Source organism: Lemur catta, chromosome 2, assembly GCF_020740605.2.
Source record: "Lemur catta isolate mLemCat1 chromosome 2, mLemCat1.pri, whole genome shotgun sequence".
In the NCBI taxonomy this organism is placed as follows: Eukaryota; Metazoa; Chordata; class Mammalia; order Primates; family Lemuridae; genus Lemur; species Lemur catta.
Window position 1 is genome coordinate 34,264,392 of NC_059129.1, and position 122,151 is coordinate 34,386,542.

Consider the following 122,151-nt stretch of genomic DNA (forward strand, 5'->3'; position numbering starts at 1 on the left):
TGGTCATGGTGGATTTTTTTTTTTTTTGATGTGTTGTTGAATTCAGTTTCCTAGTATTTTATTGAGGATTTTTGCATCTATATTCATAAGGGATATTGGTCCATAGTTTTCTTTTTTTGTTGTATCCTTTCCTGGCTTTGATGTCAAGGTGATATTGGCTTCATAGAATGGATTGGAGAGAATTCCCTCCTTCTTTGTATGTGTGGTAGAATTTGGCTGTTAATCCATCTGGTCTGGGGCTTTTTTTGTGGTTGGAAGACTTTATTACTGCTTCAATATCACTGCTCATCATCGGTTTGTTCAGGAGTTCTATTTCTTTCTGATTTAATCTTGGAAGGTTTTGTGTTTCCAGAAATGTATCCATTCTCTAGTTTATATACATAGAGATTTCATAGTACTCATGGATGATGTTTTGTATTTCTGTGCTATCTAATGTAATATCTCCTTTTTCATTTCTGATTGAGCTCATTTGGGTCCTTTCTCTTCAATTTCTGGTTAACCTAGCAAGAGGTCTATAAGTTTTGTTTCTCTTGCCAAAGAACCAACTTTTTGTTTCACTGACCTTTTGTATTATTTTTTTGTTTTCCATTTCATTTAGTTCTGCTCTGACCTTTGTTATTTGTTTTCTTCTGCTGGCTTTGGGTTTGGTTTGCTCTTCCTTTTCTAGTTCCTTTAGATGTGACATTACGTCATTAATTTGTGATCTTTCTGACTTTTTGATGTGGGCTTTTAAGGCTATGAATTTTCCCCTTAGGAATGCCTTTGCTGAATGCCATAGATTTTGATAGCTTGTGTCTCCTTTATCCTTCAATTCAAGGACTCTTGATTTTCATATTAATTTCATTCTTGACCCAATAATCATTCAGCAGCAGGTTGTTTAATTTCCATTTGGTATAGAATTGAATGTTACTCTTGGAATTGATTGGTAGTTTTATTCCACTATGATCTGAGAAGATACATGACATGATTTTGATTTTTAAAAATTTGTTGAGACATGTTTTGTGGCCTATGATCAGTCTTGGAGAATGTCTTATGATGATGAAAAGATTGTACATTCACTAGTTTGGTGTAAAATGTTCCATAAATGTCTTTTAGGTCCATTTGTTTTAGTGTCCCATTTAAATCCAGTCTTTCTGTATTTGTTTCCTGCCTTGATGATTTGTCCAGCTCTGACAATTGCGTGTTGAAGTTCCTGGAAATTATGATGCTACTATTTTTTTTTGTTGCTTAGCTCTAGTAGAATTTGTTTTATGTATCTGGAAGATCCTGTGTTAGGTGCATATATATTTATGCTTGTTATGTCTTCTTGTTGAATTGTTCCCTTTACAGTTATATAATGAACATCTTTATCTTTCTTTACCATTGTTGATTTAAAGTCAATTTTGTCTGACATGAAAATGGCTACTCTGGTTCTCTTTTGGTTTCCATTTGTGTGGAATATTTTTTCCATGTTTTCACATTGAGTCTATGTGAGTCCTTGTGGTTTACATGTGTCTCCTGGAGACAGCAGATACTTGGATTGTGTTTTTTCATCCATTCAGTCAGACTATGTCTTTTGAGTGGTACATAAACTGTTAACGTTATAAAATATAATTGATATGTTTGGGTAGTACCTTATCGCTTTTTTTCCCTCTTGTGATATTGTTTTTATGAGTTGTGAGCTTTAGTTTTTTTTGGATGATTTTACACTGGTGGATATCTATTGTGCTGATTTGTACATAATGCAGTTCTGAGTATTCCCTGCAGGGCAGGTCTGGTCATGAGAAATTCCCTCAGTATAGCTTGTCAGGAAAAGACTTAATTTCTGCATCAATTGTGAAACTTAGTTTTGCAGGATACAAAATTCTAGGGTGGCAGTTGCTCTGTTTAAGTAGATTGAAGGTGGGGCCCCACTCCCATCTGGTTTATAAGGTTTCTTCTGAGAAGTCCACAGTTAGCCTGATAAGTTTTCCTTTGTAGGTCAGCTGTTGGTTATGTCTTGCTGCTTGCAGAATTTTCTTCTTCATTTTGACTTTGGCCAGGTTGATTACTATGTATCTTGGAGATGTCCTATTTACTATGAATCTTCTCAGCGGTCAATGAGCATCTGGTATCTGGATGTGTGGATCTCTGCTAATACCAGGGAATTTTTCCTCAATAATTCTCTTAAATAGATTTTCCATACTTTTAGCTCTTCTTCTCTCTCAGAGATGCCCATAATTCATATGTTGGTTCACTTTACGTAGTCCCATATCTCTCTAACTAATTGCTCCACTATTTTTGTTCTCTTCTTTCCTCTTTAAACGACTGAGTTAGCTTGAGAGCCTGATCTTCAGGCTCTGAGATTCTTTCTTCTCCTTGCTTTAGTCTGTTGCTGAAAATTTCTGCTGTGTTTTGAAATTCTCTAAATGACTCTTTCATTTCTTTAAGTTCTATTATATCCTTTCTTATGTTGTCTAGCTTTTTAGTGTCTTTTTCATCAATTTCCTGAAATACTTTTTTGGATTCTTTTTGTTGGTTTTCAACTGTCTTTTCAATTCCATTCATCTTATTTACATCCATATTCTGAGTTCCATTTCTGTCATTTTGGTAATTTCTTTGTGGTTGGAGTTCACTACTGTAGCTCCATTGTGATCCCTGGGGCGTGTCAAACTGTTTTGTTTTTTCATGTTGCCAGGGTTCTTTTGCTGGTTTCTTCTCATCTCAAACCACGTTTCTCAACTCAGAGCTAATAGGTTTGCAGGGCACCTGTTGTTTGCTGGGAACTCTCCTGCTTAATTAAATGGCATTTTCCCTACTCTGGAATTTTTATGTGGCAGGGGAGCTGTGTGTGCACTAGAAGCCTGTAATGCAGCTGTTCTGATTTGTTCTCTTCACCTGTAATTGCCACTGTTCAAGGCTGTGATGGATAATCTTTGTGCTGGGTGTTGGGTTGTTCACCAGATAGTTGTTGGAAGTTCGAGTTGGGACCTGGATGATACCCTCTCTGTGGAGGCTGGTGTTGTTGCAATTGCTCTGCTTGGGGTATCCCTGTGCAGGTGACAATGGCAGAAGGGTGAGGCTACTTAGGCAGTGGTCGTGGCTTTCTAGGTTGTGGGCATGCTCATACTAGGTCCGAGTGTACTTGCTGCTCAAGGCTGGGGGGTCCCTGGCAGGGCGATGGACATTAGAGTTGTTCTGCCAGGCCTGCACCATGGTGGAGGCTCAGTGTTGGGGTCTTGTGGTCCAGGTTGCAACATTGGGATCTCAGGGGCTGTGTCCTGGGCATAGTGGGAGCTCTGGAGCCACAGGGGTAGTGCCTTGGGCCCTGGCATGACAGCTTCAGAGCTGGGACTGGGGAGGAGCCAGAAGCAGGGTTTCTGAGAAGGGCTATACATAGGTAGGCATCTGCCTGCAATTTACACTTCTTTCTTAGAGAGCAGCATGCTCATGGGCTGCTTCTAGTACACTGTCTTTTTCATCATGATGTAGGTGTTTATTGATATACATTTACTTCTTAGTACTACTTTTGCTGTATCCCATAGGTTTTGGTATGTTGTGCTTTCACTTTTATTTGTTTCAAGAAATTAAAAAAATTTCCTAATGTCTTCACTGACTCATTGGTCATTTAGGAGCATGCTGTTTAATTTCCATGTATCTGTATATTTTCCCAAGTTTTTCTTGTTAATGATTTCTAGTTTTATTCTGTTGTGGTCAGAAAAGATACTTGATATGATTTCAACTTTTTTGACTTTTTTGAGACTTGTTTTGTGGCCTAACATATGGCCTTTCCTTGACAATGTTCCATGTGTGGATAAGAAAATTGTGTATTCTGCAGCAGTGGATTAAATGGTCTATTAGGTTCTTTTGGTCTTGAGTATATTTTAACTCTGATATACCTTTGCTGATTTCCTGCAAAGTGGGATGTTGAAGTCCCCTAATATTATTGTATTGCAGTCTATCTCTCCCTTTAAGGTCTATTAATATTTTTGCTTTATATATTTGGAGGCTCCAATTATGAGTGCGTATGTATTTACTATTGTTAAGTCTTCTTGATGAATTGACCCCTTTATCATTACATAATGACTTTGTTTATCTCTTTTTACAGTTTTTGACTTAAAGTCGATATTATCTCCAGCTCTTTTTGGTTTCTATTTGCCTGGAATATATTTTTCCATTCCTTGACTTCCAGTCTATGTGCATCTTTATAGGTGAAGTGAGTTTCCACAACTCTACTTCTTTTAATTGGAGAATTTAGCCAATTTACATTCAATGTTATTATTGATAGGTAAGGCCTTACTACTGCTATTTTATCTACTTCTTTTCTAATTCCTGTGTAGTGACTTTCTTCCTTTCTTATTGTCTTCTTTTATGATTAAGTGACCTTCTCTGGTAGTATGTTTTAATTCATTTCTTTTCAGTTTTAGTGTACCTACTATAGGCTTTTGCTTTGTGGTTACCATGAGGTTTAAAAAAATCACCTTATAGTTATAACAAGTTATTTAAAACTGATACCAGCTTAACTTTGATTGCAAAAATGAAAAGAAACAAACCCCTGTACACATTAACTTCCTTCTCCCCAGACTTTTCGATTTTTTGCTCTCACAATTTACATTTTTATATTGCCTATCTCTTAAAAACTATTGTAGTTATTATTTTTAATAGTTTTGTCTTTTAATCTTCTTACTAAACATGTAAGTGTTTCAAGAAATATGATTACAATGTTAGTATAAGAACCACATTAGCATTCTTTTCTTTTGAAGAACTCCCTTTAGCATTTCTTGTAGGACAGCTATTGTAGTGAAAAATTCCTTCACCTTTTATTTGTTTGTGAAAATCTTCATCTCTCTTTCATTTGTGAAGGATAGATTTTCTAGGTACAGTCTTCTTTGTTGGCATTTTTTTTTCCTTTAGCACTCTGAATATATCATCCAGTTCCTTTCTGGCCTATGAGGTAGGTTTCTGCTGAGAAGTCTGCTGCCAGATTAATTTGATATCAATTATATGTTATTTACTTCTTTTCTCTTGTGGGTTTTAGGACCCTTTCTTTATCTTTGACCTTTGAGAGTTTAATTAAGTTTGATTATAGTATATTTTGGGGTATTCCTATTTGAGTTGAATATGATTGGTGACCCTTGATTTTCCTATACCTGGATTTTTATGTTTTTCCTCCATGTTTGGAAAATTTTCTGTTATTATTTTTTTTGAGTAAGCTTCTACCTCATTGTCTTTCTCAGTTCCCTCTGTACCTGCAATAACTTGAATATTTGCTCTTATGATGTTGTTCTATAGATCCTGTATTGTTTCTTCATTCATTTTCATTCTTTTTTCTCTTCTGACCATGTATTTTCAAATAGTTTGCTTTCAAGCTCACTGATTCTTTCTTCTTTTTGATTAATTATGCTGTTGATACTCTCTATTGCATTTTCATCTTATTTATTGAATTTTTCAGCTCCAGAATTTGCTTGATTTAAAAAAAATTATTTCAATCTCTGTTAAATTTCTCTGACAAATTTCTGAATTGGTTCTCTGTGTTTTGTTGAGCTTCCTTAAAGTAGCTATTTTGAATTCTTTGTCTGAGAGATCACACATCTCCATGATTTTAGGATTGGTCTCTGGTGCCTTATTTTATTATTATTATTATTTTTTGAGACAGAGTCTCACTCTATTGCCCAGGCTAGAGTTCTGTGGCGTCAGCCTAGCTCACAGCAACCTCAAACTCCTGGGCTCAAGCAATCCTCCTGCCTCAGCTTCCCGAGTAGCTAGGACTACAGGCATGCACCAGGGTGCCTTATTTTGTACACTTGGTGAGCTCATATTTTCCTGAATGTTCTTGATGTTTGTGGAAGTGCAACTATATCTGCACATTGAGGGATTAGATATTTATTTGTCTTTGTAGTCTGGCTTTGTGGCTGTCCTTCTTCAGTGGGCCTCCCAGGGATTCTAATCAGACTGACTGTTGTATTCTCTGACTCTGTGACCACTACAGATGTCTCAGCACTATAGGATGCTCTAAGCCTAGGCTTGCCGTGAGCCCTCCGAGGGCTCCAAGGTTGATGCAGCTTTCTGGCACAGATGGACCTGGGGAAGACTCAAGGAGGAAACTGGGGATCTGTGGGAATGCTTGCCAGGGACCTGAGTCCAGAAGACTGTTGCAGTGACCCAGGGATGGGTATCCAACTGCAGTGAGAGGAGCTGGAGCTGAGACTGCGCCCCCTTGGGATCTGCTGTGAGACAAAGGGTGGAAAGCCCATTTTTCAGTTCAGAGGAATACACATAACCCAGCAAGTCCCTGCACAGATAGGATAGTTTCCTGACTCCTGGGGCTGAAACTGGGGCCTCCTCTTGACCTTTGTGGGATAGAGGCTGGGGATCCTGGTCTCAGTGGTTCAGAGAGGTGCATGTCTCTCAGCAAGTCCCTGCACAGACAGGATAGTTCCCTGATTGCAGCAGGAGAGGCCAGAGATGGGACTAAGCCCCTTTGGGATCTGCTGTGGGACAGAGGCTAGAGAACCCATCTCAATGGCCCAGAGAGATACCTGTCTCCCAGAAGGTCCCAGAATAAATGAGATAGTTCCTCAACTGCAGCAAGAGGGTTCAGAGCTGGGACTGGGCTCCCTAGGGATTTGCCGTGGGATGGATATTGGTGAGCCCATCAGGGAGGCTCAGACTCCTAGACTGTGTGACATGTGTAAGTCTCCCTCTGGATCTCTGTGCAAGCATCTCTGAGCTGGGACCTCAGCTGAGAAAGCCTGGAGCAGAGCCACAGGACCATTTCCAGATTCACTGCTGAGACCAATGTCAGTGAGCAGATGAATCTTTCTGCCAGGGCACTAGTGTTTGTGATTCCTTCCGGATCCTTTGGCAAATAATTTTGGTTGCAAGCTCAAGGCCAAATGGGGGTATAGCCAAGCCCCTTGGGGGACTGGGCTGTTTCTGGGCTTGGACCTAGACGAATGTTAATGTGTCAGCAACCTGGGCATTAATCTGCTCTGTCAAAATGACCCTCCTAGGTCTTGGGCTCTACCAGGGTTTCACAAACTCCTATCTGAACCAGAGACTCCTGCAGACAAACTTTTGACTGCAGATGAGTGCAGAATTCTTAGTGTTGGGAGGGGTTATGGGCAGCTTATCTTCTATTCTGCCATCTTGGCGACACCACCTTTTGCCATTATGTTTAGTGTTTTTGTGTTCTGTTTAAAAAGTGTTTTTCCTTGTAATTATTATTTGCCAATTAAAAATGAAATAAAAAAGTATTTTTTCTTTTCTGAGGTTATAAGATATTCTCCTATGGTATCTTCTAGAAGTTTTATTGTTTGGCCTTTCACATTTAGATCTACAATACATCTGGAGCTGATTTTTGTATATGGTGTAAAATAGTCTCATTTTATTTATTTTTTTCTACATAGATATCCAGTTGTTACAGTATCATTTATTAAAAAGATCATCTTTTCCCCATTGCTTTACAGAACCCTCTTTATCACAAGTAAAATATTCATAAATACTTAGGTCTGTTACTTGGCTCTGTATTCCATTCCACAGACCTATTTTTTATACTTGGTCAATCCTACACTGTCTTAATTACTGTAACCAGTGGCAGGCTTAACAACTAGCTCTGAAAAACAAAGCTTTGATTTATAGCATATTCCCGTTCCTGTGATGTAATACTCCCATTATGACTGATTTTAAGCTACCAACTTGGCATCATTCAAGGTGAAGTTGGGAAGACATGCACATGATCTTCTCTTGCCACTCTAATTATGTAATAAGCCTTGCTATCTCATGATGAATATTTTCCTACTTTGTTGTTATTCTTCATGTGCCTTAGCTACCTAAAAATTTTTGAATACATTTGAAAAGCAGCCTTATTGATATATAGTTTGTTATCAACTAAATTGTATTTCCCACAAATTCATATGTTGAAGCTCTAACCCCCAATGTGATGATATTTGGAGATTGGACCTTTGGGAGATAATTGGGGTTAAATGAAGTCGTAAGGGTGTGGTACTAATATGATGGGATGGGCGTCCTTATAGGAGGAGGAGACATTAGAGAGCTTTCTCTCTCTACATGTTGTCACACAGAAGAAAGGCCATGTGAAGACATGGTGAGAAGGCAGCTGTCTGCAAGACAGGAAGATAGCTCTCACCAGAGACCAATCCTCATGGCATCTTGATCTTGGAATTTTAGCCTGCAGAACTTTAAGAAAATAAATTTCTGTTGTTTAAGCCATTTGGTCTGTTATTTTGTTATAGCAGCCCTAGCAACTAATACATAATCCACATACCATAAATTTACCCATTTAAAGTATACAATTCACCTATTTCAAAGTTTTTTAGTATACTCACAACATTGTGCAAACAACACCACAATCAATTCTAGGGCATTTTTGTACCCCCTAAAAGAAATCCAGTACCCATTAGCTGATAATTCCTCTCTTTCCCACATCCTACCCTCATCCCTAAGCAATCACTAATTCTCTGTCTCTATAGATTTGCCTATTCTGGAAATTTCATATAAATGGAATCACTTAATATGTGATCCTTTTTCACTTTCTCTTTCACTTACACAATATCTTTGAGGGGTATCCATGCCATAGCATGTATCAGTACTTCACACCTTTTATTGATAAATAGTAATTCCACTACGTGAATATAGCACATTTTATTTATCCATTCATCAGTAACTATTAACGATTTAATATGCCTCTTGTATATGTTTCAGATTGCTTGGGTTTGAATCCCTGCTGGGCAAGTTCCTAGAGGAGTGGCTTGGGCAAGTCACGTTTCATCAAGCCTCTACATCACATTTTCCAACTGTAAAATGTGAATGAATAGTAATGGAATCTACCTCATAGACTGCCAGGGTTGTGCTGTCACAGTAGTTAAGAGTTGATGAGCAGTTACCATGCACCAGGTACTTATAAGGATTACCTAACACTACGGTCCCCAACACATGGGCCATGGCCAGTGCTGGTTCATGGCCTGTTAGGGACCAGGCCACACAGCAGGCGGTGAGCAGAGGGCAAGCATGGAAAGCTTCATCTATATTTACAACCACTCCTCATCACTTGCATCACTGCCTGAGCTCCACCTCCTGTCAGATCAGTGGTGGCACTAGATTCTCTTAGGAGTGCAAGCCCCACTATGAACTGTGCATGGAGGGATCTAGGTTGTGGGCTCCTTATGAGAATCTAATGCCTGATGATCTCAGATGGAGCTGAGGTGGTGATGCTAGCGCTGGGGAGTGGGTGCAAATGTAATAAATATAATGCTCTTGAATTATCCCAAACCATCCCTTCCACCACCCCCCCGCCCCCCGCCCCGGTCCATGGAAAAATTGTCTTCCATGAAACTGATCCTTGGTGCCAAAAAGGTTGGGGACCACTGATCTAATGGACCTATTATTTACAGATGAGGGAATTGAGGCTGGGAGACATTAAATAATCTCCTCATAAACACAGACTGTTTGACTACAAAGTCTGAACCATCAGCCGTTAATTTCATGGAATAATAAAGTGCTTAGCAAAGGCCTTGAGAAGAGAATGAGTTCTGTAAATGATACATGACAGACATGAAAATATAAACAAGCAAAAAAAATCAGCAATTGACTCACCATCCAAAGGTAGATGCCCCTATTATTTTGGCATATTTCCTTCCAGTCTTTAAGAAATATTTCAAACATACAAAAAAAAGCAAAATGTAATAGGTATCCACCCCCAATCCCCACTCCTGTTTTTTTAGACATAAAATATAGTAGATCAGGTAGTTCTACTTCCCATAAACTTAGATTTTTTCCCCCTATGCATTGTATTTCTTTAGGTAGTTCAGGTCACACCATTTCATTTTGTATCTTTAAAAAAAATCCTATTTTGGGCATTTTTTCCAGCATATCAGATATTCTACAACATGATTTTTCATGGCTTCATACTTTATAGTGTATGGCTGAAATTTTTTTTAAAGTAAACCTGTCAAATTTATAAATGGCTATTTTTTGAAGAAGTTTTAGTTTTGTAGAAAAATTGAATGTAAAGTACAGAGAGTTCTTGTATGCTCCCTCACCCCTTGTTTCCCTATTGTTCACATGCTGAATGAGTGTGGTACATTTATAACTGGTGAACCAATATGGATACATTACTATTGCTATTATTGTCTTGTATTGAGACAGAGTCTCACTCTGTCACCCCAGCTAGAGTGCAGTGGCATAGCTCACTGCAACCCCAAAGTCCCGGGCTCAAGTGATCCTCCAGCCTCAGACTCCCAAGTAGATGGGACTACTGGTGTGTGCCACCATGCCTGGCTAATTTTTTCTATTTTTAGTAGAGATGGGGTCTCACTCTTGCTCAGGCTGGTCTTGATTGAAATCCTGATTGAACTCCTGATCTCCAATATCCTGTTGCCTTGGCCTCCCAGAGTGCCAGGATTAAAGGCATGAGCCAAGGTGCCTGGCTGACACATTACTATTAATTAAAGTTTATTAACTGAAGTAAAAATTAGAGTACACTTTTGTGTTATACAGTGTATGGATTTTGGCAAATGCATAAGGCATGTATCCACCATTATAACATCATACAGAGTAGTTTCACTGTCCTAAAGATCTCCTGTTCTCCACCTATTTATCTTTCCTCCCCATCCCCCAACTCCTGGAAACCATTTATCCTTTTACTGTCTCCACCATTTTACCTTTTCCAGAATGTTTTATAGTTGGAATCATACAGTATGTAGCCTTTCCAGATTGTTTTCTTTCATTTAGCAAAGTACATTTAAAGTTCCTCCATGTCTTTTTGCGGCTTAGTAGCTCATTTCTTTTTATCACTGAAAAATATTCCATTGTATGGATGCACCATTGTTTATTCATCTACCTATCGGAGGACATCTCAGTTGCTTCCAAATTTTGGCAATTATGAATAAAGATGCTATAAATATTTGTGTGCAGGTTTTTGTGTGGACATAAGTTTTTCATTCATATGGGTAAATAGCAAGGAGTGTGATTATGGATTGTGGTAAGAGTATGTTTACTTTCGTAAGAAACTGCCAGACTGTCTTCCTAATTGGCCTTAGAATTTTGCACTCCCATCAGCAATGAATGGGAATTATTTATGTTAAAATTTCTTGGAGCTCTTACATCTTTTCAGCATTTTATTTTATTTTTTCATTTTTAAATTTCAGACTATTATGGGGGTACAAATATTTTGATTACATATATTGCCTTTGCACCACCCAAGCCAGAGCTGCAATTGTGCCCATCCTCCAGAGAGTGTGCTCTGCACCCATTAGTTGTGAATTTATTTTACAACTATTTTACAAGTTATTTTATTATAGAATAACTTTTTTTCCTTTGGGTATATGCCCAGTAGGGGGATTGCTGGATCAAACGGTAGCTGTATTTTTAGTTCTTTGAGGTATCTCCATATTACTTTCCATAGAGGTTGTACTAATTTGCAGTTCCACCAGCAGTGTAAGAGTGTTCCTATCTCTCCACATCTAAGACAGCATTTGTTGTTTTGGGACTTTTTGTTGTTTTATTTTATTTTATTTCAGCATATTACTGTTTTGGAACTTTTTGATAAAAGCCATTCTCACTGGAGTTAAGTGATATCTCATTGTGGTTTTGATTTGCATTTCCCTGATGATTAGAGATGTTGAGGACTTTTTCATATGTTTACTGGCCATTATTCTATCTTCTTTTGCAATGTTTGTGTTCATATCCTCTGCCCACTTTTTAATGGGGTTGTTTGATTTTTTTCTTGTTGATTTTCCTACGTTCTGTATAGATTCTAGTTGTCAGCCCTTTGTTGGATGTGTTGCATGCAAATATTTTCTCCCTTTCTGTAGGTTGTCTATTCACTCTAATGATAGTTTCCTTGGCAGTGCAGAAGCTTTTTAATTTGATCAGGTCCCATTTATTTATTTTTGTTGCTGCTGTGATTGCTCTGGTGGCCTTCTTCATAAATTCTTTGCCTAGGCTGATGTCTGTAAGAGATTTCCCAACATTTTCTTCTAGAATTCTTATTGTTTCATGTCTTAGATTTAAGTCTGTTATCCACCATGAGTTGATTTTTGTGAGAGGTGAGAGGTGCAGATCCAGTTTCAATCTTCTGTATGTGGCTACCCAATTTTCCCAGCACCATTCATTGAATAGGGTTCTTTCCCTAATGTATATTTTTGTCTGCTTTGTCAAAGATTAGATGACAATATGAGGACAGTTTTACATCTGGGTTCTCAGTCCTGTTACAAAGGTCTATATCTCTGTTCTTGTGCCAGTACCATGCTATTTTGGTTACTATAGCCTTGTAGTATAGTTTGAAGTCTGGTAGAGTGATGCTTCCCATTTTGTTCTTTTTGCTTAAGATTGCTTTGGCTATATGAGTTTTGTCTGGTTCCATACAAAGCACAGAATTATTTTTTCTAGATCTGTGAAAAATGGTTGGTATTTTGATAGGGATTGCATTGATTCTATAGATCATTTTAGGTAGTATAGATATTTTAACAATATTGATTCTGCCAGTCCATGAGCATTGTAGGGTTTTCCATCTGTTTACGTCCTCTGTGATTTCCTTCTTCAGTGTTTTGTAGTTCTCCCTGTAGAGGTCTTTCATCTCTCTGGTTAAATATATTCCTAGGTATTTTATTTTCTTTGTTGCTATTATGAAAGGTATTGAGTCTTTGAGTTGATTCTCAGCTTGACTGTTGATGGCAAATAGGAATGCTACCAATTTGTGTACATTGATTTTGTAACCTGAGACTTTGCTGAATTTATTTATCAATTCCAGGAATCTCTTGGTTGAATCTTGGGGGTTTTGTAGATATGATATGATATCATCAACAAAGAATGCTAGTTTGATCTCTTCTTTCCTCATCTGGATACTCTTGATTTCCTTCTCTTGCCTGCTTGCTCTGGCTAGGATATCTAGCACTATGTTGAACAGAGGTGGTGACAATGCGCAACTTTGTCTGTTTCCAGTTCTAAGTGTGAATGCTCTCAAATTTTCCCTGTTCAGTATGATGTTGGCTGTGGGTTTGTCATATATGGCTTTTATAATTTTGAGGTATGTTCCATCTATGCCTATTTTGTTAAGAGTTCTTATCATAAAATGTTGCTGAATTTTGTCAAATGCTTTTACTGTGTCTATTGAGAGGATCATATAGTCTTTGTTTTTGCTTCTATTTATGTGGTGAATCACACTTATAGATTTGCATATGTTGAACCATCTTCGCATTTCTGGGAAGAAGCCCACCTGATCATGGTGGATTATTTTTCTGATGTGCAGCTGAATTTGGTTTGCTAGGATTTTATTGAGAATTTTTGCATTTATATTCATAAAGGATTTTGGTCTGTAGTTTTCTTTCTTTCTTTCTTTCTTTCTTTTTTGGTGTCCTTTCCTGGCCTTGGTATCAAGGTGATATTGGCTTCATAGAATGAGTTGGGGAGGTTATCGTTCTTCTCAATGTTATGAAATAATTTCTGGATATAAGTACCCACTCTTCTTTGTAGGTTTGGTAAAATTTGGCTGTGAAACCACCTGGTCTGGGACTTTTTTTCTTGGAAGATTTTTATTGCTGCTTCAATTTTGTTACTTGATATTGGTTCTTCAGGAGTTCTTTGTCTTCCTACTTGAGCCTAGAGAGGTTGTGTGTTTCCAGGAATTTGTCCATTTCCTCAACATTTTCAAGTTTATATGTATAGAGATTTTTATAGTATTCCAAGATGACATTTTGTATTTACATGGTATCAGTTGTAATATCTCCTTGTTCATTTCTGATTGAGCTTATTAGGGTTCTTTCTTTTCTGTCTCTGGTTAATCTAGTGAGGGCCTGTCAATTTTGTTTATCTTTTCAAAGAACCAACTTTTTGTTTTATTAATCTTCTGTATAATTCTTTTGGAATCAATTTCATTTAATTCTGATCTATCTTAGTCATTTCTTTTCCTCTGCTGGGTTTGGGATTGGTCTGTTCTTCCTTTTCCAATTCCTTGAGATGATTCATTATATTACTGATTTGTGATCTTTCTGTCTTTTGGATATAGAGCTTTTAAGGCTAGGAATTTCCCTCTTAGGACTGCTTTTGCAGAATCCCACAGATTTTGGTAACTCATGTCCACTTTGTCATTTAGTTTGAAGAATCTTTTGATTTCAATCTTAATTTCCTCCTTGACCCAGTAATCATTCAGCAGTAGGTTTTTTAATTTTCATGATTTTGTATAGAGTTGAGTGTTACCATTGGCATTGATTTCTAATTTTATTTTACTGTGGTCTGAGAGGAAACATGGTAAAATTTCTATTTTTCAAATTTACTAAGACATGTTTTGTGGCCTAGGATGTGACCAATCTGAGAGAATGTTCTGTGAGCTGATGAGAAGAATGTGTATTCAATAGTTTGGGGGTAAAATGTTCTATAAATGTTTGTTAGGCCCATTTGTTCTAAAGACCTATTTAAGTTCATTGTTTCTTTGTTTATTTTCTATTTGGGGGATCTGTCCCATTCTGTCAGTGGGATGTTGAAGTCCCTAGCTCTTACAGTGCTGGTGTTTATCATTTTATTTAGATCAGGTAGGATTTGCTTTATGAATATGGGTGCACCTGTATTAGGTGCATGGATATTTAGGACTTTTATGTCTTTTTGTTGAATTGTTCCCTTCACCATTACATAATGGCAATGTTTGACTTTCTTTACTTTTGTTGATTTGAAGTCTGTGTTATCTGATATGAAAATGGCTATACCAGTTTTGTTTTGGTTTCCATTTGCATGGAGTATTTTTTCCATCCCTTCACCTTGAGACTGAATGAGTCTTTGTAGGTTACAGGAGTTTCTTGGAGATAGCAGATACTTGGCTTGTATTTTTTTTTAAATCCATTTAGCCAGCCTATGTCTCTTCATTGAGGAGTTCAAGCCATTCACATTTATTGAAAGAATTGATAAGTGAGGTGGATTTCTGTTCATCCTGTTATGTAGCACTTTATTACTTTGTTTTACCCCTTGATCCATTGTGGTATCTGGGCTCTGAACTTTAGCTTTTGAATGGTATTACACTGATGGGTGTCTATTGTGCTGATCAGTGTATAATGCAGATCTGAGCACTTCCTGGTCTGGTCTTGATAAATTCCCTCAGCACTTGCTTGTCTGAGAAGGTCTTTATTTCTCTCTTCTATAAGAAATACACTTTTGCAAGATACCAAATTCTAGGCTGGCCATTACCCTGAGAAGACTGAGAATGGGGCCTCAGTCCCTTCTGCCTTGTAAGGTCTCAGTTGAGAAGTCTGCAGTTAGTCTGATGGGTTTTCCTTTGTTAGTTACCTGATGCTTTTGCCTTATGGTTCATAGGAGTTCCTCTTTCATGTTAACTTTGACCAGTGTGATGACTATATGTCATAGTGATTGCCCATTGGCAATGAACCTCCCAGGAGTCCATTGTGCTTCTAGCACCTGGATGTCCAGATTTCTGGCAAGACCTGGGAAATTTTCTTCAAGTATTCCTTCAAATAGGTTTTCCAGCCCTTGTGTATTTTCTTCTTCACCCACAGGGATGCCTGAGGGTGATTCTTAAGTTAGGGCTCCTCCCCCCCAAAATCCCATATTTCTTGTAGGCTTTGTTCATTCCTCTTATTTCTCTGTTCTTTCTCTTTGTCTGACCTGCTTAATTCAAAGATGTTGTCATCTAGCTCTGATTTCTTTTTTCCCCTGCCTTATCTAGCCTACTCTTAAGGCTTTGCATTGTGTTTTGTATTTCCTTTGTTGGGCCTCAGAATACTGAGTCATAGAAATGCCCCCTGTATTTCTGGAGACAAGATTTGATTTCAGAAGTCACATAAGGCTTTGCCTTAAAGAAAAAAGAAATGTGTTAGTTCAAAAGCTGCCTCGTCTCAGGAGGGTGTCTCCTTGGTCAGTAATAGCTGCACTTCAAAGAGACAGCTGTAAACTGGGCCTATGGTTCTCACCTGTTTTGAAAGACAAGACAGGCCTCTTCCTAGAGCCATGGGTTGCCAGAGCTGGCAAGGACCCCTGGAGATGAGAGCTGATCAGAGAGATATGCTAATGCCCAAGCCGGGCCCAGAAGGAGCCATGTGGTTAAAGTAATTAACACACAGCACAGCTCATGTTGACTTCTGAGATCATCTCTGTCTCCAAGAACACAATCACCGGAGCCAAGATGTCTCTGTTTTTTGCTAAAGTAATAGCCTTATCAGAAAACTTAGAAGTTTGCCCCAAGAAGATTTTACAACTCATTGTTCCCCTAGTTAGAGTTAGTTAAAGGATCCATAGTAGCCTTTTAGAAGACTTTGACCCTAAAGCAAACTGCCTATTAGTATGTGAGCTTGTATCTACCCTATATAATACCCGTGTGGATTTTCAGTTTTGGAGATATTTCTAGCAGGAGGAAATATCCCCATCCAGATACCCTCCTTTTATCTATTTTCATAAACCTTTACTTTATAAACTATATCTTTGGCTCTGTGTATTATTATTATTTCTGTTTCCTACTATTTTTTCATCCTTTGCGATGACCCCTGCCTGAGAGACCCGATCGGAAGAAAAAACCTCTTTGCTGGGAGCGTAGCTAACTCCCTGCAAACTGGCGTGGTCAACTTAGAGACCTGATCCGAAGAAAGAGAAAAAACCCCTTTGTGGGGAGCGTAGCTAACTCCCCACATCCTTGAATGATTTTTTACATTTCCAGAATCTCTGTTTGACTTTTTAACATAATTCGAGTTCTTTACTGAGTTTTTAATTTATTTCCTGCATTGTTTTTATGGTTTCTTTGTGTTGGGTTCTATTTTCTCTTATATTTCATTGAGCTTCCTTAGAATCCATATTCAAAATTCTTTATCAGTCATTTCAATATTCTCATTTTGGTTGGTTTCCATTGGTATAGAGTTATTGGTTTTTTGGGGGTGTCCTTTCACTCTGATTTTTCATGTGTCTGGAGATCTTTTGCTGATTCCTTCTCATCTGGAGCAGCTTTTGCTTCTTATTTTTGGATTTTCTTTTGATTAGATAATGGCATGCCCAGTTTAGTCTCTGAGACAATGGGTGGTGTTTGTGGGTGAGACTCAACTACCCCCTATATGATTGAGTCAGTAAATGCTGTAAAGGGTGTGGAAATTGACCTCCCTGTCAGTAGGTGGTGCTTGCTAGAAGGAGCAAGCTGCAATGTTATTTTTGGGTCCTGTGTCCAGCTGTAGTCCCTCCAGAGAAGCACTTGATTGCCCCAGGTGGTGGGTGAGGCCCTGGAACTTCAGATGTGTTCTTATTCTCTGCCTCAGTAGAGGCAGGTTTGGGAGTGTGGCTGGGCAGGGGTAGGTTGGGTGACCTTGCCCTCAGGCTCCACCAAAGCCGGCAAGGTATCTGTTTCAGTAGAGGTCATAGGTCTGCTCCCAGCTTCAAGGCAAAGCCACCAGGGAGGGGCTGTAGTGGCCTCACCCAATCACAAGTCTCCCTTCCTTGACCCCGAGCAATGTGAGTGAGACCTAGAAGTTTGGGATCTGGCCTGTGTGCCTGTCCCTGGGTCCCCAAAGAGCAATCCCTGACCATGCCAGGGAGAAGTGCACTGGTCCTGAGTTGCCCATGGGGTGCTGAAGCAGGTCCGATGTCCCTCTGCCTCAAGGCATGCTCAGCTTTGATGGAGTGGCCAGCAAGTGGCACTAGGTGGCACTAGTGGGCAGGAAGCTCACAATCTGAACACTCCTCAGTTCGCTGCAGAACCCCTAGAGGAAATATCTGAGCTCCATTCTGTGTGAAAGCCTCAATGTGGTGGCTCTATTGTCTCTTTTGGAAGCTGCAGGTGGGGGAAGGGAAGGGGAGAAAAAGAGTCTGGAAAGGTTTGAGCCCCACTCTCTGTGGAAGCTCCAGTGTGGTAGATGCACCACCAACAAGGAGAAGCAGTTCCTGTGAGACCTGACTCAATCATCTCTCAGCAGCCATGGGCAGGGAAGGGGAAGTGGAGAAAGAGTCTGAGTGGGAGAAATCTAGCACTGTGGTTATTTCTGTCCCTCTGTATAGAAGACAGCCCACCCAGAATGTCCAGGCTCTGGGTTCATGCAGCTCCCACAGGACCCATTGGTCCCTGTTGCCCCCGCAGTCTGGACCAGAGTTGGGAAATGTTTGTGTGGGAATGAGTGAGATGAAAACTGAGGGGCTGAGGCTCTCTGGGGAGGACAAAAGTGCACAGTGGGTGGAGAAGCAATATGGCACCTGCCACCTCAGATCAGGTCTGTGGTGATGGGTGCTGGCTGCCTGGTGCTTTGTCCTCAAGAAACTCCCAGTTCACTGGTGGCAGTAGTCTTTGGGCTTGTGAGGGTAGAAGAGCTCTCCAGTAGCTTGGGAGCCCACTGACTGCCAGAAATGTGGGGGAGGGAGAAGTAAGCGCTCCACCTACCCTTCTTGCTGGACTCCAAGTCTCTCGGGGGTTGATCTCTGCCAATATCCTGCTCTTTGTGTTCTGCTCCTAATTCTGGGAGCAGAGCCCAAATGGATGAAAAAGCCCGTGACGCCAAGTCTTCTGGTGTGATGGAGTCACCACACAAAGGAACTCAGAGCTTCTTTCTCTCACTAGAAAATTTTCCTGACTTTTTGATTATAGCTATCCTAGTGGATTTAAGGTGGTATCTCACTGCGGTTTTTATTTGCATTTCCTCAATGGTTAATGATGTTAAACAGCTTCAGCCTTTCATGTGTTTATTGGACATTTTTATGTCTTTGGACAAATGTCTATTCAGATCATTTGCACATTTTCCAATTGGGTTGTCTTTTTATTGTTGAGTTGTAGTAGTTCTTTACATATTCTAGATACAAGTTACTTATCAGATCTATGATTTGCAAATATTTTTTTCCCATCTGTGGCTTGTCTTTTTACTTTCTTGATGGTATGTCTTCTGAAGCTCAGAAGTTTTTAATTCTGATTAAGTCCAATTTGCTTATTTTTTTTTTTTACTTGTGGTTTTGGTGTCAGCTAAGAAGGCTGTGCCTGATCAAAGGTCATGAAGATTTAATCCTATGTTTTCTCCTAAAAGCTTTATAGTTTTAGCTCTTACATTTACGTCTGTGACCCATTTTGAATTAATTTTTGTATATGGTATAAGAAAGTGGTCTAACTTCATTCTTTTGCATGTGGATATCCAGTTGTTTCAACATCATTTGTTAAAAAGACTGTCATTTCCTCATTGAATTGTCTTGGCATCCTTGTCAAAACTCAATTGACTGTAAATGTAAGGGCTTATTTATGGACTCTCAATTCTGTTCCATTGATCTATATTGTCCATCCTTATGCCAGCACCACCATGTTTATATTACTATAGTTTTATAGCAAGTTTTGAAATTAGGAAATGTGACTCCCCACCTTTGTTATTTTTTTTTCAAAATTATTCATCTCTTCTTGATCTTTGCATTTCTATACACATTTTAATATCACCTTATCAATTTCTGCAAAAGAAACCAGTTGGGATTTTGATGGGAATTATGGTAATCTGTGACCTGCCTTTCTTGATCCTTATTTTTGGCACTCTTCATTTCCTTTTCTTTAGATAGTGTCTCAATGAAAAATTTCATTCTTTTTTGTGTTAAAATGTTTTGTTTTCACATTTCTCCTAGCAGAAATGTTGGAATTATATAATGTTAAGTGTTCATCTAATTATCTGATCCTGAATATAGGAGTACCACATATAAACCCAAGAAATATCCTTTTTTCTTAGGATACTGGAAGGTTGAGATCCATTTGGAAACATTTTGGTGCTCATTGGCAGATACTGTATATTACAGGAAATCACAATAAAAAGAGATTACTCTGAGGGCATGCAGTTCATCCCCTCTCTTTTTATAAAGTTAAAATTTTAAGATTCAATGAATGTTGCTTTTTAAAACCAACATTTTATTTAAAAAATTTTAAACCCATAGAAAAATTGCAATTGCAAAAGTACAGTAAGCAACCATAAGCCCTTCACTCAGATAGCCATTAATTATTAATATTTTGCCATGCTTTATATTTCTCTTAAGATATATACACACACATCACTTGATATATATGACTATATATGTCTAAATATATACACACATATATGTGTGTGGTATATATTTTTTGAAACCATTTGAGAGTTGCAGACATTATACTTCACCCATAAATACTCCATTCATCTTGTATCTTTCCTCTAAGACATTCTCCTATATCATCACAGTAAAATTATCACACTCAGGAAATTTCACATTGATATAATATAATGTAATATACAGTCCATAGCCACATTTCTCAATCATCCTAATAATGTCTTTTATAGCTTTAAAAAATTGATCCAGAATCTAACCAAGGTGTTGCATTGCTTTTAGTTATCAGGCTCTTAAGTCTCCTTTACTCTAGAGCAGTCTCTCAGTCTTTTCTTCTTTTTTTGTTCATGACACTGACATTTAAAAAGAGTCCTAGCCAATTGTTTTGCCAAATGTCTTTTAATTTGGCTTTGATAATCTCCTCATGTTTGAATTCAGATTAATATTCTTGGCAGTAATAATATTACATGTGATGTGGCTTTTTCAGTGCATCATAAGTTACATGACAGTGTGCCCCATTTTTGATATTAGTTTGCTCTTTGGTTGAGGTAGTGTCTGCCAGATTTCTCTACTGTAATTCCTTTTGTAATTAATAAGTATTTGCTGAGATGATTTTGAAATTGAATACCCTATTCTCCAAACAAACTTTCAGCCAGTGAATTTAGCATCCAGTGATTCTTGCCTCAATCAATTATTGCTATGGTTATTATAAAATGGTGATTTTTCTATCATTCTTACTACATTTTTATTAATAGTTGGCATTCTCTTGTAAAGAATAGCTTTCCCTTCCCCCCACATCACATTAAAAATTTTAAATTGTGATATAATCCACATACAGTAAAATGCATATGTTGTTTAAGTGTTTATGTATGTGACTTAGACCCCTCTTAAGGTAAGTTCCAAAGTTCCCTTACGCCCCTTCCTAGTCAACCCATCTCCTACAGAAGCAACCACTGATCTAATTTCCATTTTACCACTATCCATTCACCCTGCCTAGTCTAGAACTTCATATAAATGGCATCATACAGTATCTATTCTTTTAAGTCTGGCTTCTTCACTTAGTATGTTTCTCAGATTCATGCTGTTGCACACAGGCCTTTTAAAAGTTTAAACTATTTTTGTACCTGCATGGACTCCTGGATTTTAAATTTAATTGTTTACTCTGTCATTCATTTTCAAGTTCAAATTGTTCCAAAATTGGCCAGTGGGAGCCTCTTTAAGCTGATGCCTGTGTCCTTTTCACTTGTCTCCATCAGTTTTTGTGTATTTCCTTACTTTCTGGTACAAAAGTATTATCCAGGTTCACCTATACTTTTCTTTCCCCAGCCATTTGATTAGCAATTTCTCAAGGAAAAATTTCAGTGGAAATAGTACTTAGAATCTAAGATCTGGGTGCTAGGTGAGCATCTGGCTACTGGGATTTTCTCACTTCTAAGCTATTTCAGGGGATGTAGCTAACTACATACTGAAATATACATGCACCCTACCTCTAAACATCAATGGGTTTCTTCTTCTCCTTCCCCAAACTCTGTATTTTTATCTCCTTTCTTCCACAGTGATAACCTTGCTCCCTATCCCAGCAACATCAATGACTAATGCTAAATCATATAATATATGCTAAATACTTCTGGAATTATAATAACAATACCTCTATTGACAGCAAACTTGCTAAGTAATGCTCAAGATATTTTTGCAGTTCTTTTTGTCCTTAGAGTGTTCAATGAGAGCACTGTGTTAAAAAATTTCCTTAGATTCTTTTTTTTCTTCTGTGTGGTTATAATATCAACATTTTATATAATTAGGTTCATTTATTTCTGTTTGTATACAATTTTGTATTCAAAGATAGAAAAAAACCTGTCCTTTTAAATTTAATCTTATTTTTTCAATGTGTAAATTAAAATGGGTTAAAAATCAAAACTATAAAAAAATACTCAGAGACATTTTATTCCCTCCCCAATCTTTTTGATCTTGTTCCTGTTTCCCATAGGTAACCAATGAGTTTCTGGTTTGTCCCTCCTATATTTCTTTTTGTAAATATAATCAGACACATATATATTCTTTTTTCTTTCTTACAAAAAAGGAACATTCTGTATGTACTGTTTTGTATTTTTCCTCTTTGCTTAACATATCCTGAAAGAATCACTCCAAATCATTTCCTAGAGATGACTGAACAAGTCACTGATCATCCTTGTTCTTTTTTAATTGCACAGAACTTTACTATGTGGATGTACAGTAGTGTTTTGAGCTAATTTTTCTTGGGTGAGCATTTAGTTGTTTCCAGTACTTTAATGAATAACTTTGTGCACAAGTATTTTATTATTAGAGGTATATCTTCAGGGTAAATATCTAGATTGGGTTTTCTGGGTCAAAGGACAAAATTGCATATTATGTTTTGCTAGATATTGCCAAATTCCTTTCCACAGGGTTTGTGACATTCTGCATTCCAACCAATAATGTGTAAAAGTGCCTGTTTCCTGACAGTCTCATCAAAAGTTTATTATCAAGATTTTTGATTTCTGCCGATTTGAAAGGTCAGAAATGGTATTTCAGTTCAGTTTTAATTTGCACTTCTGAGTGAAGATGAGCATTTTTCCTTTATTTAAGGGTTATTTGTATCTTTTTTGTCAACTGTTCATGTATTCTACCGATTTTTCAGTGCATTTTGATTTCTTTTTAAATTGATTTTTAAGAGTTTTAAGAGTAATGATTATTTCTTGAATTAAATTTTCATTACCACATGTGGGGTTCTTCAAAAGCATCTATTAATACTTTATATTTCTCTGCTATATTTTCAGTACTAAGAGGTTTTTTTCTTCACCATACTGTACATTGCTATTGCATTAATCAACCCATGCCTACCTCATCACTTACCCCTTACCTCAGCTCCATGTAATAATTCTAGGGTGCCTGCAATGTGGCTTGCCAAATACCTTTTCTACACAAACTGGAGGGAACTTTTTATTTTTTAATCCCAGAAGATGGAGCTAGCCACCATCCAGGGCTTCAGAAATTCTGTAGTTGGGGGCAGGGAGGTGTAACACTTTATAGAAATGTAGACTCAGTATAAAAATAATTAGTTATTGGGCAAGTATATGGGACCCAACTTTAAGGAAGCCCTAAAATGTTGAGGAGCCAGTTATTCTTGCAAAATATAGACAGTGGTAGGAAATCAGGGTTTCTGGAGGACACTCACTTCTCGCTGAGCTACTGAGGGTACACTGTGATGGGTTGTTCCTACCCCCAAACACACAATATCATTCCCATGTGACACCACTTAATATTAAGAGTGTATAATTTTAAAAAAGAAGTTAGGAGTTTGCTTTCACACAGGAATTTGAGGCCTCTCAAAGGAAGCCTGGGATCAATTTTTTTTATTTGTACAAATTTAAGGAGTACAGTGCAACTTTGTTACATGGATATATTATGTAGTAGTGAAGTCTGGGTTTTTAGTGTAACCATCACCTGAATAGTGTACATTGTATCCATTAAGTAATTTCTCATACCTTCCGCCTCCCTCCCCCTTTCTGAGTCTCCAATGACTACCATTCCACACTCTATGTTCTTATGTACTCATTATTTAGCTCCCACTTATAAGTGAGAACATGTGATATTTGAGTTTCTGTTTCTGAGTTGTTTCACTTAGGATAATGGCCTCCAGTTCCATCCATGTTGCTGCAAAAGACATGATTTCATTCTTTTTTATGGTTGAATAGTATTCCATTGTATATGTATATTTCACATACATTTTCTTTATCCAATCCTCTGTTGATGGACACTTAGGTTGATTCCATATCTTTGCGATTGTGATTAGTGCTACCGTAACATACAAGTGCAGGTATCTTGTTGATATAATACTTTCTTTTCCTTTGGATATATACCTAGTAGTGGGATTGCTAATGGTAGTTCTATTTTTAGTTCTTTGTCAAATCTCCACACTGTTTTCCATAGAGGTTGTATTAATTTACATGTAATCAATTTTAAATGAAGTTACTTAAATGATTTCTGTCAATGGAGGTGAATATCCCAGTGATAAGGAAACCCCATCATGTTTAAAACAATAGGGTACATCCACATATGCTAAACTAGAAAAGTCAGTGAGACAACATGGTCTTGCCTTAAAAGATCATTATACTAAAATGACAGGACAATGGCCTGAGGGTCTTAGGAAAGTTCAAGTCCCCAAAATTTAAAATCTATACAAAGGGTCTTAGAATGTCCCATTACTAACTCATGCTGTTTTGTTATAAAAGGAGACCAAAGAAAAGGTTTTGGCCTGTGCAAGTAGGTCTCATGGATGACCCAAGGGTCAGCCAGTTGCTAATGCAACTTAGTTTGTCTGAGACAGTATTATTTTGGGTCTGGCAAGATTACTGAAACTTGATAAAGTTATAACAAGAGCATATGGTATAACAACCTAAACCTAGAAACATATGGAAAATTAGGACCCCGGGAAAATGTTGAAATAAGGATAAGAAAAAAAATTAAATCCATGGGTTTAACATTTTTATAACTGGTTTTGTTATAATTATTGTGACATTCTGGGTGTGTCTTTTCTGTTTCTTAAAGTGTTTAAAGCATTTAATAGACTCTTATATTTTAGGTTGGTGATTTTAATGAAATGTTTATTATTTTTAATTTTTAAAAAATTTCCATTTTGCAAGTAAATTAATGAAACATTTAAATATGTTTACTTCTGAATTCAGTGTTTAAAAGAGTAGAGATATCTACTTTAGAAATTCTTAAGTTTTTATTAGTTTGAAATCTGTAAGTAGAGAAATGCTGTTTAAAGAATTTCAATTTGTTTCTTAAATACAAAAAGTGAACATTAATTAAAATACAAATTTTAATGAGTATTTTTCTCCATGCTAACAATCCCTTTGGACACAGAATTAATTACCATGATGATCCTTTAATACTCTGAGGTTACGAGAAATAGAGTCACACAGATTTTGGTGTTGAGCAGTCATCTTTCATTTTATTAAAATTCACATATTGACTAAATGTTTTAGAACGTTATATAATAGCAGACTATTCCAGGCACTGTTTGTATCTACTGGATTAGGAGTAAGATGACTCATGTTAAGTGACATTTCGGTCTGAAAAACCCTCAATAATAAGTCACTTATTATTATGTGTAGCTTCATTATCTCTTCTCACAAAAGGACAATAACAGCCAGTTGGATGGACCAAATGACTTACATATGTGAAAGAGTAACATCTTGTCCTCTTAGACAGAAATAAGTTGTAAAAAACAGATTTTGGAATGAATACTATTTCTCTGTCTCCCCTACTCTATCAGTATTTTGATGTAATTAATACATTTAGGGTTTACTCCTTAACTTGGAACATTTTGAAGAGGACACAAGACAACATGAGAATGAATCCACACCATAATTACACAGTTTACCGTACAATTAACAATCATTTATGACCCTAAGGAATATATAATAGGATTCTACTTTATAATTCCTATTTATGAAGAATTGGTGAAAATCTGTGGCCAAATGTGGTCTGGTTCAGTCCAGACACCTCTTTTCTGGGATTGTCCAAGTTCTGCTGATCCTCTTATGAAAATTTCACATTGTTTTTATTTTTTACCTGTGCTAAGATACACTGCCTTGTGCTAGAGCCCCTAGAACTCCGTGGAATATTTGTTTTTTTTTTCTGGTTGAAAAATTAATCTTTGATCAAAGTCTTTACCGACTGTAATTAATCATTACTTCTTTTAATACATATCTCTGTTGTCTGAGACTTCACTGTGGCTCACTCTCCCCCTTCCTGAATTCTGAGTTCCCCATACCCTACCTCATTATTGCAAATGAAGGCTAAATGCGACTCCTTTTGGATGAAGATACTTCCAGAATCGATCCTCCCTGAAAACTGATCTACATTGCACAGACATTTGAACAAAATACGATTAGAAATCTTCCCTGACTATAGTAATCAAGGTGTTATTAACTATTTCATACCCACTGTTGTGTGGGACATAAATGTACTTTGAAAAGTCTAACTTCTGTGATAAAATGAGTTACTCTTTTGGTTTTTAGTGTTTTAATTTTTAAAAGTCTTTAAATCACTTCATCTTTGACACAAAGCCTATAAAATCCAGTTGTTTCACAGGGAGAGAAAATCAGGAAAATCTAGAGATTTTGAGAGATGTGTTAGGAGAAAGGTGAGAAAGCAAGAGGGCTGCACTCCTACCTTCGCCTGATGGTTTCTTCAGCCATGTCCGAGAAGACCAAGAGAAAACCTGAAACCAAGAAACTGAAGCATCCCCACACTTGCAGTTATTCATGGTTTTTGACAGTTTACATTTATAATGTTTTATAACAGTAAATGGTACTTACATCAAACAAAGCAGTAATCATAAAAATCAATTAAATCACCTTAAATTCTTTTTGGATAAAGGTGTTACATAAATATGTTTCAACCAATAAAATGAATTATTAACCCAATTATATTACATCGTTAGTTTTTTATATTAATATAAGCCAGTAAAGCACATTGATGTTCTTGTCCTCTATTTGTCACCACGGCTCACCCTCTGATACAGTTCCTTACTCTTGCATCTTCCACAGTGGTGTAGGGTGAGATGGAGACTCTTAGCATCTGGTCATTATCAAAAACCCCTCCTATTCAAACCTACAAATACAGCAGACAAAACAATTTTAACACAAAAATCTATGTTTGCCATCGGGAAATTTAAAACTAAAATAAAAAGAGAAAAGCAGACTTCTCTCAATCAATTTTTCAGAGTTCATCAGTATGACCCTCAGTTTCCTCTAAGACTCTTCTCAAAGTGATCCTGGGATTCATTTGATGAAAATAATGCAAGGATTGCTAAAAGAACAATAATATAATATTGCCATATCCTATCACATTGTTTCTAAATGATGGTAACAAATTTTGGGTGGTACATCAATGAATTTTTTTAATTTCAGAAGTTATATATCTACTTTCCTGGAAAACAGAAAAATATAATTAGCACAGAAAACTAAACTGTGAGAATCCCTCCCTCCACCCTGTGCTCAGGCAACCCCTAAATGAAAAAAAAAATTAAAGTTTGACTTTTATATGTTAAATAATATCTCCTAGGAGAAGACTAAAAATCCTGGGCCACTTTATAAAAAATTTTAAGTAAATACTAGGTATGGTAAAAACTAAAGGCAGCACATAAATAACTGAAGTTTGAGAAATACTGCTCTTTCATGTTTATTTCAAGTTTATATGACTGGCTGCACTATAGCATTCCTTGAATAATCAATGTTTATATGATTTAAAGTCTTTATACCATAAACCTTACAGTTGAATCATTATAGGTTATTGCCTACGGGATTTCTGGTTATTTTTTTAAAAAGTTTTTAAAATCAGATTTAGAACATGACTCTTAATATAATCTTGTTTATAAAATAAGTGATTTTCACTATTTATAAGCCCTCTTGGGAATGTAATATGCTGCTAGTTTAAGGTCTCTATTTGGTTTCTATGCACTAAAAGCTTATTTATAAACTTTCTATCCACTATGAATAATTTGATATTGAATGGGATAAAAAGGTCTGACCCCAAAATTTCCCATATTTATATATTCATATGGTTTTCTCCACCATGAGTTATGTGTTGTTGAGTAAGTGAAGGACTAAGTGAAGGACTGTGGCTTATTGTTTTCTCATATTTATATTCACATAATTTCTCTCGAGTATGGATTTTCCTATGTTGATTAAGGTGTGCACTCTGGCTAAAGGCTTTCCCACATTCATTACATTTATAGGGTTTCTCTCCTGTATGAGTTCTCTCATGTTGATTAAGATGTGTTCTCTGGCTGAAGGCTTTGCCACAAAAACTACATTCATAAGGTTTCTCTCCAGTATGAAGTCTATGATGTTCAGTAAGGGATGTGATACGGCTAAAGGCTTTACCACATTGATTACATTTATAGGGCTTCTCTCCAGTATGAATTCTCAGATGTTGAGTAAAGGATGAATGTTGTCGAAAGGCTTTCCCACATTCATTGCATATAAAAGGTTTTTCTCCCGTGTGAATTCTCTGATGTTGAATAAGATGTATCCTTTGGCTGAATCTTTTCCCACATTCATCACACTTATAGGGCTTCTCTCCTGTAAGGATGATCTGAGGTTGTATAAGAGATGAGTTGTGGCTGAAGGCCTTCCCACATTCACTGGGTTTCTCCCCAGTAAGAATATGATTAGTAAGAAGAATATGTTGATTGAAGATTTTTCCACATTCATTATATTCATAGGGCTTCTCTCTTACATAATTTCCCTGACAGTAAATCAAGTCTGAATTATGTTTGATGTTATTTCCTTGTGTGTCAAAATTAAGAGGTATTTTAATTGAAGGAATTCTCTGATGCATAAGGTTTGAGTTCAGATTATAGTTTTCTGCAAACTTATTGCATTCAAGTCTTCTTTCCTGGGTGATCTTTTTGTGAGTGAGAGATAGTTGTCCTAAATGTCTCTGCTGGTTTCCTTGGTTAAACTCTAACTGGTAATCAAAATCCCAGAGTCCTCCTAAGATGGAGTACCAGAAACTGTCTCCTGTTAGTCTCTTCATTATCATGTCATGGGTTTGATTTTCATCAGAAATATTCTGGTTTGGAGTTGACTTTTTGATTTCAGGTCGGTTTTCCCCATCTAAAAGAAATTCAGAACATACAAATACTTTTCAATATTCTCTGTGCTTTAAAAGGGAAATTGTTGCATAAGGAATTACCAAATAAAACTGACAGTAATGTGTACAAAGTATACGCAGCATTGAAAGTTTTCAAATATGGCCATGTAACAAGCGGGATGATCATAAAGACAGGAAGCTGTAAGCAGGGGGAAAATTTTAAAACATGGTAATCATAAACAGAAGAGATCATCCAGGAGTATCCATGGTTGAAAGGAAATGGGTAGAAGATTAAGAAATATCAGAGAAAGGTCTGTGTTCAGATGTGGGAGATAGAGGAATAACTGTGCTTAGAGAAGGCAGGTCTGAGTCCAGGCCCTTACAAACCTCATCTGTGGATTATTCTACTGTAATGCCAGTTACTTGTTTACTTCAAAAGTATTTCTTCCTATTTTTAATACTTTGATACTGATAAAACTAATACTTGCTTAAAGTAAAATATTCATATAATGTGGAAATGTATAAAGAAAGAATCCCACCTCTTACAAATAATCATTGTTAACAGTTTAGATTTTATCTTGCCAGATTTTCCCTATGTTCACACAGATATATATGTAAACCATATTTTGAACAAGCATGACTTACAGATTAAGAAAAATATCCAAAATATCCTTTTGGTCTCCCACCACTTCTTTAAACTTTATTCAGTGGAAGTATTCTTCCTCTGCTTCTAGATGAAGATTTAACACAGCCCATGGCTTTCTCCTTAATTCTTAGGTAACAGATACTCGTACTAATACATTAAGTTACGAACCCAGTATCTATTCAGTAATTAAAATGTTCAGTCATATGTAACAGTTGAAACTCTAAAATCAATTCCTTCCCCCTCCCCTAGACCTGTTACAGAAAGGGTCATGTTCCTTCTTTTTTCTCCCTGCTTACCTTTCCCCCCTTCTACTCTTTTCCTGTTGACGCCTTCCCTCATTCTACTGTCTCCCTTGCCTCTACTCTCTCATTTCTTTTCCCACTTAACTACTTCCCTGCTCACCTCTTCCCTCACTCACTCACTGTTGTTTAGTTCCTGTCTAACAAGAGTTGGTGGGTACGGGCTGTGTGGAGGAAGAAGGCATTACGAGATAGGCCAGTTTTTGTATGGCTGGGTGGCTCCACATTCTCAGCTTGGCAGATGGTTATAATGGACTCACTTTTGGGAACTTTTAATGACTCCTGAGAGGTTCTTGCTGGACCCCCCCACCCTCTTCTGTCATTTCCATGATCTAGATAGATACATCTCTGTTTTGGGCATAAATCCTATTTGACAAGAACCCAGGCCATGCTGGCTGACCCATGAGAAACACTCATGATACCTTGACCCCCAAACCTGCTTAGTGTAGATTCATCCTAACACAACAGCTTTTGCTGGCTTATCCACCAAAGCCATTTAAGTCAGCTGGTCTCGGGCCTTGGACTTTTCTGAATGAGAATCTGCTTTAGCTTTCTCAGATGTGAGTCATGCACTAGCCTTGATCTTCCAGCCATATGGAATGTATATCAAAGCTGTCAGAATGGTCCCCTTGAAGCTGGGTAACCATACAATTATTGTCCTAATTGGGATACTTGATAGTAACAGGGGGTATCATTAATAATTACATAAGGAACTGTATGAGAAAACAGTGGGGGGGCATATGACTACTCTACCTTGACTTAACCCTTACTATGCTTCCTTCTACCTCTGCCCCAACAAGGGAGTTAGGAACTTACAACATAGTTCTCTCCTCTTACCAATCTCATCACAAAAGTCTCTCTCAGATCTCCTTTTATATCCTTGATCTGGCTGGCTAAGGAAAATAGGTTCATGAGGCCATTTCTTTTTTCTTTTTTAAAAACCCTTCAGATTATGAATGAGGCCATGCCTTATGCTCATGGAGATGTGGGTGAGGGTTCCTACATCTACTTTGGCATGCAGATATCTTCTGTCAACTCTAAAGGAGGAAGAGTCCGTTCTAACACACACATATATGAATAAATATGTGTATGTATTTATACATACATAGTTTAATTTTTAAAACAAAACAAACTAATGTACATATTGCCTGTGTAACTTTTTCACTTAACAATATTCTTTCTTAATGAGTATATATAGATCTACCTCATTTTTCTTAACGGGATTATCCTATTTAAAAAAATCTATTCTCCTGCTAAGTTTTAAGTTTCTAATTTTTTTTTTTTGCTATTTTATACAATGGTACAATGAATATCCTTATACAAACATCTTACAGACCCAAGCTTGTATTTCAGAGAATGTGCAATGCCAGGTCACAAGGTTTGGATACTAAGCATTTTTATAGATTCTGTCAAATTGTTCTCTTAAAAGGTTCTACCAAACTCACAATATGAAATATAGTTCATTTCACCCACACCATTCCCAATACAAGATGTAATAACATTTTGGTTTTGCCAATTTGATGGGTGAAAAATGGTACCTCATCAATGTTTCAATTTTTATTTATTTCATTATAAGATAGCGTTAGCATTTTTCCATATATTTATTGGTTATTTTATTTCTTCTGTGAATATTTTGGGATTCTAGGGATCTGTAGATATGCTGAAATTGAACACAAAGTTTTATGGGCAAGTACATATATGTATTTTTCTGGAGAGAGAAGTATATCTTTCCTTAAATTCTCAAAGGGGTCCAAGATTCAAAAAGATTAAAGCCTCTGTGTTAAAAATATTCTAATCACTCTCTTTGCCAACAGTCCCACTTCACTATTGAGTATAATAAAACTAAAACTAAATTATTCTGCCTAAGTCACTGATTTCATCACGTTCACTTACACAAAAATCTGATGGTCTCACCCTTTAAAAACTATCCTTGGCCAGGCGCAGTGGCTCACGCCTGTAATCCTAGCACTCTGGGAGGCCGAGGCGGGTGGATCGCTGGAGGTCAGGAGTTTGAGACCAGCCTGAGCAAGAGCGAGACCCCATCTCTACTAAAAATAGAAAGAAATTATCTGGCCAACTAAAAATATATATAGAAAAGATTAGCTGGGCATGGTGGCGCATGCCTGTAGTCCCAGCTACTTGGGAGGCTGAGGCAGGAGGATCGCTTAAGCCCAGGAGTTTGGGGTTGCTGTGAGCGAGGCTGACGCCAGGGCACTCTAGCCTGGCAACAGAGCGAGACTCTGTCTCAAAGAAAAAAAAAAAAACTATCCTCAATAAAAATCTGATTACATATGACCAAAAGGTGTTCTTACTGTTTTATATAGTAAATTCAAAAATAAATAAATTCATGCATAAAACTATGGGTGAAAAAGTAGGTCCTATGACCTTGTGTATGGAATGATCTCATTTTTGTTAAAAAAAAAAAGTATACCCACATGAAGAGGATTTAATTATTTCTGGGAAAGTAGTAGTATGGATGGTATAGTTTTGATTTTTCCATGATGAGCATACATTGTTATTTTAAAAAGAAAAACAAGAAAGGCAGTATAACTTTTTTACTTAAAAATATTTAAATATTTAGCATATTTTCATAATTTAAAAAATTTAACATCGTAGAAAGTGAGTTTCCAGTCACTAGTTCATATGTTTAAGACTTCTGTGTTGGCCGGGCGCGGTGGGTGGCTCACGCCTGTAATCCTAGCACTCTGAGAGGGCGAGGCCGGTGGATTGTTTGAGCTCAGGAGTTCGAAACCAGCCTGAGCAAGAGCGAGACCCCGTCTCTACTAAAAATACAAAGAAATTATATGGACAGCTAAAATATATATAGAAAAATTAGCCGGGCATGGTGGCGCATGCCTGTAGTCCCAGGTACTTGGGAGGCTGAGGCAGGAGGATCACTTGAGCCCAGGCGTTTGAGGTTGCTGTGAGCTAGGCTGATGCCACGGCACTCTAACCCGGGCAACAGAGTGAGACTGTCTCAAGAAAAAAATAAAAAAAGACTTCTGTGTCTAGCATGAAGGGCCTGAGTTGGGTCATGAGATGATGGAAGAATATAATAAGTGAAGGAAATAAAGGTTTATCATTCATCAACCTTAAATATACTGCACTGCTGGAGCAATACATGCTTAGCTAGGATACACATTTAAAAAATAAAATGGAATTGTATCATAATATTGTTTTGTATTTTGCTTTTTTACATTATTGAATATCATGAACACATTTCCATGTCAACAAATATATTTCCACATATTTTCTAAAGGACTGTACGATATCCAATTTTATGTATGTACAAAAGTACCTCTTTTTTTTCTTTTGAGACAGAGTCTTGCTTTGTTGCCCTAACTAGAGTGCAGTGGCATCATCATAGCTCACTGCAACCTCAAACTCCCGGGCTCAAGCAATCCTCCTGCCTCAGCCTCCCGAGTAGCTGGGACTATAGGTGTGCACCACTATGTGTGGCTAATTTTTTAATATTTTGCAGAGACAGGGTGTCATTTTTGCTCAGGCTGCTCTCCATCTCCTGACCTCAAGTGATCCTCTCACCTCAGCCTCCCAGGTGCTAGGATTTTAGGTATGAGCCAGCTGACCAAAGAATTTTTAATCAATTCACACTTAGGTTGTAACGTCTTGTTACCAGAAATAGCACAGCAAGAATAATCAGTTGGCTGAACATGAATTAATTAAAAAATTTAAAGAGAAAAAAAGTCCAAGTCAGAAAACTGTGAAAATAGATCAGTAGATGCACAAAAAGATATGGAACTCTGTCCTAAAATTAAATTATATGGGGAAAAATTAAAATTATATGTGATTAAAATTAAATTATATGTGATTGAGAAGATCAGATTAGTTTTTAACCAATTTATCATTTCAACCAAATTATCAACTGGATCACTTTATTTTCAACCAAAATGCTTTTGTCTGCCCATGAACTTTGGCTCCAGAATGTTTAGAATGATTGGCTGGAGCTCTGAAGACTATCTCACACTTTCTTAGCACCAAAATCTGTAGTCTGTAGACCTGGCTCCTGAAACCTCAGGTAAATATGGTACTTTAGGCTCCTACTGCCTATGGGTGGAGTTCAGGGCATTCATTCCCTAAGCTCCAGCTTCCAGAACTTTAGATTACCCCTGGAAGTATGGCAGCTGGATCAAAATGCTCATGGCCACTTTTCTTGATTTCTTTCCTTCCACATCTTGCCTCTATGAGAGAAATAGGAAACCTCCTGCTGCCTGAAAGACTTGTCATCTGCTGATACCAGGAGGAGTGATTGTGCACGGACTGTAGAGGCACTGATCCCTCACTGTGGATCACCTCAAGACATACTCAGATCTTCAATCATAAGGTAACCTATCTACATCCCAATGGTATGCCAGACTCCAGGTTGGGGCAATGATTACCTTGGGCTTCACGGCAGCTTTGAAGAATAAACTCTGTTCTATTTGCCCCCAGTTCCTTGACTAACCTAAGCCCCCATGTTAGTAGACATTAGTATGACTGCCCTCAAAAGTAGGGTGAACGCTGATGAGAATAATCTCCCCCGCAATCCCCCAAATCAAGTCATATATACGGGAACATGTGGAGATACTGGTTACTTATGAACTACTGTCTACCTTCTTCCTGGTTTGGTCCTACATGGCTAAAGATCCAATCATTCACTGAAACCTCTAAACCTTCTTTGTAGTTTTGCCCAAGTCCTCTATGAGATCTTATGCTGCCTACCCTCCTGGGTTGTCTGAGATTACAGACAAAGTGCTATTTAGGAAGAAACTGTTTTCAGACATGAAAGCAGAAGAGCCTTCCCTGCCCATACTATGAGAATGACATGCAATTTAACTTGTGCCAAGTCTCAAGTTAAGTGAGTACAATGCCTCAGTCACAGCTACAGACCAAAGCCTCCCATTTATGGTGGGGGCTTATCAGGTTTCCATTAATCTTGCAGGGGCCTGAGGGTTCTCAACAAATAAAAAATTGGCAATTTGCACAGATTACTGTAGTTTCTTTGTGGCTATTATTTTGCCCATTATTTGTCCCCACTAACTCCAGGTTCCCTGGATCAGCTTTACAGGGTATGATTCTTTAATAAAATTAGATTTCTAGGGCACCTATGACCTCTTTTGTATCTAAGAATGGACCCCTTCTAAACAGGCCTTTTGTCAGTGTTAGCATATTGTGATGCCACTGGGCAACCTGGATAACACCCAGCAGGGCCATCTGGACCAAGGCATACCTCACCAAGTAGGTGTTTCCCTGCTCAGACCTAGCCAATGCATTTTGAACGGAACTATTCAGGAAGTAGGAAGGAAGGAAACAGAAAAGGAAGGAGGGAGGGAGAGAAAAAAGGAGAAGAGAGAATTAGGATGAAAAGGAGGGAGGAAAACAATTTTTTTGAAAAAATATCCTTTCTATTTGTTAAACATCATGATATTTTTGGTTCTCTTTTATTAATTTAAAAAATGTGTCATGATTTATAGTGGTTTATGGTAATAATTTAGTAGGTAGAAACTCAAAAACTGAAACAGAATAGGCCAAAAAAGAATAGAAAATATCAGAGTTCATCATAGATAGTGATAAGCATAAATATTATTCGTTAAAACTTTCATTTCAATTTTACAGATTATATAGATCTTATGGATGGCAATAAAATACATTTCTTCATGAGAATGGTGGTCAATAACTTAAAACTATTGCTTTAGCAGGAGTTGACAAGCTTTTTCTGTAAAGGGCCATACAGTAAATATTTTAGGTTTTGTGGGCTATCTGGTGTCTGTCATAACTATTTAATTCTGCTGTTGTAGTATAAGAGCAGCCCAAGAGCAGCCATAGATAATATGTAAACGAATGAGTGTGGCTGGGTTCCCATAAAACGTTATTTACAAAAATATGTGAGTCTAGACTATGTTTTAGTCATCCAAAGAGTCTACACTGCTAAACAAGGTATCTGGAAAAGAAGACCCTGGATTAGTCTAAGACCTTTGTGTTGACAGGTGGTTCATCTCATACCAGCAATGTATGAGAGTGATTTCTGCCGCATGTACTCAACAGTGTGTGTTGTCAAACATTTAGACTGTTGCTAATCTGACAGGCAAGAAAAGATAATGCATGTACTTTTAACTTGCATTTCTCTTACGAATGAGATTGAACTTCTTTCATGTTAAATGTATTTGGATTCCTTTATCTAAGAATCATTCATACTGTTTATTTTTTATTGGGCTATTGGCCTCATATTGATTTAGAGGAGCATTTTATATATATTTAGTGGGAGAGTAGCCCTTTTGACATAAGTTGGAAGCATTTTCCTCCACTGCTATTTATCTCTTTACTTTGTTTATTATTTTACATCATGCAAAATTATTTTAGACCATGCAGAAGTTTGGGATTTGTGTGTATTGAACGTATGAATCTTTTCTTTTATAGCTTCTTGATTTTGAACTGTAGTCAGAAATGACTCCCCCATATCAAGGTTATAAAAAATTTCTCTCATGTTTTCATCCAAATCTTTTATAGTTTCATGTTTTACATTTAAAATTTCTGCTCCTTTTGGAGTTTATCTTGGCTTAAGGGGTAAGCTATAGACCCAATTCTTTTTTCTCTCCAGATGGCTACCCAACATTTATTAAAAAGCCCACTTTTCATCTCCTAATTTGAAATAATGCCATCATTTGAAATAATGCCTTTTTATTAAATGCCCACGTGTATCTGGGTTTCTGAATTTTATATTCTATTCAGTTGTTTTAACTTATGAAATTTTACTGTATATTTTAAATATATAATAGGGATAATATCTCTTATTGTTCTTCCTTTTCAGAGTTTTCCTGATTATTTTTGTGTTTTGGATTTTCCATATGAACTTTAGAATGAGCTTTTATCTAGACCCTCCAAGCTAAATCTTGTAGGCACTTCTTATGGGATGGCATTACATGTATAGTAAGGACATAGCTGTCTTGGTATGTCCATTTATTCATGTTTATTTTTTATTTATTTATTTTTTTGAGACAGGGTCTTGCTCTGTTGCCTAGGCTAGAGTGCAGTGGCGGGATTGATTCATAGCTTGTGGCAGCCTCAAACTCCTGGGCTTAAGGAATCCTTTTGCCTCAGCCTCCTGACTAGCTGAGACTACAAGTGCATGCCACCATGTTACGCTAATTTTTAATTTTTTGTAGAGATGGGGTCTTGCTATTTTGCCTAGCCTGGTCTTGACTTCCTGGCCCCAAGCAATCCTCCTGCCTCAGCCTCCAAAAGTCCTGGGATTACAGGCATGAGCCACCATGCCCAGCTATGTTTTAAAGCTTTTCCTCATGCAGGTATTGTACATTTCTTGTTGAAGTTTATTACTAGATGTTTTATCTTTTTAGTTCCTCATAGGCTCTTCCCTTCCATCTTATATTCTAACTGGTAGTTATTTGTGCCTTTATCTTTATTCCACTTCGACAATCTACTTACATGGCTATACATGTATACTCTGAACCTTACCTGCTCTGCAGAAGAAATATCCAACTCAGTGTTACACTCTCACGCTCTTATTCACCTTCCACTGGCTTTCTGACCTCATCTAGACCTCTGTTTCTTTGAGTCTTCTATTGTCTTTGAGTTTTAAGTCCTATTCAGGCCTCCTTTTACTTCCTGTCACTCTCTGGACTATTTCAAATCACTTGAATTAACTAACTCTCACAGTTTCATACAATTTTCTTCCAGTAGTCCCATTAATCTAACAGACCCTCAACCTAGGTCCTACAAACCCTTTCCAGTGCTCAATGTAACAAGAGAAATAGCATACTCATGCAAATTAGAAACCACAAATGTACAGGGCAAAATCTCATTTGGGCCTTCAAAGCTGTTCAGTAATACCTTTACTCATCTTTGGTCAGCTTCCATTGACCTTAGTAAGCTATACCAAAGGCTTCCCTAGTCCACTACTTGCCTTCTTAATTCCTCTACACTCAATAGAGGACTTTGCCTCCTAATTTGCCAAGAAAATAGAAGTCACCACATGTGAACTCCTCCAAATCTTCCATCAACATTACATATAGTCACTCTAATATCATTCCGTCTAATCCCACTCCCAACTCTTTAGAATCTGCTCTCTCATATCTATTCTTTGCTTACTTTCTCTACTGACTCCTTCCCTTCAGCATTATAAACAAGCTAAACTTGTTCCTGCTTAGAATAATCCTCTTTTCAGACTCTTTGATTCTAGCTAACACCTTTATTTTCTCTCCTTCTCACTCTAGCTCCTTATTAGAGTATTGTATACTTACTAGCTCTACTTTTTAAAAAAATCTCTCCCTGTTGTTCAATCAACAATCAACTGACTGTTCTAATTATCCTCCTGTCACTTTTCTCACTAATTTAATTACCAACCTCTTTGTTGCTAAATCCACCAGATATTTTCCAGGTCTCAGCTTAGTTTAGAAAAGGTACCCTAAAGAGCATGCCAGAATTAGGTCACACAGCTAGATCATTCTCTCAGTCTCTTGACAAACAGAAATGTTTTACCACATCTTCTAAGAGGAAACCACTGATTGTGTCTCACAGGAAAATGAAGAAATGCAAGTAGTCTCCGTAGAGAAGACCATTATTCCTGACAAAGGACGTGAAAAATATCACTTGTTCAAGCTGATCTGTGAAACAAGAGCCTTGGGCATCCATATATAGCTGCATAATAAAATCTGGAAGTTTTCTTAAGTTAGTCATTCTTTCTTTCTAGTTGGGGGTCTATGGGTAGGGACATACGAGGAGACAATGTGGATCTTCCAGGCGGCAGCATATGTGCCTGTGGGAAAGATTAGCTCTGCCCTCTGCTGTAGGTGCTTATCCTTGCAATTCAGCTGAAAAGGGAGTTTTGCAATTTCTTCCTTTAGTTTCCTACTATCCAGGTTCTGGGATGTGGGGGGTATAGAAATATGGTCCACCATTTTCAGGGAAAGTGCCAGGGGTACTTGACAAAAATGTTTTAATTACTAGCTTCTACTCATGGAATGTGAGCACAGGTCAAAATTCTGGTTCAGTGAGGCTGAAAGGTCTCAGTGCAGCTGAAATAGGAACAAGGTTTTCTACCTAAAATAACCTAGAGCACTAAAAGCAAAAAGGATAAAGTCAAAATCAACTTGAAAAAGCCAAAGTTTGAATGACACAAAACCAAGTCCAAATGATGGAACCAGGTGCCAGAGCAAAGAATCAGAGTGAGAACTACATAGAGATGGGACAGGTTAACCTGGCTTAATGGACCAGAGTGGAAAATACCTAACTCAGTATCTGGCATACAGTTAGCAGTCAATTAATTGCTAAAATAACCAGGCAGAACATTATAGGTCGTATGCCAGCAGTAGGGCGTTAACATGGTGGTGGTTGTTTTTTTGTCAAGAAATTTTCTTTTTACTTTAATAAAAATAAATATTTTTATTCCCTTAAATGAAGATATTTAAAGGAATGTTTTAAAGAAGAGAGTATAAAGCCAACAGATCCAGGTTTTGAAATATTTAATTAAAATGACAGCATGATATCAACAAACAAAAATATAATCTAAAATCTGGGAAGGGAATATGGGTAAAATACTGGGGCTAGAAATGTAGAAATGGGAAAAATGACACAGATGGGCTACTTAAAAGAATTGTACTGCAGAGTAGAACATCAAGTCCATAGGAATACGTGCCTTCAGAATACGGAGAAAGAAAGTGCAGTGTAGGAGAAGTGGGAGATACAGAGAGAGGCTGGACGAGACAAGAGCAGTGCGCATCACAAGCCAGGAGGAAGAAACTTCAAGACAGTAAAATCAACACAATAAACTGGCCTTTTAGCCATCAGATTTGACTGGAAGTAAGTCAGTGGTAATCTCCAAGAAAACAAGATTTTAGTGGCACAAGTGGGATGGGGTCGTATCACAAAGGTGACCAAGAGAATTAGAAGTTAGGCTTTGGGTTGTAGACAAGTTCTAAGAGTTTGATAGAAAGAAAAAGAAAAATTAAAAGTAAGGTAAAAATGGCAAAGGATTTTTGACATGGAAAAGAAAGATTTCCGAGAGGATGTATAAATAAAAAAATAAAAAGAAAATGCTATGTGGAGATCAGCAACATTAAGGTATTTATAGCTGTTCAAAGTAATACCTTCAAAATTACTTCTGTTTTGTGTAAATTTTTTTCATTATAAGTATATATTATCAGTTCAAACAGAAAAAGTAAGGCAGCCATTTCCATTTTGGCAAAAAATCAAATACAAACTGAATTTTTTCAAAGGCCTCAGTATTTAAATCCCAGAGGGAGATTTTTGGAGCACACTCCCTTGATTATTTCAGAAATGACTCTTCCCTTACTAAGGGCCAAATGCCCAAATGCTTGCTTCTTACCTGGCTGGGTGTCCAGGGGGTTGTCTCTTTCTATCATCCACTGCTCCTCTTGCTCCAATTGAGCAATTACCTCTGGTTTATAAAGTTGATGCCCTATTCATGGGAAAAATATATGCCTTAGGAATTTATACTGGGAACAAAAATTTCTCTCAGAACCCATTTCCAACCAGTCTTTTGGGCCTCTAGACTTGGAAAGGGGAGGGGCCAGCAAAATAAAGGTACATATCTCAAACTCAACAAAGTCAAGACCTCCTCACTGAGAAGAAAGAGCAGGAAATAAAGGTGTCTGTCTCCGAAACTGATAAGCTTTCTTCTGTCCTTGCCTAAACTGTAGCCACAAAAGCTTTGGTGGTCTTTACTATTTAAAGAAATAAACCCATGCAAACAGTTTCCAGTTTCACAGGACACCATCCTACCTAGTGCGACTAAATTCCTATAGTTCTCCAGCATCACGTCTCGGTAGAGGTTCTTCTGAGCAGGGTACAGTTGCTCCCACTCCTCTCTGGTGAAGTCCACAGCCACATCCTGGAATGTCAGTGATTCCTGAAACATCAAGGATATCCAGCTCAGCCAGAAAAAGCCATTGTGCTGAGAATCTTCAGGACTTTGAGTAATCCCAGCCAAATTTTTGAAACAATAATTAGTACTGGTCTATCATCTTTTGAGACATGTTAAAACATGCAGGAAATAATCGTTGCATTTAACCATCTTAAAATTTGTTGCAAGGGAAAAAAGAGTCTCATTTCATCTAAACAATTAAAAAACTACAGTCATGCCTCAGAGATATCATGGGTTCAGTTCCGGACCACTGCAATAATATTGCAATAAAGTGAGTCACATGAATTTTCTGTTTTCCCAGTGCTTATAAAAGTTATGTTTACTCTATATTGTAATCTAATAAGTGTGTAACAACATTATATCTAAAAAGTACATCTTAATTAAAAACTAGTATATTCTAAAAATGTTAATAATCATCTGAACCATCAGAATTGGAGTCAATCCTCTCAAATCCTGTTGCTGTTTTATCAACTACATTTATGTAATATTTTAAATAATTTGTTGTCATTTCAACAACATTCACAGAACCTACACAAGGAGTAGATTCTATCCAAAGAAACCACATACTTTGCTCATTCATAAGAAGCAACTCCTCATTCATCCAAGTTTGATCATGAGATTGCAGCAATTCAGTCACATCTTCAGGCTTGAGTTCTCATTCTAGTTCTCTTGCTATTTCCACTACCTCTGCAGTTCCTCTCTCCACCAAAGTCTTGCACCTCTCAAACTCATCGATGAGGGCTGGAAACTTCTTCCAAACTCCTGTAAATGTTGATATTATGATCTCCTCTCCTGAATCATGAATGTTCTAGAATGGTGAATTCTTTCCAGAAAGTTTTCAATTGACTATGCCCAGATACATTAGAGGAATCACTATTTATGGCAGCTATAGCCTTATGAAATGCATTTCCTTTTTTTCCATATAAATTTGAGTGGTACAAGTACAGTTTTGTTAACATGAATATATTGCATAGTGGTGAAGTCTGGGCTTTTATTGTACCCATCACCTGAACACTGCACACTTTACCCATTAAGTATTTCTTATACATCACTCCCTAAAACCTCCCACCATTCCAAGTTTCCAATGACTATTATTCCACACTCTATGTCCACGTGTACACATAATTTAACTCCCACGTGTGAGAACATGAGGCATTTGACTTTCTGTTTTTGAGTTGTTTCACTTAAGATGATGGCCACTAGTTCTATGTTGCTGCAATAGACATGATTTCATTCTTTTTTATGGCTGAATAGCTTTCCATTGTGTCTCACACACACACAAACATATCACAACACATTTTCTTTATCCACTCATTTGTTGATGGACACTTAGGTTGATTCAGCATCTATGTGATTGTGATTAGTGCTGCTATAACATAAAAGTGCAGGTATCTTTTTGATATGCTTTCTTTTCCTTTAGGTATATACCCAGTAGTGGGACTGCTGGATCAAATGGTAGTTCTATTTTAAGTTCTTTGCCAAATCTCTATATGGTTTTCCATAGAGGTTGTAGTAATACTAATTTATATTTCCATGTGTATAAGCATTACCTTTTCTCTACATCCTCACCAACATCTGTTATTTTTTGTCCTTATAATTTTATTTTGAGACAGAGTCTTGCTCTGTCACCCTGGGCAGAGTGCAGTGGCGTCATTGTAGCTCACTGCAACCTCAAATTCCTGGGCTCAAGTGATCCCTTTACCTCAGCCTTCCGAGTATCTGGGACTACAGGTGCACACCACGATGCCTGGCTAATTTTTCTATTTTTAGTAGAGCCGGGGTCTCACTCTTACTCAGCTTGGCCTCAAACTCCTGAGCTCAAGCAGTCCTCCAGCCTCATCCTCCCAGAGTGCTAGGATTACATGTGTGAGCCACTGCATCTGGCCCTTGTCTTTTTAATAGTAGCCATTCTGACTGGTATAAGATGAGATCTCATTGTGGTTTTAATTTGCAATTCTCTGATGAACACTGATGTTGAGCATTTTTCATATACTTTTTGGCTATTTGGTGTCTCCTTTTGAAAAATGTCTATTTTTCAAAATAGATACGGCTTGATTTGGTGGCTCACAGCTGTAATCTAGCACTTTGGGAGGCCAAGGTGGGAACACTACTTGAGGCCAGGAGTTCAAGACCAGCCTGGGAAACATAGTGAGACCACATCTCTAAAAAAAAATTAGCTGGGTGTGGTGGCACACATCTGTAGTCCTAGCTACTCGGGAGGCTGAGGGGTAAGGATCATTTGAGCTCAGGAGTTCGAGGCAGCAGTGAGTTCTGATCATGCCACTGCACTCCAGCCTGGGTGACAGAGTGAGACCCCTCCTCTTAAAAAAAAGTAAGTAAAAAATAAAAAAGAGAGGTTAGATAAAGATGGCTGACTAGAGACATTAGTTGCCAGATCATCCTGGAGGGAAGGAGGGGTTTCAGATAAAGGAGAGGTGGGAAAGGTACCAGAGCCGGTTGGAGATTCTCCAAGATTGATCATATCTTAGGCCATAAAACAGGTCTTAACAAATTCAAGAAAGTCAAAATCATACCATGTATCTTCTCAGATTACAGTAGAAGAAAACTAGAAATCAGTCACAAGAAAAACACTCAAACCTACACAAAGAAATGGAAATTAAACAACCTGCTGCTGAACGATAATTGGGTCAAGAATAAAATCAATATGGAAATCAAAAGATTCCTTGAACCAAATGACAAAAGGGACACAAGCATCAAAATCTATGGGACTCAATAAAAGCTTTTCTCAGGGCAAAATTCATAGCCTTAAATGCCTACATCAAAAAGACAGAAACATCACAAATTAACAACCTAACGTCACATCTCAAGGAACTAGGAAAAAAGGAGCAAACCAAACACAAAGTCAGCAGAAGAAAACAAATGACAAAAGTCAGAACAGAACTAAATGAAATGGAAAACAAAACAAAACTAAACTACAAATGATCAACAAAAGAAAAAGTTGGTTCTTTGAAACGATGAACAAAATCAACAGAACTCTTGCTAGATTAACTAGGAATAGGAGAGAAAGGACACAAACAAGCTCAATCAGAAATGAAAAAGGAAACATTACAACAGATACCATAGATATAAAAACATCATCTGTGAATACTATGACAAATCTCTATGCACATAAACTAGAAAACATATAGGAAATGGATAAATTCCTGCAAACACACAACCTCCAAAGACTAAATCAGGAAAAAATAATACTCCTGAACAGACCAATAACAAGCAGTGAGATTGAAGCAATAATAAAAAGTCTTACACACACACACACACACACACACACACACACACACACACAAAGCCCTGGATGAGATGGATTCACAGCCGAATTCTACCAGACATACAAAGAAGAACAAATACCCACACTACAGAAATTATTCTGTAACACTCAGAAGGAGGGAATCCTCCCCAACTCATTCCATGGAGCCAGTATCACCTTGATACCAAAGCCAGGAAAGGATATAACAAAAAAACGAAAACCACACACCAATATGCCTTGTGAATATAGATGTAAAAGTCCTCAATAAAATACTAGCAAATCAAATTCAACAGCACAGGAAAAAAAAAATAGCAACAAAGTCCACTATGCCCAAGGGGGCTTCATCCTGGGGATGCAAACATGGTTCAACATACATAAATCAATAAATGTGATTCACCACATAAACAGAAACAACAAGAAAGACCATATGATCATCTCAATGCCTGCAGGAAAAGCATTTGACAAAATCCAGCACCCTTTCATGATAAAACCCTCAACAAACTAGGCATGGAAGGAACATATCTCAAAACCATAAAAGCCATATTTGACAAACCTACAGCCAACATCATACTGAATGAAGAAAAGTTGAAAGCATTCCCCCTAAGAACTGGAACAAGACAAGAGTGTACACTGTCACCTCTTCTACTCAACATAGTGTTAGAAGTTCTAGCCAGAGCAATCAAGCAAGAGAAATAAAGGGTATCCAAATTGGGAAAGAGGAGGTGAAATTATTGTTTTTCATTGACAATATGATAGTTTACCTAGAAAACCCCAAAGACTCCACCAAGAGACTCCTGGAATTGATAAATTCAACAAAGTCTCAGGTTACAAAATCAATGTACACAAATCAGTAGCATTTCTATATACCAATAACAGTCAAGCTAAGAGTCAAATCAAAGACTCAATACCATTCACAATAGCTTCAAAGAAAATAAAATAACTAGGAATATACTTAACCTAGGAAATGAAAGATCTCTACAAAGAGTACTACAAAACATTAAGGAAAGAAATCACAGATGACACAAATAAATGGAAAAACCAGATCATGTGCTCATGGACTGGAAGAAACAACATTGTTAAAATGTCCATATTTCCCAAAGTGATTTACAAATTCAATGCAATCCCAATGAAAATACCAACATCATACTTCACGTATTTAGAAAACATATTTCTGTGCTTCATTTGGAACCAGAAAAGAGCCCAAATAACCAAAGCAGTCTTAAGCAAAAAAAATAAATCTGGAGGCACCACATCACCAGACTTCAAACTATACTACAATGCTATAGTAACCAAAACAGCATGGTATTTGTACAAAAATAGAGACACAGACCAATGGAACAGAATAGAGAACCCAGATATAAAACCATCTACCTACAGCCAACTTATCCTTGACAAAGCACACAACAACATGCACTGGAGAAAAGAAGCCCTATTCAATAAATAGTGCCAGGAAAATTGGATAGGCACATGCAGAAGAATTAAACAGGGCCCCTATCTCTTACCACTCACTAAAATTAATTCAAAATGAATAAAAGCCTTAAATGTAAGGCAAGAAACCGTAAGAATTCTAGGAGAAAATGTAGGAAAAACTCTTCTAGATATTGGCATAGGCAAAGAATTTATGACCGAGACCACAATGGCAATTACAACAACAAAATTATATAAATGCAACTGGATTAAATTAAAAAGCATCTTCACAGCTAAGTAATAATCAACAGAGCAAACAACTCATAGAATGGGAGAAAATATTCACAAACTATACATCCAATAAAGGGCTAATATCCATAATCTACAAAAAACCCAAACAAATCAGCAAGAAAAAAACTCAAGCTCATTAGAAAGTGGGCAAAAGACATGAACAGAAGTTTTGAAAAGAAGATAGACAAGGCTGGGTGTGGTGGCTCACGCCTGTAATCCTAGCACTCTGGAAGGCCAAGGCAGGAGGACTGCTTGAGCTAAGGAGTTCAAGACCAGCCTGAGCAAGAAGCAAGACCCCATTTCTACTAAAAATAGAAAAATTAGTTGGGTGTCATGGTGTGTGCCTGTAGTCCCAGGTACTCAGGAGGCTGAGGCAGGAGGATCGCTTGAGCCCAGGTGTTTGAGGTTGCAGTGAGCTACAATGACACCATGGCATTCTACCTGGGGCAACAGAGCAAAACTCTGTCACACACATACATACACACACACACACACACACACACACACACGATAAATGGCCAAGAAACACATGAAAAAATACTCAATGGCACTAATCATCAGGGAAATGCAAGTTAAAACCACCATGAAATATCACCTTAGCCCTGGTAGAATGGCTTTTACTAAAAAGTCCAAAAAACAATAGATGCTGTTATAGATGCAGAACGATATGCTTATACACTGTTGGTGGGATTGCAAATTAGTACAACCTCTATAAAAAACAGTATGGAGATTTCTCAAAGAACTAAACATAGTCCTACCACTGAATCCAGCAATCCCACTACTTAGTATGTACCCACTGGAGAAGACATCTTTTTATCAAAAAGACACTTGCACTCAAATGTTTATGGAAGCAAAATTCACAATTGCAAAGATGTGGAATCAACCTAAGTGCCCATCAGTTCATGAGAGGATTAAGAAAATGTGGTATACATGTGGAGTACTACTCAGGCATAGAAAAGGATGAATTAATGTCTTTTGCAGCAATTTGGATGCAACTGGAGACCATTATCCTAAGCAAAGTATCTCAAGGATGGAAAAACAAATACCACGTGTACTCTCTAATTAATTGGATCTAACTGATGGGCACATATGTGCACAAAGGGAAGTAAAAGTCATTAGAAATCAAACAGGGTGAAGGGGGAGAAGGGAAGGAGCAAAAACCTACCTAACACATACAATGAACAGTATTATTTGTGTGATGGCCACGCTCACAGTCCTGACTAAAGCATTACAAAAGCTATCCATGTAACAAAAACATTTATACCCTCTTAATATTTTGAAATAAAAAGAAAAAAGAAAAATGTTTATTCAAGTCCTTTGCTCACTTTTAAAGGGGTTATTTGTTGTTGTTGCTATTGATTTGTTTGACTTCCTTATAAATTCTGGATATCAGTCTCCTGTTGGATTTATAGTTTGCAAACATTTTCTCCCATTCTTTAGGTTATCTGTTCACCCTGTTTATTATATCTTTTGCAGTGTAGAATCTTTTTAGTCCTATTTGTCTATTTTTGTTTTTGTTGCTTGCACTTTTGAATTCTTCACTAGTCATAAATTCTTTGCTTCGACCAATGTCCAGAAGAACTTCTCCCAGGTTTTCTTCTGGTATTTTTATAGTTCCAAATCTCACATTTAAGTCTTTCAAACATCTTGAGTTGATGGTATATGGTGAAAAATAGGGGTCCAATTTCATTCTTATGCATATGGCAATCCAATTTTCTCAGCACCATTTATCGAAAAGGGTGTCCTGTCCCTAGTGTATATTTTCATCAACCTTGTTAAAAATCACTTGGCTGTAGATATGTGGCTTCATTTCTGGGTTCTCTCTTTTGTTACATTGATCTATGTGTTTATTTTTATAACAGTAATATGCTTTTTACTTACTATAGCCTTGTAGTATAATTTGAGGTCAGGTAATGTGATATCTCCAGCTTTGTTCTTTTTGCTCAATATTGCTTTGGCTATTTGGGCTCTTTTTTGGTTCCATATGAATTTTAAGACTGTTGTTCCTAATTCTGTGAAAAATGACGGTATTTTGATATGGATTGTATTGAATCTACAGATTGCTTTTGGTGGTATAGTCATTTTAATGATATGAATTCTTCCAATCGATGAACATGGGATGTTTTTCCATTTGTGTCATCTACAATTTCTTTCATGAGAGTTTTGTAGTTTTCCTGGCTGAGATCTTTCACCCGCTTGGTTAAATATATTCCTAGTAGTTTATTTTAGTTTTTGTAGCTATTATAAATGGGATTAACTTTTTGGTGGTTCTGTTTGACTGTAATTGGTGTACAGAAATCCCACTGTCTTTTGCACACTCATTTTGTATCCTGAATTCATTTATCAAATCTAAGAGTTTTTTGGAGGAATCTATAGGGTTTTCTAGGAATAAGATTATATCGTCAGTGAACTTTCTCTTTTCCAATCTGGATGCCTTTTATCTCTTTCTCTTACTTGATTGCTCTCGCTAGCACTTCCAGTATTATGTGGTATAGGAGTGGTGAAAGTCAGCTTCCTTGTCTTTCAGTTCTTAGTGGAATTGCTTTCAACTTTTCCCCACCGCGCCCAGCCACACACTTGTGTTTTTACTTAACAATTAATTCTGAAGATCTTTCTATCTCTGACCTATTAGGACATAGAAAGCCTCCTCACACTGTTTTTAAATGTTAAAAAATTTTGACATATTTCAGACTTGAAGAAAAGTTGCAAGAATAATGAAATCTTCACTTCTCTCCCTTTTTCTCTCTATATACAATTTTTCTGGACTGCTTTAAGAGTAAGTTGCAGACACGATGCCCCTTTACCCCTAACTCATTTGGTATTAATTTCCTAAAAAAGGAGTTCTCTTTTGTAATGATAAGAGAGTATAATGATCAAAATCAGGAAATTAACACTGATATAGTATTGTTGTCTAAATTCTTAAGATTTCAATTGTCTTAAAAATGTCCTTGAAAACAAAATCCAAGACCATATACTTCATCTGTTTGCCAAGTATCTTTATTCTCCTTTAATCTCCAACAGTTCCTGAGACTTTCTTTATATTTTGTAACACTGACATTTTGAAAAGTACAGGCTAGTTATTTTGCAGAACAATCCTCAATTTGGGTTTGTCTGATGTCTCCTCATGACTAGATTCATGCTGTTTAGCTATGGTAGGAATAGTACAGAAAGGGTACTGTGTTCTTTTCAGTGAGTTGTATCAGGAGGTACGTGCCATTGACTAGTCCCATCACTGGCAATGTTAACTTTGATAATTTAGTTAAGGTGGTATCTGCCAGTAATTTCCACTGGAAAATTACTATTTTATCCTGCAATTAATACATATTTGTGGGGCGGTACTTTGAGGCCATGTAAATATTTTGTTCCTCCTCAAACTTGCATCTACTAGTTTTAGCACCCACTGATAATTCTTGCCTGAATTAATTATAATTATGATCATTTCCAAATGGTGCTTTTCTAATGCCATTACTCTTTATATATTATTAGTTGGCTTTCTACTATAATCAAGAGCTCTCCCTTTTCATTAATTTATTTAAATTTTGTGGATTTATGGATTCTTATCTTATTTAATAAGTTTTAGTGCTTAGATTGTCCTAGGTTTAGCTAGTAGGAGCCCCTTCAGCCTGAATTCTGTGTCTTTTTGACATGTCCCTATCATTCTTTGAGCACTTTACTTTTTGGGACAGAAAGATGTTCTTTTTCAAGGTTCATTTTTGTGCTTTCCCTGCCCCAAGCCTGGAATCAGCCATTTCTCCAAAGATCCTTGGTTCCGGCCGGGTGCTGTGGCTCATGCCTGTAATCCTAGCACTCTGGGAGGCCAAGGCAGGCAGATCATTTGAGCTCAGGAGTTAGAGACCAGCCTGAGCAAGAGCGAGACCCCATCTCTACTAAAAATAGAAAGAAATTAGGTGAAATTTTTTTAAAAAGTAAAAAAATTTAAAAAAAAAGATCCTTGGTTCCTTTTTTGAATGAAGAATGGCATTTAGAAACCAAGATATGGGCACTAGGTGTGTTCAGTGTTACTGAAGTATCATTGCTTTTAGGCCCTCTCAGTAGTCAAATCCAGGAAACAGAGTTGTGTGTGTATGCACACACATGCACACACAATGTGTATACACAAACACATATTGACACCCATAACTCTATATCCATTTCTATGTAGAGAGTTCACATTGATACCTCTAAATCTAAGCCAACATGGAGTTTTGCTTTTAGCCTAAGGGCATGGAGTTCCAATACTTAAGTTCAAATAATACTTGGATTAATTCCTTCTCCATTTGGTCTCCTTCAGTGTGGTTATATCAGTCATTTGAAATATAGTTTGGTTCATTTATTTCTGTTTGTATTCAATTTTAGGCCCTTCCTCCATCCTTTTGATTTTAATTTTATTGTATGCGAAACATTAACATGGTTTTAAAAGTCAGGACTATACAAAAAAGTATATTTAGTGCAGTATCATACTCCCCTGTAGCTCCCCACCCATTCCCTCTATCTTTTTCACTCCATTCCCATCCAAGCCCTACAGGTAACCAATGTCATTAGACTCAGGTTTATCCTTCTGGTGTCTTGTTTTACTGAAATGAGCAGATACATGTAGATTTTTAATATCCCTTTTTCTTATAGAAAGTAGCATATTATAGATATTTTGTGTTTTGCTTTTTTCATTTAACAATTTATCTTGGAAATTCCTCTACATCAGTTTGTGGGTATCTTCCTCATTCTTTTTCAGAGCTGCATGATAATACTTGGTGTAAACGTACCGCATCTATTTAAGTAGTCTACTGACAGACATTTTGGCTGCTTTCTACTCTTTTTGCTGTTACAAATAATGCTGCAGTGAATTATCTTATGTATATATTATTTTGCAATTGTGTACCAGTCTACCTGTAGAATCAATTCCCCAAAATGGTATGTCTGGCAAAAGAGTATACAAATCTGTAATTTTGATACATATTGTCAAAGTGATCTCTGCAGGGGTGGTATCAACTTGTATTCTGTAACATTTATCTATCTCTGCATAACAAACTATACCATAATTTAGTGGCTCAAAACAATAACAATCATTCATGTTGTTTATAAAATCTGTTATGTGGGCAGGACTCTGGGAATCCCTCATCTTTGTACCATATAGGGTAGCTAAACTCTGGGCTGTAGGATTCCCTTTTAAGATGGCTCACTCAGATGACTTGCAGATTGGTACTAGCTGTCATCTTGGAGCTCAGTGAAGGTCCTCGGTTTCTCTCCACATAGACCTCTCCAGGGCTGCTTGGGCTTCTTCATGTCATAGTGGCTGGATTCCAAGAGCAAAATTCCTAAGAGAATCACCTTTTATGACTAAGCCTTGGAAGTCACACAGCTTCGCTTTCATCATAGTCACCAGCCTGCCCAGATCTGACGGGAAGAAAGAGAGACCTTCATCTCCCGATGTGAAGTGTATTTAAATCACATTATAAGAGGAGCCTGTGGGATGAAGGAAATTGTGCCATTTTCAGAAAATACAATCTGCCATAGTCTACCCTCTGGCCATGAAGAGTCACATCCCTCCTACATGCAAAATACACTCATCTTCCCAGAATCCTCATGTTTCATTCCATTGTGGTATCAGCTCGAAGTCAAGGATCTTGTCATCTAAATCAGGCCCACAAGTAGATGAAGATCTTGGAATGCAGTTCCTCAGGCATGATTTCTTGAATGCTATCTTTCCATATGATGACCTGTGAACTAAAGACAGTTATTTGGCCTCCCACCCTTACCCCTCACAAACATACAATGTGGAAAAAGGAATAGGAGTAACTACTAGAGACATGCTCACTCAAGTAAACAGCAGTCCATAGTCATTCTAAAATGTAGCTGAGCTGGGCACATGTTGCCAACTCCTTAATTAGGGCTCAGGCATACTCCCTGGAAGTTGTCCTCTATATTATTGGCTCCACCCTCTGAGATTCTGGTTTTGCCCTCTGAGTCATCTTCTCCTCTCCATGAAAAGTAGCCTATATTTGTAGTTTTCTCAGCCTGCTTTCCGCTCATTGAAGTTTGTTTTTTTGTGGGTTTTTTTTCTGTCACCCTGGGTAGAGTACAGTGGTGTCATCATAGCTCACTATAGCCTCAAACTCCTAGGCTCAAGTGATCCTCCTGCCTCAGCCTCCCCAGTAGCTGGGACTACAAACGTGTGCCACTATGCCTGGCTAAGTTTTCTATTTTTAGTAGAGACAGGGTCTCATTCTTGCTCAGGCTGGTCTCGAACTCCTGGTCTCCAGTGATCCTCTTGCCTCGGCCTCTCAGGGTGCTAAATCATAGGCATGAGCCACCATGCCCGGCCAAAATTGGACTTTTTGTTTACCCATTTATAATCTAACTACACTAAACAAAAGCCACACCCACAAATCTTTCTGAAATAAGCCCTGTCTCCTTTGGTTTCCCTGTGAGACTGCTACAGTACATCACCTTAAAACTTACTAGAAACTTCATGTTTGACAGAAAGAATAGGTCCTATGAGACACTGCTTCATATTTTTCTGAAGTTGTTACAAAAGATATTATAGTCCAACCTGGATTTGATCTTTGGTGAGAACCATTTCTAAATTTGCTTATTATTAGATGCTTGGAGAGCTGTGAATGAGAAACAGTTTTGTTTTCAAACTCAGTAATTCCTGGTTCTTTTATATTTAACAGTTCTTTATTTAGCTTATCTTTTTCTTCTTACATTTCACTTTAGGCAGCCAGAAGCTGCCAGTTGGCACTTTCCATCTTCTACTTGAAAATCTCCTTAGCTAGATCATTGAGTTCATTAAGTATATTTTCTATCTTCTTTGTTACTGAAGGTGACAATGTTATCCAACATTTCTTCTTCAAGGGTCCCCTTTCCTCCAACTTCTAATAACATCGTCCTTATTATCCTTTAAGTCTTGACAAAGGCTCTTTATGCCTCCACTAACTCTCTTCGAGGCCCTTTATGGTTTTACTAACAGTCTTTTCTTTTCCATCTTCTGTCCAATGCTCAGTTCCAAAACCAATGTCATGGGTTTAGGTTTTTGTTTTGGCAGCATCACACTTCCAGGTATGAAAATCTGTTAATAGTTATCTATTGCTGTATAATGAACCATCCCAAAACTTGGGGGATTAAAACACCAACTATCATTTCTTTTGCTCATAAATCTGCAATTGGGGCAGGACTAGCTGGGAAGGCTTGACGGGGGACTGGAGGATTTACGTTCAAGATGGCTTACTCACAGGGCTGGCAAACTGGTGCTGGCTTTCAGCTGAGAGCTCAGCCAGAGCTGTGGGCTTTGGTTCCTCTCCGTACAGGCCTCTCCATGGGCTGCTTGGGCTTCTTCATGGCAAAGTGGCTAGGTTGAGAGTGAGCATCCCAAGAAAATGAGGTAGAAGTCTTAACTACCTTTTACGATCTGACTTGGAAGTCACAACACTTGACATCCACCAGTCACAGGCTTAGCCAGATTCAATGACCTCCATGTCTATGACAGGATGAGTGTAAAAGTCACATTATAAAGAAAGCATTTGTGATGGGCGAGATTTTGGCAATTTTTCTGAAAATGTAAGCTGCCACATACACGAGCAGTGTAAGAGAGCACCTGTTTCCCCACAGCTTTGCCAAGGGAGTATGTTATGCTTGTGGAAAATACCAAACTTGTGGCAAATATCAAGATTGGTGATAAAATATCAGGCTTTCTCTAGATTTAATTTAAATTTCCTCTTGTTATCAGTACAGATGAACATTTTTCCTGTGTTTAAGATCCATTTGATCTTTGCTGTAAATTGTCTTTTTATGTTGTTTGTACATTTTTCTATTGGACTCCCAATCTCTCACTGATTTAGAGAAGTATTTTGTATATTAGAAAGATCAGCCCACTATAATTTGGGTGGCAGATTATTTTTCTCAATTGGACATGTCTTTTTACTTTCTTTATACTTTTCTTTTGTCACATAGATTTTTTTGATGTTTTTACTGAGTTGAACCCATCAATTTTTTCTTTTATGGCTATGGATTCTCAGTTGTAATTAAAAAGTCTTTCCTCAGTGACAGTTACAAAAGGATTCTCCCATTTTTTTTCTTATATAATTTTTGTGATTTCATTTTTCACATTTAAATCTTTGAACCATTTGAAGACTATTCTGATGTAAAGTATGAGGTATACATTTCCAGATGGCTCCCCAGAAATCCCAACATCAATTATTGAATGAAGCATCTCTTACCACCAGTTTGAGATGCCACTTTTATCATTTACTATATTCCTCATCTGTTCAAAAACATTTATTCAGTGCTTCCTATACATCAAGAATGGTGCTTGGGATATGCTAGTGAATAAAAGAAACTAAAACTGTGTCTTTCTGAAGCTTACATTCTAGAGGGGAAAGTAGACAATAAACAGCAGATAACTAGGTAAATGATATAGTAAGTCAGAAGATAAAATTAGAGTAGGGTAACGGTTTGAGAATATGGGTGTGGGACAGTTGCAAATTCAACTAGGGTGATCAGGAAAGATATCATTGCACAGGTGACATTTGAGAAAAATCTTAAAAAGTTAACAGTACAAAGGTCCTAAGGCAGGAGTGTGTGTGGCATGTTCGAGGAAGAAGAATGAGGCTAGGGTGGCTAGAATGGAGTAAGGGGGAGAAAAGTAAGCGATGAAGTCAGAGAGGTAGGGGCTAGATGCTGCAGGACTGTTTGGGCCATCACAAAGACTTTGCCTTTTACTTGGAGAGAAATGGAAACCATACACTTTGAGCAGAGGAGTGACATGATCTGATTTACTATCACTCTGCCATTTCTTGGGTTATACTCTCTGAAATCATCTTTTTTCTTCTTTTGCTTTTCCCTTCTAGCTTTTACCCCTCTAGCTAATCTCTGCTGTTTCCAAAGCAAAGCCACCTAACTTTCCTTCAACCACTAGTTTTAGGCTATTTCTATGATTTAGAATACTACAATACCTTCCTAACTGGTTCTCTCTCCCTTCAATTCTTACATCTTATAAATTCAGTTATTATATAGCACTAGGGTGATTTTTAAGGCAGAATTGGATTGCTTATATTACTTTCCTGCTTAAATTCTCTCAAAGGCTTTTCATTGCACTCAGAGTAAAAGCCAAACATGTTTTCATGGCCACAGGCCTTGTGTATCTAACCCGGGCTCACTTCTCCAAGCTCACCTCAAGTCACTCTCTCTCTTCTTCCACTCCAGTCACAAGGGCTTTCTTTTAATTTCTCAGATATACACATGGGTTTTGCAGATGATGTTTAGCACATGCCTAAAATGCTCTTTTCCACTTACTTGTTATAATCTCTACATACTCTTCATTTCTCATCTTAAATTTTGCTTCCCCAGAGTTTTTCCCTGATTCCCTAATGTACATTCATGGCACCTTATTCTTATTTTGTATAAAAAACATCTCATTTGCAATTTATCAGTATATTTGAAAAATGTCTGTCAGTAAGCTCCTTGGATTTAGGACCATGTCTCTTTTTCTCCATGATGTATAGCTGACGCCAAGCACAATTTCTGTCACATATTAGCTATTCAAAAAATATTTACTGAGTGAATGCATCATCTTCCTTCTTAACACAATAAATTGTTCTGGAAAATTAAAAGTGACTCCTCTGGCTAGAATGTGGAGAAGCAGATATGCTGCCTTAGTTCTATATGTCTTTCTATTCCTATCTTTGGGGAGCCTTACAATTAGTTAAGAATAAATTAGTTTATTCCTTAAAACTCAAAGATCCCAAAGCACTAATATACCAAACAAAAGCTCAGCTCCAGCTGATAGTCTCCTCATTCTCTCTGCTGTTCCTTAAGTTTTATTTCCTGTCTACAATGGTCCCCTGTTTTCTCTAATCTCCAAATCCTACCTGTTGATATCAGCACAAATTCAAACTCTACCTTCTTCATGAAATCTTCCCTCATCCCTATAGTCCCAATCAGATTTTTCCTTCTCTGAGCACCTGTTATATTTGTTGTCTTTTGTATTCATAACAGGATCCAACATTAAGCATTTTTGAATATTAGTTGTGTGATGGGGGCTTTTAAAAATCCCCTCCAATGAGTTTACTGGTTACCTAAGGATAACGATTGTCTCATACGATTAGAACAGTAGACATCCTCCTATCTTGAAGCAATCGAGACTGGTATCTGGTGTGCTAAGCAAAAGAGTTGGCTAAAGTAGAGATCCATAAAAGGTATCTTAAGAATTTTAATTTAAAATATAAATCTATATTCATTCTTTCATCTTTTGATATAAAGCTCAGCCTTTTCTATGAGAGTGATTTTAATGACTGAGTACCCATACCTATAATGCATCAGTTTCTGCTTCATGAAGGTAGAACAAACAAGTGACAGCTGGGCAATAATACATGTACAGGAATACCCTGAGATTTTTATGATTTTTCTTCAGTGTCTTACAGTTTTGCTCACACCTAATTTGACAACAATTTTTTAAAAAGTGGCTGGCATTTATCAGCTCTTTTCAAAACATTCAACTAGTTTTCACAGAAACAACTCTTTGCTGTACTCATATCTCATCCGTTTATGTAATACTTAATTAAATTATGGAATTATAACAATAGGTTTAAACAGGTTTTGGAAGAGATATAACAGATTCTTGACAAACATTAATTTGTGATAGTAGATATTTAATAATTCCATTAGCTCCAAGCAGTCATAGTGGCCTGGGCCTCATTCTCTGTTTACAGGAGAATAGCAAGCACTGTTTAAATTCTAGTGAGCTGTTTAAGTGAAGGGTGATTAAAAGACAGTCTACTGTTTCTTTTGTTTTTGTCACATCTAGCACAGATATGAGTCCAGGAAAAATAAGTCTGGTGAAAATGGTAGAAGGAGAGGAAAGCTATAAAGAGGCAGGTACATAATGTGAATGGAAAACATTCTGTAGAGATTATATCACCTGTCACAGGAATCACCTGGGCTTTGGATTTTTGGGACTCAGAACTTCTGAGAATTGAAAACTAAAAGTGCCCACATTCTGAGAACTACAATAGCATTTCAGAGGAGAGGAAAACGGAACTTACCTGGGACCTGGCTAGCTGTGATCCATCACTCATTTCTTTCTCCTCCATGTTCCCTTCCTGAGAAAGAACAGCATGCTGAGAAGGCATAACTGAGAAAAAGAGAAGAGGAACATCTTGTTAATACATGATATGAAGGCTAACTTTAAATGTTGGAGCTTTTGCTTTGTGTTGGTATGGCAGACAATTTACAGAGAAGCGCTCTAAGACACACGCTGAAAGGCTCTTACACCCTAATTCCTCTATCACACTGGGGAACTCGGTGCAGGTCTTTCTCTCCGCTGTGGCACAACTCCACTTGTGGCGGCAGAGGGGAGTTCGGTGGTTTTCAGCCCTGGCTAAATACTTGGGGAAATTAAAAAATATGCCAACGCTGAGCCCCAACTCCCAGAGATTTGGATTTAATAAGTCTGGGGTAGACCTGGGCAACAGCATTTTAAATTTTAAAGCCTCCAAGTGATTCTAAGTGTACATAAGAATGACTGACATGAAGTGATGCAGAGAACATGTATGTTGAGGGCCTATTTTTACTCTTTATCTCCACAGGGGATAAATTCATCCCCAAACTTACACTCTAGGGGTCTGCCTCTCCTCTCTTCAAGGTGATCCTTTGAATATACAAAGGATATTTCACTCATCTCATTTTTTAGAATGTTCACCTTCCTTTCTGAGTATCTGGATTCAATCCTCCATCAGGATTACTACACCTCTTTGCAGTTCTTATGTTGTAATGTCACCAAAGCTTTGTTCTCTTCTAGCATTACAGGAGATGCACCTGTACTAGAAGGTTCAGTATCCCTGTCAGTCCCTGAAAGCTAATTTTCCAGTGTCTTATGGGGAACAGACACTCCCAGGTATTAAAGGTGCCCCATCTCTGATGAGAGCCTCGGGAGCTGATGGATAGTCACAGAATGACTTCTGCTTTCCAGGGACAGCCACTCTCAGAATCTTGCCTGGTTCGTGCAGAGTTGAGCTGTAGGGGCTCCTGAAGGTGGCTATTACTTTCTGTTTTCTAAAAGCATCAATCCTTCATGTACAGACTTCACTGTGGCATTCAAATCTGTGTCTTCCCAGGGATCCTGTAAGACACAATTTCAGGTTGTGCATCTGTAATAAGACGCACCAGAGTCAGCAGAAGAAATCCCGAAGTCTTGGCACCCTAGGAACCTATGGGGTCTGTAAAGAGATATCCAAACTATTCATTACAAAGATAGAGCACAGTAATGTGTGGCATTCTTTAATATAATCAAGAAGTACTTTTAGAGTTTCTCTGACTCACATATTACAAAAAGCAGAGATGTATAAATGTATCAACTACAACAAATGTAGCCTCAGTCCTTTCCCATTCTCTTCCCAGAATAGAAAATTTGTGGTCTTTGCCTAGAGAAAGAGTGGCTGTTTTCCGTAGAAAGAGAGAAAAACAGGCCTTTTAACAACCGAGTGAAAGGTACTGATTTGCTAATAATCATGAAAGAATATATTCTTTTACTATTCACAAAGGGTGACCCAAAAAATCTTTCTCAAAAAGCTAGTGATGGAAATGAAAACAGTCATTTCCAAGAAGCAACTTTCAAAAAGAGAAAACTGCTGTTCTGGTGCAATGGCCCTGCTAGATAAGGCAGCCATTTACTGCCCAACACATGGCATGAATCTAACATTTCACAACCAGTTCACTAAGAGGCAGACCTTTTAGGAGTAACTTAAAAGCACTTTAAGAACTAGGTTGTAGAATTAATTACCAAGCATAAGCACTGAAAAAGTCCCACTGTCAGAAGAGCCAGACAGAACTTATGAGAATGCCCTTAAGTTTCAAACCCAATCACCTCAAAGCCATGTATCTCACAACAACAGAAACTGCATTCACCAAGTTAGGCAGGACAGGGTTTCTCCTTCATATGCATGAACTGAACTCCAGATGACTAGGACTCCAGAGATTACCTACTTGAAGTTTTCCCAAAGTGTGCCAGATTAGTGTCTTATGTCTGTTACTCACAAAAAGAGACCAAATCAAGTTCAAAACATGATGGCTTCAACAAAGTTAAAATAAGTTTCTTTCCTAAAAATCTTAGAGATTTTCATATGGTAATAGACATTGTGAATCCAAAGGGATGGGAAGTATGTAGAATATATGACATATTGTATGCAAAGTTTCCCAAATATATTTAATTTAAAAATATTTTTTTATGGCAACTGATGGGACTAGGTTCCATAGAACACACCTGTGGAAATGCAGGTTTAGTTCTCAGTTCTTTGGCTTAAGGAAGTATCCTGAAGTTAAAGATCATAGAGCTACGTGAAAGAGCTGGTTCTAGAACCTAGGTCTCTTAATTCATAGTCCTGGGCTCCTTCTAGTACAGCCGTCCCTCGGTATCCACAGAGATTGGTTAAATCCATGAATGCAGAACCCATGGATACAGAGGGCCGACTGTATACTCTGAAGTCCTTCTTGGTACTTATTCTTCCCCACCCCACCCCCTTTTTAAATCTTATCTCTTTTCTTCTCATAATTTCCCTTTTAACTCCTGTATTGGAAAGAACAACAAACTCATTGTGTAATTCAGAGGTGGGGAAGCTTTTCATGTTGGAAGGCCAAATTAATTTAGCTGTAATCTAATAAGGCCGCATTGAAGAAACTTCAATTAGATATACTTACAAATGGACATTATTTTGTAAAAATCTAACTACTATATACTTAATAATTTCAAAAAATGAAAACTGTTAATTTTAAAGTTAACTAACCTTTTAATGACTTGTTGTGTCTGCTTTTTGTTGGAAAGCATTTGAATATTTGGTTGTAGCACGGAGTTCCAGTTTCAGTTGATCCTCTAGATGAGTATCAGTCATTTGTGACCTTAAGGGCATATTGATTTGGGTTAGGTAGGAGAATGTAGATTTGCAGCAATAAGTGATTGAAAAGCAAGAAAGCATTTTTCAGGCATGTTGCCAAAGGCATGGGTATCCTACTGCATTTTCCCATCAATGGGACCTTTCTTAGCATTAAACAATGACTTTAAAATGTCATCTACTGAGAACTCAATCAATTCCATCTGTAGTTCTTTAAGTGCCTTGGGGTTATCAACAAGGTGAGCCTGAAATGCTAATTTGAGTGTGATGTCATGATTCTCAAAGTCAGTGAACCTTTCATTGTATTCTCCAATTAATAGGTCTGTAACAGCTGCGTATTCTTCAGATGACTTGCATATATCATCCTGCTCATCAATGGCCTTTGCTAACCGGGGAAAATGTTCCTCTGAAATTTCCTTTTTGAAGAAGATAGCTTTTTTCAAAATGCTTGGATTTTTTTTTTTTTTTTGCCACATACCATATATAGACTTAGGTTTTTTGTTTTATTTATTTATTTTTATAGACTTAGTTTTACCTTGTAAAGAAATATTCAAGTCATTTTAATTTGACATGATATCACATAGAAATGCTGCATTCCTATAGACATCTTTCAATAATTCACATTGCTGATTCTGTTCTTCATAAAATTTAATTATCTGTTCCTGCAGAGATAAAATTTGGGCTATCACCTGTCCCTGCAATAGCCAACTCACTTTAGAATGACATGGCAAATCTATACTGAATACCTCATCATTCAACTTCAGCATGTTATGAAACTGATGATGCTATGTTGCATTTACAGGAATATAGTTAACTATACTTATGTTTTGCAAAGTGTGACTTAAAATAGTACTTTTAACACAGAGATTTTGCTGATGCAAGATACAATGAAAAGAAATGAGAGCATCTGGGTATGTTAAAACTTTTTTTTTAATCTGTGCAATAAACCCTTCATGTTTTCCTGTCATGGAAAGTACACCATCTGTACATACACAAATTCAGTCCAACTTCACAGCATGTATCTTGAAAGTTGTCAAAGAAATCTATTCCCAGTGTTCTGTTTGCAAGAGTGCCCAAAGTTAGTAACTCTTCGTAGCAAAGAAAATCTTCTATTATGACCTGAATGAAGTATGAAACCTGCACCAAGTCAGTGGTATCAGTTGATTCATCCAAAGTGACTGAATAGTATGCATTTTCCTTTTGAAATATTGCACAAAGTTGTTCTGTTAAGTTGAAGGCTAATTCATGCCGCCGATCAGTTAGGGTTCTCGTTCCTCTTGAAAGAGGCAGTTGTTTGTACTTTGAAATGTTATCAGGGTCTAAGCATCCTACAACTTTGACAATGCATTCTTTCACAATTTCTACAATGCCTTCCCTTTTTTCCCCAAGTATATAATCTACTTTATAAGTTGTTTCAGTGGCATTATTTCCAGGTTTTATTGCTGCTTGAAAGAACTGTCTTTGCTTTTGTTTTTCATCTTTTAATTTCTGCAATATCTTTTGCACCTCGCCCTCTAATTTAAAATATTTGTGATCCTTATGAATGTTATAAGGTGATGAGCATTGAATTTCTTTAATGTTGATATTGCAGTATCACAAAGCAAGCAAATCATCTTTAGCAGAAACGAGATAATATTGTAGTTCCCAATCCTCATTAAAAAATCTGTTTTCTTCTTTCAGTGTTTTCTTGGTCTTCTTTGACACAATGGGCTATTAAGCAGACAGAATTAAAAAATACTGCCGAGCTGTACAACTATTCACAAACTCCACTTCAGACAGAAACACAGTGCACCACTGTCAAAAGCTGATAACAGATTGGTGTACTCGATCTCCATAAATTCTCTCCAACCAGCCTCGTGTGGTAGTGGCACCAGTCAGGCAGGGGAAGTTAGAGCCAAACCATGAGCGTAGCAGCTGTCAATTTAGCTCTTATGGCTTACTAATGTTCTAATTGTGCCAGTCAATCTGGGAGGATTATTTCATTGAAACTTATTTTATTCTTTGATATTTTAATATGTTCATTTTAAAAATAAATAAAAATATGAAAGACTAACAAAAATGTATTAATAAAAATAAAAGGATTTGCTCTGTAAAATTTGGATTCAGTCAAAACGCTGCACTTAAGGACCTAGAAGGCCACAAGTTCCCCACCCCTGGTGTAATTCTTCACATAATTCACATTTGAACCTTTCCAGAAAAGCCAGTGGGAATGCTACAGTCTCTTTTGGACAAGTAACCATGATGGCCTAAAAAGTAACAAATTCCTTTGACTGCCTAAGGAATAAAAGAATTACAATCAATTCAAATCAAGAATGACTCTGGGCTTAACAGTTTTCTCTTTCACCTCGAACTCCTCCAAAAATCTGAGTGAACTTTACTGATCATATAGAAAACCCATGCAGTGTTTCTTAGTCTGGGCTGTGCATTAGACACACCTGTAGTGATTTTTAAATATACAGATATAAATATATAGATGTCCAGCTTCCACCCAAGAGCTACTAAATCAGAATTTGCAGAGGTGAAATCTGAAATCTACATATTTTTAAAATGCCTCACAACAGATTTTGAACTATCAGAGCCTTTCACTTCCTTGACTTCCACAACCCCATTGATTTTCACCATCATTCTACTTCAGTGACCCACTTCTGGGGCCACAACACTTCTGAAATCTTTCCTACCTTAGAAAACACTAGTCAGGGGACTCTAGATTGGATAGCGAAGAAATTGAAGACAGGAGTGGCTTAATAGATAGGAGAGAAAATAGAAAAAAGAGCAGTATTTATTAAAGTGTAGCCTGAAGATCACTCCAATCACATGGTATTTGTTGAAAAGCAGATTCACTGGTCTTACCCCTCAGCCTAATAAAATAATACCTCTGGGGGTATTACTGGCCCAGAAATTTGCATCAAAAGGTAATTTTCCCCCTGCAATTAATCCATTCTCTCCAGGCTCCCAAAAGGTCTGAATCTGGTCCATATCTTCTCATTCCTATATCTTCAGCTTTATCTTTCACTTTTGTTGAGTCCTTTGAATCATCATTTAAAATCATTTAATGTCTCTCCAACATTAAACACTCTCACTGGCCACACACCCCTTTGCAACTACGATCCTCTTTTTCTTCAAGGTCACTGGTCTTCAGAGGATTGTCCATACTTATTCTCTCTACTTCCTCGTCACCCATTTATTTCTCAATTCTCTATAATCTGGCTTTCATCCTGCCCTCAGCAATCCACAAAACTGCTCTGGTCAGGAATACTAAAAACATTTATGTTGTTCATGCAAGGGTCTCATTACTTTTTACTTGAACTCTGAGAGTATCTGATACTGCTGACAACTGATTCTTTTTTTAAAAAAAAAAATTCACCACTATGCAATATGACAAGTGATTCATGATTTGCAATTCTACCACCTCTCTCAGTGGGCTATGCTCTGATCTCTTTTCCTTCACCTGCCTTTGTGTGATGCTGTTTCTTAGGATTTCCCCAAATCTACTCATATTCTCTTTGCAGTTGAGGTAAAGGGATTTTAAAAGATAGAAACCTAATCATATCAGCCCCCTACTTGAAATTCTTCAGGGCATTCTTCCACTCTTAGGCTGGAGTACAAACCCATAAATAATCCTATGACCTGCTTCTTGCTCTTTTTTTTTTTCTTTTTTTTTTATTTCGGCTCATCATGGGGGTACATAAGTTCAGGTTATATACATTGTCCATGTCCCGCCCATCCCCCTGAGTCAGAGCCTCAAGCATGTCCATTCTCCAGACAGTGCACCTGGCACTCACCATGTAGTCATACCTCCATCCCCTTCACCCCCCACCTCCCCGAGTCAGCACCTTCAAGCATGACCATTCCCCAGAGGGTGTGCAACGCACTCATCATGTTGCTCTTTCAATTCATTCTCCTGTTTGCTCCTGAGGCTTCATCCACACTGTCCTGCTTTTAAGTGTTTAAATGTGCTATGTGTCATGCTCACTGCCCCCTCCCCCACTCCCTTGACAACACCTATTCCTTTTTCATATCTTAGATCAGGCAAGATTTTGACATCATAGACAAGGTGAGATCCCTCATTTACAATCTCCTTTTTCAGGTAGCACTTTCTTTTATCATTGTAATTATTTGTCCAGTAACCCATTTTGTACCTCACCATTGTGTAATATTAATCTCCATGAAGGAAGGAACCTGGTCTGTCTGGTTTACTATTATATTTTCAATGCCCAGTGCCTGGCACATAGTAGGTACTTAATAAATATTTCCTCAACAAGTAAATGAAAAGATACTGGTGTTTGTTTATCTATTTTTAAATTTTAAAAATGCATTTATTTATTTTTATTTCAAAATATTAAGGGGTACAAATGTTTTTGTTACATGGATACCTTGTATAATGTTTAAGTCGGGGTTTTTTGTGTACCCATCACCAGCGTTCCTTGTACCTGATAGGTGAGTTTTTACCTTTAACCCCCTTTTACCCTCCCCCCTTCTCAGTTTCCAAAGTCCTTTACATCTCTTTATGCCAGTGTGTGCCCACTGTTTAGCTCCCAATTATTAAAGAGTACATGTAGTGTTTATATTTCCATTCCTGAGATACTCACTTGGGGTAATGATCTCCAGTTCCATCCAAGTTGCTGCAAAAGACATTATTACATTCCTTCTAAGAACTACCTGTGTAGTACTCCCCACAGTATGTGTGTGTGTATATATGAAAGTATCCAGCCATGTACCATGGAAAACCGTATTAACAATAGCTGGATACTTTCTGGACAGCCCATACACGCACACACAATTTTCTTTATCCACTCATGAATTGATGGGCACTTAGGTTGAATCCATGTTTGCAATTGTGAATTGTGCTGTGATAAACATTTGAGTGTGAATGTCTTTTCTATAAAATGACTACTTTTCCTTTGGGTAGATACTCAGTAGTAGCATTACTGGATAGAATGGTAAGTGTACATTTACCTCTTCAAGGAATCTCCATACTGTTTTCCACAGAGGTTGTAGTAATTTGAAGTCCCACCAACAGTGTATAAGCATTTCTTTAGCTCTCCACCTATACCAGCATCTATTGTTTTTTGACTTTTTAATAATGGCCATTCTGACAGGGGTAAGGTGGTATCTCATTGTAGTTTTAATTTGCATTTCCCCAATGATTAGTGGTGTTGAACATTTTTTTCATACGTTTGTTGGCCATTTATCTATCCTCTTGTGAAAAACTTCTGTTCATGGCTTTTGCCCACTTTTTAATGGGGTTTTTTCTTGGTGATTTGTTGGAGTTCTTTGTAGATTCTGGATATGAGCCCTTTATTGGATGTATAGTTTGGAAATATTTTCTCCCTTTCTGTAGGTTGTCTATTAATTCTATCCACCTTGAATTAATGTTTGTGATGCCTTCATATTTGTTTTTTTTGTTTTCTTTTCTTTCTTTTTTTTTGCTGAAGATTGCTTTGGCTGTTTGGGCTCTTTTTTGGTTCCAAATGAAGCATAGGATTATTTTTTCTAGATCCTGAAATATGACGTTGGTATTTTGATGGGAACTGTGTTAAATCTGTAAATCATTTTGGGCAGTATGGACATTTTAATGATGTTGACTCTACCAACACATGAGTATGAGATGTTATTCCATTTGCTTTTGTCATCTCTGATTTCTTTCATCAGTGTTTTGTAGTTCTACTTGAAGAGATCTTCCATCTCCTAGGTTAAGTATATTCCCAGATATTTTATTTTCTTTGCAGCTATTGTAAATGGTATTGAGTTCTGAACTTGACTCTCAGCTTGACTATCATTGGTATATAGAAATGCTACTGAAATTTATAGACTGATTTTGTAATCTGAGACTTTGCAGAATTTATTTATCAATTCTATGAGTCTTTTGTTGGAGTCTTGAGGGTTTTTCAGATCCTAGGTCAGATTATCAGTGAACAGAGATTGTTTGACCTCCTCTTTCCCCAATTTGGATACACTTACTTTATTTCTTTCTCTTACCTGATTGCTCTGGCTAGGACTTCCAGCACTATGTTGAATAGAAGTGGTGAGAGTGGGCACCCTTGTCTTGTTCCAGTTCTTAGGGGGAATGCTTTCAACTTTTCCCCATTAAGTATGATGTTGGCAATGGGTTTGTCATATATGGCTTTTATAATTTTAAGATACGTTCCTTCCATGCCTAGTTTGTTGAGGCTTTTTATCATGACAGGGTGCTGGATTTTGTAAAATGCTTTTTCTGTATGCATTGAGATGATCAAATGGTCTTTGTTTTTGCCTCTGTTTATGTGGTGAATAACATGTACTGATTTCTATGTGTTAAACCACCCTTATATCTTGGAACAAAACCCACTTGATCATGGTGAATTATCTTTTTGATGTGCTGTTGAACTTGGATGGCTAGTATTACATTGAGGATTTTTGCATCCTCATCTATGGGATATTGGTCTGTAGTTTTCTTTTTTTGTTGTTGAACATTTTGCATCTATGTTCATAAGGGATATTGGTCTGTAGTTTTCTTTTTTTGTTGAGTCCTTTCCTGGCTTTGGTATCAAGGAGATACTGGCTTCATAGAATGAGTTAGAGAGGATTTCTTCCTTCTCAATGTTATGGAATAATTTCTGTAGGATAAGTACCAGTTCTTCTTTGTAGGTCTAGTAGAGTTTGGTTGTGAATCTGTTTGGTCTGGGGCTTTTATTTTATTTTTTGGTAGATTTTTAAATTACTGCTTCAATCTTGCTGCTTATTATTGGCCTGTTCAGGATTTCTATTTCTTCCTGATTCAGGCTTGGTAGGTGGTGTGTTCCAGGAATTTATCCATTTCCTCTATGTTTTCTAGTTTGTGTGCATAGAAGTTTTCATAATAATCACAGATGACATTTTGTATTTCTGTGGTATCAGTTGCAATGTCTCCTTTGTCATTTCTGATTGAGTTTATTTAAGTCTTCTCTCTTTCTGGTTAATTTGGCTAGTGGTCTACTGATTTTGTTTATCTTTTCAAATAACCAATTTTTTGTTTCATTGATCTTTGTATTGTTTTTTAGTTTCCATTTTGTTTAGTTCTTATCTAAGCTTTGTTATTTCATTTATTCTGCTGGCTTTGGGTTTGGTTTGTTCTTCTTTTTCTAGTTCCTTGAGATGTGACATGAGGTTGTTAATTAGGGTGTGTCTGTGTTTTGGATGGAGGCATTTAAGGCTATGAACTTTCTCCTTAGGACAGCTTTAGCTGTATCTGATAGATTTTGAAAGCTTATGTCTCCTTTGTTGTTCAATTCAAGAAGTCTTTTGATTTATATTTTAATTTTGTCATTGACCCATTGATTCAGCATCAGGTTGTTTAATTTCCATGATTTTGTGTGTAGATTTGAGTGTTTCTCTTAGAATTGATTTCTAGTTTATTCCACTGTGGTCTGAGAAGATACATGGCATGATTTCAATTTTTTTGAATTTGTTGAGACTTATTTTGTGGTCTAAGATATAATCACTCTTGGAAAATGTCCCATGTGCTGATGAGAAGAATGTATATTTAGTAGTTTGGGGGTAGAATGTTCTATAAATGTCTGTTAGGTCCATGTGTTCTAAAGTCCTGTTTAAGTCCAGTGTTTCTTTATTGATTTTCTGCTTTGATGACCTGTGTAGCTCTTCCAGTGGGCTGTAGAAGTCTCTGTCAATTACAATGCCACTGTTTATTTCTTTGCTTCAATCTAGTAGAATTTGCTTTATGAATCTTGGAACTCCTGTGTTGGGTGCATATATATTTAGGATTATTATACCTTCTTGTTGAATTGCTCCCTTTACAATTATATAACGGCCATCTTTGTCTTTTTTTTTTTTAACCATTGTTCATTTAAAGTCTATTTTATCTGATGTGAGAATGGCTATAACTGCTTGCTTTTCATTTCCACTTGTGTGGAATATTTTTTCCATCCCTTTACACTGAGTCTGTGTGAGTCCTTGCAAGTTAGATGTGTTTCTTGGAGACAGCATATACATGGGGTGTGATTTTTCATCCATTCAGCCAGTCTGTGTCTTTTAAGTGGGGCATTCAGACCATTCATGTTCACTATTAGTACTGCTATGTGGGATACTGTTCTGTTCATCACGTTGGATGATTCCTTGTGGTTTTGTTTCCCCTCTTCTCCTATTATTTTATCAGAGCTGTGAGCTTGGGTGTTTCTACACTGGTAGGTATCTATCTATTGTGCTGATCCATGTATAATGTGTTTTTTTCCTGTAGGGCAGATCCACTGACAAATTCCCTTAGCATTTGCTTGTCTGGAAAAGTATTTCTCCATCATCTATGAAATTTAGTTTTAATTTAGGATACACACTTCTTGGCTGATAGGTATTCTGTTTATGAAGACTAAAAATGGGGTCCCAATCTCTTCTGGCTTGTAATATCTCTGCTGGGAAGTCTGCTGTTAGTCTGATGAGTGTTCCTTTGCAGGTTAGTTGTTGGTTTCATCTTGCAGCTTGCAGAATTTTCTCCTTCAATTTGACTTTGGCTAGGTTGGTGACCTGTCTTGGAGATGTCCCAATTGTTATGAATGTTCCTGGTGTCTGAGAACCATCTTGCATCTGGATACCTGAATGTCTGGTGATTTCAGAGAAGTTTTCCTCAAGAATTCCCTAGAATAGGTTTTCCATGCTTTTTGCTTTTATTCTTCTTCCTCAGGGTTACCTATAATTCTTATATTGTCCCACTTTGCACAGTTCCATACTCCTATGAGTGATTGTTCATTCTTCTTTCTTTCTTCATTTTTTATGCATCTTTGACTGACTGGGTTAGTTCAAAAGCCTTTTCTTCAGGCTCTGAAACTTTCTTCTGCTTGCTGTAGCCTGTTGTTGATGCTTTCTGCTGTATTTTCAAATTCCCTAAATAATTCTTTCATTTCTTTAAGCTCTGTTCTATCTTATGTTGTCTATCTCTTTAGCAAGTTTTTCATTTGTTTAATTCATGTCCTGAAACATTTTTGGCTTTGTTTTTTGGTTTTCAACTTTCTCTTCAATACCATTCATCTTATTTGCTATCCATATTCTGAATTCCACCTCTGACATTTTTACAATTCTTTAGGTTGGGATCCATTGCTGGAGACTTATTATGATCATTTGCGGGTATTGAAACAGCTTGTTTTTCATGTTGCCAGAGTTGTTATTCTGGTTCTCATCTGAGATCTCTGCTTTCAGCTCAAGACAAATAAGCTTGCAGTGCACCCATTCTCCTTTGCTGGAAGCTCTCCTACTTCATGCAAAGGAGAGTTCCCTGGAAGGCAAACGTGTGTTTTACTCTGGAGGACTGACCTGGCATGAGATGGGTGGATGCATTCTCAGTGTTTAACACTGATGCTGTCTTTTGCCTCCTGCTTCATTCTTCCTCTATGGTTGTCACTGGTGGTTCCCACCTTGTAGAGTGAATGCCCCACCTAATTCTGCCAGCATCAGTGACTGTCAGACCAAGCCAACTTGAGTGCAGCCCCACCTATGCCTGTGGGTGGCTGTGATCGTCTGCCTGCACTGGATTGGGAGTTTCCCTGATCAGATCCATGGGCAACAGTGCTGGCTGGAGCACAGCCCTGCCCATATCTATGGGCAGCAGTGATTGATATCTCTGCTTTCTTGAAAGCTGCCCCACCAAGATCCATGGGTGGTGGCATTTCTTGGCCTACATGGCTTTAGCATAGTTGCACTTGCACCCTCTGGCAGCCGTTATTGATGGCCTACCCTGGGCTGAGGGCTGCCCCACTTAGATCTGTGGATGGTAGCATTTGTTATCCAGGTGCCAGCTTGAGTGCACCTCTGCCCATGCCCACAGGTGGCAATGACTGTCAGCTTATGCTGGTTTTAGAGCTGTCTGGATTAGATCCAGGGGCAGCAGTTTGTCAGCTTTTACAGCTTGAGCATAGACCTGCCCATGCCTGTGGGCAGCAGTTATTAATGACCCTGGCCAGCTTGAGGGCTGTCCCACTCAGATGCACAGATGGCAGCATTTGTTGGTTGGGTGCCAGCTTGAGCTCAGCTCCACCCATGCTTGTAGGCCACAGTGATTGTCAGCTCACACAGGCTTGAGAGCTACCGGTATTAGATCCATGGGTGGTGGCATTTGTCAACCTTTGTGGCTTGAGTGTAGCCCTGCCCACACCCATGGTGGCAGTGATTGTCAGACTATGCTGGCTCAAGAGCTGCCCCATTTGAATCCTTGGGCAGCTGTTTGTCCACTGGGTGCCCGCTTGAGTGCAGCCCCATCCATGTTGACAGGTGCCAATGACTGTCAGCCTGACCAGGTTCCCTGATGGTGGTGGGGGCACACAGCTCCTGCCTATAGGGTGGCACTCACAAGAGTGCCCAGCCTCCCCACTACCTGCCCCCTAGACTGGCAGGGGTGATGGGGAGGCAGCAGCAATGGATCTTACCCCTGGGTAGAGGCAGTGCTCTGGGTCTAGGATTTTAAAATGGCACCAGCCACAGTAGGCAGGGTTCATGAGTCAGTGGGTCACCATTGTGCCCTCTATGTTGCTGTACAGTCTCCAGATAGCTTCCTATGTCAGTTCTTCACACTTCTGCAATGGAGGGTTCTCCTGACCCCTGCAGCTCAGATAGCAATGACCATGGGGGGAATGTGGAGCCCCAGATCCCCTCCTTTGTGCCTTCCCCACATGTGTGCTCATCTTCCCTGTGTGCCTCCAAACTGTAGAGCCGGTCACATCTCTTCCTTCTCTTTCACTTTGGGTCTCTACTGTCACCTCCCTTTCGATTCACAATGCCCTCTCTTAGGTGATCTATCTGAAGAGGGATATCCACTCTCCACCTTCAGTCCTCTCCATGAGGGTGGCATGTGCAGGTTGCTTCTGCCATCTTGGCCCTCTATCTATTTTTTTTAAAAATTTTAACCTTTTATTTTGAACTACTTCAAAAGACAACTTCATAGCAAAGCTGTAATAGTACAGAGTTCCTGTATTCACCCTGCTTGTCCTAATGTTAACATTTTACATAACCATGGCACAATGATCAAAACCAGGAAATTAACATTGGTATAATACTACTAACTGAAATTATTCATATTTCACTCTTTTCTACACTAATGTTCTTTTCTGATCTAGGATCCACACTGCATTTAGTTGTTATTTTTCCTTAGTTTTCTCCAATCTGTAACAGTTCCTTAGGCTTTCTTTCATGAACTGGACACTTTTTTTTTTAAGATTTAAAAGCATTTTTTAATATAACATATATTTAACAGAGCAAAAGTTGAGGGGTGCAGGTCATATAACTGAGCACCAGCCCTGAGACCACCTCCCTGTTCAGGCCCAGGCTGTGAAGTTCATTCTTATCAATGCCATTTTCACTATGTAGTAAAATGAAAATTTGTCATTACAATAGTTACAGTGACAGAGAAATGCATGCTACGTATCAAATAGCAAGGTAATGAAGTAAATTATAACACAATGTGACAACCCACAAGCAAGTAATCAATAGAATAGCATTACTTTCTCTAGTAAATGCTCTGGTTCCACTTGTATACTTACCAATGATTTAAAGGGCTTAGTAAACATCTAATTTTATTATACTTTATACTAGAATGATCTCAAACACACAATGAAATTCATTACAGCAAAAAAATTAAAACACTTAGTTTTTTTATTCCTTCTTGTATACTGACATTCTTAACTATCTTCTCAGTTGCAGCTTCTCAGAAAAGATGCATGTCATGTGTTAGTAAGTGATACAAATGCTTTGGTCTGTAGAGATAATAGGAATCTGTATAATGGCTGCAGTGAGATCATAACACATGATCTATTTAATAAAGGTTAAACCAAACCTTTTTTTGTCACTTAGCTCAGGAATAGCCAAATGAAAAAGGTGCATAGCACAAGGTATGGGGAGGGTGAGCGCAGAACTTCCATGTCCTTTCTGGGCACACCACTCGTCTAGCACCTCTATGTGTTCACCAACCTGGAAGCTCTCTGAACTCCTTTGCTCAGGGTTTTTATGGAGATTCCATTATGTAGTCACGATTGCTCAAACTACTGGCCACTGATGATTTTTTAAAAAAATTTCTAGTTGACAAATAATAACAAATAATAATATATTCATGGAGTACAATGTGATGTATTGATATATGTTTAAATTGTGGAATGATTAAATCAAATTAATTAACATATCTGTCACCTCACATACTTATCATTTTTTGTGGTGAAAACACTTAAAATCTACTCTTAGCAGTCTTGAAATATACAGTGCATTATTTATTATAGTCACCATTCTGTATGATAGATCACTAAAACTTATTCATCCTGTCTCATTGAAATTTTTTACCCTTTGCTCAGTATCTAGTATCTCTCCAACCCCGTACAGCCCCAGTCTCTGGTTACCACCATCCTACTCTCTACTTCTGTAAGTTCAACTTTTTTAGATTCCACATTTAAGTGCGATCATGCAGTATTTGTCTTTTTGTGCCTGGCTTATTTCACATAACACAATGTCCTCCAGGTTCATCCATGTTGTCACAAGTAACAGAATTTCCTTCTTTTTAAAGGCTAAATAGTATTCCATTGCGTATATATACACCACATTTTCTTTATCCATTCATCTGATAATGGACACCTAGGTTGCTTCCATATCTTGGCTATTGTGAAAATGCTGCAATAAACAAGGGAGTGAGAGTATCTCTTTGGCATACTGATTTCAATTCCTTTGAATATATGCTCACAAATGGGATTGCTGGACCTTCTGGTAGTTCTATTTTCAATTTTTTGAGGACCTCCATACAGTTTTCCACAATGGCTGTATTAATTTACATTCCCATCAAGAATGCAAAAGGGTTCCCTTTTCTCCACACCATCACCAGTACTTGTTCTCTTTTGTCCTTTTTGATAATAGCCATTCCAACAGGTGTGACTGATAGCTCATTGTAGTTTTAACTTGAATTTCCCTGATGATTAGAGATGAGCATTTTTTCATTTATCTGTTGGCCATTCATATGTCTTCTATTGAAAAATGTCTATTTAGGTCCTTTGCCCATTTTAAAATTGAGTTCTTTGTTTTCTTGTTATTGAGTTTTTTCAGTTCCATATGTTTTTTGGATATTAATCCCTTATTAGATGTATCGTTTGGAAATATTTTCTCCCAATCTTTAGTTTGTCTCTTCACTCTACTGATTGTTTCCTTTGCTATGCAAAAGCTTTTTAGGTTGATGCAACCCCATTTGTCTATTTTTGCTTTTGTGATCATATCCAAGAAAGCTTCTCCTAGACCAATGTCTTGGAATATTTTTCCTGTTTCCTTCTACTAGTTTCACAGTGTCAAGTCTTCTGTTTATGTCTTTAATCCATTTGGAGTTGACCAGCCACTGGAGATTAACTCAATCTCCAGCCCCTCTCTCCTCCTCAGAAGTGGGGAGGGGGATATTGGGGAACTGGGGTTTAAAGTTCCAATCCTTTAATAACATGGTAGGTTCTCCTAGATCCCAGCCTCTAGCCTGAAGCTATCTAGGGACTTCCAGCCACCAATCATCTCATTAACATAAACTCAGGTCTGGTTGAAAGTAGCTTGTTATGTATAACAAAAGGCACTCCTATCATCCCTATAACTCAGGAAATTATAAGGGTTTTAGGAGCTCTGTGCCAGGAACTGGGCACAAAGACCAAATACGTATTTCTTATTAGATCATAATATCACAAGCGCAGATGTGATCTTATGTCTTTCTTACTGTATATTAACAAGTTTATGATGTCAATATGTCTGATGAAAGACAATGCTAACCTTTATCACTTGCTTAAGGTGGTGTCTACCAGGTTTCTCTATTGTAAAATTACTATCTTTCCCTTTATAGTTAATAAACATCTTGGGGAAATACTTTAAGACTATTTAAATATCCTGATTTTTCTCAAACCCATTAATTTTAGCATCATTGGTGTATCTTGTTTGCAACAATTATTAATGTGGTGTTTGCCTAATGGTGATTTTCTGTTTTCCTCTTCCTTACTAATTTTATTAGATTTTTTTTTCTGTAAGGAAAAGCCATTCCTTATTTCCTATTCATTTATTTATTAGATTATTTACTTATATCCACATAGAATCATGGATATTTATTTTATTCTATGAGTTAAAAATCTAATACTTTCATTATTTATTTTATTGCATAAATTCTTTTGGCTTTGGCCATTAGGAGACTCCTGTGTTACTCCAACTAGCCTCTATCCTTTTTCAAGCACTTTTTCATTTCCTTGCACCACAAGATGTTTTAGGTTCTTGTATTTTCCCTGCCTAGCCCTGGAATCAACTGTTTCTCCAAGCAATCCTGGTTCCTTTTATAGGAGAATAGTGTTTAGAAACAAAGATCTGGGTGTTAAGTGTGCTCATTGCTAGTGGAGTATCATTGCTTCTATGCCCTCTAATCAGACAGAGCTAGGAAATATATATGTATGCATATTAACCATGCCTATACATATGTCTACCGTATCTATGTTTATATATATATTAAATACCATGAGTTCATATTGATATTTCTGATTCCAATCTAATACCACAGGGTTCATTTTAGTTGTCGCTCTTTCCTTATTGGTAACCTCCTTCAACAGTGAAAAATTGGTGGCTCTCTTTACCTACAATATATTTACTTATTTCTTCAATTGCGGTACACACATAAAGTAGTTTCAGAACTGTAAACTCACACTCCTGTGAGAAACACATTTACTAACTTGATTACAGCATTTAAGTAGAATTATTTTTGTTTTTAGCTTTACAGTGCCTAGTCAAGTTACTGTTTCCTGAAGTTATTTAAGTTAGTTGTTTTCTTCCCCACCTTCTTCAATGTGGTTATGTCATCCATTTTTAATATAGTTAGGTTCATTGGTTAGTGTTTATATTCACTCTTTTCTATTTTTATTGTATTTATTCTCAGGTGGCTTCTCCCATTGCTATGATTTCACTGATCATCTTTTCTGAGCTACATAAACGCATACAAACCCAACCACCCTACTGGACATCCCCAGGTAGATGTCCCTCATAGTTCTCAAGTCTAACATTAATTCTTTGTCTTATACATGTTGCAACTTATTTTTAGCCCTTTGTTCTTTTCAAATACAGAAATTCTAAACTTTGCTATTGTGAAGAAAAATAAAAAATCTCAGGACCACTCCCCCCCCCAACTCCTTATGCAAAACAGAAGGTCAAGCCTAGAGGCTGAGTAGTGCAATACCCCATTCCAAATGAATAGCTGTTACTAACATTTTGAATCAGCCAGATCCTCACAGAAAAGTAAAAGGCCTCAGGCATCCACAAGGACTGCCCCCACAGATGGATCACTCCTAAAGAAACTCCTAGCTGGCCTCCCATAAGCAAGGACATGCAAATTGTAACTTTGGGTCCACAGGCTAAGTCTAGCTCCTAAAACTAAAGTCTGTTAGATTCCACACTAATAAGTTGAGTACAAGTTTATATTCCAAGGGGCAGAACAAAGATAAAACAAGATCAATCATTCCTCCACCTACCCAAGGACATTGACATAATTGATCGTTCCTTCACTCCCTTCTTCTCTTCAAACATTCATCTTATGTAAAATGTAGATTTCCTGAGCCTCACAAGAATTTTGCCTTGCTGCCCACACCCCTCCTCCTTTTTCCTTTCTGTGTGCCCCATCCTCTTTCAATACCGAAGTTCCCAAATCCACCTTTGGAAAAAGTCACAGATGGGTCTGTGGTTTGTGTTTTTCCCAGGCACAGCCTCAAATTTTGGCTTATTAAACCTCCATTGATTGAGATCTTTGCCTCAGTCACTGATTTGGGGTTGTCAACATAATCAAACTAATCAATATCCCAGAGGGTTTTGTGTCCTATTTGAGTAGGCTGGTATGGCTGGAGGATAATAAAGTTCAAGGATGTAAGACCAAGGAAGATGCAATGTCAAGATCATAAAGTGGTTTGAGGGTACCACTAAATAACTAGGACATTTTCCTGATGGCAAGAGGGAAATATGTACAAATGTTCAGCAACAGAGTGATTTTCAACCAACATTAGTCATTTAATAACTATTCAGCACCTACAAAGTGCTACCATCAAATCTTCCTTTTAAAAAATTATCATTTTTGTACTTTTCTGTATCTTTTATTTCTCACAATTTAGATTACGTAAAAACAAATAGATCATTATGTAAAGGGACATAATTAAGGGGGATTTGCATAAAAAATTTAAATGAAAACAATGATATCAGTGCAGAAACTGTCAGCTCAGGGAAGAAAAACTGTCTAGAAACCGTCTAGATTACAGTATACACAGAGCTGCAAATTATAAGAAAAGTGTCACTGCAATTCAGTGGAAAAGTGATTCAATAGCTAATGGTAAGGCAACTGGGGAAAAAAGCAAATCCTTACCTAACACTTTAACACAAATATAATATCCAATAAAACAGAGATAAAATGTAAAAAATAAAACATTTTAAAATCTTTTAAAGTATGAGAAGAAAATAAAGGTGAATGTCTGCATAACCTTGAGATGAGGAAAAACTTTTCAAAAAAATGACAGCAACGGACGTCCATACAAAAATAAATCGCAGATTTTTTTTAAGCCTCTGAGTCATTAGAAGATATTAGAGGAAAATGTGTTTTTAATATTGGAATGGGGAAGGCATCCAAAATGCAAAAGGGACACCCGGTAGGGTGACACGAAGGTCCAGGAGGCGGCTTCAGACAGGCCCCTGGGCCCCCGCCCATCCCCCGCCCGCGCCCGTCCCTCCCGCGCGCACTCACCAGCCTCCCGGACAAAGGCGCAGCGCGAGGCTCCGCCCCTTGACGCCGCCGTCGTCCCGCCGCTAGTCCGGGCCCAGGCGGGAGAGGGTGCTGAGGGCCCCCATGCCGGAGCCAATGACGCCGGGTGCCTGGGCTCCTGGGGGTGGACCAGCAGCCGGCGAGGCCGGCTCTGACGACAGCCTTCCCGCAATGGCGACCGGGCCGCGCTGGCTTCGGATCCCCGATACGCATGCGCCAGCGACGCCGTGGGCCGACAGCGTCCCACATTGTCGGGTCTGGTAACTGCCACCGGCTCCCGGGGTCCGCTTTTCCCAAGACCCGGGCTGCTCGGGGAGGTGCGGGCCTCGGCCCTCAGCCCCCACAGAATGTCCCGATGCTAGAGGCCGCGTCCCACAGTCCCGCCAGTCAGAAACGTTGGGCTGCCCCGATCCCGCGCCGGTTGCGCTGCTCCGTCTCCAAGACGACGACACGTCGCTCTCCTCACCCGTGGAACCGCCGCTCCTACTTCCCTTCCCCCCATTATATATTCATGAAACTCAAAATATAATGATAATGATTTAATTATATATACGTATGTTGTGTGTGTGTGTGTGTGTGTGTGTGTACTACTAATGAGAAAAATGGGATTCTTTTTATGGGGATAAATTTTCTTAATTGGAGTTCAGAAGTAGTGTTCTTTATCACCAAAATCGTTTGCAAAGGTTCATCTGTTTATGCTAGTTATAATGAGATTTCACATATTTCATCTTTTAAAACTTTTTTCAGGTAGATAAATACTACCAAATGCTGCTATCATCCACGAGCATATGATTTAACTTGAACATATTCATTACTTGGAAGGTATTTATAGAGTTCTGTTATATTCTTCTCTTGATATTTGCATTTTAGCACGTCATTATATAGCAGATTAATCACTTGCAATTGAAGGGTAGGCGGGAACTTCTCAACTGCAGAGTTATAAAGATTTTGAAATATAGAGATCTCTTTGCACTTGCATAGAGGTCCAAAAATGCTACCAGAACGATAGTTTGAACATGGAAAATATAGCCACTGTTAATTTTGGGTGAGGCCGGGGAATCTCACTTCCTGTTTTAACTTTTGACAGCACTGAAAATATATAAAACATATAAAGCAGTTTGACATAACTTGTGATTCAAACAATGTTAGTTGTGGAAATTTTACTGTAGTATAAGTTGTGGGTTATAAGAGCAGTTTTGTCTTGTAATTTTAGTTTGAATTCATTAAGAAACGTTATCAAGTCTGCAGCAAAAGCTAATTTCCCAAACCATTCAATGTTTGATAAGTGATTGAGGGTGGTTTTGTTACCAAAAAAACTGTGTTCTTTCCCTACTTTATATCACCTGCAAAGAAACCAGAGATGACCATTAGGAGCCCCCTGTGTGTCCATCCTTGACCACCTCTCCTTTCCTTCCCCCATAGATATAACCTATATCTTGAATGTCAATGCATGTTTGATAAAATGTAGTTTGATTCCTAAACTACACAGTTTATTTTTGCCTGCTTTTGAACTTGGTATGAGTATAATTTGCATCTTTCCTTGACATTGTGTTTTTGAAATTCATCTATATTGATGAGTATGGGAGTGGCTGATTCATTTTTACCGCTGCATGGTAATTATATTGTATCAATATATAACATGGTATTTATTCATTATATTCTTTAAATGTTTTTAAAATTTTACTAGACTTAGAGAGTACAAATTAAATTCTAAACATGTATATATTGTATAGTGGTGGATTCTTGGCTTTTTGTGTACCCAACACCTGAGTTCATCCCTCACCCCTTCTCAACCTCCCCTTGTGAGTCTCCAGTGTCCATTATACCTCTCTGTATGCCCCTGTATAGCCATCCTTTAGCTCCCACTTATAAGTGAGAACATAAGGCATTCATTTTTTTGTTCCTGAGTTACTTCACTTAAGATGATGGCCTCTCATTCCATCCAAGTTGCTGCAAAAGACATTTCATTCTTTCTTATTGCTGAATAGTACTGCATGGTGTGTGTGTGTGTGTATGTATGTATATATATATATATATATATATATATATATATATATATATATCACCTTTTCTTAATCTGCTCATCAGTTGATGGGTACTTAGGTTGATTCCATATCTTTGTGATTGTGAATTGTGCTGCAATAAACACATTCATACAGGCATCTTTTTGCTATAATGATTTCTTTTCCTTTAGGTAGATGCCGAGTAATGAGATTGCAGGATCAAATGGTAGATCTACTTTTAGTTCTTTGAGAAGTCTCCATACTGTTTTCCATAGAGGTTGTACTAATTTACATTTCCACAACAGTGTATAAGTGTTCCCTTTTCACTGCATCTGTTCCAACATCTAGTTTTTTGACTTTATAATAATGGCCATTCTAATTGGAGTAAGATGGTATCTCATCGTGGTTTTAATTTGCATTTTCCTGATAATTAGTGACACTGAGCATTTTTCATATGTTTTTTGGCCATTTTTATATCTTTTTAAAAATGCCTATTCATATTATTTGCCCAATTTTAAATTGGGTTGTTTGTTCTTTTTCTTGCTAAGTTCCTTGCAGATTTTGGATAATAGTCCTTTGTTGAACACATATTTTGAGAATATTTTATCCCATTCTATAGGTTGTTTATTGACTCTTTTGGTTATTTCTTTTGCTGTGCAGAAGCTTTTTAGTTTAATTTAGTACCATTTGTCTATTTTTGTTTTATTCCCATTTGTCTATTTTTGTTTTTGTTGCATTTACCTTTGAGGTTTTAGTCATAAATTCTTTGGCTAGGCCAATGTGCAGAAGAGTTTTCCTAAGTTTTCTTCTAGGATTTTTATTGTTTCAGGTCTTACATTCAAGTCTTTAATCCACTTTGAGTAAATTTTTGTATATGGAGAGACATAGGGATCCAGTTTCATTCTTCTACATATGGCTCTCCAATTTTCCCAGCCCCATTTATTGAAAAGAATGTCACTTCCTCAGTGTATGTTCTTGTTGATTTTGTGAAAGATCAGTTGTCTGTACATATGACTTTATTTCTGGGTTCGCTTTTCTGTTCCATTGATCTGTATGTCTATTTTTATATCAGTATCATGCTGTTTTAATTTGAAATCAGGGAATATTATGCCTCCAGCTCTGTTCTTTTTATTAGGATTGCTTTGGCTATTCGGGCTCTTTTTTGGTACATATGAATTTTAGAATTGTTTTTTCTAATTCTATGGAAAAATGACATTGATATTTTGACAGAAATTGTTGAATCTGTAGATTGCTTTGGGCAGTATGGTCATTTTAACAATATTGATTCTTCAAATCTTTAAGCATGGGATATTTTCCCTTTTGTTTGTGTCATCTATGATTTCTTTTATCAGTAATTTATAGTTCTCCTGGTACAGATCTTTCACCTCCTTGGTTGAATATATTCTTAGGATTTTTTTTGCAGCTGTTATAAATGGAATTAAGTTCTTGATTTCCTTCTCAGGTTGGCCATTGTTGGTGTATAGAAGTGCTATTGAGTTTTGTACAATGATTTTATAACCTGAGACCTTGCTGAATTCATTTATCAAATCTAGGAGTCTTTTGGAGGAGTCCTTAAGGTTTTCTAGGTATTATATTATATAATCAGCAAACAGAAATAAGTTGACTTCCTCTTTCCCAATTGGTATGACCTATATTTCATTCTCTTGTCTGATTGCTCTGGCTAGGACTTCCAGTACTATGTTGAATACAAGTGGTCAAAGTAGGCATCCTGATCTTGTTCCAGTTCTGAGGAGGAATGCTTTCAACTTTTCCCCATTCAATATGATGTTGGCCATGAGTTTGTCATATATGGCTTTTATTATTTTGTTCTACGTTCCTTCTGTGCCAAGTTTTTTGAGGTTTTTTTAAATTTTCTTGAAGAGTGCTGGATTTTATCAAATGCTTTTTTCCATATCTATTGAGATGATTATATGGTTTTTTAAAAATTCTGTGATTGTGGTGAAATATAGTCATTGATTGTGTATGTTGAGCCATCCTTGCATTCCTGGGATGAAACCCACTTGATTGTGGTTAATTATCCTTTTGATGTGCTGCTGGATTCGATTTGCAAGTATTTTATTGAGAATTTTTATGTCTATGTTCATAAGAGATATTGGTCTGAAGTTTCCTTTTTTTGTTGGATTCTGTCCTGGCTTTGGTATCTGGGTGATGCTTCATAGCATGAGTTAGGGAGGATTCCATTCTTTTCTATCTTTTGGAACAGTTTTGGTAGAATTGTCACCTGTTCTTTGTACATCTGGTAGAATTTGGCTGTGAATCCATTTGGTCTGGGGTATTTTTTGTTGTTGGAATATTTTTTATTACTGATTCAATCTTGCTACTTATTGGTCTACTCAGGAATTCTATTTCTTCCTGATTCAATCTTGGAAGGTTGTATGTTTTCAGGAATTCATCCATTTCTTGTAGGTTTTCTAGTTTGTGAGGGCATGGTCAATTATAATAGTCTCTGATGATCATTTGTATTTTTTTCTTATCCATTCTATTAATAATGTCTCCTTTTTCATTTCTGGTAATGTTTATTTGGACCTTCTCTCTTCTTGGTTAGTCTAGCTAGTGGTTTATCAATTTTGTTTATCTTTTCAAAGAATCAACTTTTGTTATATTAATACTATATATTTTTTTGTCTCTATCTCATTTAGTTCTACTGTGATATTTGTTATTGCTTTTCTTCTACTAACTCTGGGTTTGTTTTTTTCTTGTTTTTCTAGTTCCTTGAGATGCAATATTAGGTTGTTAATTTGTTGTGTATCTATCTATCTATCTATCTATCTATATTTTTGGATGTAGGCTTTTAATGCTATTAATTTCCCACTTAGTACTGCTTTTTCTCTATCCCACAGGTTTTGGTATGTTGCGTTTTCATTTGCAATCATTTCAAAAAAATTTTTATTTCCGTCTTTTGCTCTTCATTGACCCAGTGATTGTTTAAGAGTATGTTGTTTAATTTCCATGAATTAAATATTTGCATAGTTTCAAAAGTTCCTCTTTATATTTATTTATAGCTTTATTCTACTGTGGTCTGAGAAGATACTTGATATTATTTCTATTTATAAAAATTTGTTAAGGCTTGTTTTGTGACTGAAATTTGGTCTATCTTGGAAAATATTTCATGCGCTGATGAAAACATTGTATATTTTGTAGTCATTAGGTAGAATGTTCTGCAAATATCTGTTAAGTCCATTTGATCTAATGTCCAATTTAAGTCCAGTATTTCTTTGTTGGTTTTCTGTCTTGATGACCTGTCCACTGCTGTGAGTGTGGTGTTGAAGTCCCCCATGATTATTGTGTTGCTGTCTATCTCTTTCTTTAGGTGTAGTAATATTTATTTTGTGAAGGTGGGTGCTCAGATATTGGGTTCTTCATGTTTAGGATCATATACTCTCTTGTTGAATTGACCCCTTTTTCAGTATATATAATAACGGTCTTTGTATTTTTTTAACTCTTTTTGATTTAAAATCTGTGTTATCTAATATAAGTATAGCTACTCCAGCTCATTATGTTTTCCATTTGCATGGAATATCTTTTCCTCCCTCTTTACTTTTAGTCTATATGTGTCTTTATGGGTAAGGTGAGTTTATTATAAGCAGCATATAGTTGGATTGTGTTTTGTTTTGTTTTGTTTTTAAATCCATTCTACCAATCCATGTCTTTTAAGTGGATCATTTAAACCATTTGTTTTCAAGGTTAATATTGATATGTGAGGCTGTGTTCTTGTCATATTGTTAGTTGATTTCTGCATGCTTTATAATTTCTTTGATTTCTTCTTTTCTCTGTCTTTATTTCTTTTTGGTTTGATGTACTTCTGTCATGTTGCCATTTATTTCCTTTCTCTTCTTCCCTTGTGTGATTATTTAGTGAGGTGTGTGAGTTTTACGTTTTCTTGTGTTTCCATGATGGTGAATATTGGCCTTTTGTTCCCATGTTTAAGATACTTTTCAGCACTTCCTGTAGGGCTGGTCTAGTGGTGCTGAATTCTTTTGGTGCTTGCTTATCTGGGAAAGACTTTTTTCCTCCATCATTTATGAAGCTTATTCTGGCAGGATATAAAATCCTTGGCTGAGAGTAGGGGTGAAGAACGCAGATGGCTACACACGAGTGGATCGCTCTCCCCCAAGAACAGCATTGTGAATCTTCAGAGAAGCAGCATGGGACAAGTAGCACTGGAAAAAAAAAAAAAAGAGGTGAATGGGAGAAACCATCACAAAGTCTGGAGAGTGCGAGATATACAATAGTGAATAGAGCGTGTGATGGCCGTGCCTGCCTGGCCAGCCAGGGCAGTGTGACCTGACCCTCAGGAGGACGCCTGGTTTCTCCACCAATCTCCACATCCACTCAGGCAGGGAAGTGGATGAACTCAGTGCAAATTGTGGGAAGGGATGATAGGCTCTGTGGGGAAGAGACAATAACGGGAAATATTTTGAATTCTCCGGTGCTCTGTGTTAGGACCGCACTGGGTGGGGGAGGGACTGGCCTGAGTGGACACTTCCTGGGACCATGTGAGGGAGTTTGGAGACAGGCACCTCACCTCTGGCAGTGGGTGAAGAACAAAGGAGGGACCAGAACAAAGGAGGTGAACACTGAAAGGGAGGCTCTGCCCCTGGAAACCTCCGAAGATTTGGCCAGCTCAGGGCAGGACAGAGAGAGCAGGACCCTCTACTGGACTGACATGAGACAGCAGGTCAGGGACACAATGGGGGCAGACGGCAACTTGTTGAGTCAGCCTGCCAAACCAGCATCTCCCGACCCTGAGCAGTTGCCCTGAGTGCTGACTCTCGGTGGGTGGACAGCCACCATTTTTGGGGTCCACAGCCCAGAGATGCTGTGGCGTGGTGCAGTTTCAGGCACCACCCCTGCCTCAGCCTGGCGACTTTTGTGCTGGCATGGCAGGCTCTGCCCTTGGAGGCAGGGAGAAGCAAGAAAAGCCACTTTCTCTGTGCCACTGGTGTAAATCTGCAGAACTTTGGAACTAAAAAGTAGTCCACAAACTGTTAATTAGGCTAGTTGGGCCAGCCTTGGTGGGCAAAGACTGAGTGCGTCCCCCAAATGCTGGTGCTCTGGGGGGGGGGTGGGCACCAGCTGTGGGATCCCCAGACGCCGGGATGCGCAGCAGTCTTGGGCAACACCCCTCCCCCAGCCCAGAGACTTTCACTCAAGCACAGCGGGCTCCACCCTTGTAGGAGGGGAGAAATGAGAAAAGCCGCTTTTTCTATGCAACTAGTGTGAATCAGTGGTACTTTGGTACTAAAAAGTCCACAAACTGTCAATTTGGCTAGTCAAGTTGGTGTTGATGGGCAAAGCTTGAGCCTCTTCCCCCAACACTGGTGCTCTGACGGGGGAGGCCACCAGCTGTGGGATCCCCAGATGCTGGGATGTGCAGTGACCATGGGCAATACCCCTCCCCCAGCCTGGCGGGCTCTAGGAGGTGGGGCGAAGTGAGACAAGGGTACAGCGGGATCGCCCCTTGGAGGTGGGCAGAAATGAGAAAAGCTGCTTTTTCTGTGTGATTGGCATGAATCTGTGGGACTTTGGTACTAAAAAATAGTCCACAAATTGTTGATTTGGCTAGTTGGGCTGGTGTCAGTGGGCAAAGCTTGAGTACCCCCCAACACTGGTGCTCTTGTTGGGGAGGCCACCAGTTGTGGGATCCCCAGACACTTGGGAGTGCGGTGGTCTTGGGCAACACCCATTCCCCAGCCTGGCAACTTCTGTGCAGGTACGGTGGGCTCTGCCCTTGGAGGTGGGGAGAAGTGAGAAAAGCCACTTTCTCTGTGCTACTGGCGTGAATGTGCGGGGCCTTGGTACTAAGCAATAGGGGTCAACCTGTTGATTTGGTCCAGTGGGCCAGCTTTGATCATCTGAAAAGAACATAATTCTAGGGCTCACTTTCTGTGTCCAGCTGGCTGCCAGCTTTGGGGTTTGTGGACTGGGAAGGAAAATCCTGGCCAGTGTCCTCAGCACTTGCACCAATTGACTCCCCTTATCAGAAGCAGCCTTCCAAGTGTGGCAAAAGAGCCCTGAATATCATATTAGCAGCTCCCCTATCAGCAGATCAAGCAACCATAGAGGTATACACACTCAGGCTTGCAGGCACTTGTTTCCCTTACCCTACCTAAAGGGGGAACAGGGTTCAAGTAACCCTTGGGAGTGACAGGACATTTCTCAAAAATCAGGGCATTTGTATACCCCATTCAGGGGATCAGAGGCCAACACGGAGGCATCAGATTACCTTGATAATTGGCTCCTCCACGCAAACTACAATCAACAACAGAGAGGGTAACCCTATAGCTAAACACAGTGCCTTCCATCTCAAACTATTAGAGGGCAGCAGAATCATAAACACAAGTGTGATTCACCATCTGGGAGCTTAAGCTGGGGGACCAAACTCACTAATCTCCATTGGCAAAAGGTGAAAACAACAGGTCAGAAATAACCCAACTGGCTAAAACACCTCTAAGGCAATACAGGACCAGTGCACCTCCTCCCAGCACTGTCAAGGAACATCCTTTTGGGGACTTGGAGATAGGGTCATAAACCAGTTCTAGCACCCCCAGTTCTCAACAAAGTAGCTGATGAGAAAGAATCAGTGAAAGAATGGAGGAGACATGAAGGATGAGAGAGAAAACTCACCCCCAAAATAAATCAGTCAATCTTCAACAATGGATACCAACTTACCCAATATGATTAAAATGACAGAGAAAGAATTCCAAATATGGATTATCAGAAAACTCAATGGAATTGAAGAGAAAGTAGAAACTCAACACAAAGAAGCCACAAGAATAATACAGGAAATGAATGAAAAATTCTGTAAAGAAGTTGAAATATTAAGAAAAAAACCAAACAGAAATTCTGGAAATGAAAGAAGCATTTAAGGAACTACAAAACACAGTGGAAAGCCTTAAGAATGAAATGGATCACACAGAGGAAAGAATCTTAGAGGCTGAAGATAATGCCTATGTGCTAAACAAATCAGATGAAGAAAAAGAACACAGAAGCAAGAGACAAGAACAAAATATACAAGAAATGTGGGATTATGTAATGAAGCCAAATATAAGAATCACAGCCGTCCCAGAGAAGAAGAAAATACAAAAGGGCTGGAAAACATATTTCATGGGATACTGGAGGAAAATATGCCTGGCCTGGCCAGAAACATAGATATCCAAATACAAGAAGTGCACAGAACTCCTGGGAGACTTAATGTGAAAAGGCAATCGCCACAACATGTAGTTACTAGGCTGACCAAAGTAAACACGAAAGAAGCAATCTTTCAAGCAGTAAGATGAAAACAGTAGGTAACCTACAAAGGAAAACCTATCAGACTAACTAGAAACTTCTGAACTGAAACTGTACAAGCCAAACGGGTCTGGGCACCTATTCTCAATCTTCTAAAACAGAATAATGGCCAACCTAGAATTCTCTACCCGGGAAAACTAAGCTTCATCTATGAAGGAGAAATAAAGACATTCCCAGACAAACAATCACTGATGGAATTTGCAAAGACTAGACCTCCCCTACAGCAAGTACTCAGACCTGCATTATACTGAACAGCACAATAGACATTTACCAAAGTAAAATCACTCAAGACTTAAAGTTGAGAACCTGGATTCCACAATGGCTTGAGAGGTAAAACAAAACAATAAGAATTTATCGAACAACATGAACATAAATCTACCCCAAATATCAATTCTCTCAATAAATGTGAATGGGTTGAATTGTCCTCTGAAGAGTGGATAAAAATTCATAAGCCTGTCCTCTGGCAGAGTGGATAAAAATTCATAAGCCAAGTATATGCTGTCTACAGGAAACACATTTATCCAAAAAGATACTTTCAGACTCAGGGTCAAGGGATGGAAAACAAACTTCCAGGCAATGGAAGCCAAAATAAAGTGGGAGCAGCTATACTTTTTTCAGATAACATAAGCTTTAAAATAGTAAAAGTAAGGAAGGACAAAGGTGGTCACTATATAATGGTGAAAGGAAAAATCCAACAAGACTTAACAATTCTTAATATTTATGCATCCAACTCAGGAGCACACAGATACATAAATCAAACCCTGTTTGATCTAAATAGCATGATAAACAATAATGCCATAGTAGCCAGGGATTTCAACACCCCACAGACTGAACAGGATAGATCTTCCAAGCAGAAAATAAGCAAAGAAATAACAGAATTAAATAGAATTCTAGAACAAAAGGGTCTAAAAGACATCTACAGAACATTCCACCTAAATAAAGCCGAATATACATTCTTCTCATCAGCCCATGGAACTTTCTCCAAAATCGATCACATCCTAGGCCACAAATCAGATCTCAGTAAATTAAAAAAAATAGAAATTATACCATGTATCTTCTCAGACCACAGTGGTATAAAATTAGAGTTCAATTCCAACAGAAACACTCACCACTTCACAAAGTCTTGGAAATTAAACAATCCATTGCTGAATGACTATTGGGTCAAAGAGGAGATACAGAGGGAAATCAAGAGATTCTTCAAACTAATGATAATGGGGACACAAGTTATCAAAATATGTGGGATGCAGCAAAAGCATTCCTGAGAGGAAAACTAATAGGATTAAGTGCTCACATTCAAAAAACAGAAAGCTCAAAAATCAACAAACTAATAAAGCATCTCAAGGAACTAGAAAAGGCAGAGCAAATTAATTCTAAACCTAGCAGAAGAAAATAAAAGTAAGATCAGAGCAGAACTAAAGGAACTTGATAATAAAAGAACTATAAAGAAGATCAATAAAACCAAAAGCTGTTTTTTTTAAAAGATGAAATTGACAGCCCTCTTGCTAGATTGACAAGAACTAAAAAGGACTCTAATAAATTTAATTAGAAATGAAAAAGGAGAGGTCACCACAGACATCACAGAAATACAAAACATTATCTTTGAATATTATAAAAACCTATATGCCCCCAAACTACATAATGTAGAGGAAATGGACAAATTCTTGGAAATATACAACCTCCCTAAATTCAACAAGGAGAAAATAGAATTCCTGAACAGAAAAATATCAAGCACCAAAATTGGAGTAGCAGTTAAAAACCTTCCAACAAGGAAAAGTCCTGGACTAGATGGGTTCACACCCTAATTTTACCAAACCTGCAAAGAAGAACTCATACCTATACTGCAGAAATTATTCCACAACATTGAGAAAGATGGTATCCTCCCCAACTCATTCTATGAAGCCAATATCACCTTGATACCAAGGCCAGGAAAGGACACAACAAAAAAAGAAAACTAGAGAACAATATCCCTCATGAATATAGATGCAAAAATCCTCAACAAAATCTTAGCAAATCAAATCCAACAGCACATCAAAAAAATAATTCGTCATGATCAGGTGGACTTTATCCCAGAGATGAAAGGCTGGTTCAACATACACAAATCTATAAATGCAATTCACCACATAAATAAAAGCAAGAACAAAGACCATATGATTCTCTCAATAAATGCAGAAAAAGCATTTGACAAAATGCAGCACACCTTTATGATAAAAATGCAACATAATAGGCATAGATGGGACATATGTTAAAATGATTAAGGCCATATACGATAAACCCACAGCCAGTATCATACTGAATGGAGAAAAATTGAAATCATTCCTGCTTAGACCTGAAACCAGACAAGGTTGCCGCCTATCTCAACTTCTATTCAACATAGTGCTGGAAGTTCTTGCCAGAGCAATTAGACAAGAGAGGGGAATTAAAGGCATCCAAATTGGGACAGAAGAGATCAAACTCTCACTCTTTGCTTATGATATGATATTATATCTAGAAATCCTCAAGGATTCAACCAAAGGACTCCTGGAATTGATAAATGTAAAGTCTCAGGGTACAAAATCAATGCACACAAATCAGTGGCATTGATATACGCCAGTAAAAGTCAAGCCCCAAATCAAATAAAAAAACAGCACCTTTCACAATAGCTTCTAAGAAAATTAAATATCTATGAATATATTTAACAAAAGAGGTGAGAGACATATATAGGGAGAACTATGAAACACTGAGAAAAGAAATTGTAGAAGGTGTAAACAGGTGGAAAAATCTATCATGCTCATGGATTGTCAGAATCAATATTGTTAAAATGTCCATAGTACCTAAAGTGATCTACAGAACTAATGCAATCCCTATCAAAGTACCATCATCATTCTTTACAGATCTAGAAAAAATAATTCTATGCTTTGTATGGAACTAGAGAAGTGTATGGAACTAGAAGATAGCCAACACAATCTTTTTTATTGATTGTTTCAGGATATTATGAGGGTACAAACATTTTGGTGACATTTTATGACTTTGCCTCACCCAAGTGAGGATTAGAGGCATGCCTTTCCCCTCTACAATGCTCACCACATCCATTAGTTGTGAGTTTACCCCCTCAATCCCCTAATCCCTGGAAAATATTTACTACTGTGTGAGCACCATAGTGTTGATTTAGTGCCAATTTGATTAGCCAAGGCAATCTTAAGCAAAAAGAACAAACTGGGAGGTATCAGTCTAGCAGATTTCAAGCTTTACTACAAGGCTATAGTAATCAAAACAGCATGGTAGTGGCACAAGACCAAAGATATAGACCTTTGGAACAGGATTGAGAACCCAGATACAAAACCATCCACATATTGTCATCTAATCTTTGACAAAGCAGACAAAAATACACACTGGGGAAAATAATCCCTATTCAATAAATGGTGCTGGGAAAACTGGATAACCACATGCAGAAGATTGAAACTGGATCCCCACCTCTCACCTCTCACAAAAATTAATTCACAATGATTAACAGATTTAAACCTAAGGCATGAAACCTTAAGAATTCTAGAAGAAGATGTTGGGAAGACTCTTTTAGACCTTGGCATAGGCAAAGAATTTATGAATAAATGGGACCTGATCAAATTTAAAAGCTCTGCACGGCCAAGGAAACTATCATTAGAGAAAATAGACAACCTACAGAATGGGAGAAAATATTTTCTTTCTACACATCTGATAAAGGGCTGATAAAAAGAATCTATATAGAACTTAAAAAAATCATCAAGAAAAAAATCAAGCAATGCCATCAATAAATGGGACATGAACAGAAACTTTTCAAAAGAAGACAGAATAATGGCCAGTAAACATATAAAAAATGCTCAACATCTGTAATTATTGGGGAAATGCAAATCAAAATCACAATGAAATATCACCTAACCCCAGTGAGAATGGCCTTTATCAAAAAGTTCCAAAACAACAAATGCTGGCATGGATGTGGAGAGACAGGAACACTGTTACACTGCTGGTGGGACTGCAAATTAGTACAAACCCTGTGGAAAATAATTTGGAGATACTTCAAAGATCTAAAAGTAGAAATACCATTTGATCCAGCAATCCTACTACTATGCATCTATCCAAAGGAACAAAAGACATTCTATAATAAAGACATCTGCACTCAAATGTTTATGGCAGCACAATTCACTATTGCAAGGATGTGGAGACAACTCAAGTGCCCTTCAGTCCATGAGTTGATTAATAAAATGTGGTATATGTATACTATGGAATACTACTCAATTACAAAAAACAATGGTGATCTAGCACTTCTTATATTATCCTGGATAGAGCTTGAGCCCCCCCTTCAAAGTGAGGTATCAGAAGTATGGAAAAATAAGCACCGCTTGTACTCGCCATCAAATTGGTACTAACTGATCAACACTAAGGTGCTCACATGGTAGTAATATTCACTGGGTGCTGGTCAGGTTGGGGGATGGGGGTGGGTAAACTCACAATGCATGGATGCGATGTGCATGGTATGGGGGAAGGGCATGCCTCTAGCCCTGGCTTGGTTGAGGCAAAGTCATTACCTGTAACCAAAATATTTGTACCCCATAATATCCTGAAATTAAAAAAAAATTATTATGTAGGAGGAAGTTTAATGACTTGCCAAGATTTCTTGGCATACTGTTAAAAGAATAAAGCAGATTACTAATTCAAAAAAAAATCCTTGACTGGCAGGTTTTTTTTTTACTTTGAAAGTCCCATCTTATTCTCTTCTTTCCTATAAAGTTTTTGCTGAGAGGACCACTGTTAGTACAAATGGGGTTTCTTCTATAGGTGACTAGATGCTTTTCTCTTGCTAATTTTAAAATTCTCTTTTTCGCTTTGACTTTAGTCATTCTGATTACTATATGCCATTTTGATGTTCTTTTTGCAATGTATTTTACTGTGGATCTTTGAGCCTTCTTTATCTGAATGTCTAATTCTCTTGCTAGTCCTGAGAAGTTTTCATTGATTATTTCCTTAAATAGGTTTTTGAAAATTTTTGATCTTTCTTCTCCTTTGGGAAAAATGATAAATCATAAGTTTCATTGCTTTATGTAGTCCCACACATTTCAAAGGCTTTCTTTATTTTTTTTCATTCTTATTTTCTTAATTATGTCTTACTGGATTATTTTAAATGATCTATCTGTAAGTTCTGAGATTCTTTCTTTTGCTTGGTCTGGTGTATTCTTGAAGCTTTCAAATGTGTTTTGTATTTCCTTCAATCAATTTTTCATCTCCAGAATTTTAGTTTTTTAAATTATATCTGTCTCCTTCATAAATTTCTCATTCATATCCTGAATTGATTTTGATTTCTTTTTATTAGTTTTCAGATTTTGCTTCCATCTCATTGAGCTTCTTTAGAATCAATATTTGCAATTCTTATTCTGCCATTACAAGTAATTCTTTTTGATTGGTATTCATTGCTGAACAATTGTTGTGATCCTTTGGTGGTGTCATGTTTACCAGTTTTTTCATGTTTCCTGTGTCCTTCCATGAATATCTGCACATCTGATGTAGCAATTGCTTGTTCAAATTTTTTGAGATTGCTTTTAAAGGGGAGAATTTTTTTTTCCTGAAGATGTATATATGTTGTTGATGGAGTAGGACACTTTGGTTTTTATTTTGGGTGTGTGCAGTAGTGTGATCTTTGTATGATCTTAAGCAGTACACAGGGTCAGTGGTATCTGTGAGTTCCTTGGTGGATCAGGGAACAATTATTAGTTGAGGCTGTGGTGAAGTTTTGCTGGTGACCTGAATGGCAGCTGGGCCAGTCTCTGAGTCCCAGTGGTGGAAGAAGTACGTTGAGTATGCCTCATAGCAGCTTATACTGACAATGGTTTTAGTGTGTCCTTGGGGGCCAATTCTTGGGCTTTCAGGTGGCTTGCTCAGAAGCTAGTAGTTGGAACAGAGGGCTGGGCATGTGGATGGTTTCTCAGACCCCTAAGCAGCTAATGTGATGTGGAAGGTGGCGGTAGAGGTGGTGGAGCCACCCACTAGGACCCAAGTGTTCTGTGTCGGTATTACTGGTAGCTGCAATAGATTGGGTAGACTAGTCCCCAGTCCCACAACTGACTGTAACAGGGCCGTGGGTATTGTTCTAAGTGTGCTGGGAAAGTTTGGTCTTCCTGTCCTTCCCAGCCAGGTGGCAGCTGCAGTCATGTCACCTTGAACTTGGCCTGAGGGTAGGGCATGGTTAAACTCTCTAAATTGTGCCAGGTATGGACTTGCAATGAAAAAGGGCAAGGCTTCTTTCAAGCAAACAATGTGGGAACAAACTGTAGGGAGTACTGTCTGCTCACATCTCCGTCTCACATGAGCCTATAGCAGGGCAGTGGAAATTGTCATAGGAGTAGGTGGGAGAGCTTGGTCTCCCTGTCCCTCCTGAACTTCGTGGCAGCTGCAGCTTCATCAGCCTGAACTCAGGGCAGGGTGCTATCTAGCTTTAAACTTTCCAACTGGCACCTTGAGCCTGTGATCAGAGAGGGTGGGACCATTTCCTGGCAAATACCATATGAAAGATGCTGGGGGAGTGCCAATCACTCACAACTTAGTCCCATGGCATCCCACAGCAGGGTGTTAGGAATTGTCCTAGGTGTGTTTAGGAGTGCTTGGGCTTTCCTGTCCCTCCTCAGCTAGGTGGGGCTATGATGACATCAGCCCAAATTCAGCACAAGGGTGGGGCTCTGCCCAGTTTCAAACTCCCAAAGTGGCATGCTGCGCCTTTGACTAGAGAGGGTGGGGCCCTTCTCAGCCAGGATTCACTGGCAGGTAACTGGGGAGTAGAGTTTATTTGAGAATCAGTTTCACAGCAGCCAGATGGGAGATGGTGGGCACCATCCTAGATGGATGCTGGAAAGCCTGCTTTCTCTGCCCGTTCCCAGCCAGGTGGGGGCTGCAGCCAGAGCAGCCCAAACTCAGCCCAAGGACAGGGGACAGCCCAGTGTCAAACTCTCAAAATGGTGCCTTGGACCTGTGACCAGAAAGGCTGGAGCCCCACTCAGGCAGGCAGCGTGGATGAGAAACTGTGAGAAATATGGCCCACTCATGTCTTAGTCTCAATGCTGCCTACAGCAGGGGGGTGGGCACCTTCCCAGGAGTGTGTGGGAGTGCTGGGCTCCTCTATCTCTTCTTGGAGCTGTGCAGTGTCTGCAGGTATGCCTGTGGTTCCCCAGTATCTAGAATCTCAGAATGGTGCCTGGTTCAAGCTGCTCTAGGCTTAGATGCCTGTGGGATTCTGCATGAGTGCCCTTTCTAGAACAATGTCTGTGTGCAATCTCCAAGCAGCTCCCTATCTTAGGACCAATACCTGTATAAGTCAGAGGGTTCTCTTCTAGCCAAGATCATAAAAGCTTCTCTTAGCAAGTGGAGCCTTGGGGGCATCTCTCCTACTGCTTCCCTACATCCAAGAGCTTCTCCTAGCTGTTAGCCAGTCTCAGGCTGGGCAAGTTGTCCTGAACCCTCTCCTTATCTACTTTTGGTGCTTCCTATTAGTACTCTGGTGAATCCTAGCATTCTCTTCTAGATGATCTGTTCAAATAGTGAGAATATGCTTATAATTCTGGTTCCTTTCTGTGGAGTAGGCACATACTACCTGTGTCTAGCCGGCCATCTTGATTCTATCCCCTATTGCATTCTTGATAGGCACGCGGGTTGTTTCCAGTTGGGTTATCATGAACAATATTGCTATGAATATTTTTGCATATGTATAGGAGATTTTCTGGGTCGCAAAGTATGTGCCTGTTCAACATTGCCTATAAATACAAAACTATTTTCCAAAGTTATTGTGTCAAATCACACTTCCATAAGCAGGACATGAGAAAAGTGCTGGGGTCTGCTGTGGCCACTAAGGCCTACTTTCCACTGAGGTTAGTTTGGAACCCAAGGCCTCTATAGTCAGCCTGCAGTATTGCACATGAGATATTGAGTTCATTTTTGCAGGAGCTATAGATTCCTGACTGGTATCAGAGCAAATCAGGAGGCTCAGTCTGTGGGTCCCAGTCTGTGAGTAAGGGGTCATGGGGGTCTTCCTGGAACTAGGTTTGATTGTGGCAGGCCCAGTGTTAGGCAAAGTCTTACAATCCTTTTCCTTTCTTTTTCCCCTGTGGACAATATCTCTTTCCATGCTGTGATGCCTGAGTTTGGGGAAGGGGTGTCATTTCTATCTCCCTCAATGTGTCTTTTCTTATAATTATGCTTAGCTCTTGTATAAGTATTTTAAATGAATGAATAGTTGGTAAAATTGATGTTTCTATGATGGAATGATCACTAGAGATTTCTATTCTGCCATCTTGCTCCACTCTCCCAATTTCCCCTTTCATTTATTTTCTTGTTTCATGCCATTTTGATCTGAAAAGATGACTGATATGATTTCAATACTCATAAATTTGCTAAGACTTGTTTTGTGTCCTAACATATAATGATTTGTGATCTTTCTGTCTTTTGGATGTAGGCATTTATTGCTATGACTTTTCTTCTCAGGACTGCTTTAGCTGTATCTCACATATTTTGATAACTTGTGTCTGCCTTATCATTTAGTTGGAGAAATCTTTTTATTTCTATCTTAATTTCCTACTTGACCCAACTATTGTTCTGCAATAGGTTGTTTAGTTTCCACAACTGTGTAGAGATGAGTGTTTCTTTTGGAGTTGATTTCTAATTTTATTCCAGTGTGGTCTGAGAATATGCATGGTGTGATTTCTATTTTTAAATTTTCTTGAGACATGTTTTGTAGCCTAGGATGTGGTCAATCATAGAGAATGTCCATAGGCTGATGAGAAGAATGTATATTCAATATTTTTTGGGTAGAACATTCTGTAAATATTTTTAGGCCCATTTTTTCTAGAGTTCTGTTTAAGTCTATTGTTTCTTTGCTTATTTTATGTTTGGGGTATCTGTCCTGTTCTGTCAGAGGAGTGTTGAAGTCCCTGGCTATTACAGTGCTGCTGTTTATCATTTTGTTTAGATCAAGAAGGATTTGCCTTATGAATCTTGGTGCACCTGTTTTGGGTGCATAAATATTTAGAATTATTATGTCTTCTTGTTGAAGTGTTCCTATTACCATTAGATAATGACCATCTTTGTCTTTCTTTACCTTTGTTGATTTGAAGTATATGTTATCTGATATTAGAACTGCTACACCCACTTTCTTTTGGTTTTCACTTGCATGGAAAATTATTTTCCATCTTTTCACCTTGGGTCTGAATGAGTCCTTTTGGGTTAGATGTGTTTCCTGGAAACAGAAGATACTTGGTGTGTACTTTTTTTTTTTTTTTTTTTTAACCCATTCAGCCACCCCATGTCTCTTGAGTGGAGAGTTCAAGCATTGATGTTTATTGAAAGAATTGATAAGTGGTGTGAATTTCTGTTCATCCTGTTGAGTAGAACTTTATTGTTCCCTTTTACCTCTTGAGCCATTGTGATGACTGGGCTCTGACCTTAAGCTTTTGGGGGTTTTTATATTGGTGGGTGTCTATTGTGTTTATCTACATCTCATGCAGGTCTGAGTTCTTCCTGCAGGGCAGCTCTCCACTTGGCAAATTTCCTCAGCATTTGCTTGTCTAGAAAAGACTTATTTTCTACATGAAGTATGAAGCTTAGTTTTGCAGGGTACAAAATTCTAGGCGGCAGTTGTTTGGTTTAAGAAGACTGAAGATGCGGCCTACTCCTTTCTGTCTTGTAAGGTTTCTGCTGAGAAATCTGCTGCCAACCTTCCCTTGTAGGTCAGTTGTGGCCTATATGTAGCTGCTTGTAGAATTTTCTCTTTGACTTTGGCCAGGTTGAATACTATGTACCTTGGAGAATGTTCTGTTTGTTATGAATCTTCCTAGTGTTCAATGGTCATCTTGTACCTGGATGTTTGGATCTCTGGCAATACCAGGGAAGTTTTCCACACTAATTTCCTCCAATAGATTTTCCATGCTTTTAGCACTTTCTTCTCTTCCCCCCAGGGATACCTATAATTCATATGTTCATTCACTTCATGTTGTCCCATATCTCTCTAAGTGATTGTTCTGCCCTTGTTGTTCTCTTCTCTGCCTCTTTAAATGCTTAGGTTAGCTTGAGAGCCTTGTGTTCAAGTTCTGGGATTATTTTTTCTTTTTGGTTTAATCTGTTGCTGAAATTTTCTGCTGCATTTTGAAAATCTCTGAAAGATTCTTTCATTTCTTTAAGTTCTATTATATCCTTCATAATTTTATCAAGCTTTTAAGTTACTTTTTTATTAATTTTATGAAATAGTTTTTGGGCTTCTTTTTATTGGTTTTTAACTTTCTCTTCAATTCCATTCATCTTATTTGCCATCCATATTCTGAATTCCATTTCTGTAATTTAAACAATTTTCTTATAGTTGGAGTCCACTGTTGTAGCTCTTTTGTGACCCCTTGAGGGTACTGATCTATTTTGATTTTTCATGTTGCCTGGGTTCTTTTGCTGGCTTCTTCTCATCTGAACTCTCTTTTCTGAGTTCTGGGGTAATAGGTTTGCAGGACTCCTGTTCCTCGCTGGGAATTCTGCAGACAGTTGTAGGATGTTCATTTTGGGAGCTAGACGAGACTCTTTTCAGAGAGGCTGGTGTTGTATGGATTGCTCTACCCAGGGTCTCCCCACAGAGGTAACTGCAGCAGCTGGATAAAGTTGTCATGGGTTCCTGGGTTGTGGGTGATTGCTCAAAGCAGGTTGCAATGTGCTGGTGGCTCGAGGATGGGGGTCTCTGGCAGAGTGTTGGACTTTTGAGCTTCTCTTTCAGCCCTGGTTTGGTGGCAGAGACTCTGGGGTGGGGTCTTGGGGTTCAGATGTGGTGCTTGAGATGTGGGGATGGTGTCTCAAGCCTGGTGGGACTTCTGGGGGCTAAAGGGTAGAGCCTGAGGCTCTGGTGTCAAAGACTCTGAGCTGGGACTAGGAAGGAGCTGTGAGCAGAACCTCTGTGTGAGTCTCTGATCAAAAGCGGGGCTGTGCAAATGGCAGGACGATCTGACCTGGAGGGTGGGGTCAGGGCTAAGCAGGCAGGAGGTAGTCGCAGCTTCATGGAAGAGTCTTGGCTGAATAAGCAGCATCAGGCTGATCCAAAGGCTCTGGGATCCCACAAATGCCAAGTCAGGAGGGCTGAAGTTGGTTCTGGTGGCTGAGGGACTGCAGAGCTCTCCACATTCCATTCAGGGTCTGCTAAAGCAGCCACCCAGAGTCTCTTAGGTTGGAGCCTGCTGTGCCCTGGGATGAGAGCCTCTGAGTTGGGACTGAGGTGGAGCTGGAAGAAAAGCCTCTGAGCAGGGGCCCTGAGACAGTGGCTGTGCAGATTGCAGGCCAACCCAACCTAGAGGGTGGGGTGAGGGGCAGGCAGGCAGGAGGTGGCTGGAGCCTGGAGGGTGGGTTTGGAGCCAAGCAGACTGCAGTCTACTTCTTAGACGCAAGGGTCCCTTGGATGCCAGGTCAGATGTGTGAAGTTGCAGCTGTCCAAGCCCTACCCAGGACCTGCCAAAGTGGTTGTCTAAGGACTCTCGGGCAAGGCTTGTTGTGCCATGGTGTGAGAGTCTCTGAGCCAGGACTGGAGTAGAGCTGGAAGCCAAGCCTCTGACCAGGGCTCTAAGGCAGGGGCTGTGTAGATGGCAGGTCTACCCAACGTGGAGGGTGGGGTCAAGGCCAGGAAGGCAGAAAGCAGCTGGGGCCTGGAGGGTGGGTTCAGGGCTGAGCAGGCTGCAATCTGCTTCTTAGGCACAGCAGTCCTGCAGATGCAAAGTCAGACATGCAGAGGTTGCAGCTCTCCTCACCCCACCCAGGACCCACTGAAGTGGTTGCTGGAGCCTTCTCAGGGTGGGGTCTGCTGCTCTCCAGTAAATTCCTGTGCCCAGGTCCTGCTGTGCTCTAAGAATGAAGTACCTGGATTTAATTTCCAGGGTATGGCTCAGGGAAGCCACAAATCCGTCCAGTACCCACCAGCCCAGTGTAGACCTGATGCGGTGCACCCAAGAGTTCAGGATGGCCTTAGCTGTTGCCTGATCTCCACAGCACCTGTTGTCTAGTGCAACGGCTCTGCACTGACTCCAGCCATGTCCCTGTCTGAGTAGGTATGAGGTGGTGGGTGCCGTCTTGCAATTTAGTCCACACTGTACTGGCAAGACAAGCACAGTGCTCCTGCACTCTACTCTCCTGTTGTTCTCCTCAAGTTCTCCAATCTTTGTAAATGTATCACCCCATCACCTTTTTTTCCACACTGAATGGCCCACATTGCTTCTCTGTGAATTCAAAGCACTACTTCCAGGGCAAGCAATCTGTATGTAGGCACTTTCACTTCTTTCCTTGGGAGTGGTAAACTGTAGCCATATACCACATTTTGTTAATCCACACATGAATTGATGGCACCTGGGTTGGTTGATTGCATATCTTTGCAATCATGAGTTGTGCTGCAATAGACATTCAAGTAAAGGTGTCTTTTTGATAAAATGACTTCTTTTCCTTTGGATAAATACCCAGTAGTGGGATTGATGAACCAAATGGTAGGTTGACTTTTAGTTCTTTGAGGAATCTACATACTGTTTTCCATAGAGGTTTTACTAATTTGCAGTCCAACTAGCAGTATATAAGCATTCCTTTCTTTCTGCATCCATGCCAGCATCTATTGTTTTTGGACTTTTTAATAAAAGCTATTGTAACTGGGGTAGGGTGATATCTCATTGTGGTTTTAATTTGCATTTCCCTGGTAATTAGTAATGTTGAGAATTTTTTCACATGTTTATTGATCATTTGCCTATCATCTTTTAAAATGCTTCTGTTCATGTCTTTTGCCCACTTTTTAATGGGATTATTTTTTTTTCTTGCCGATTTGCTAGAATATTTTGTAGACTCTGGATATTGGCCCTTTATCAGATGTATAGTTTGAGAACATTTTCTCCCAATCTTTAGGTTGTCTATTTGCTCTGTTGATTATTTTCTTAGCTGTGCTGAAGCTTTTTAGTTTAATCAAAATCTGTTTATTTATTTTTGTTGTTGCTGTGATTGTCATTGGGATCTTATTCATAAATTTTCTGCCTAGCCCGATATCTAGAAGAGTTTTTCCTACATTTTCCTCTAGAATTTTTATGGTGTCATGCTTTATTTGTAAGCCTTTTATCCATCTTGAATTAATTTTTGTGAGTGGCAGGAGATAGCAGTCTTCTGCATGTGCCTATCCAGTTTTCCCAGGACCATTTATTGAATAGGGCTTTATTTCCCCAGTGGGTATTGTTGTCTGCTTTGTCAAAGATCAGTTAACTGTAGGTAGATGGTTTTATATCTGGGCTCTCTATTCTGTGCCATTTGTCTACATCTTTATTTTTGTACCAATATCATGATGTTTTCATTAATATAACCTTGTTTGAAGTCATGTAATGTGATGCTTCCAGATTTGTTCTTTTTGTTTAAAATTGCTTTGGCTACTCTGGCTCTTTTTTGGTTCCAAACAAAGCATAGTATTAATTTTTCTAGAACTGTGAAGTGTGACACTGGTAATTTGATTGGGATCTCATTAAATGTGTAAATCACTTTGGGTAGTGTGGGCATTTTAGCAATGTTGATTCTACTGATCCAAGCAAGATATGTTTTTCTATGTGTGTCTTCTGCACTTTCTTTCCTCAGTGTTTCATAGTTCTCCTTATATAGGTCTTTCACCTTCTTGCTTAAGTGTGTTCCTAGGTATTTCATTTTGTTTATAGCTATTTTGAATGGTACTAAGTCTTTGATTTGACTCTCAACTTGATGATAATTGGTACATAGAAATGCTACTGATTTGTGTACATTGGCTTTGTAACTTGAGACTTTGCTGGAGTTCTTTATCAATTTCAGGAGTCTCTTGGTGAAGTCTTTGGAGTTTTCTAGATATAAGATCACATCATCAATGAATATCAATAATTTGACCTCCTATTTCCTGATTTGAATACACTTTGTTTCTTTCTCTTGCCTGATTGCTCTGGCTAGGTCTTCCAATAGTATGTTGAATGCAAGTGGTGACAATGGGTACCCATGTTTTGTTCCAGTTCTTAGGGGGGAATGCTTTCAACTTTTCCCCCTCCAATATGATGTTGTCTGTGGGTTTGTCATATATGGCTTTTATAATTTTAAGATATGTTCCTTCCATGCTTAGTTTGTTGAGGGTTTTTATCATGACAGGGCGCTGGATTTAGTCAAATGCTTTGTCTGCATGCATTGAGATGATGATATGGTCTTCGTTTTTGCTTCTGTTTATGTGGTGATTACATGTATTAATTTATGTATGTTGTACCATACTTGCAAGCCTGAGATGAAGCCCACTTGTTTTTGGCGAATTATTTTTTTGATGTGAATTGGGTTTGAATTGAGTTTGCTAGCATTTTATTGAGGACTTTTTCATGTATATTCATAAGGGATATTGGTCTGTAGTTTTCTGTTTTTTTATGTGTGTGTCCTTTCCTGACTTTGATATCAAGGTGATACTGCTTTCATAAAATAAGTTGGGGAGAATTCCCTCCTTCTCTACATTATGGAATAATTTTTGTATCATGGGTGCCTCCTCTTTGTAGGTCTGGTAGAATTTGGCTGTGAATCCATCTGGTCTGGGGCCTTTTTTTCTTGAAAGATTTTTATTACTGCTTCAATTTTCTTTTCCATTATTATTCTGTTCTGGAATTCTACTTCTTCCTGATTGAGTCTTAGGAGGCTGTGTGTTTTAGGAATTTGTTGATATCCTGTACATTTTCTAGTTTATGTGCATATTTTTATAGTATTCATTGATGATGTTTTATATTTCTGTGGTATCAGTTGTATCATCTCCTTTTTCATTTTTGATTCAGCTTATTTGGGTCCTTTCTTTCTATTCCTTGTTAATCTAGCAAGTGGTCTGCTGATTTTGCTTATCTTTTCAAAGAACCAACATTTTATTTCATCGATCTTCTGTATTTTTTTCTTTTTTCTTTCCATTTTATTTAGTTCTGCTCTGCCACTGTTATTTCTTTTCTTTTGCTGGCTTTGGGTTTGGTTTGCTCTTCCTTTTTAGTTGCTTGAGTTGTGACCAGGTTGTTAATTTGTGATCTTTCTGTCTTTTTGATGTAGGCATTTAAGACTATGAATTTTCCCCTGAGGAACCCTTTTGCTGAGTCCCATAGATTTTGATAGCTTCTGTCCTCTTTGTCATTGAGTTCAAAGAATCTTTTGATTACCATCTTAATTTCATTCTTGACCCAATAATCTTTTAGCAGCAGGTTGTTTAATTTCCATGACTTTGTGTAGGTTTGAATGTTTCTCTTTTGATTGATTTCTAGTTGTATTCCAACATGATATGAGAAGATACGTGGTATGATTTCAGTTTTTTTTAATTTGTTGAGGCCTCTTTTGTAGCCTAAGATATGATTAATCTTGGAGAATGTCCCATGTGCTGATGAGAGGAATGTGTATTCAGTAGTTTTTGCATAGAATGTTCTGTAAATGTCTGTTAGGTCCATTTAATTTATAGTATTGTTTAGGTCCTGTGTTTATTTATTTTCTACTTTGATGATTTGTGCACCTCTAACATTGGGTGTTGAATGCCCTAGCAGTTACAATGCTGGTATTTATTTCTTTGCTTAACTCTAGTAAAATTCACTTTACATATGTGGGAACTGCTGTGGTAGGTGCATATATATTTATGATTCTTATATCTTCTTGTTGAATTACTGTCTTTACCATTATGTAATGACCCTCTTTGCCTTTGTTTACCTTTGTTAATTTAAATTCAATTATATCTGATGTGAGAATGGCTATACTTTTTCTCTTTCGGTTTTCATTTGCATGGAATATTTTTTCCATCCTTTCACACTGAGTCTGTCTATGTCTTTGTGGTTTAGATCTGTTTCCTGGAGATGACAGATACTTCAATTCTGTATTTTCATCAATTCAACCAGCCCATATCTTTTGAGTGGCAATGTTAACGTTATAAGGTAGAATTGATATGTGGGATGCTGTTCTATTTGTCATGTTGGGTATAGCTTTTTGCTTCGTTTTCTCTATTGTGCTATTGTTTTATAAGAGTGTAAGCTTTAGGGGTTTTTTGCATGATTTTACACTAGTGGGTATCTATTGTGCTGATTAATCTATAATGCAGTTTTGAGTATTTCCTGCCAGGTAGGTCTGTTCATGACAGATTCTGTCAGTGTTTACTTGCCAGGAAAAGACTTACTTTCTCCATGAAATGTGAAACATAGTTTTGTAGGATACAAGCTTCTAGCCTGGAAGTTTTTCTGTTTAAGAATATTGAAGATGGAGCCTTACTTTCTTTTGCCTTTTAAGACTCCCACTGAGAGGTCTGCTGTTAGCCCATTGGGTTTTCCTTTGTATGTCAGTTATTGCTTATGTCTAGCTGCTTGTAGAATTTTCTCCTTCATTTTGACTTTGATGAAGTTGATTAGTATGTGTCTTGGAAATGTCTTGTTTGCTATGAATCTTCCCAGAGTTCAATGAGCATCTTGTATCTGGATGTCTGGATCTCTGGTGATACCAGGGAAGTTTTCCTCAATAATTCCTTCAAATGGATTTTCCATGATTTTAGCTCTTTATTCTTCTCTCTCAGGGATACCTATAATTCATATGTTAGTTTGCTTCATGTAGTCCCATATCTCTCTAGTTGGTTGCTTGCCTTTTTGTTCTCTTCTCTGTCACTTTATGTGACTAGGTTAGTGATCACAGTGGTGTCAGCTGCAGAGACCAGGGATTGGCAGCCTCTAGATCTCTGCTGCTCCTGCTCTTCAGTGTAGTTTCTCTGCACAGACACTGAGTAGCTCCCCTATCAGCCCAGAGGTCTGCAGCGAAGGAAGGAGATCCCTCACAGTTCAAGCTACCTGCAACTTTTATTCCTCCCCTACAAAGCGGTGCCCCTTTAGGCTGCTTCTATGCTGCTGTCTTCCCCTCCCCCCAGCTATGTGAATTGTATTGGGACCCCCAGCTTAATCTCTGAGATGATGGGTGGTGCTTGCAAGTAAGAATCAGTGACACCCCCTTTGATTGAGTCAGTAGGTTCTGTAATAGACTCTAGAGATTTTCCTTCCTGTTAGAAGTTGGTGCCTTCAAGAAAGAGCCAACTGCAGAGTTGTTCTTCAGTTCCTGTAATCAGCTTTCACCCCTCAGAAGAGGCACTGTAATGCTCCAGGCTGTGGGTGGGACCCTGAAGCTTCCAAGAAATTGCTTGTTCTCCTCCACAGCAAAGGTAAGTGGAGGGGTGAGACTGGGCAGGGCTAGGTCAGACAAGCCTGCCTTCAGAGCTCCACAGACAAAAGTCCTGGAACTGTCCCAGCAGGGATCAAAGGTCAGATCCCAGGCCACTGGAGAAGGCCACTGGGAAGGGGCCTGAAGTGGCCCCACCAAACCAAAAAGTGTTCTTGTGAGAAGGGGCTGTCTACAATTCACCAACTGGCTCTCAGGAGTAACTTTTGCTCCCATCACTCTTTCCCTGTCTGAGAGACTCCTTGCAATGTCTGGTTGTAAACAGGCCTCTGGATTTGCTGTGTCACCAGCAATGGCACCTTGGATCAGGAAGCATCCCAGCCATGGGCCCATCCCAGTATGAAGGGATGGTTTTCCTGCAGGGGGATGTGTGTTCCACCAGTTTGCTGTGACTTGGACCCATAGTACACTCTCCTGTCTGTTCTGCCCAAGTGGGACCCTTTGCCTCTCAAGTTTAGTGCTCAATTCTTCTCTCTATGCCCCCAAGCAACCCCATTGAGTTCTGGGGGTATGGGATCTAGCTGTGCACCTGTATCACTGGCAGGCATCTCTGGAGAGTGTCCATGGGCAGGGAACTCCTAGACCAAGCACCCCTAGGTCCACTGCAATTCCTCAAGGGGAAAGATGTGGGCCTCTCTCTCTGTGGAAACACCAGACTGGAGGGCACACCAGTAGAGTGCAGGGGGCTGCTTTTGAAAATCTTGGTTCAATGGCCCCTCTCAGCTGCAATGGGTGGGAGAGGAGTGGGAGAGGAAAAGAGTCTCAGTGGAAGAAAGCTGGCACTCCAGTTCTTCTGTTCTCTCTCCTTGGATGGAAGCCTGCATGGAATGTCTAAACTCTGAAATCACACAAGTTCTCTGGGGCTCACTGAAATCTGGGCGGGAATTGGGAACTATCTGTGTGTGAAAAGTTGATATGAAAACTAAAGGGCTGGAGCTCTCTGGATTCGAGAAAAGGGCAGTATGAGTAGAGAAGCAGTATGGCATCTGCCCTCTTGACTTGTGGCTGTGGCTATGGGGGCCAACCCCCAAAGGGGCTGGAATCTCAATGCTTTATTTTCAGGAGGGTCCCAGTTCAGTGGCTGCAGGAGCATTTGGGCTCACAAGGGTAGAAAAGCTCCTCAGCAGCTCAGCAGCCCCCTGACCACCAGAAGGGTGTGGGAAGGAGAAATGAAATCACCACCTACTGCCCTTACTGAGTTCTGAGTTTCTCGAGGGTTTATCTCTGTTGATATTTTTCTTTCTTCCTGTTGTACTTTGCAATTTCTTTCCATGGAGTCTCTGGCTGGTTCTGGAATTTTTCCTGACAAACTACACCTGAGCTGTTCCCGTTCCTCCCTCTCCTCTATCTGAAACCCTTCCTTCCCTCTGGGATGAAATGGCAACCAATGCCTCTAATCAGCCATGTTTTCTCTAATACTGAATTTGACTATTTTAGATACCTCATGTAAGTGGAACCATGCAGTATTTGTCCTTCTGTGACTAGCTTATTTTACTTAGCATGTGTCTTCTAGGTTCATTACTGTTGTTACAAATAGTAGGGTTTTACTCTTTTAAGATTGAATAATATTCCATTTTATAATATATAGACACCACATTTTATTTGTCTGTTCATCTGTCAATGGACATTTGAATTGTTTTCACATCTTTTTAAAATTTTATTTTCAGAATATTATGGGGGTACAAACATTTTGGTTACATATAATGCCTTTGCCTCACCCAAGCCAGAACTACAAGCATGCCCTTGCCCCATACAGTATGTTCCACACCCATTAGTTGTGAGTTTACTCACCCCCACCACCCCCTCCCACTTGACCGGCACCTGATGAATATTACTTCCATGTTAGCAGCTTAGTGTTGATCAATTAGTTCCAATTTTATGGAAAGTACATGTGCGGCTTCTTTTTCCATTCTTGTGATTGGAAGGATTGGTTCCAGCTCTATCCAGGATAATATAAGAGGTGCTAATTCACCATTGTTTTTTGTAGTTGAGTAGACCTCCATGGTATACATATACCACATTTTATTAATCCACTCATTTATTGATGGGCACTTGGGTTGTTTCCACATCTTTGCAATTGTGAATTATGCTGTCATAAACATTGAAGTGCAGATGTCTTTTTTTCCTTTGGTTAGATGGCTAGTAGTGGGATTGCTGGATCAAATGGTATTTCTATTTTTAGTTCTTTGTGATATCTCAACTATTATAAATAATGCTGCAATAATGTGGGGGTGCAAATATCTCTTGGAGATATTGATTTTGATTCTTTTGGATATATACTCAGAAGTTGGGCTCCTTGATCATGTGCTAGTTCTATTGTTAAAATTTTTGATGCACATTCATGTTGTTTTCCATAGTAGCTGCCAAATCCTACGTTCCCACCAACAATACATAAGGGTTCTACATCCTTGACAACATTAGTTATCTTAGTTTTGCTGATGATAGCCATTCTTATGGGTGTAAGGTGACAACTCATTGTGTTTTTGATCTAAATTTTTTGACTATTAGTGATGTTGAGCACATTTTTCATATACCTGTTGACCATTTGTATGTCTTCTGTCAAATCCTTTGCAAACCTTTATTGTACAATTGTTTTAGTCCATGTTGCATTGCTATAAAAGAATACCAGAGTCTGAGTAATTTATAAAGGAAGGTGGTTTATTTGGCTCATGGTCCTGCAGGCTATACAAGAAGCATGGCACTAGCATCTCCTTCTGGTGAGGGGTTTAGGGAACTTCTAATCATGGCAGAAGGCAAAGGAGGAGCAGTCATGTCACATGGCAAGAGAAGAAGCAAGAGAGGGGTAAGGAGATGCCAGGATGTTTTTAACAATCAGATTTCAAAAGCACTAATCGAGTGAGAACTCACTAGTTACTGTGAGAATGACACCATGTCATTCATGAGGCATCTGCCCCAATGTCCCAAACACCTCCCACAGGCCCCAACTCCAACACTAGGGATAAAATTTCAACATGAGACTGGGGGGACAAATATCCAAACTATATCAACAACATCTGAAAAATATCATTAACTATATTTACTGTAGATAATGTAATGTTTTGATATACATACACATTGTGAAATGATTACCACAAACCAGCTAATTAACCTTTCCATCACCTCCCATATTTATCTTTTTAGTGTGTGTGTGGTGAGAATATTTAAGATCTACTCTCTTAAATTTCAAGCATACAATATGGTATTGTTTAATATAGTCACCATACTGTACGTCATTAGACATCTAGAACTTATTTATCTTATAACTTAAACTGTATATCCTTTCAACAAATAGTTCTCATTTACCCCTCCTCTTGATCCTGGTAACCACCATTCTAATTCTACTCTCTCTTTCTGTGAGTTCAACTTTTTAGATTCCACATATAAGTAAGATCATACAGTGTTTGTCTTTCTCTGTCTGACTTATTTCATTTAGCATAATGCCATCAAGTTTCATCCATGTTGTTGAAAATGGCAAGATTTCTTTCTTTTTTGTGGCTGAATAATATACCATTGCATATATATAGTGCATATATTTTATAGATCTATTATATCTATATAATATACATCTATTATATAATATATCTATTGTATATCTCACAATTTCTTTGTCAAGCTGTTGGCAAACACTGGATTGTTTCTATGTCTTGGTTATTGTAAGTAACATTGCAATAAAATGGGAGGGAAAATATCTCTTTAAGATACTGATTTTATTTCCTTTGGATATATACACAGAAGTGAGATTGTTAGATCATATGGTGCTTCTATTTTTAATTTTTGATGAACTTCCATATTGTTGTCTGTAGTTGATTACCAATTTACATACCCACAAACAGTGAACAGGAGTTCCCTTTTGTCCACAACTTTCATCTTTGAATAGTAGCCATTCCTACAGGTATCTCCTTGTGGTTTTGGCTTGAATTTCCCTGATGATTAGTAATGTTGACCAGTTTTTCATATATCCTTTGGCCATTTATATGTCTTCTTTGGAGAAATGTCTACTCAGGTATTCTGCCCATTTTTAATCAAATTATTTATTTTTTGCTATTGAGTTGTATGAGTTCATTATACAATGTGAATATTAACCCCTTATTAAATAGATGGTTTGCAATTATTATCTCTTATTTTGTAGGTTGTCTCCTCACTCTGTTGTTGGGATTCTTTGCTATGCAGAAGTTTTTAGTTTGATGTAGTCCCACTTGTTAATTTCTGCTTTTGTTACCTCTTCTTTGGTGTCATATCCAAAAATATCATTGCCAATACCAGTGTCAAGAAGCTTTTTCCCTATGTTTTTATCTAGGAGTTCTACAGTTTCAGGTCTTATGTTTGAGACTTTTGTGTTTTACTTCATTAAAGTACTGAATTTATTTCACATTATATTTTTGTCTCCCTACCATTTCCATGTCTGACCACTGCTACTATAATACTGTGTCCTATCACAACATTCCATACATACTTAAAACCAAGCAAAGTGTGGAGTTCCATCTTTAAACACTAAACAGGCATTCTGTTATTTTATTTTTTCCTTTATTTATTTTTTTAGAGACAGGGTCTTGCCCTGTTGCCCAGGCTGGGGTGCAGTGGTGCAATCATAGCTCACTGCAGCCTCAAACTCCTGACCTCAAGTGATCCTCCCACCTCAGCCTCCCGAGTCACTGGGATTATAGGCATGAGCCACCATACCCAGCTAAACAGGCATTTTAGACAACACATTCTTGTCAATGGAACCTGGACAACATTTATCAAATGCAGTATGGAATATTCTCACTCTACATTATAAAAAAGATATCAGCCAGATACCAACTGTTACAGAAATGAAATAAGATGGAAAATTTTAACCAGCTGCTTAAATTATTTTCTTAAAGAGACTTCCTCCACTGCCAGAGATCTTGAATAGCTTCTTTCCTGGTCAGTCATCTGGAAGAAATTCTTCACATAATTGATGAACTTGGCTTCCACTTTGGGAAGAAAACCACCTTTTTTTGTACCTGCTTGCATTTTTGCCTTAATGTCTTCTACAGAACCAGGTCCTTTTGGTGTTTTAGGAGGTTTTTTCCCTGTTTTTGAAGTATTCTTGACATTTGATCTTGGTATTTGGCTTTTGAGCCTTTTCCATTCTGGTTTGATCTTTGTACATTTTTTTTGACTGGAGTATCTTGTATGGATTTCTTCACTGGAGCTTTTCCTTAAACTTCCTTACCATCAAAATCATCATCATCATTTTCATTAGCAGCAGGTTTTACTTTTTTCTGTAGAAACTTGCTGCGACCTCCAAAAGCAGATTATTTTCTGGATATACTTAAGAGTTTCACATCCTCCTCCTCTTCATCTTCGGACTCTGCATCTTCCTCCACAGCTACTAAATGCTGTACACTAATATGCATAGACCCAGACCCACATTTCAACCATAAGACAACAGGTGGTGTTATTTCAAAGTCCCCAAAGGAAACCATTGGCTGTAAATACATTTTCAAAGTTCCAGTGTTACTTTAATTGGACTGCCTTTATAATTCATTGCTGCAACAATGTACAATTTGTTTTTTGCGACAGCCCATAAAATGATAATTTCTAAAGATAAACGGTGCTCATTTTCATCATTATCCACTTAAAACTGATCATCTTTGTAACCCTTTAGTTCATAACCAAAAAGAGTTCTGGGGCTTCAGGGGGCTCGTGTCCATGTTCATCAAATCTTTCATGTAGTGGCGAGAGAAAAGGCAGACAAAGATAAATGATTACTGCTCCAGAGAATGGATGCATAGGATGGAATCACACCAGGTTACGTTTACATCTTTAATCCATTTTGAGTTGATTATTCTGTATGGTGCAATGTATAAGTCCAATTTCATTCTGGTGCGTTTGAATTTTCAGTTTTCCCATTACCAGCTGTTAAAGAGACTATTCTTTCCTCATTGTGTGTCTCAGAACTCTTGTTGAACATAAGTTGATTGTATATGTGTGGTTTTATTAACAGAACTAAAGGAAGAAATAGGCAGCAATACACTAATAGTCAGACACTTCAATACTCCACTCTTAAAAATGTATAAATCATAGAGTCAGAAAATCAATAAGAAAACTGTACTAATTGTTCAATACATGTGCACTTATGGAAGTAACATTCATGGTGGATCAAGTAGTTGGGAAGGGAATGAGGGGATGGGTAAATTCACACCTCATGGGTGTGGTACATGCTGTCTAGGAGATGTGTACACTTGTAGCTTTGACTCAGGTGGTACAAAGGCAATTTATCTGACCAAAGTGTTTATACCCCTGTAATATTCTAACATAATAAATAGAAAAAGAAAACTATAGACTTAAACAATATAATGGAGCAAATGGACTTAACAAATAATATGCAGAAAATTATATCCAACATCAGCATAAAACACATTCTTCTCAAGGGTACAAGGAACAGTCTCCAGGACAGATCATATATTAAGCCACAAAATAATACTTAACAAATTTAAAAAGTGTTTTTTCTGAACATAATGGTTTGGAACTAGAAATCAATAACAGTAGAAAAGTTGAAAAAAATTGCAAATATATGGAAATTACACACATGCTCTTGAACTACCAATGGGTCAAAAAAGAAATTAAAAGATAAATCAGTAAATATATCAAGACAAATGAAAATAAAAACACAATATAACAAAACTTATGTGATGCAGAAAAAGCAGTACTAAGAGGAAAATTTATAGTAATAAATATCTACATTAAGAAAGAATAAAGTTCTCAAACAGCCTAACTTTTCAACTTAAGGAACTAGAAAAATAAGAACAAACTAAGCCTAAAGTTAGCAGAAGGAAGAAAACAATAAAGTTACAGAAGAAATAAATAGATAACAGGAAAACAATGGAAGAGATGAACAAAAAGTTGATTTTTCAAAAAGATAAACAAAATTGAAGAGTAGTTATTAACACACTAAGAAAAAAGAGAGAAGATTCAAATAAATAAAATTATAAATAAATAAGATAGGAGACATTACAATTGATATCAAAGAAATAAAAAGACTATGAGATAATACTTTGAATATTTATATGTCAATAAATTGGATAACCTAGAAGAAATGAATCAATTCCTAGAAACATACCACCTAGTATGATTGATCATCAAGAAATAGAAAATCTGAAAAGACAAATAGTAATTAAGGACAGTTATTTATTGATCAGAAACTCTTCAACAATGAAAAACCCAGGTCAGGAGATGATGAGCTGGTTAGTATCTTCCCTTGTCATCCCACAAAAACAACATAACATTAATAAACTCTGAGGATCTAATATACAACATGACGACTATAGTTAATAATACTGTATTGTATACTTGAAATTTGCCAAGAGAGTGTACTTAAGTATTATCACCACAAAATAAATAATAACCATGTGAGGTGATGAGTGTGTTAATTAGCTGATTGTGGCAATCATTGCACAATGTATATGTATATCAAATTAGCATTCTGTACACCTTAAGAAAATATTTTTCTGTCAATTATACCTCAGCAAAGATGGAAAAATAAATGAATAAAATATGCAAAGAATAACTATTTTTTTAGAAAACATTAGAAGCACTTTACCTGCATCACTTCTTCCCCCAGGGCAGCATAGCTCAGCACCAAGAGGAACCCCATTGGCTATGACTTTCCCCTGATGGACAAAAGTAGGAACCCAGCAGCCTTAACCACCAAGGACCCTAATGGACCTTGCTGCCACCATGGGCCCTTAAAGCCTTTACTGCCAAGGAACCCCATGATCTTTGCCAATGTGGACCCCAGCTGAGAGAACTACATGGAGCCCATGCTAATGCACCCTACTCCTAGATCCAGAGCTGATGCTGTGTTCCCCCAGAGCCAGTGTTCCCATGTGCATGCACACACCCTAGAAACAACATTGGCATACATGCACACACCCTCTCAGACCCAATATAGACATTATTTCTCTCTCAGGAAAGAGAAAAAAGAGAGAAAGCTTATTTTAAAAACGAGAAAACTCAAGATGGCTGACTAGTGCCACAGCTTCTGGGACCATCCTGGCAGAAGAGTTGAGGGCTGGACTGAGGAGGGGAGAATGATTACTGCTTGGAAGTGGACCACAGGGACAGATAGCAGAGGAGTCCAGGGACCCCACCAAGAGGAACCGTGAAGCTGAGAGAGGAGGATAGAAAAGAGAAATCAGTGGTATAAACCAAATCCAGGGAGTTCTGGAGCCCAGTGAAAGAGTAAGTGGTCTTCCCCTCCCCACCTTGATGCCTCAGACTAGCAACAGGACACAGAGCTCTCATCCTGCGGGAGAGTGCCACAAAGGACTGGCATCCCTGTATCTGGATATCTCTCTTCTGCACCTCCTGCACTCCAGGCATCCCAGAAAATACTTTTGGCTGAAGCCCGCTTATAGCCATTGCCACAGCCTCCTCATAGCAACTGCCAAAGTGCTTTGGGCTGAGAGACTTAGCTCCCTGAAATGGGGGCACATTTCCAGCTGAACCTGCCTTGGAGAGTGTAGCCACAGCGGTAATGGCTTAGAGAGAAGGGCTAGACCTGGTGCCCCCTGACACGAGAGTGGTGCAAGGAGACCACAGCCCCTGCCCCCACCATACCAGCCACTAGAGTACTTGTGTGCTGAGTGACCTGCTTTCAGCACCGCACCGGGGCCAGTTTCCTACCTGAGCCGGTGGTATAGCCACAGTTTGCGATCTTCCTGCCCACAGGTGTTTGGCCTGTTCACCTACCGAGGGCTCAGACAGTGGGGTGGGAAGACAAAGGGGAGAGGTCTCAGGTCCAGGCTCTGGTGGAAAGAGAGAGCCTTTACCGATCAGGAGGGTGTGGAAAAGCACAAGACAGTAGGGAGCTGTGAGCGTGCCCTATCCCCTATACCCCCAGGGGAATTGCTATACTGAAGTAGGCTGCAGCACGGAGACTGAATTTGCATAGGTCCTCGTTCCCATGGCAACTGAATGCCTCAGGCCATGCAGACTGAAGTGGAGCAGCAGCTCCCCCCATCACTCACTTCAACAAGGAGTGCAGCTCAATCCGAGTTTCTTGAGCCGCCACTACTCCCCTGGTGGGAGAATCCCCCTGGCAGAGACCTCTGTGGATAGAGAGGCCTACTCACCTCAACTTGGGGTCAAGTGGTGGAAGAAAGGTGCACAGGTGGAGATCCCCCTACCCACCAGCATCATAGAGAGATACACGACAGCAAGTCAGACACACGAACTGTGGGGAAGCTCAAGAGCTGCTCTTGGGTGGAGAGTGAACACACGTGGACCAATTAGAGGGGAAAGTGCTGTGGAGTTCCAGGGAACAAGCAGGGAGGGCACACACCTGTCCTGCAGAGAAACTGGGCTTGTGGACAGGCACAGAAAAAGCCTGGCTAGAGGCCTCAGCAATCACCTGATTAGGCCCCTCCCATCAGGAGCAGTCTTCCAAGCTTGGAAAGCCCTAAACTCAATATCAGTGTCTCCCCCTAGTGGCCAGATTAGCAACCTCTGAATGTCAAGAGGCTCAGCAAAGCCCCACACCCGTGCTCTCCTACCCCAGCTGTGATCCGTCTTGCTCCTCCTCCCACCTCAGGGGGAGCAGAGTCCAAGCAACCCATGGGAGCTATAAGGCCCCTCCCAAAGCTTGGGGCATTTGTATACCCCACCTAGGGGACAACAGCCTACCACAGGCACAATGAATTACCCCAGCATCTACCCCAGCATCTGTCTCCTCCATGCAAACTATAATCAATGACAGCAGGTACAACCCCACAGTTAAACATAGAACCTTCCATCTCAAGCTATTAGGGAGTGGCAGATTAGTACCCGCAAGTACAATCCATCACCTCAGAGATTAAGCTGGGGGACCAAACACACTACACTCCATTGGATTGGGAAGAGGTGAATACAACAAAGAGGTCAGAGATAACCCAAGAGGTTCATCAGACTTGCTAAAACACCCCAAAGGCAATTCAGGATCAGCTATTCTCTTCCTTGTGTGGTCAGAGATTAATCTTTGGGGACTTGGAGACAGTGCCATAAGCCAGCCCTAGTACACCCAGCTCTTGACCAAGAGGCCAGATGAGAAGGAATCAGCAAATTAGCTCTGGAAACATGAAAAAAACAGACCAAAAAGATACCCCAAAAAGAAATCAATAGCTCCTCACAAATGGATACCAACCTAAATGAAATGGTTAAAATGACAGCTGAAGACTTTTGAATATGGATTATAAAAAAAGCTCAATGAAATACAGGAGAAAATAGAAATCCAATAAAAAGAAGCCACAGAAACAATGGAGGAAAGTAATGAAAAATTCTCTAAATAAATCAAAGTATTAAAGAAAAGCCAGACACTCTTTCTAGAAATGAAAAATGCACTCAAGAATTACAAAACACATTGGAAAGCCTAAAAAGTAGCCTGAATCACACAGAAGAAAGAATCTCAGAGCTTGGAGATAATATCTATGAGCCAAACAAATCAGTCAAAGAGATAGAACACAGAAACAAGATGAATTAACAAAGCACACAAAAAATGTGGGATTATGTAAAGAGGCCAAACATAAGAATCATGGGTGTTTCTGAGGGTGAAGAAAAGAATACACAAGGGTTGGATAATTTATTTGATGGAATAATGGAAGAAAATTTCCCTGGCCTAGCTAGAAATCTAGATATCCAGGTATGAGAAGCACTCAGGACTCCTGGAAGATTTATTGTGAAAATGCAATCACCACATCTCATAGGTATTAGGCTGGCCAAAGTCAACACAAAAAAGGCACTCCCAGAAGCAGCAAAGTGAAAACAGCAGGTAACCTACAAAGGAAAGCCTATCAGCCTTAACTGTAGACTTCTCAACTGAAACCTTAGAAGCCAGAAGGAACTGGGGACCCATCCTCAGTCTTCTCAAACAGAATAATGGCCAGCCTAGAATTTTGTATCCTGCAAAACTAAGCTTCTCATATGAGGGAGAAATAAAGACCTTCTGAGACCAGCAATCACTGAGGGAATTTGTGAAGACCAGACTGGTCCTTGAGGAAGTACTCAGAGTTGCATTATACACTGATCAGAAAAATACACACCCATGAGTGTAAAATCACCCAAAAGCTAAAGTCCAGAACCCAGATTCCACAATGGCTCAGGAGGTAAAACAAAACAATAAGAGTCTACCTCACAGGATGAACAGAAATCCTCCCCCCTCCCACAAAAAAAATATCCATTCTTTCAATAAATGTGAATGGCTTGAACTGCCCACTGAAAAGATATAGGCTGATGATAAAAAAATACAAGCCAAGTATCTACTGTCTCCAGAAAACACAACTAACCCACAAGGACTCATTCAGACTCAAGGTGAAGGGATGGAAAACAATATTCCATGCAAATGGAAAGTAAAAGAAGCTGGTGTAGCCATTCTCATATCAGATAACATAGACATTAGATCAATAAAAGTAAAGAAAGACAAAGACAGTCACTATATAATGGTGAAGGGAATAATTCAACAAGAAGACTTAACAATCCTAAATATTTATGTACCTAATATAGGAGCACCAAGATGCATAAAGCAAATCCTACTTGATCTAAACAAAATGATAAACAGGAATGCTATAATAGCCAGGGACTTGAACATTTTGCTGACAGAATTGGAGAGATCCTCCAAACAGAAAACAAGCAAAGAAATAATGAACTTAAACAGAACTCTAGAACAAATAGACCTAACAGACATTTACAGAATATTCCACCCCAAAAACACTGAATATGCTTTCTTCTATCCAGCTCATGGAACTTTCTCTAAAACTGATCACATCCTAGGCCACAAAACAGATATGAACAAATTTTAAGAAATAGAAAGTATACCATGTACCTTCTCAGACCACAATGGAATAAAGTTAGAAATCAGTTACAACAGAAACACTCACTCTACACAAAGTCATAGAAATTAAACCACCTATTTTTGAATGATTGTTGGGTCAAGGAGGAAATACAGATGGAAATCAAAAGATTCTTTGAGCTAAATGATAATGGGGACACAAGTTATCAAAATCTGTGAGTCGCAACAAAAGCAGTCCTGAGAGAAAAACTCATAGCCTTGAATGCCCACATTCAAAAGACAGAAAGATCACAAATCAACATCTAATGAATCATCTGAAGGAGCTGGAAAAGGCAGAGCAAACCAATCCTAAACCCAGCAGAAGAAAAGAAATAACCAAGATCACAGCAGACCTAAATGAAATCAAGAATAAAAGAACTATATAGAAGATTGATGAAAACAAAAGTTGGTTCTTTGAAAAGATAAACAAAATTGATAGGCCTCTTGCTAGATTGACCAGAAGCAGAAAAGAAAGGATTTTAATAAGCTTAATTATAGGTCGGGCACGGTGGCTCATGCCTGTAATCCTAGCACTCTGGGAGGCCGAGGAAGGTGGATTGCTCGAGGTCAGGAGTTCGAGACCAGCCTGAGCAAGAGTGGGACCCCGTCTCTACTCAAAATAGAAAGAAATTATCTGGCCAACTAAAAAATATATATAGGAAAAAAAAAGAATTAGCCAGGCATGATGACGTATGCCTGTAGTCCCAGCTACTTGGGAGGCTGAGGCAGTAGGATAGCTTGAGCCCAGGAGTTTGAGGTTGCTGTGAGCTAGGCTGACACCATGGCACTCACTCTAGCCCAGGCAACAAAGTGAGACTCTGTCTCAAAATAAATAAATAAATAAGCTCAATTATAAATGAAAAAGAAGTCACAACTGATATCACAGAAATACAAAACATCATGATGAATGCTATAAAAATCCCTATGTCCATAAACTTGACAATGTAGAGGAAATGGACAAATTCTTAGAAACACACAACCTCTCTAGGCTCAGTCAAGAAATAGAAACCTTAAAAGACCTATATCAAGCACTGCAGTTGAAGCACCAATAAAAAATTTTCCAACAACAAAAAGTCCCGGACCGGAGGGGTTCACACCTGAATTTTACTAAACCTACAAAGAGGAACTGGTACCTATACTGCAGAAATTATTCCATAACATTGAAAAGGAAGGAATCCTCCGCATCTCATTTTATGAAGCCAGTATCACCTTGATACCAAAGACAGAAAAGGACACAACAAAAATAGAAAACTGCAGACCAATATCCCTTATAAATATAGATACAAAAATTCTCAATAAAATCCTAGCAAACCAAATTCAGCTGCTCATCAATAAATAAATAAATAAATAAATGACCACGACCAAGTGGCTTCATCCCAGAGATACAAAGATGGTTCAATATATACAAATGTAATTCACTATATAAATGAGAGCAAAAACAAAGACCATATGATCCTCTCAACAGATGCAGAAAAAGCATTTGACAAAATTCAGCACCCTTTTATAATAAGAACTCTTAACAAAATAGGCATAGAGAGGATACAGCTCCAAATTATTAAGCCATATATGACAAACCCCCAGCCAACATCATACTGAATGGGAAAAAATTGAAATCATTCTGGCTTAGAACTGGAACCAGACAAGTTTTTCCACTATCACCACTTCTATTCAACATAGTGCTGGATGTCCTTGCCAGAGCGATCAGACAAGAAAAGGAAATCAAGCATATCAAAAAATGGGGGAAAGAAGAGGTCAAACTCTTTGCTGACAATATGATCTCATATCTAGAAAACCCCAAAGATTCAACCTAGAGACTTCTGGAATTAACTGAATTCAGCAAAGTCTCTTGCTAAAAATCAATTCGCACAAATCAGTGGCTTTCATATATATCAATAACAGGCAAGCTGAGAATCAAATCAAAGATACAATACATTTTATAGTAGCATCAAGAAAACCCACTTAGGAATATATTTAAGTAAGGAAAGAAATTTAGAGAATGTAAAAAGATGGAAAAATGTATTGTGCTCATGGATTGGCAGAATCACCATTGTTAAAATGTCTACACTACTCAAGGTTATTTACAGATTCAATGCAATGCCCATTAAAATACCAATGCTATTTTTTGCAGACCTCAAAAATATAGTTCCACACATCTTGTGAAACCAAAAAAGACCTGAAATAGCGGACACAATCCTATGTAATAAGAATAAATTGGGAAGCATCACTTTACCAGACTTCAAGCTATACTACAAGGCTACAGTAATCAAAACAGCATGGTACTGGCACAAAAACAGAAACATAAATCTATGGATCAGAACACAGAACACAGATATGAATCCATTCTCATATAGCCATCTTAACTTTGACAAAGCAGACAAAAACATATAACGGAAAAAAGAATCCCTATTCAATAAATGGTGCTGGGAAAATTGGATAGCCACATGTAGACAGCTGAAACAAGATCCACACCTCTCACCTCTCACAAAAATTAATTCATAATTAATAACCAACATAAATCTAAGGCATGAAACTATAAGTCTTCTAGAAGAAAATGTTGGAAGAACTTGTCTAGATATCAGCCTAGGCAAAGAATTTATGCAGAAGACTCCAATGGCAATCTTAGCAATGCCAAAAATAAATAAATGGGATTTGATCAAATTAAAAAGCTTCTGCACAGCCAACGAAACCATCAAAAGAGCAAACAGACAGACTCCAGAATGGGAGAAAATATTTGCATGCTACAAATCCAATAAAGGACTGATAACTAGAATCTATATAGAACTCAGGAAAATCAACAAGAAAAAATCAAACAATCCCATGAAAAAGTGGGCCAAAGACATGAACAGAAACTATTCAAAAGAAGACAGATTAGTTGGCCAACAAACATATGGAAAAATGCTCAACTTCGCTATTCGTCAGGGAAATGCAAGTCAAACCATAATGACATATCACTTAACTCCAGAGAGAACAGCTTTTATCAAAAAGTTCCAAAACAAAGCGTAAAATTATTCTTTCTATATCTGTGAAAAATGATGTTGGTAATTTAATAGGGATTGCATTGAATCTGTAGATAGCTTTGGGCAGTATAGGCATTTTAACAATGTTGATTCTTCTGATCCACGAGCATGGTATGGTTTTCCACCTATTTACATGTTTTGCGACTTCCTTCCTCAGTGTTTCGTAGTTCTCCCTATAGAGGTCCTTTACTTCCTTAGTTAAATATATAATTTTACGCTTTGTATGGAACCAGAGAAGACCCCATTTAGCAAAAGCAATTTTAAGCAACAAAAACAAAATGAGAGGTATTAATTTGCCAGACTTCAAACTATACTGCAAAGCTGTATAATGATAAACTGCTTGGTATTGGCACAAGTGCAGGGACACAGACGAGTGGAACAGAACAGAAAATCCAAATATAAAAGCATCCTCATATAGCCATCTAATCTTTGACAAAGCAGACAAAAACATACTCTGGGGAAAAGATTCCTTATTTAACAAATGGTGCTGGGAAAACTGGATAGCGACATGTAGAAGACTAAAACAGGACCCACAGCTTTCACCTCTCACAAAAATTAAATCACAGTGGATAACAGACTTAAACATTAAATGGGAAACTATTAGAATCCTAGAAGAAAATGTAGGAAAGACTCTTACAGACATTGGCCTAGGCAAAGAATTTATGAAGAAGACCCCTAAGGCAATCACAGCAACAACAAAAATAAATAAATGTGACCTGATCAAATTAAAAAGCTTCTGCACAGCCAAAGAAACAGCCATGAGAGTAAATAGACAACCTACAGAATGGGAAAAATTTTTCACATACTACACATCAGACAAAGGACTGATAACAAGAATATATTTAGAACTCAGGAAAATCAGTAAGAAAAAATCGAACAACCCTATCAAAAAGTGGGCAAAGGACATGAATAGAAATTTTTCAAAAGAAGATATAAAAATGGCTAACAAACATATGAAAAAATGTTCAACATCTCTAATCATCAGGGAAATGCAAATCAAAACTACAATGAGATACCACTTAACCCCAGTGAGAATGGCCTTTATCAAAAAGTCCCAAAACAATACATGTTGGCGTGGATGCAGAGAGACAGGAACACTCATACACTGCTGGTGGGATTGTAAACTAGTGTAACCCCTATGGAAAACAATATGGAGATACCTTAAACAGATTCAAGTAGACCTACCATTCGATCCAGCAATCCCATTATTGGGCATCTACCCAGAAGAACAAAAGTCATTCTATAAAAAAGACACCTGCACCCGAATGTTTATAGCAGCACAATTCACAATTGCAAAGATGTGGAAACAACCCAAATGCCCATCAATTCACAAATGGATTAGTAAATTGTGGTATATGTATACCATGGAGTATTACTCAGCTATAAGAAATAACGGTGATAGGACATTTCTTTGGTTCCCCTGGAGAAAGTTGGAACCCATTATATTAAGTGAAGTATCCCAAGAATGGAAAAACAAGCATCACATGTACTCACCAGAAAATTGGTTTCCCTGATCATCACCTAAATGCACATTGGGGATTGATACCAACTGGATATCAGACTGAGGCAGGGGGTGGGGGGAAGGGATGGGTATGCCTACATGATGAGTGTGTTGCTCACCGTCTGGGGAATGGCCATGTTTGAGGGTGCTGACTCGGGGAGGTGGTGGGTGGGGGGAAGGGATGGAGGTATGACTACATGGTGAGTACCAGGCGCACTGTCTGGGGAATGGACACACTTGAGGCTCTGACTCAGGGGGATGGGCAGGACATGGGCAATATATATAACCTGAGCTTTTGTACACCCATAATAAGCTGAAATAAAAAAAAGAAAAGAAAAAAAAGTTCCAAAACAACAAATGTTAGCGTGGATGTGGAGAGATAGGAACACTCATACACTGCTGGTGGGACTGCAAACTAGTGCAGCCTCTTTGGAAAGTAATATGGGAATACCTTAAAGAGCTAAAAGTAGAGCTACCATTTGATCCAGCAATCTCATTACTGGGCATCCACTCAAAGGGAAAAAAAAGACATTCTATAAAAAAAATCTGCACTTGAATATTTATAACAGCACAATTCACAATTGCAAAAATGTGGAAACAACCCAAGTGTCCATCAATTCATGAGTGGATTAACAAAATGTTTATATATATATATACATATATACACACACATACATACATGTACACACACGCACCATGAAGTAGTACTCAGCCATAAAAAGAATGAATTAATGTCTTTTGCAGCAATTTGGATGGAACTGGCGACCATTATCCTAAGTGATATATCTCAAGAATGGAAAAAAAAAAACTACATCACATGTACACTCTATGAAATTTGATCTAACTGATGGGCTCACATGTTCACAGAGGGAAGTAAAACTTATTGGAGATCAAACAGGGGAGAGGAAGAGGAGGGGTGTGACAAAAGTCTACATAATGGATACAATGAACACTATATGGGTGATGCGCACACTTATAGTCCTGTCTCAAGCTATTCATGTAACAGAAACATTTGTGCCCCTTTAATATTTTGAAATAAAATTTAAAAAATAGTCTTCTCACATAATTGTGAGTATTATTCTTTGATACTTCACCAAAACTTGACAAGAATTGTTGCAATGTGGAATCTGAAACCTTATTCATACACGTTTTGTTTTAATACATTGAAATTAGTATGGCAAAGAGATGTCTGCACTCCCATTTTGTTGTAGCACTATTTGCAATAACCAAGTTATGGAATCAACCTATATATCCATCAGCGTATAAGTGGATAAAGAAGACATGGTATATACACAAGGGCCATTGAGAAAGTATCCAGCCATGTAATACATTCTTGTTATAGTAACAATTTGGCTGGATACTTTCCATACAGCCCTTGTACACAATGGAATACTATTCAGTTTTAAAAATAAAGAAATTCTATCATTTGTGGTAACATGGGTGGAATCAGAGAATGTTATACCATGTAAAATAATCCAGACACAGAAAGACAAATACCACATATTCTTGCTTATATGTGGAAACTAAAACAATTGAACTCATAGAAGCAGAGAGAAAATTGTTGTTTTCAGGAACTTGGGGTGGGGGAATGAGAATGTGGTAATCTAAGGGTAGAGGCCTCAATTAGGAAAAATGTTGGATTTTTTTTTTGAAATCTATTGCATAGTATGGTGAATTTACCTAATAATTGTGTACCGTACATTTCAAAATCACTGACAGTAAATTTCAAATATTCTCACCACAAAAATTTAAATATTTGAGGTTATGAATATGGTAGTTATATTAATTTGTTTCATATTGTATTCAAAAATTATGACATCACTTTGTACCCATAAATATATACAATGATAAATTATTGATGTATAATAAAAAAATTTAAAAACATGTTGGTCTGTTTTGGATCTTGAACTCATGTATAATTTTGTAATGTCATATATGGGTCATTTGGAAAACATTTTTTTACTGAATTATCTATTAATAATTCAGTTGTTCCTAGCTGGTGGGTATTTTGCTCTCCAGAAAATATTTGGCAATATCTGGAGATGTATTTAGTTGTCACACTAGGGGGTTGCTACTGACGTGTAGTGGGTGAAGGCCAGAGATGCTGCTAAGCATCCTACAATGCTTTGAACAGCCCTCCAGAACAAAGAATTATACAGACTAAAATGTCAATAGTGTTGAGATTGGTAAACTTTAATATATTTAATGTTGACATATTTTCTTATACAATATAAAAATTTATACTTGTCAATATCACCACCAATGTTTTCAGAAAACTTTTTAGGGAAGTTAAATACTTCCTTAGAAAGTTTTTAGGAAGCTGTCAGGGTCATGATGGTGGATACAAGTTCTCTAAAAACTGTAATTTTAGCTTTTAAGCTCAAATTTTCTCATTTATAAAAATACATTTTCAGTTATTTTCCTTCATGTTACAAACTACACTTTATTCATTTTATAGAAATTGTGCCAGAAGTACCCATGCCTAATAAGCAGTGTTTGTCATTTGTTCTTGCAATTAAAAATGTTCCATGAAAAATGGAGTTACTAGTTCTCACAGCTCAATCACAGAACTTGTTTTCTTAAAGACAACCATCACATTGTATATGGTATAAATGCTTTATGAGTATTCACTTTTCTTTTTTTGTGGATGTGTGAAGTGAATAATACAATAACTATTATATAATAATACAATTTGGTATCACTTCCTTGATGCAGGTAGCAGTAGTTTTACCACCATTGCTTTTGAACTATCAGTGTAAATATAAACACAGTGGAAAAGACAAATTTAACCCTAGTATTATTTAGAAAAATATTGAACTAATTGGGCCCCCTGAAAGAGTTTCAGGGGCCAAGGTACCATATTTCAAGAACTTCTGCTCTAGACTTATATGAGAGAAACAAACCCCTATTTGTTTAAGACATTGTTAATTAGGATTTTAGATACAAGATAACTTGTATCTGTAGTTTTCAAATAGTCTTTCAAATAAGCTGACTGGCCAAAAAGTCAGCCATTATACAGAGATTGAGACTCTTGAATTTATGGTAACTTACTTCAAATTATGAGAAAGAATAAGTATAAGAAGTTAAGAAGTAATTGCTTTTCAGTGGTTTAAATGTTTGTTTTTGATGGTAATTAAAGACTGGAAATCACTATAATGTCCACCATTAAGTTTCTGCTAAATAAATATAAAACCTTCATATACACTAGACCAGAGTAAACCATATCACAAAACTGAACGCTGCCTGTATTAGAAAACCCTATTTAATA

General features: G+C 38.2%; 1 protein-coding gene and 1 pseudogene across 1 annotated transcript; both read right to left on the bottom strand.

Moving 5' to 3' along the window:
* Positions 1 to 27,230: 27,230 nt before the first annotated feature.
* Positions 27,231 to 95,259, bottom strand: ZNF713 (zinc finger protein 713). Its single transcript, XM_045542167.1, has 6 exons — positions 95,191 to 95,259; positions 76,014 to 76,389; positions 56,459 to 56,547; positions 40,318 to 40,444; positions 39,902 to 39,994; positions 27,231 to 28,640 (listed from the first exon to the last, which is right to left on the bottom strand). The coding sequence occupies exons 1-6, from the start codon at positions 95,257 to 95,259 to the stop codon at positions 27,568 to 27,570; spliced, it is 1,827 nt and encodes a 608-aa protein (XP_045398123.1). The 3' UTR covers positions 27,231 to 27,567.
* A 12,135-nt stretch (positions 95,260 to 107,394) lies between these two features.
* Positions 107,395 to 108,234, bottom strand: LOC123632673 (annotated as a pseudogene).
* Positions 108,235 to 122,151: the final 13,917 nt, after the last annotated feature.

What these genes read in the sequence shown, in the direction of transcription:
- ZNF713 (XM_045542167.1), bottom strand. Translation starts at nt 95,259, where the DNA reads ATGGAAAATCTATTGGAGGAAATTAGTGTGGAAAACTTCCCTGGTATT. An exon ending in CACAGCTAGCCAGGTCCCAG is followed by an intron (nt 40,445 to 56,458) that starts GTAAGTTCCGTT and finishes TTGATGTTTCAG; the next exon opens with GAATCACTGACATTCCAGGA. An exon ending in TAGGAATTTAGTCGCACTAG is followed by an intron (nt 39,995 to 40,317) that starts GTAGGATGGTGT and finishes TCCCATGAATAG; the next exon opens with GGCATCAACTTTATAAACCA.